Genomic DNA, 144179 nt, shown 5'->3' with positions numbered 1-144179 from the left:
ATCCTTATAATTACTTCTTTCCCTCTTGCTTTTCAACTTTGTTCTTAGGCTTTCCATGGCCTCTGCCCTGGGAACCCTGAAGCAAGCCCACCAGAGGTGAAGGCTGTCAAAGCAAAAAAGTGCCAAGAGGCCTCTGCAGGATAAGGAAGAACACATATGAGAGCCGCTTCCCAGCCACAGGTTTGATTTTAGAATTTTAATGGTTGGGAGACGGGAGGAAAACAAGGAGAAAAATTTGTTTTTATTATCCCTGATGATGACCACTAAGAAATTGTTGGCTAGGATTTGCTGGGAAGGCAATGGGAAGGAAGAATTCATTAAAACTAGATTTCTGGCTCGCTCTTTCCCTTATATTTGAAAGGTTGACATATTGGGAACTAAGTGTGGACCACAACATCACATTCTCACTCCCTCTGTTGTTGTTTGCTTGCATTTTATTTTCTTTCTCAGTTTTTTTCCTTCTTGATCTGATTTTTCTTGTGCAGCAAGATAACTATATTAATTATGTATACATATATTGGACTTAACATATACTTTAACATATCTACTATGTATTGGACTAGCTGCCATCTAGGGGAGGGGGTGGAGGGAAGGAGGGGAAAATTTGGAACAAAAGGTTTTGTAAGGGTCAATGTGGAAAAATTCCCATGCATATGTTTTGTCAATAGAAAGCTTTAATTAAAAAAAGAAAGATTGACATATGCAAGAGAGAGATTCAAAATCTACTTGGAACCAGATAAGAGGGTGGGGAAATAAGGACTGTGGATCCACCAATAGTTATAGAACTTCTAGGCTCCATGCTAAGTTCTGGGGAAATTGAGACAAAAACAATGAGACGTCATTGCCCTCAAAGAGATTCCATTCTCCATTTTTACCGTGTCCAATTGCAGATGTAGAAAACGTCACCTGTAATGTGCTTTCTAGAGCCCCAAATTGGAGTGCCAAAATATAGCGTCTGGACTAGCTCTCTGGAGGACCTCGGGACCATCCTTGGTCTTAGAGGAGGAGTGAAGGAGGCAGGAGACTCATGAGGATGGTCAAAGATGGAGCGTCTCTATTTCCAGTCCTCTTAGGCTTTAAATACCTCAGTATGATTGCATCATTATAGCATACTGAGCATGTGCCAACTAGAGAAACATTATATCACCACATCACACTGAACAAGTATTAACTATAAGCACCTTGCTACTGATATGTAAATGTCTCTTACTGTAAGTATCCCTTGCTTCAAGAAGAACACAGGTGGTCACGCCCTCCCTGACTTCTCTGGAAGGCCAAGAGCCCTTAGGGGAGATGGGGAGCCAAACCAGACGTCAGCAGGTTCCCTCTGAGCTAAAAAGGGTCTTATATCTTACCCAAGTTCCCCCACTATCTACGGCCCTCTACAATAACCTCCCCATAGCATAAGTGACAAGTATAGATACCAAGCCCTCTGTAGTCAGGGATCAAGATGGGAGGATGGGCCAAGACAGAATCTTACCCTTTGGGTTGGCTTTGGCTGGCCTGCCTGCCTGCTAGAATGCTGGGACTAAGGACTAAGAGGGATGGCAAACAGAGAGTCAGAGGTAAAGTTCAGGCAGTGAATCCTTGGCATGCCCTCTTTAGCTCTGCATTCAGTGAAAGAAATCACTGAAAGCCGACCTGATGAAGCATGGTATAGTGGAAATCACTCAGACTTTAAGGTCAGAGGACCATGTTCTGGTTCCACCACCAATTAATCTCTGACTATCGATGTCTTTAAAGTAAGAGGGGTTGAAATAGATCTCAAAAATCCTTTTCAGCTACAAGTCCTATAAACATATTTTATGGAGGATATGTTTGGAGTTAGAAACTATTAGGTTCACAACAATAGTCAGAGCCCCACATCCTACAGTTGGCAATGAAAGGATTAGGGAAAAGACAAGCAAGATGCACTCAGTAAAATGGTTCTTCTTTGATGTACTCAGTAAAATGGTTCTTCTTCTCTATTTTGCCTCATTTTTCCCAAAGAGGGGAGCTAAGAAATCAAAAGATTTGCTGACATTAATTGACTTTGTACATTCATTTGTTAGTTATGACTTCTCCTTTCATAATTTTCTTGCATAGCACTTACTTATTTTCCCAATTTTTCCTCTACCACTCTTATTTTGATTTTAGTGTGTGAGGCCAGGTTTGAACTCAGGTCCTCATGACTTCAGGGCTGGTGCTCTATCCACTGTGCCACCTAGCAATAGATGCATTGTTTTGCCTATACCAAACCAAGAAGCCAGCAACTAGGGCATGGAGGGCTTATGGTCCACAGTTGCAGAGGGAGTGCCTAGATGATGAAATTATAGACTCGTGAAGTGGTAAGAAAGTCCATTGGGTTTTCCTGATGGAAGCTCTGTATTGCAGACTATTTTAAATTGATTTTTATGACATCTCACTTTTAATTATACTTTCTATAGGAAATGAGTTAATGCAGAGACTAAATGGATAAAATCATGATGGTATTCCCACAAGTGATTTTATACACTTAGGCAAAATTAGAATCAAACTCTCTACAGATTTTTCTTTGCGTTTAATTATATATATATATATGTATTCAATATAATATGATATATATATTCAATATAATATGATATATATATAATTCAATATAATCATATTGTATTCTGCACATATCATGCACAGTGTAGCTATAGAACTCTAGATGTGGGGACTCACTAATCAATAAAGGAGCATTGAAGTGCCTACCATGATCTAGTGGGTTACAAAGCAAAAATGGAATAGCTTTATCCCTCAAGGAGCTCTGTCTATAGGGGATTAAAAATAGGATGGAGGATGACAATTCTTAGCGCAGCTCCTGAGACATATTAGGCGCTTCATTATGTTTATTTATTAGATTTATTGATTTATTGATTAGATTTGTTTATTGATTAGTAGCTAGCATTTAAAACATTTTCACATTTGCAAAGTACTTTGCAAATATTTTCTTTGATCCTCACAGTAACCTTGGCAAGAAGGTACTTTTATTCTCCCCCGCCCTCTAGTTTTATATTTGAAGAAAATGAGCTTCACAGAGTTTAAGTGACTTGCCCAGGATCACAAGTTACTCGGGGTCTGAGGCAGGATTTGAATCTGTCTTTTTGTGACTCCAAGTCTAGCACTCAATACACAGCACCCCCTATCTGCTTCTGGAATGGTTCTAGGGACACTGAAAAATGTCCTCCAATAGGACTAGGAGCATTAAGGAAATCAAGGCTCAGGGGTTTGCAGAAGGTAGTGGACAAAGGTTACATGGGAATTCCCATAAGCGCTCTGTACCCGTTTCCAGAAACATAACCCATAGGGAAAAGAATTCCCCCCCCCCCTTCTTGTCCACATTTCTATCCCATAAAATGTGCTTTTCCTAAAACCAGCAGTAGCCCACCCTCCTAGAAAAGCAAATGTTTTAGAAAGCACATTCCAAAACACTTTAAGGAGCCTCTAAGAGCCACCTAAAGGCTTTTAGGACCCCCCCCACACACTCTACCCCAAGTGGAGCTTTCTTTTATGGCCGCTAGGTGGCGCAGCGGATGGGACACTGGGCTTAAAGTCAGTAAGATGCGAGTTCAAATGCATTCTCAGATATTGGCTAGCTTTGTGAGTCTGAGCCAGTCCCTCAATTCTGCTTCAGTTTCCTCATCTGGAAAATGGGGATAATAATTGCACCCCCCCTCCCAGGGTCATTATGAGACTCAAATGAGATAACAGTTGTAAAATACTCATCACAGCGCCTGGTACATAAGCGTTATATACATGTTGCCTATTATTATTAATTATTGTTTGTTGCTTCCACCTATTAGAATGTGAGCTCCTTGGGAGAAGGAACTGTCTTGATTTTTCTATTTGTATTCACAGTGTTTAGTATATATTAAACACTTAATTATTTATATTATATTAAACACTTAATCGATGCATTTTCATTCATCCACTAGAATAGAGCAGGGCAGGGCAGCTGTTAGCAGCAGGCAATGGGACATAAAGTTATAGATTATTAGAGTAACAAGGACTCTTAGAAATCAAAATTAACTGCCTTGCTTTATAGATAAGAAAAATGAAAGGCAGACAGACTGAGTAGCTTGCCTGGTGCCATCTGTACAGTATAAGTCGGAGCCAGATTTCAATCCAGGTCTTTTGCCTCCAAGTCCGCCGTGCCACACTGTGTCCTACCGTCCCATGTGGTCTGTGACCCTCCCGAGAAATCCTCAAAACGGGAGTCTGTTTCCATGTATAACCCTTAAGTGAATGTGGGAATCCTGCTGTGTTTATTGGAAACCAATCATTGGACTTTATAGTCATAATTCTTATTTAGTTGCAAGAGGAAAGCATGAAGCATGCTCAGAAAGTCCTATCATGGCTAAAATGTAAAACTCAAGTAAGTGTTGCTGGTGGAATCATAAGTTTTCCCTCTCTTGCTTTGGATTTCCCCATGGAAAATGGGGATAGCCCAGGAAATACTTTCTTAACCAGTCATAGGCTTAGATATAAGTCCATTGAACATTTTGGGCAGCTTAAAACTGTCTTATATTACTGTCTTGTTCACCTGAAAGCTTACAGGGATCTGAAGGCCCCTTGGAGGAGAACAAGATGACAATGATGCTAAGATTTTCCAGTTTCCTTAGTTGCTGGTGGAGGGAACGAGTCAGAGATCTGTTTGTGTGTGGGGGAGACAGGAGTTGGATCCTGATGTATCCAAGATTTCCTGAGAGGGGGCCCAATCCAAACTTTATCGGAGCCCTAGTACCTGGCACATAATAGGCATTTAATAAATGTTGATTGATTGGTTGATTGACTGGTAGGTGACTTTCCCTGGCCAGACATATCTTCCCCAAGCTCAGAAAAGCCTGTTTAACACCCTGTCCGGACAGTGCCCATTGCAATGATTGTCAGTGTTAGAGCCCTGATTTTCTGAGTTTTTTTCCCACTTACCTCAGTCGATACTGCTTCTGGAATGAATGCCCTGAGAGAACCACTGGCTGGGATGCTGAATTCATTTGGCTCACAACTGGCTTTCTCATTTGCCTTGAACCCATTCCATTCAGTTCTACTGAATGCACATTTCTCCAGGGAATAGTGGCCACAGTGGAGAGAGAGCTGGCCTGGGAGTCCAAAGAGCTGGCTCGAGGCCCTCCTGTGACATACACGGTGTCCTCTCAGTGTTTGAAGTGTACAAGGTGCCAACCTGCATTGGAAGGAGTTTCCTCACTGGGGACTTTCTTGTCCCAATGAAAGCGTAGGTCCAAAGTCTATCCTTTACTCCACACAAGACACTGTACCCAGAATTGTGGATATAAAGATGAAATGGGACATCGTGTCTGCCTCAAGGAACTTACGCTCTAATGAGCAAGCTCAGACACACATGAAAAACAAGTATAGGAAGGAAGGCTGTGACAGAATTAAAGGAGGGGGGCCACACAGAGTGTTCTAGGACTGTGCAGAAAAAGGCTTTCATCTGGGGGAATTAAGGAAGACCCCGTGGAGGAGGAGACATCTAAACAGAACCTTGAAAGAAGAGGATTTCCATAGCTAGAGCTGACATCCTTTTAGGCCTTGGGGACTGCAAAGCTCCTCACATACATGATCTCATTGGAGTCTCCTAATAACTCTATGATGTAGAGGCTATTCTTATCCTGATTTTACAGATGAAGAAACTGAGGCAGAGAGATTAACTTGACAGGGGTCATACAGATAGTAAGTACCTGAAACAAAATTCAAACTCAGGCCTTCCTGACTGCAAGTCCCAGACTCTGGGCACTTGACCACCTAGAGTCCAAGCATAGGTGGTGGCCTGGGGGAACCTATGTAGGTGGGAGAAGTTCGGGCAAGAGATTAGAGAACATTTGCCATATCCCAGTTTGCCTGCAATGGAAAGTCTGTGAAGAGATGCACTGTGAAATAAAGTAGAGTGGAGCCAGATGGGAGGCTTCTGTTTATTTTGATAGCTTTTAATTCATGAATTATTACCATTGGTATTTGTATAGTGTTTACAAAGCACTTCACTGGTGCCACCTCATATGATCAAGCTTAGGTCAGATTACCCATTTTGTATTTTATCCTAGAGGCAATAGGGAGCCACTGAGGAATCTACCTTATATTATGCTTGTTTGTATCCATGTTGAATCTCCTTATTACATTATAAACTTCTTAATTTTAAATTTTTTTCAATAAAATTCAATTTTAGTGTGACTCAAAACATTTGTTAAACACTTTGTACTTGCATGGATCAAGGAGAAGTGTGATGTTGGAAAAAGACTATTTTGTAGTTAGGAATATTGAAATTCAAGTATGCTCTCTGAGCTAAGGTAAGTGTATGACCTCCCTGAGGAATCTTTTGATTTCTTTTTTTTTTCTCATTTTTTTGTTGAAGCTTTTTATTTTCACAATATATGTAAGGATAATTTTTCACCATTGACCCTCACAAAACCTTATATTCCAATTTCCCCTCTTCCCTCCACACCCTCCCCCAGACGGCAAACAATCCAATATATGTTAAACGTGATAAAAATTATATGTAAGACTATAAACTTCTTGAGGACAAAATTCCATTTTTGTGTTATATTCTCAGCGCCTAGAACACTTAGAATTATATGTCTTGCACATCATAAATGTTTATTGATAGAGTGGAGATTAATTTTGTGATCTTCCCTTCTGTGGGTATCAGTTTCCCCTGGGGTGTCCTCGGGCTTGTTCTGTGGCTCTGGGCTCTAGAACTGTGATCCTGTGGTTTGCTCTGGCTTCAAGGTCCTAATCAGATACTTCTTGAAGTCCAACTGAAAATAAAGCACCAAACGAGTATTGGCATAAATATATTTCGTTATCTTGTTCTGCTTTCCAAATTGAGTTCCAGGAAAAGCATGGCTCTATTTCTGGCTTCTCAGTTTCCCTAATCCTCCCATCTCTCTACTCCACATGTGCCATTGTTATTCACCACTCCAAAGAACTGAACCCATTATTAGATTCAGTTCTAATTATAGGTGGATGGAGGGGCTTTCTTTGTGCTCCAAATTCCAAGAATTAACCTGCAGACTTGTTTACCTGGGGTTCTGATTTGAACCATGCATTTTCCAGCCCCTTTTCAAATAAAGACAGCTTTAGTACACTGTCTCATTTGCCCCTCACAATAGCCCTGTGGGATAGGCCCTTAAATGCCTAGCTAAGGCATTTTCCCAGAGACAAAGGGAGCCACAAACGCTTTCTGTTCTGGATTATACCTATCCTTGTGCCGGTTGTTATCATCTCCATTTGACAAATGTGGAACCTGAGGAACAGAGGAATTAATGACTTGCCCACAGTCACACAGCTAGCAAGAAGTAGAGCCACATCTCAGATCCAGATCTTGGATCTATCCAGGCCAGCCAAGTTGGGGGAAGAGCGAATGGCACTGGGAGAACCCTACCCTCTCACCTTCCTTTTGTCCTTCTTCTTGGTCTAAAGACTCTCAGACCTTTTTTTTTTAAATTAAAAAAACCATTTTAATAGTTAACATTTACATACAGATGAGGAAACTGGGGGCAGAGAGAGATTAAATGTCTTCCCTAGGGTTGCACAGCCAGACTGCTTACATTTGGATGACATGGAAATCACCAATTCTATTCCTTCAGAGGACTCAGAAGGCCAGGAATCCTTGCCATTTTGCCCTGCCTCTACACCTTGCAGTCCCTCAGGCACTGTCACATGGTCCAGTGTTGCAGTCTGAGGATCCTCGGGCCTTGCCTTCGGCCCTATCAAGGCACCCTGAGGACTTCTGGGCCTTTCAATATGATATGTTTGGATCCCCAGTACTTAGCACCATGCTTGACACATGCTGAACACTTCATAAATGCTGTTCCGTTCATTTACTGACTTTTGAACCCAAGTCCATTTCCCTTCCGCCTGAATTCAATTAAACTTTCAATTCTTCAATTAAACTTTACAAAAGTCCTCATAGTAACATGGAGGTGACCATCGGTTTTTGAAGTCTATACCACTGGAGCACAAGCACTGACGAGCTTTATCTTGTTGAAAAGACTTCCAAACACAGTGCTAGCTATGGGCTGTAATCCATGGATTGGGCTTAGTTTAGTACATACACACCCACACCCACACCCACACACCCACACACCCACACAACATAGACACAAATATACACACAACACATATACAACACATAGATACAAACACACACTCACAACACACACACACACACACACACACACACACACACACACACACCAGTAGACTGTCTCTAGGTAACTACTTCCTTTAACACTTAAAGTGTGAGTACCTTTCCCCCCTGACTTCCCCCTTTCTAGCTCCCCTTGAAGTGTAGTCTTCCTCCATTAGAATGTAAACTCCTTGAGGACAGGGACAGTCTTTTTTCTGCTCTCATTTGTGTCCTTAGTACCAAACTCTGGGGCAGCTAGATGGTGTAGTGGATAGAGCACTGCCTCTGGAATCAGAAGGGCCTGAGTTCAAATGTGACTTCAGACACTTGACACTTCCTAGCTGTGTGACCATGTGTGACCCTTAGCCTCAATTACTAAACAAAACAAAAAACAAAAACAAAACCCAACACCCAAAACAACAACAACAAAAAACCCAAACCCTCAAACAAACAAACAAACAAAAAAAAAAAAAAAAAAAAAAAAGAAAAAGAAACCTAGTACCAAGCTCAGGGCTTGGCATGTAGTAAATGCTTAATAAATGTTCTATCGATTGATCTATCAATCTTTCTAATTCACTACAGAAAAATAATCGAAACAAAGAAAACTACCAAAGGACTTCAGTCCTACACAGTCCCTCCCCCTCCTCCTTCTCCCTCCCTCTTTCCCTCTCTGTTTCTCTCTTTGTCTGTCTCTCCCTCCTCTCTCTCTCTCTCTCTCTCTCTCTCTCTCTCTCTCTCTCTCTCTCTCTCTCTCTCTCTCTCTCTCTCTCTCTCTCTCTCTCTCTCTCTCTCTCTCTCTCCCTCTCCCTCTCCCTCTCCCTCTCCCTCTCCCTCTCCCTCTCCCTCTCCCTCTCCCTCTCCCTCTCCCTCTCCCTCTCCCTCTCCCTCTCCCTCCCTCTCTGTGTGTGTCTCTGTCTCTCTCTTTGCAGTCATAGTGTCAGAGTAACAAAAAAGGCAGCCAGAGGGTGCTAAGAATTAGAGGTTTAAGACAGCCAATAAACTTTGAATGGCTGGCACTCTAAATATGAGATCATCGTCCAGTGATCAACCCATGGGTATTCTGCTAGAGAATCATATCAAGGATATTCTCTCTATATATGAAACCAGAACTCCTAATTAGTGCTAAGAGTAGTCATTAATGGCTCAGTGTCACCTTGGAAGGAGGTCTCCAGTGGAGTGCCCCAGGGATCCACGCTTGATCCCTTGCCATTTGCCATTTTATCAGAGACTCAGATACAGGCAAAGGTGACATGCTCATCAATCTACAAATGGCACCAAAAGGCATCAGTCTTCAAATGTGATAGCTGCCACTGCATGGCAAAGTCAAGATTTCAAAATATCTTGCAAGATTTGCTTATAAACAAAGACTTTTATAATGTCAAATGCTTGGTGAAAACATCCAGAACATTTCAGGCAAGAATTTTTCAAACAATGTAAATTTTTTTATAACATGGAATAATAACATTATTTTAGTATAATTTGCTAAAACTTTATGTGTAATATATATGTAAATGTTTTTATTTTATCCCCCTAAAGTAACATGGTTTACAAATTGGGTTATTTAAGAATTCAACTCTTGAAATTCCAGATTATATTCATAATTTTTTGTAGTACTGACTTGTAGTTAACATTTTTCCCTCTAAAAATAATAAATATGTTGTAGTTCTTACACCAAAAAATCTTTAGAATATAATAAGATGAAATTCATGAAATCTAATAAAATGAAAAATAGACCTTAAGATATTAACTTCACAAGTACAAGATGAGGAGACTTGTTCCTCCTAAAATAGAAGTTTCTCTTTAAAAAGGAACTGAGGGAAAGAGGACTGTGGGAACTGAGTGTGGACCACAACATAGCATTCTCACTCTTTCTGTTGTTGTTTGCTTGCATTTTATTTTCTTTCTCAGTTTTTTTTCCTTCTTGATCTGATTTTTCTTGTGCAGCAAGATAACCATATAACTATGTATACATATATTGGATTTAACATAAAATACATACAATATGTATAATATAACATATATAATATATATTATAAAATATATAACATAAAAATATATAAAAATTTTTAAAAACCATATTTAATATGTATTGGTCAACCTGCCATCCAGGGGAGGGGGTGGAGGGAAGGAGGGGAAAATTTGGAACAGAAGGTTTTGCAAGGATCAATGTTTAAAAATCACCCATGCATATGTTTTGTAAATAAAAAGCTTCAATAAAATAAAAAATAAGAAGGATCTGAGGGGCAGCTAGATGGTGCAGTGGATAGAGCACCAGCCTTGAAATTAGGAGGGACCTGAGTTCAAATCTTGGCCTCAGACACTTAACACTTCCTAGCTGTGTGACCCTGGGCAAGTCACTTAACCCCAATTGCCTCAGCAAAAACAAATAAATGAATGAATAAATGAATAAATAAATAAGGATCTGAGGATTTTAGTGGACCACAAACACAATTATGAATCAATAGGTTTGGGGCAGCCAAAAAGATGAATGCTATCTTAGGTAGCATCAAGGGCATCATGTCCGTCCAGGACCAGAGAGGTGATAATCTCTGCCCTGCTCCATTCACCTTTGGACTGCTGTGTCCTGGGGTGGCAGCCATATTTTGGGAAGGAAAGTGAGAAGGTGATTGAAGAAATTAGGGCTGCATCAGCTTTCAGGCCAAGACTTAGCTTTCTTCAGATACTTAAAGCATCCCAAAGAAGCAGGTTCTGCTTTGCCCCTGAGGGTACAAACCAGTGGAAGTTGTGAAATGGCTATTTGATAATAAGAAGAAATATTATTTAATATTTTAATAGTAATAATAAGAAAAAACTTCCTATTCATCTGAGCTAGCCAAAAGTGGAATGAGGCAGTGGCTTCTTCCTCACTGGAGATCTTCAGGTAGAGTTGCCTTGGCTTGTCAGGGATATATTGATGCAATTCCTATTCAGGCACAGATTGAGCTAGACGCCTCTGAGCTCTCTTCCAACTCTGATCACACAATTCTGCATATTAATTCCCAGCTCTATAACCTTTTGTAGCTCTTGAATATTTTCCTCACTATACCTCTATGACAGAGGGATTGCAAACATATCTCCATTTTACTAAGGCAGAAACTGAGGGATGACTGATGAAGTGAGTTGGCCATGGTCACATGCCTAGTAGTAACAGAGTTAACACTCAAACCCCGGCCTCTGATTTCCCCTAGCTCATCGCACCCCTCAACACAACTAACACAGGGAACAAAGAAGTCATCTCCAACCTGTTCAACATCCCTCGTTTTAATTTTATATCCTTAGTGGAGAAACTGGGTCTTAAAATCAATTATCAAACCGCAGTTTGAACACTAAGGGTTTGGGCTGGGGAAGCCAAAGACATGATCACCATCTTCCCTGTTGCCAGTCAAGAGCCAAGAAGCTTCTTGCTTCCTCCTTCCTCCCTCCTAAGAGCCATCTTCCCCCCTCCCCCCCTTCCCGGCTAAGGAGAGACTATAAGTTATTCAGCAAATGGCCATTTTTGAAGTAGCTACTATATATAAAATTCTGTGCTAGGTGTGGGGGGCAGACGTGAGAAGTCGGCCCCTGTGCACATGAGCAAGAAGAGCTGGCATTTCTGTTAGTGTTTCTCAATTTTTCTTAACTCCCTTCAAGACTTTGCTCAGTTGCCATTTTCACCATGATTGCCCATCTGCTCCTTCCCCCATTCTGGTCCCCCAACTACTAGCATTTTCCTTCTTTAAGCTGTAGACCTGAGGATCTTCCATCTAGAGCTGGAAGGAATCCTAGAGGCCATTTGATCCGATCCTCTCATTTTACAAATTAGGAAACTGAAGGCCAAAGTGTCCAAGATCACATAGGTCATGATGTTATCTCCCCTGTTAAACTGTAAGCTCCGTGAGGACAGGGATTATTTTCATTTTGTCTTTTCTCCCTAGTGCCTAGTACATAGTAGTAACTTAATAAATACTTATTGATTTATTAATTAAAATAATTTTCCTCTTTATCATCTTGTTGTAAGATGGGAAACTTCCACTTATTTAGCAGTTGGAGATTTATGTTTTTCTTAAAACAACTCTCTGAGATGGGCAGAGCAAGTTGTTATTCTCCTCATATTACAAATGAGGAAACTGAGGGACAGAGAGGAACTAGTCATACAGTTAAGAGATAAGATAAGGATGGAGGACAGCTTGTGCAAAGGCATGGTGGTAGGAGCTGGAATATTGAGGTGAGGAGCAGCCGGTGAACCAGTTTGGTTGGAACGTATATTACATGAAAGGGAGTAATGTTAATAATAATAACTAACATTTAAATAGTACCTTAATGTTTGTAAATCACTCTGCATATATTGTTTGAACTGCATAACAACTTTGTGATTAGCTATCATTATGATCCCCATTTTATAGATGAGGAAACTGAGGCTGAGAGAAGTTAAGTGACTTTCCTACAGTTACTAAGTAAGTGAGGCAAGAATGAAACTTAGGCCTACCTGACTCCATGTCCATCATTCTTTCCACTATGGCAAGCTGCCTGGGAGCCAGACTACCAAAGGACTTTCAATACTAGAATAATTTGTATTTTATCCTAAAGACAATGACAAGAAGTCCCTGGAGGTTTTTCAGGAGGCTAACATCTGTGCTTTAGGAAGATTATTTGGATCACCGCTATCAAACTCAAATAGAAACAGGGCAACCAAACTATACAGAAAGATCCCTGCAGGCCCCATATTGATTTAGAAAACCAGATATTAACATTATCTCTATTGCATTGATTTTGTTAAGTATTTCCTAGTTTTATGTGAATCTGGTTTGGGCAGCACCAGAGATGTGGCCAGGCCAATGTGTTTGACACCCCTGCTTTAGCCAGCCAAACAAAGGACGGAATGAAAGCAGGGAGGTCAACTCTGATGCTATTGCAGTCAGCCAGGTGAGAGAGGATGAAGTCCTGAACCAGAGGTAGAGAGAGGGGATGTAAGGAGGTGTTGAGGAGGTCAATCAATAAGCAAGGCTCAGAAATTGGCTGGATATGAGGCTAAGAAAGAAGGAAGTGTGATGGACGACTCCAAAGATGAGAACCTGACCTACTAGAAGGATGGTAGTGTCCCTGACTCAAGCAGGGAAGTCTTGAGGAAGGATGGCTTACATGGTGGGCCAGCTTCTGTTTGGGACATTTTGAACTTAAGGTAATCATCTTAGTCATTCAAAAACTGGGCTTAAGGGGGAGATCCCCAATTATAGATTTGGGGATAAAGTAAATAGACCTGATAACTGAACCAATGAGAGTCGATGAGATCATTGAGAACATAGAGAGAAGAGGGCATCTGGCTCAGCGTCACCTGCAAGTAAAGGAAGGAGCATGGCTGATGATCTGCCAAAGGAGTATGAGAAGGAGTGGGATGGTTGAAAGGGGAGCCAAGAGAAAGCAGTGCTAGGAAAGCTGAGGGAGGCAAGAGAGAGTAGTGAGCAGTCATTATGACTGAAAGCTGCTGATGGGTCAGAAAGAATTTGTCTTCAGAAAAACCACTAGGGGCAGCTAGATGGCAACGCCCCTGAAGTCAGGAAGACCTGAGTTCAAATCCAATCTCAGACATTTAATACCTCCTAGCTGTGTAATCCCAAGTCACTTAACCCCAATTGCCTCAGAAAAAAGAAAGAGAGAGAGAGAGAGAGAGAGAGAGAGAGAGAGAGAGAGAGAGAGGGGGGGGGGGGGAGGGAGGGAGAGAGGGAGGAAGAGAGGAAGGGAGGAAGGAAGGAAGGAAGGAAGGAAGGAAGGAAGGAAGGAAGGAAGGAAGGAAGGAAGGAAGGAAGGAAGGAAGGAAGGAAGGAAGGGAGAAAAAGACCATTAGATTTAGTCATGAAGAAATTGTTGATATCCTTGGAGACAGCAGTTTCAGTTGAATGACAATAACAGAAACCAAACTGCAAGAGGTTAAGAAGTGTCGAGTAGAAGGTGAAGAAATCGAAGCAACAAAACATGTCTGGCTTTTTCCAGGTTTACTGGGAAAGAGACAATCAACACAAGACTGTAACCTGAAGTGACTGCAGGTTCAATATTAAAGAAGGAATGATCGTGGGGACAAGTTCCCAGAGGAGACAGGAGAGGATGGGATCAAGAACCTCAGTAGACAGCCTTGATCTCTGGTCCTAGCATACAAAAGGGTAATCTTGTCTTGTGACATTAGAACAAAGCAGAGAGTAGGGGAGGATGTGGTGGGGCTTTGAGTAGGGGGGAAAAGATACTCATTAGCAACTGGCCTAAATTTTCTTAGGAAAGGAGGAGGCAACGTGCTCTCCTGAGAGGAGGAATGGGATGATGGTGAGATCTGAGGAGAGAAGATCAAGTTTGGAATAGCTATTTCAGAGAATATGAGGTCAGTCAATCAGGGAACAAGATTAAAAAGAAACAAAAAAAATTTCCAAAAGCAATGAGGAGATGGTTAAGATTATTGCCTTGTTTTCTCTGTTGATCTTCTCCCAGATGTTTTTTTTGCCATGCTTCTCACCACTCATCCCCATGTTTCCTTGTATAAATATAGCTTCTCAAGATGATATAATATATAATACTACTCCATCTCCCCAGCTATCTCTAGATCCTCACATTTACCTATCTGGTTCCTTATAAAGAAAGGGTGTCATATTCCAGTCATGGGACTCGCCCAACCAGTCTCAATGACACCAGTAATCTTCCTTGCTTTAGAGTCTCTAGTTCCCCAGTCACCTGTATGTTGCTCATTTGTATATAGGCGTCTGAGCCCACGGGTTTTATTCCTGGATCCTTTCTTGGATTTTATGTCTTGAAAATTTCCAGGGATCTCTCTTGTTAAGCTTCATCACAGACTATAGCTGTTTTCTATGATATCTAGCATGGTGACTATATATATAGCGAGTGGTTTTTTTCTTCTTTCCTTTTCACTTAAAAGCCCCTTGTATCCCAAGACTCTAGTTAAATGCATTTTTCCCAACTCTGTGAACATCATTTTTATAGTTCAAACTCTCCTCGAGCCAAATCCTGTTGGTAGGTGCCATCTTTTAAGCCATCTATTTACTTCCCTTCCTCCTCTACCATCTTTTATTGGCAAGAATGATGAAAATATTACCTATATTCCTCAGCGTCCTTACAATGTCCTTACCCAGGACTTCCTTATCTTTAGAAACCCTTTCTAGATTCGTTATGACAGTCGCACTCATGCGATACAAATCACCGAAAATGGGGAGTAGGGATCAGGTCTGATAAATCTGGAGAGGTTTTCCATCACTTCTTGAATACGTGCTCCAGGAAGATGGCAGACCTCAGCATTGTTATTGTCACATCGACCCATGGCCTCTGTACCCTCAGCAGGGAGTCGTCAACCAACAGGAGCCATCCCTTCTTTCACCAACCCTTCTTGGATGAGTCATTCCTCTAAGTTAAATCCCTTTGTTAAATGCAACACAAGCTGGAATGCAGAAATTCCAAACAAGTAGATTTGGTAAATACATTCCAGGAAGTTCCTTCAATTGGCCTATGATCTATGTTATTGTTCATGAATTTACAAGATGTACAAAAATTTCTTCTTTATACATTAAAAATTGTTAACGTAAAATAGCGTTCACTGTAAATAAAAGCTTTGGGGAAATGACGTTAATGTAATTTAGTTTAACATTACAATTTTGGCCGATCAAATTGGATTTTATTACCATTTATTCCTCTAATTGAAGTCTGCCTACTGTGTTTGGTTCATGAATTGCATCATACATTCTATTTTCCCTTTCTTTCTGGTGTAGTTACATAAACTACCTAGGGGAAAAATGAAATTATAGCTGGCTTCTTCCTTGATTTCTTTATGTACAAATGAGGTATTCATCCCCACAGCTTACCTAACACACCTGCACTGGGACAATCAAGGAAATGTATGCGAGGAGGTGAACCACCATACAGGATAAATATGAACTGAAGGAGGAAAAGAATTCCAATGTGTATGAATGAGAAAAGCACATCAGATCATTTCATTATCCACCACATAAACATCATGGAGTGGATAAAGAATGGTTTTTATTGGGCAAACAAAAAAGAATCATATTATCTTCCTTCTTCACTCAGTAAGATCAACCTAAGGTTGCTTAGCAAAACATTCACCTACCTCATCAAAGTAGAGCTACTGGCGTCTGACTCATATCTTGCCTGGGGGGGGAGGGGGCAAAATTACTCCTATTTTCTGTGCTAGTTAACATTTGTAAAGGGTCTTCCCATTTGGAAATAACTTTTGGAGAAAGGTATACCCCTATAGGCAGCTAGGTGGCGGTGCAATGGATACAGTGCCAGACCAGCATTCAGTTCAAATCTGGCCTCAGATACTTATTAGCTGTGTGGTCCTGGGCTAGTCATTTCACCCTATTTGCCCCATCCCACCCCATTTCCTCATCTGTAAAATGAGCTGGAGAAGGAAATGGCAAGCCACTCTAGTATCTCTGCCAGAAAACCCCCAATGCGGTCGTGGAAAGTTAACACAAATGACAAATGATTGAAGGGCAACGACGACAATGCACAACGGGCTATGTTTTCCTTCTAGTTTAGTGTATGTAGGAAAAGAGATCTCAATTCACCCCTATAGCAAATAAGTGATAAGATTTGGACCTCAAACTTACATAAACTCATTCCTGTGAGCCAGAGTCTGCATGCAGAAAAGTTCTTTGCCTCATTTTAACCATGTTTGGCTAAAACAACAATTTTAATATCCCCTGAATTCATTAAAATGTGATCCTCTCTATATCCATTTTTAAAGATGAAAAACCAAACCCAACTAAAGTTAGTCTTCTCCTCCAATACTCTTGACATAAGCAAAGAATCAGATTCAGTGTGATGTTCATTTCCCCCCCCCCTTCCTGACTACATTTGGACACCTTATCTCTGTGATCTATGTTTGTTATTTTTTGTGATCATCATCTTAGAAATGTTCTTTTCACTTTGGATAATGAGCAATAGGAATTTTCTCTTATTTGTGTTTCAGATTTGAAACGACAGAATCTTTCATTTGAGTCAGAGTGTGGGATTTTGACAAGAGTGAAAGAAAACATAGGGAGAGGGTCCCAATCAAATGCTTCAGACAGGCATCTCAGGGCTGAGCCTGAGGGTACTCTCCTTGTCACCAGTTGTGACAAGTTTCCTCAGGAAGAAAGCAGAAGCTGACTGTTTGAGGAGCTAGACGTCTCCTGCTCGCAGCCTAGAAAATGGTCCCTTGCTATATATACTCCAGAGGCATCGTGGTATATATATTTTTTCACATTATACTACATTTTAAAAATGGCAGCCTCTAGAATTTTTTCTGAAGTAGTGCCATTAGTGGTAAGGAACGGCTTAAAGCATTCTGAACTTACCATTAACTTAAAGCGATTCATGAAACTACAGCCATCCTTTTAATGCATTTCAGTATTTGCCTGTGTTTTGATAGTAGGGAGAGAGGGATTGGCAGCTGGAAGCCAATACTGCTTTTGAATCTGTCTCAAAGTGAAAGAATTAAGAAACTGGGGAAGCAGCAGGTTCGGTTATGTGCAAACTATGGAAAAGCCTTACAAGCAGCTAGTTGGCACTGCAGTAGATAGAGCAGAGTAGCCAGATGGTTCAGTGGGTAGAGCTCTGGATCTGGATTCAGGAAGATCTGGGTTTAACTCTAAGCTCAGATAGCTCCTTGCTGTGTGACCCTGGGCAAGTCACTTTACCTCTGCTCCATTTCCTCAACTGCAAAAAAAGGGGGATAATAATAGCATCAGTCTCCCAGGGTGGTTATGAGGATCAAATGAAGTAATATTTTTAAGCTATTTTATTTTTTTAAATACATGCAAAGATAGTTTCCAACATTCACCTTCACAAATCCTTGTGTTCCAAATTTTGTTCCCTTTCTTCTTTCCACTCCCTGTGCAAGACAGCAAGCAATATGATAAAGGTGTGCAGTTCATTTAAACATATTTCCATATTTGTCATATAGAGCAAAAAAAAAATCAGATCAAAAGGGAAAAAAACAAGCAAATAACAACAACAACAAAAGGTGGTAATATTATACTTTGATCTGTATTCAGTCTCCATAGTTCTCCCTCTGCATGCAAATGACTCTCTCCAATCCAGGTCTGTTAGAATGGCTTTAAATCACCGCATTGTTGAGAAAAGCCACGTCCATCAGAATTGATCATCGTGTATAGTCTTGTTGTTGCAGTGTATCTCCTAGTTCTGCTCATTTCACTCAGCATCAGTTCAGTCTCTCCAGGCCTTTCTGAAATCATCCTGCTGGTTGTTTCTTACAGAACAATAATATCCCATAACATTCCTATACCATAACTTATTCAGCCATTCTCCAACTAATGGGCATTCGCTCAGTTTCCAATTCCTTGCCACTACAAAAAGGACTGCTCCAAATATTTTTGCACATGAGTTCTTTTCCATCTTTTATGATACAGACCCAGTGGTGGTATTGCTGGCTCAAAGGGTTTGCACAGTTTTATAGCCCTTTGGGCACAGTTCCAAATTGCCCTCCAGAATGGTTGGATCATTTCACAACTCCACCAACAATGCATCACTGTCCCAGTTTTCCCACATCCCTTCCAACATTCATCATTATTTTTTCCTACCATCTTAGCCAATCTGAGAGCTGTGAAGTGCCACCCCCGGGTTGTCTTAATTTCCTTTTCTCTAATCAGTAGTGATATAGAGCATTTTCAAATAATATTTTAAAAAATTAAAAAGTTCTCAGCACTGTGCCTGGAATATGGTGGATGCTTAATAAGGAAGAAAAGAAGTAAGCATTTAGATAGTGCCTACTTTGTACCAGGCACCATGCAAAGTGCTCTACAAATACTTTCTCATTTGATTCTCACAACAACCCTGTGAGGTAAGTGCTGGGATTATCTCTGTTTTACATTTGAGAAAACTAAGGCAGACAGAAGATAAAGTGACTTGCCCAGGGTCACACAGCTAGAAAGTGTCTGAAGCTGGATTTGAACTCATGTCTTCCTAACTCCAAGCTCAGTGCTCCACATGCTCTGGTACCACCAGATGCTTCAAAGAACTATAGGATTTTGAAACACTTTAATTAACTCCAACCAAGTACTATGTTCTTCTCACCTTTCCTGAAACTTTATTACTTTTCTGCAGATTCATCCCTTATTCTAGTTACCGTGCCATTTAGCTGCCTCTAGGAAATAGGTAATACCGGTATCATCATCTCTTTTAGGCCCATTGACTTACTTAAGATCATACAACTAATGATGCTGGTGAGAGTTCAAAGTTCAAATTCAGCTCTTATCACTCTTAATCCTCTCTTAGATATTAAGTATCAGAGCTAAGGTTTTACAGGCTCAGAGATCCAGAGCTGGAACAGACCTCAGATGTCACCCAGGTCCTCATTTTACAGAAGAGAAATTGAGGCCCATGGAAGGGAGATGACTTGATCAGGACCACACTGGCAGTAAGAGCTGGAATGTGGCTCGGTGCATCTGACTGCCCAGCCGGTTCTTTGCCCTCTCTACTGTCCTGTCGTGATAGTGTTTTTTTCCATAGACTGGTAGGCTGTTGGTAGGCTGTCCCCAACCCTACCCAACTTGGGATTATTCAAAAAGTAAAGTGACAAGGTTGACGGCTCATGCATTCACACGTGGGACAAACCTATGGAGTGTGAGCCAGGAGGAGTCCAAGCGCTGAGTGACCTCTTTGGGCCCATTTCCCTCTTTGATATTAATTTCCTCCTTTGTGAAATGAGGAAGTGGGATGAGCAGGGCTCTGTAACCTGCTGTTCATCAAGTACAGGAACTGAAAAAATTGGTTTTGATACCTGAGTTTCAAAATCACTGCTTTTCTTTGAGATCTTATGTAGTTTGTTTTATGCTTTTAAAAACTTTGGCCTGCGAAGGGATCCATCAACTTCACCAGACCTTGCAAGGGGTCCGTGACGCGGAAAAGTTTAGGAAGTCCCGAGTTTGAGGCACTCTGAGATCTCTTCCACCCCTAGTGTTCTGTGGATCCACTGGGGTGACGTGACGGGTAGGTTGTGCACGTACTAAGAGGTCCTATTTCCAAAGCACATTGCGGTTGACAAAGTTTATTTTTTTACAAAAGAATATCCCACGAGCAAGGGAGAAAGTGTGAAGAGTCCATTCCTACCCTCCTTTTACAAAGGGGGAAACTGAGGATCAGAAGACCCAAGTGACCTGCCCATGGTGATATATGGTGGTTAGTGGCCAAGCCTTGTTTTCCACATCCCAGGGTAATACTCCTTCACCAGCTGTCGGTCTGTGCTTGGTAAATTGTTTGTAGTCTGTAAAACTTTAACTGCCAAAGAGCGTTCTTTAACAGCTATAAAGTCAAAGGCTGCCTCCTTCCGAAGATACCTTCCAGCTCTGAATTGTGGGATTGCACAACCCTTCTTCTCCCTGACGTCTCGTTGTTCGCTTCCTCCCACTGCTGCCCGGCTCCTGACTTCTCCCCCGCTCTTGGTCCCCACCTTCTGCCCGAGCCGTGAGCTGCCACACCGAGGCTGTAGATGGCAGAGTAGTCCTTGGCAGAGAATCAAGCTGTTTCCCTGGTCCACGGCATGGTGTGCTTTAATGTGAAATATTAAAGGTGGCTAGGTCAGTCGCCTCGCTTGATCAAGGAGCACACTGGGAGCCAGTGAGGGGGGGCGAGGACCAAGATGCTAGCAGTAGTAATCCTTCTACTTAGGATTTGAACCCAAGGCCTGTTGAGTCCCAATCCAGTAGTTTCATAATTCCAAACACCTCTCTGCCCAGGGTTACTCGGCTATTTATTGGCAGATTTGAGTTTCTAAAATAGCTTTTTGAATAGCCCATATTTCAGCCATGTCCCACTGAAGGGGCTTTAATGCCATATTTCAGGTAAGAGTCAGGAACTTCTGATCCTGTCACTCACTGATTATGATCTGTTTACATAACAGGCTGCTAGGTGGCGCTGCGGTGGTGAGAGGGCCTGGCCTGGAGTCAGGAAGACTCATTTCCTGAGTTCAAATCAGGCCTCAGACCCTCACTAGCTGGGTGACCCTGGGTAAGTCACTTATGCCCATTTGCATCAGTTTCTTCATCTGTCAAATGAACTGGAGAAGGAAATGGCAAACCATTCCAGTATCTCTGCCAAGAAGACCCCAAATTGGGTGACTGGGAGTGGAATGTGACTGAACACACAATTGAAATAATAATGATTAAGGTGGATGTTCACTAAAACACCCTAAGGGCAGCTAGGGGGCGCAGTGGATAGAGCACCAGCCCTGAAGTCAGGAGGACCTGAGTTCAAATCTGACCTCAGACACTTATCACTTCATAGCTGTATGTGACCCTGGGCAAGTCACTTAACCCCAATTGCCTCAGCAAAATAAATAAACAAAAATAAATACATAAATACATAATAAATAAATACATAGATAGAGAAAAACACCCTGAACTCCAGTTTTTCTTCAGAAAATTGGGATCACTTACTACTGGCACTGCTTCATCCTTAGGTGCTAATGAATCCAGTGTGAGTGGGCCTGACAAGAGCCTAGAGCAGCTACCACATGCAGAACTTGCTGTAGTAGGTGCTGGGGATATGAGGTTTAGGTGAGCTGGAACCCTTTCTCCTCAACGGACTTACCGTCTCCTCTGTAACAAAGTTGTCAACATAGCTCTGTAATACACGACTTGCCATGAGAAGTACAGGAGAGAGGTTTAAAAGCCAGTATTATGTGAGGTTGGTTCCAAGGGGAAGGCTGTTTGTCACCAGGAAAGGCTCATGGAAGGCTCAGTGAAAGAACTGGCCTTTCAGTTGGGCTTTAAAGTTGAGCATTGGGTAGCTGCTGCTGGGCCCACAGGGGTTGAGGTTGTGACCACACTCCCCGTCCTGCACCCAGGAACATAACTTAGATTGTACTGAAATATACGCCCGAGTCCTGGGGACTCTGGGTTCTAACAGCAGGGAGCTACACTACCTGTCATCCCACTTAGGGGCTTGGTAAACTCCCACCTTGGAGCCCTGGGGGCAAATTTACTTGTACATTAGCTCATGGCTCCCATCGAGGGTTTTCTCAAAATTTGGGGAGACATAGGAAGCTATTAAATGTACAAGGTAAATCAGGTAAGGGACAAATAACTTACTTTTACCCGCAAAAGAAATGTTCAACATAAAAGACAGCCCCGAACCATCCGGTAGCTCTCTGAACTACTGTTACAGTCTGTTGGAGGTTGATACTTTAAAGCTTATCAGAAGATAATCTAGTTTACAGAATTGTCCTTTAAGCAGTTTGAATTTCACCTCAGTTCTGCAGTAAGGAACTCCCAGTTTATCTGCTGGTAGAGGCAGCCAGGTGGCTCAGTGGAGAGGTCACCGAACCTGAAAAGGGGGAAGACTTCAGTTCAAAGTTCCAATCTGGTCTCAGATACTTATTAGCCATGTGGCTGGGTGATCCTGAGTGAGTCACTTAACCCTTGTTTTCCTTAATTCAACGGAGAGGAAATGGCCAAACCATCCCAGTATCTGTGCCCGGAAAGCCCGGTGGACAGCATAGTGTCGTGTGGAGTTGGACGCGGATGAACGACAACAACCGCAACATCTGTTGGGGAAATGGACAGATTTCAACCACTCTTCTCGTCAGTGACCATCTTTTGCCACAGCCAGCTCCAAAATGGTGGGTTCTATCTAGGTCTTCTGGCTCTCTCCACCTCCCAAGCTCAGCTCCAGGCCCGAGAATGATGTTCGGGTACAAGCCTGTCTGGTACATTCCTTTTTCCACATTGGAATAGAGATGGGCTAAGAAGAAAGACCATTGCTCTTCGCCCGACCCCTCTTTACAGGAAGTCTAAAGAATGGCTTCCTACCTGCCACGTGGCAAAGTTGAAACGATGGCTAAGCTAGAAATGGCCTCTTCCCTTAGCAGCAACCTACACGTTCCCCTTGCTTCCCACCCGGCCCCCATTGCACTAGGATGAAGACAAGACCTACGGACCACATAGAGCTTGCTCCGTCCCACCAGTGCCTTGACCAGAATCGAGAACAGCCACCGAGTATGTGCTGTGCAATGGTTCTTGCTGCCAAAGGATGGTTAGGAGTTAAACGTTTGGAGAGGAAAAAGGGAGGACGTTTCAGGACCATCCAGTCAGTCTGGGCTGGTTGGAGCATGGCCTGCCCAGGGAGAATAATAGCAGATAAGCCTGGAAAGGTCAAGTGATGCCAGATGGTGGAAAGCCTTGAATGCTAAGCATTAGCTAAAGGGAATGTGATAGCTCTGTAGGACATCAAAGAACTTTTCATTTTAAAAGGATATTTGTTTTGGAAACACATTGAGGCAAATTGCAGCTGAGTTTAAATCACTCCTCAAACACTTAATAGCTGTCTGACCCTGGGCAAATCATTTCATCACTTTGTGCCTCTGTTTCCTCCTCTGTAAAATTGAGGGGGGTTGGATTTGATGGGCCCCTAAGGTCTCTTCCAGCATAGGACCTAGGATCCTAGAATTCAGCGCTCCTCCGATAGTAAGGGTAAGGATTGTGCCGGCAGGGCTCTTGGGCGGAGAAAACATAAGTGTCTTTCTTGAGCTTTAGAGAATGGTTCCATAAAGTTGCTATTTTCAGTCCTAGGCCAAAGAATTATAAAGTGAGATTGGACCAGGGGACCTCCGAGGGACCTCTTAGCTCTAAAAAAAAAGATGTTGTGTGATTTCAGGAGAAGCCATGCTCTTGTGATTTCCCCAGCCCCTAGCTGTTTTCCCAATGTTTTCTACCTGAGTGACACCCCCCTTTTCTGAGTCTGTTTCACCACTTGTAAAATGTGGCTAATTCCCTCTCTTCATACTTGCAGGATTGTTGTACAAAAAAGTGCTCTGGGGGGAAGCTAGGTGGCACAGTGGCTAGAGCACCAGCCCTGAAGTCAGGGGGACCTGAGTTCAGATCTAAACTCATATACTTAACACGTCCAAGCTGTGTGACCCTAGGCAAGTCACTTAACCCCAATTGCCTCAGAAAAAAAAAAGTGCTCCCTAAAGCCTTAACTACTCTTAACCAGAAGGACAGGGGATAAATACTAGATCTATAAATTCATTGGTATAAGGCCCAGCTTCTTAAACTGTGGGTCACAGCCCCATATGGGGTCTCATAGTTGAATCTGGGGATCATGATGTGAAATGTTTGATTTGTATATCTATTTATTTATATATTGTTTAGATCCAAGCTCACGTAAAAGTTTCTTGAACAAAAAGGAATCACAAGTGGAAAAAGTTTAAGAAGCCCTGGACTTCCAGATGAGGAAAATCCCTCCACCAAATGCAGGCTGGCACCTTCTCTGCCACTCATAGACTTAAGCAGTTACCTCAGACCACGCTCTGGTAGCCAGGATGTGTCAGAGGGCTAGCCTTGAATTCAGGTGCTCCCGACTCAGGTGAGCTGTCCGTGCACTCTGAAACATTGCCTTTTTAGCCATCGGGTACAATTTGGAAAGTTTCCGAATAACTGTGTTTTTATGAGAAGCTGATCCTTAGGATCCTAAGGATCTTGAGGATGTCAGAGCCCCCGCTCTCTTCAATCTGGTCACTGGCAAACTTGATTTTTTCTGGTGTAAAGCTTAAAGAAAATCACTTTTTCCAGCAGCAGCACCATTACTGCCCTCAGTGATTCCTCCATTGGCTTGTCCTACCTGCTCCTAAGGGCTGAGGGGCTGAGATAAGAGATACAGTGAGGAATCACTGATTCCTTGAGTGATCCTGAAGGAGGGGATTTCCCCTTGCCTATGCTAAGCAATGGCTGACATGACTGCCTTTGGGTCCAGAAAGGGGAATTGAGGCCGGATTTGGGACTCCAAATCTAGGGCTCTTGTCCCTCTTTAACTCAGAACACTTCTTTTCTCTTGCTCCTTCACCACAGAGAGGCTGGGTAGCCTCTAGATCATCTCTAAATCTTGCAGCCTCGAAATGGGATTACACACAAAGTATTCATGTCAACAATATTTCATTATAAGAAAAGGTTCCAATTGAACTCAGAACACCAGTAGTCTCCTCCTTCCAAACAGGTCCCCTGTGTCTTGAAATCAGTTGGGAAAAATTGTCCATGTACTGTTAAGCCTGGACCTTTGGATCCCTTAGCACAGGGAGCTTCTTCTAAAAAAAGGAAACCCCCTTCCCTGCTGCAGGTTGGCACCTGTTTTGCAAATTGGAGTCTTAGAGAGCTTCCAAGGCAGGGAGAGGTGATCTTGCTTGGGGTCACAGGCCACTGTGACTAGAAGGTGGACCTCTGTTCCTCCCAAGTCAGCTCAGTCTAGCCACATCATAGGGCCTTCCTGAAGAAATCTGATTTGATTCCCTAAAGTCACATCACCCACCAGCCACACAAGTCGAGTCCTTTCAAGTCCTAGCAAGTCCTTTGATCCTGATCATTATCAGAGGACCAGCCCCTCTCCAGGATGCACTGAAAAGCAAGGAGGCCTGCTGTCCCAAGCCCTTTAACATCCCTGGCCAATCCATTTCTCTAATTTGCCCCTGGTGTTCGTGATTAGGTGACTAACAGTCACGCAGGTAGCCTGAAAGCTAAGTAGAACAGGAAGATGAGTTAGCTAAGACCTCAGAGAGAATGCTCCCTAAGATTAAAAGGAAGCTCAGCAGATAACAGAAGAATGGCGCTGAGGATGTTGCTATTTATTTTGCTGAAGACACATCCTCCAGTAGGTCTCTAGACAATGGGAGAGCCTCCAAGGTTACCTGATGTAGATTTGAGGTCTTCTATAGGTAAAGGTACAGCCTGGGTGTGGGTGGTGGTGACTGGGCTTGGCCCCTTTCTACTTTTGATGTCCAGTGTGACCTTTGACTCTACTTACTCCTGCCCTCCCCACAACATAAACCATACCTTTCCAGGGCACTGGGTGGCAGTATGGTCTGGTGGATAGACTACCACTCACTGGGAATTGGCGTTCCAATCCCAGCTTTGTCTGTGGACTTACCCTCGTCTGCTATAATGGCCAGAGCTCAGAGAACAAGGAATCTTGGTACTGTGGTCCTGGGCAAGTCTGCTTTTCCTCTCTGAGTCTCAGCTTCTTCATCTTTGAAATGGAGAGAATAATAATTTCTCTATATACTGACAGACTCTCCTTGAGCCTCCCGTGTGTCTTACAGGTAGTTTCCCAAAGCAGAAAGCAAAGCACAAATATATTAATAATAGCAGCCTTGCCAAGTACTTTGTTCACACCAATGGGGTGAGGGAGATAGCGTGACTGTTATACAGAGGTAATAAGTGAGTGCCAAGATGGGCAATTCCTACTCCAGAAAGTATTCTTCAACGTAGGTGGAATTTCCAGACTCAGTCCCTCAGTCTCCAGTCTTTATGATCTTCAATGTGTTTCATGGGAAATGTGAAAGAATAAATTGTGAAACAGAGAAATAGCCACATTGAGAAAGACAGTGGGGTTTGCCTCGTTCTTAAAAGCACTGAATTCTCACTCACCAGCTGTTTGTCACATCTGGGCCTACTCCAGGTTCAGAACCAGGTTGCTGTAAAGAAGAAATGGCACAGTTTCAGCCTTCAGGGGAAACATTCTGCCACCTTTGGGATGCTTCTAGGCTATTGCCCTGAGACCTTTAGTTCTGGAAGGGGCACCTTCAGGGAAAAAAATTTTCCATCTTTGGGATGCTCCTAGACTGTTGCCCTAAGGCCCTTAGTGCTGGAAGGGGCGCCTTCAGTGAAAAATCTGCCATCTTTGGGGTGTTTCTAAACTGTTGCCCTAAGACTTTTAGTGCTGGAATGGGGCGTCTTCAGGGAAAAAATCTGCCATCTTTGGGGTGCTTCTAGGCTGTTGCCCTAAGACCTTTAGGTTTCAATGAAGGGGCCATTCTGAGATCTGGGTCCTAGGGGCCATTCTGAGATTTGGGTCCTCTTGGTAGCTAGATGTGAAAGAACAGCTAAGACCAGGGACTCGGGACAGTCAGAGGGAATCAGTCCTTGAGGACTTCTGGAAGATCCAGACCATCCAGGAATGGAGTGGGCTCAGAGGGGCAGATTGATGGGAGAAGGGAGACCGATTAGTGATCAAAACCCGGGGGTAGGCAGGGAATGACAGCAATCATCCGAGTTGGGGGAGCAGGAGATTGGAGGTGGCCAGGCAGGTGGATTCAATACTAATGAGGTATCTTGTTCTGGGGATGTGACTGGGAGAGACTGAGTAGCCTCTGAAATAAGGCTGTCTTCCCGGGACTTTGTCTTCGCTTAGTGTTTTTACAGCAGACAGACAAGGGTGTTTCAATTGGTCACAAAAACCCCTGTCAATGCTCAGTCTACCAGAGTAGTCTTTCTCACCATAGACTGCTCTCCAAGAGCCCTAATCAAGCTAATGAAGGCTTCAGAATCCCTTTCCTTCTTCCCTAGCCAGAAAGCCTAAACATCAGTAAAGACAAGCGGCAAAATTGTAGGCTCTTAGATAAACCATTAAATTTTCCATCGCCATGAAATCTCCTCTCGGCAGCCCCTGTGTGTGCAATTATCTAATTATGGTACCTTCCAGAATAGCATTATGCAACACCTGGTGTGTGGGGGGAAGGGGGGCCGAGAAGGGGGCCGCGATAGAAAAATACACATCTGCACATATTAAAATGCTTTCTCCTAATGATGTCTCTGCATTGTCTCGGAAAACCACTTCTAGTGGAACGACATGCGAGTTACTAAGGACGCTTTTAACATTTTCCCCCCTTTCTTTCCTGGATCTCTAAGTGTCAGCCTGGGATCTCCTGTAGGGAGGGTATGGTAGCTCATGACAGGCTACTGCTGTGAAGGAAAAGGCAAAAAGAAATTCTGGTGCCAGTTAAAGACTCCTACGTTTCTGCCATGTGACCTAGGGAACGGTGCTCCAAGTTCAGCTCTTTGGGAGTTTAGTGTCAAAACCTGAGTGAAGGGCATCTTTCTCTTAGTGGTCAGCAGCAGCAGATCTAGAAGCAGGGGGACCCGGGGGCCTCTGGCAGGGGAAAGGAAGGCAACAAGCACGTATTTATATAGAGCCTCTTAGGTGTCAGACACCATGCTAAGTGTTTTTACAAATATTACCTCCTTTGATTCTCACAACCACCTCTTGGAAGCCCGTTCTCTCCTGTGTTAAATGAGGGAGGATGGATAATAGCAGCAATTCTTGACTTAGTGATCCATCCATGGACAGGTTTCAGAGGGATTGGGAATTTAGGTGGGGAAAAAAGTACATCTTTATTTTTATTAACCTTTGGTTATCTTTGTAATCCTATGGTTTTAATTTCTATGTTTAAAAACACTGCTCTGAGAAGGGTTCGGCAGGCTGCTGAAGGGGACAAGGACGCCCCCAAAATGCTAAGAACCCCAGGATTGGATGGCCTCCACCTTCCCCTTCTGGCCTATTCACATCTCATCAATCCAGCTTTCTGGATCAGGCTAACTGTTCATTTTTGGAACTCTCTCTCTGGGTCCTGGTGATCACCTGACAGTTAAATTAAGGGCAGGCATAACTGGTTTTGTATATCAGTGCTTTGAATCCTTTGGACTTTCAGCTCTGGCTGTCCCCCGCAATGCAGGGTTTGGGTATCGCATTCTTACCTCCCTTCTTTAACTTTTAATTGTAGGGTATATTTGAAAACTCGCATTTTCCTTATTTGCCATTCAGTGTTGTTTGGCGCTAATGTTCAGGAAGCCCATTTTCCTGGAAGTTTGTGTCCCACCCCACCCCCAAGCTTATGTTAAATGGGAAAAAATACCCATAACCAGAAACCCAACAAGGTTCTAAGCTCGTCAAAATATATTCTCCTGTCCTTCCTAATAAACACCTTTCCCTCTGCCCTGACTGGCGTCTTTGGTCCCTGCTCCTCTGCCTACGATTAGCTCTAATGATGATGCTTGACTGGAAACATAATGGGTTAGACTGAAAACTGGAGTGGGTGTCTAATTAGGCCTGCCAGTCTCAAAATCAGAGATAAAAATATATCTGCTTAAGAAGGCCTTCTCCAGCTGGGCCCTTTTATGAAAAGTTAGTCAGCTACCAAGCTACATCGTGGCATTATGTCCTCAGCGGCCAGCCCGGAAATGAGCTCATTCCTCACCGGGGCGATGGACTCCGTTCTTTGGCCCGGGAATCAATAACTGAGGCTCTTGGGGAGCTTGGGGGTCTCCATCCTAAGTGCCCCTCCTCAAATGCTGGGTTTTCTCCTTTGTTTTTGTTTGCCTTTGACAGGACACGAATGATGTCGATAGCTCTGGAGTGCCCTCTTCCCCCCCCCCCCCAGGCTACTTTCATCCATTCTCTCTTTGTTATCGAGTTTGGTACCAATTTCTATATAAATAATAATAGTTAATATCTGTATAGCCCTTTATGATTTGCAAAGCAAACCATATGTATATATTATGTATATTATATATGTATATATTGTATATATTATGTATATTATATATGCATATTATGTATATATAACATGCACACACATAAATGTGTACACAAATATGTATACATATTACATACACATATACATGAATATATACACACATCAACATTACACATATGCACATACAAATATAATCCTGACCATCAAGTACCTGTCAAGCAGGTATTATTATTATCCTCATAATAAGGATATCCACAAATGAGGAAACTGAGGCAAACAGGTTAAGTCACTTGACCAGAATCACACAGTAGTGAGTTCCTAAGGCAAGATTAGAACTCAGACTTTCTGACTCCAAGTCCAACATTCTGTCTAGTAAAATAGCCTAGTAAGGCCAGGCCTTCTTCAACTTTTTCCACTTCACCTAAGACATTTTTACATGACCCCAGGGATATAGGTACATAAAATAGGTAGACAAATCAAACATCTACTGATAGGAACTCACAACTCTGCCTACACCCCTGCATTCGGCTAGCTGATCCCGTATGGGGTTGAGACCCCCAGTTTGAGAAGCACCAGGCTTCCTGGCCGAGCCCAAATATGTTGTTTTCCCTATCAGAATGTAATGTTTTATAGGACAGGGACAGTTTGTTTCTTCTTTGTATTCGTATCATGTATCATATATCATTTGTATCAGGTTTCCTTAGCACAGTGTCTGACACATAAATGGTAACCACTTGACAGATGTTGTTGACGTTATGAGAGATGAGGAAAAGCACTTTTTTCCTTTCCTTAGAGAGCTGGAGGACTGTGGGTATGGAAGACTGCATATGTAGTCAGACATGACCTCGGTTGATTTTTGCTTCCTTGGTCATTTGGTTGTTGTGACAAAGCAAGGCTCACAGAGAGGGAGTGAAGAGGAGGATGGAAAGGAGCATATGGGAAGTGACTTTGATGGAACAATCTGTGTAATGTGTAAGTGTACCCACACATCTCCTAGCAGCCATCTTCCTTTTTTCCTCCTTCCCTCCTTTCCTCCCTCTTTCCCTCCCTCCCTCCTTCTCTCCCTCCTTCCCTCCCTCCCTCCTTCCTTCCTTCCTTCTTTCCCTCCTTCCTTCCTCCCTTCCTTCCTCCCTTCCCTCCTTCCTCCCTTCTTCCCTCCTTTCCTTCCTTCTTTCTTTCCTTCCTTCCTTCCTTCCTTCCTTCCTTCCTTCCTTCCTTCCTTCCTTCCTTCCTTCCTTCCTTCCTTCCTTCCTTCCTTCCTTCCTTCCTTCCTTCCTTCCTTCCTTCCTCCTTTCTTTCAGGTAGTGGGGTTATGTGACTTGCTCAGGGCCACACAGCTAGGAAGTGTTAAGTGTCTGAGACCAGATTTGAACTCAGGTCCTCCTGACCACAGGGCTGGTGCTTTCTCCACGGTACCATCCAGCTCCCCTACAGTAGCCATTTTTTAAAGAGTACCTCCCCCTGTGAAGAAGGGGCCCTGCCATCCTAGCCACCAAAGAGCAAGTAAGTTGATGAGTCTCTGGAATAGCCCCAGCTCTGCTTTCAGTCTAGCCACCAAAGTCATGGTCCAGACTTCAGAGGATCATCCTCTGTGGAGAAGAGGCCCACTGCCCTCCTATTACTAGCTGTCACTGATGGGCCAGTGAATCCAAGAACCCAGGAAATGCAGTCTGATAGGTCTTTGAGCACAGCTCCATATTGCTCTACAGAATGGTTGGATCAGTTCACAACTTTACCAACCGTTTATTGCTACCCCAGTTTTCCCACATCTCCTCCAAGATTTATCATCATCTTTTCCTGTCATCTTAGCCCATCTGAGAGCTGTCAAGTGCCACCTCAGAATTGCCTTAATTTACATTTCTCTAATCAAGAAGAAAGTTCTTAATACCCAAACCCTTGACCTTGTCAGATGATTCGTCATCAAAAATAGCTAAAGTTTTTTGTTTTTTTTTTTTAATTGGAGGCACCTGCTGGGCTCCAGCACCTGCTGGGCTCCTGCACCCTGAGGACCTTGGAGTCTCTCCATCTGACTGAAGCTGAAACTTCCCCTATGTATTGTCTTTCCTTGCCATTTGAATACCTTGAGGGCTGAGATCATCTCTGCTTTTCAATTTGTGCCCACAACATTTAACATGATTGCAGGTATACAGTAGGCTCTTAATAAATGCTTGTTGATGGATTTCAGAGATTCAACATGATATAGAGGAATGCTGTTAAACTCAAATTAGCAAACCACAAATTAGCATTTTCTGTGTTATATTGTCTTTGTATTTATTTTGTTAAAAGATTTCCAAATTGCATTTCAGCCCAGTTGAAACTGCCCTAAGGAGTTTATTGGCATGGGTTCCACATGTGCCAGATTAGTTGTAGACTAAAATAGAAAAAAAAAGGAGGCAAGTTGATATTGGATGATGAGTTCAGTCTCAGCATTAAGTTTGAATTTCACCATACTGGTGGAAGAGTCTTCCAGGCAATTGAAGATCATTGAAGTTCAGGAAAGAAATTGGAAAAGGTAAAAATTGGAAAGAAGTGGTAATTGAACCAGTGGGAGCAGATTTGATCACCAAAGAGAAAAATTATATATGGAGAAGGCTGAGGGCAGAATCCTGGGGGCCACCTGATGCAGAGGGCAGTAAGAGGATGAGGATTCGGTGAAAGAAACTAAGGTCCATCTAGTAGGTAGAAGCAGCAGAAGAAAAGTATGGAAGAAAGACATGAAGGGGCAAGAGTCTTCTGGAGGAAGAAGTTGTTAGCAGTCCCAAATGCTACAGAAAGGTCAAAGAAGATGAGTTCCCAGAAAAGACCATTTGATTTAGAGACTGCTGATGAACTCTGGGCAAACCATTTCAGTAGAGGGACGGGGTCAGAAACCAGGTGGAGAGGACTTTGTGAAATGAGTATGTGACAACAAAATGAGGGTAGTGAATATGGGCTACATGGGGGCGAGCCATTGAATCAAGGGGATTGGAAGGTCAAGGGAAGCATTTGGGGTTTTGTTCATTTTTTTTAAGCATTGGAGGGTTCGAGCACGTCTTAAGGCACTGGGGAAAGAGCTAGTAGATAGCAAGGACTTGAAGATGAGGACAAAAGGAAATGAAGGATGAAGGAACCATGCAGAAGAAATGGGAAGGAATGGCATCAAGGGAATAAAGGAGTTAGCCTTGGCAAGGTGGGGAGGCAAGAGCATGCTGGATCAAATGAGGAAAGGACTGCTGAAAATGTAAAGACAATCTTATGGGATGCTTTCCATTATCAGTCTTTGTGGGTCCTTCCAGGTTTTAATTACTATTTTTCTTGTTTTTTTTTTCTTTCAGGCTTCATTAATTAATTGGTTGATTGACTGATTTTTAATAGTACTTTATTTTTCCAGATACATGCAAAGATAGTTTTCAAGATTCACCTTAGTAAAGCCTTGTGTCCCCAATTTTTCTCCCCTTTCCCTAAGACAGCAAGCAATCTGATATGTTAAACACAAGCGATTCTTCTGAACAGATTTCCATATTCAGCATACTGTTCAAGAAAAATCAGATTAAAAGGGGAAAGAAACCACAGGAAAGGGAAAAAAAGTAACCACTAACAACAAAAAGAGTGAGAATGCTATGTTGTGGTCCACACTCAGTTCCCACAGGCCTCTCTCTAGATACAAATGGCTCTCTCCATTACACGTCTATTGGAATTGGCCTAAATCATCTCATTGTTGGAAAGAGCCATGTCCATCAGGATTGATCATTGCATAATCTTGTTGATGCCATGTACAGTGTTCTCTTGCTTCTACTGATTTCACTCAGCATCAGTTCATGTAAGTCTTCCAGGCTTTTCTGAAATTAGCACGCTCATTATTTCTTATAGAACAATAATATTCCATAATATTCATATACCACAACTTATTCAGCCATTCCCCAGATGATGGGCATCCATTCAGTTTCCAATTTCTTGCCCCTATACAAAGGGCTGCTACAAACATTTTTGCACATGTGGGTCCTTTTCCCTCTTTTATGATCTCTTTGGGATACAGACCCAGAAGTTATTATTTTTTCATGTGTTGCTGAACACAGGCTTGAGCTGGATCCATATTAAACTGGCTGGGGAGAGCCAATTCTTAAACGTTCAGTGTAAACATTCGGACCTTGGAAATGGGCAAATGTATTTTTTGTTCTGTCGTTTGTCTAGTCTTAAGAACATGATGGTGAAAATCATAACACCAATTAAACTAAAAGTGTGTCATGTATACCTTTTTGGAGGGAAAGCTGATTGTTAAACATTTGTCAGCATAAGACCAAAAGAAAAATCCCTCATATTCATATCATCTATTACAAAGAATTTTCTTTTAAAATTTTTTTAATATATTTTGTTAGCTATTTCCTAATTATCCATAAAATTTTAAATAATCTTTTAAACAACTTGAGTTCCAAATTTTCTCCTTCCCCTATCCATCCTTTGAGAAGACAAGCAATTTGATTTTGATTATACATGTGAGATCATGCAAAATATATGTCCAAATTAGCTATGTTGCCAAAGAAAACACAAACAAAATAAAACAAGAAAAATAAAAAAGTCAAAAAGTCTGCTTCAGTCTCCATTCAGAGTTCATCAGTTCTCTCTCTGGAGGTAGATAGCATTTTTCATCATGAATCCTTTGGAATTGTCTTAAATCATTTTCTTGATCAGAGGAGCTAAGTCTTTTACAGTTAATCATCCTTAGGGTATTGCTGTTACTTTGTACAAAGTTGGTTTTTTGCACACTTCATTTTGCCTGTTGGTATGTCTTCCCAAGTTTTTCTGAAAACAGCTTGCTCATCATTTCTTATAACAAAATAGTATTCCATCGCAAACATATACCCCAATTTGTTTAGTCATTCCCCAATTGATGGGCATCTCCTTGACATCCAATTCTTTGTCACCACAAAAAGAGATCGGATAAATATTTGTGTACAAATATGTGATTTTCTTCTTTGATCTCTTTGAGATACAGAGCTAGTAGTGGTATTGCTGGATCAATTTTATAACCTTTTGTATGTAGGTTCAAATTGCTCTCCAGAACCAGTTCACAACTCCATCAACAATGCATTAGTGTCCCAATTTTCCACTTCCCCTTTAGTGTTTCTCATTTTTCTTTTCTGTCACGTTATCCAGTCAACAATGCATTAGTGTCCCAATTTTCCACTTCCCCTTCAGTGTTTCTCATTTTCCTTTTCTGTCACGTTATCCAGTCTGACAGGTATGAGATGGTACCTCAGTTGTTTTAATGTGATTTTCTTCAATCAGTAGGGATTTAGAACATTTTTTCCTACATCTATGGATAGCTTTGGTTTTTGTTATTGTTATTGATATGATCAATTATGTTGATAATTTTCTTCCTAGTATTGAATCAGCCTTGCATTCCTGGTATCAGTCTTACCTGGCCATAGTGGTCTTTGTGATATATTGAAGTAATCTTCTCCTAAAATTTTATTCAAAATGTTTTGCATCAATATTCATTAAGGAAACTCTATAGCTTTTCTCTGTTTTTGTTCTCCCTGGTTTAAGTGTCAAAACCATATTTGTGTCATAAAAAGAACTTGGTGGACTCCTTCACCTACTTTTCAAATACTTTATATAATATTGGATTCATTGTTGCTGAAATGTTTGGTAGAATTCACTTGTGAATCCATCCTGGGAATTTTTTCTTAGGAAGCCATTGATGGCTTGTTCAATTTCTCTTTGTAAGATAGAGTTAAATATTGTATTTCCTCTTCTGTTAAGCTGGACATTTTATATTTTTGTAAATATTCATCCATTTCATTTAGATTATTGGTTTTACTGGTATATAATAGGGTAAAATAATTCCTAATAATGGCTTTAATTTAATCTTCATTGGTGGTGAATTCACTCTTTTCATTTTTGATACTAGTAATTTGGTTTTCTTCTTTCTTTTTTTTTAATCAAATTCACCAGTCATAAAACCATCTCCTAATTGTATTTATTTATTCAGTTGTTTTTTCTTGCTTTCAATTTCATTAATATTGCCTTTGATTTTCAAGTTGTTCATTTCAATATTTAATTAGGGGTTTTTAATTTGGTTTTTTTTCCCTAGTTTTTGTGTGCCCAGTTCATTGATCTGCTCTTTGTCTCTTTTATGGATGCATTCATTTAGCAATATAAATATTCAACTAACTACTGCATTCCACAAGTTTTGGAATTTGGTCTCGTTATCTTTAATGAAATCATTGATTGTTTCTATGATTTGTTCTTTGGCCCGTTCTTTCTTTAGGATTTGATTGTTTAGTTTTTGATTAGAGTTTAATTTATGCTTTCATGACCCTTTATTGAGTGTAATTTTACTGCATTGTGGTCTGAAAAAATGCATTTAATATTTCTGTCTCTATACTTTTGATTATGAGGTTTTGATGCCCTAACAAGTGATTAATTTTTGTGAAGATGGCATGTACATCTGAGAAAAAGGTATAGTCTTTCTATTCTCATTCAACTTTTTCCCAGAGGTCTATCATGTGTAACTTTTCTAAGATTCTATTCTTCTCCTTGACTTTTTTCTTATTTGTTTTATAGTTAGATTTATCTAGCTCTGAGAAGGGAAAGATAGGATCTATAGTTTTACTTTTTCCTCCTATGAATCATTTAATTTTTCTTTTAAAACTCTGGGTGCAATGCCATTTAGTGCATATGTTTAGGATTCATATTACTTCATTGTCTATGGTTCCTTTTAGCAAGATGTAGTTTTCCTGCTTATTCTTTTAATTAATTCTACGTTTGCTTTTGTTTTATCTGAGATCATGATTACTACCCTGCCTTTTTAATTTTGGCTAAGAAGTGAAAATGTACCTTATTTTAATTCTGTATGTGTCTGTTTTGAGAGTGTTTCTTTTATATAACATATTGTTGGAGTCCGGTTTCTGATTGATTCCGCTATCATTTTATGGGTGAATTCATCCCATTCACAGTCACAATTATGATTACTAATTGTGCATATCCCTATATCCTATTTTTTGTGTTTATTCTCTCTCTTTTTGCACTGTCCATTTTCTAAAGTCTGTTTGTTTCTGATCGAAGTCTTATATCTGCCTTCCCTTATGTCCCATTTCCCCACCTTCGCATTTGTCTTATTTCCTTTCTCTCCTACTTCAATCTGTGGTGTAAGATAGATTTCTATTGCCAAATGAGTAATACACACACACATACACACACACACACACTATACATACACAAATATGTTCTTTTTTGGGATCCAGTTTACATAAGAGGTTCAATCATTGCTTACACCCCCCCCCTCTCGGGCAACTTTTCCCACTACTCTTCCCCTTCACTTGAAAAGTTATTCTTTGTATACCTCTTTTATGTGAGATAAGTTCCCCATTCTTCCTCTCCCCTTTCTCATCTATCCTTTTTTTTTTTTACATCATCCAAACATAACTCACTTCCTACTCTCTTTCTATGTAAAATCCTTTAAGTGCCATAATAATGATAAAATATACCATTTTCCCATATAAAAAAGCAAAAAAACTTAACCTATTTGAGTCTCTTGTGATTTCTCTTTCATATTTACCTTTTTATGTTTTTTTTTTGAGTCTTGTATTTGAAAGTCAAATTTTCTATTCAGCTCTGATCTGCTTGAAAATCTTCTATTTCATTAAATATCTATTTTTTTTCTTGAAGGATTATACTCATTTTTTTGGCTGGGTAAGTTATTCTTGGTGGTAATCCCAGCTCTTGCCATTTGAAGTATCATATTCCTAATCCTACTGTTTTAATGTAATAGCTGCTAAATCATGTGTGATCCCCGACTATGGCCCTATGATATTTGAATGGTTTCTTTCTTTTTGTTTGGTCTGGAAGTGCTTATATTTGGCTGTAATATTCCTGGGAATTTTCATTTGGGGATTTCTTTCAGGTGGTGAGAGGTATATTCTTTCATTTTCTATTTTCCCCTGTGGTTCCAGAATATTGGGTCAGTTTTCCTTGATCATTTCTTTAAAAAAGATATTTAGGCTCTTTTTGATCAATGTTTTCAGGTAATACAATCATTTTCAAGGCTTCCCCTCCATCTTGATTGAAAATGCTCCTCTGTGTTTTTGAACTGTGACTTAGAAGTAGGTATAGGCAATGGAGTTGCCAAATAACATCTGGCCAAGTGTTCGATGCTAGCACAGGGGTGCTCTGTAATCTCTTTCTGTCCATTTGCCAGGGCCCCTCACTACCTCTGCCTTGGGTGCTCCTGAAGTTGCTGCTGCTTCTGTCACCACTATCTAGTCCCAGCACTGGTGTTTCATCCACATGGGCTCTGGGACAGTCCCCATCCTGTGTCACAGATCTCTCTTTTTGTCTTGGGTTGGAAGAATATCTCCCTATGATCTTTTTGTTGGCTCTGCTCCTCCAGAATTCAATTTGAAGTATCATTTTAAAGTTTGGAAGGAAATGTAGAGAGAGCTTGGCTGACTGCTTCTTTATTCCACTATCTTGGCTCTGCCCCCTATGAATAAATGCACTTGATTTGATGCAAATCCAAGTCTTCTGACTCCTGGGTCTGTGTTCTTTCTATGCTATCTTTCCTCCCCCTCAATCAGAGACAGGCAGGTTTCCCAGAGAGTCAACTCTTGAATGTGGGAGCAGTTAAACTTCATACAAGCCTTCTGTTATGATTCAATTTGTCCAATTTGTTCAATCGGTTTCCCAATAGACATTTTCTTTACACCTGAGCGGGATATTTTCATACACATTATTTTTCCTCTTGGCTGAATTTAGTTCATTGCTTTCCCTCAAAGGCATTTGGTCCCTGATAATTTTGCTCTTTCTCATTCTTTACAATTTTGTTCTTTTTCGCTTTGTTGATAATTTTTTCTTTTGTAAATTAAATTTTATTTTCAAAGATTCCCTCCTACCTCCCCCTTTACATCCCTACCCCCATTGAGAAAGCAAGAAAAGCAAAACTTTTGCTATAAACATGTATAGTCAGGCAAAATAAATTCTCACCATGTTCAATAAAGTATGTCTCAATCTGTACCCAGAGTCCTTTGCTTCTATCAGGAGGTGAGTAAGATGTTTCATCATGAATTCTCTGGAATTCTGGTTGGTCATTACATTGATCAGAGTTCTTAAGTCTTTCAGAATTGGTTGTTCTTTACAAGGTTGAACAAATTGTTCTCTCAGTTCTACTCATTTCAATCTATATTAGTTCATCTAAGGCTTCCCAAGTTTCTCTGAAACCATCCCCTTCGTCATTTCTCATAGCACAATTTTATCACGTCGCATGCATATATTGTTCCTTGTTACTTGAGCACCTGCATCATTGTGCTTATAGTTCTTGGAAACAGCTAAGTCTAGAGAGCTCTACCTTTTGTGAGTTAGGGCCAAGATGCGCCTCTGGAGCAGAATCAATAAAAATTATCCCTATTTATTGGACTAAATTGACCGCTTTGCATATTGAGGCCTCTTATTAAGTGATCAATAAACTCAGATGTTTCAAGATGTCAGGAGCTTGATGTTGACCCATGTTGGTTTTTGCTTACTCGCCGTTGTAATCTGTGCCCATTTCAATCCAGTCTGGTGGTTTGGTTTCAGAATCAGAACACAACTAGGCGCTTGTAGACCATCTAATAGTTTTTAAAAGACCATAGTAGGGAAAGGATAGTCAACAAAGAAACCGTACTGATTCAGTTGAGTGCCCTATGTGCTGGGCATGCTGGGCTGTCGTTTGGAGAAGGGGGCTGCTATCTCCTCCAGGGCTGCGGCAAAGCACTGGCTTTTATATTTGAGTGACCACGAAGCTAATGACTAGAGCCTCAGTTCCTTGAGCTAGTTAAGCCTCAAGGATGGTTTTGATACTTTTTAAGGAAAAATTAGCCCAGGTTGTATGGCGAAGGCCTTGGGATACTGCTCCTACCATACTTGTTAATTGACAGAGTTGGCTCATCCCAGTTGGGCCTGTCCATGGTTGGTATAAATTAAGGAGAGAAATGAGTGGGGGGGGGCGGAGACAGCCATGTAGCTCTCCACTGTAGTGACAATTTACCTGTCAGATTCAGTGACACTAATCTTTGCGTGTGGCTCTCTCTGGTTTGACTTTTTAAATCCCCTTGTAGTTGAAATCTTTGAAGGCTTGTTCTTTGGGGCGATTGAGAAATGATGGTCATGGGTGATATATATTATTTAAGAAGAGGAGAGCCCCCAAATCACCTTCTCAGGGCTTCCTCTCAATTCCATCCCAGTCTGAAGTATTATTGTCTTCCTCTCAGGTATCAGGAAACATGTGGGTGGTTGCCTGGAAGCAGCTTTATGTAGTGTGAGTAATTGCTTGGTCGCGCCTATCAATCAGCTCAGGCTGTCCTTGAATTTCTCTGATTAGCTACAGACTTGGGGGTGTGTGTGCAGATTTTGGACTTGGAAGGAAGTTTGCAGAACACATATGTTTTTTTTTCCCTCCTATCTCCTGAAACTTGGCACTTGCTTCTGTGTCCCAAAGTGAGCTGATCTGTTATAGGGGCTGGAAAGAAAACCAGAAAGCTCTCTCTCTCAAACTCAACAGCCAGGCTCTTTTCTTTTCTTTCTTTTTTTTTTATTATTTTATTTTTTGTGTTTTTTTACAAAAATTTTATGCATAGATAATTTTTCAGCATTGACAATTGCAAAACCTTTTGTTCCAACTTTTCCCCTCCTTCCCCCCACCCCTTCCCCAAGATGGCAGGTTGACCAATACATGTTACATATGTTAAAGTATAAGTTAAATACAATATATGTATACATGTCCAAACAGTTATTTTGCTGCACAAAAAGAATCGGACTTTGAAATAGTGTACAATTAGCCTGTGAAGGAAATAAAAAATAGCCAGGCTCTTTTTGCATGATTTCCACACAAACACCATAGCCTTCTCTGGAGTCTCCATCCCACTGTCCAAATTAAAAGCCATTTTTACTTCTCTTCGCTTGACCTCTTTACTTCTCTCCAGTCTATAGGGACTAGACCTGTGATTTTCCACTTTCAGGCAAAGTTATTCCCTCTGCCAATGTGTCTTAGAGCAGGGGTTCTTAATGTTTTCTTGTCTCATGGACGGGGGGGGGGGAAGGGGGGAGAGTGTTGAAGCCAGCTTGAACCAACTGGAGAAAACCAAGTTGATAGTTTTGAGTGTGAGCTCAGTCATCATTATAAGTCAGCATTTAATTAATTGTTTTGTTTATTGTTTAGACTTAGAGTAATGAAGAAAATGCTAATGCTGCAGATAAAATTTAAAAGGGTGTGTGTACATAATTTTTTTTTCCTGGAGAGTGGATAGTTAAACATTTACCAATGTACCACTGCATGTTACATGTAGCTCTTTAACTATCTGGTGATGTTTATGGATTCTTCAGGATTATATTATGTTCTCAGAAAATCAAATAGAAATGCGCTTCTTTATTTCAATTCTATTGAAATACAGTCAGCAACTTATTTATTAAAAGTTTGTGGACCCCAAGTTAAGAACCTCAGAGTTCTGAATTTGCTCAGAACAGGAAGCAGTGTAAGTGATTCGGCTAAGGTTATATAGTCCATATGTAGCCCAGGCAGAACTTGGGCCCAGGTCCCCATGGTTTGTTGGACCAGGTCTTTAGCAGAAACTTTCTCAACATGTCAGAAGCCAGCATCTGCATCAAGTTCCTTTGGCTTCAATAGGCTGCAGAGAGATGTCTTGGGAACCCCTCTGGGACAAGGGCCACAGAGATTCGATTTCTCTGGTCCACCCTCCCAGCACTTCCTATGGATAGCGCTTAGCCGATGCTGAGAAGGAAGTCAAGGCCAACACGGGGCACAGATGAGAGGTTCCTCCAAAGTTGGCCCTGTCAGTTGGGAAATGGGCCAACAAATTGTGGTTCGTGAATGTAATATATGTTACAGCCGTGCCCTGAGAAATGACCAGTACGCATCCAGAGAAGCATGAAGACTCAGACGAATCAGTGGGTTGAGAAGGAAACAGAACCAAGCAAATAATCAAGAACAAGCACAAAAAAATCAAGAGGGAATGTTGCAAAAATGCAAAGGACCAGTATGGCTCCAGAGAAGAGAGGGGAGAAGAAAGAGCCCCCTGTGCCATTGCAATGGTGGAGGTTCTCAGATGTGGAATACTATATACATTGTCAGATTTTTTTAATGTATTGAGTATGCTGACTTTTCCCCTTCTTTTTCTTTTAAAAAATTCTTGATTGTGTGGAATGGCTCCTCGGGAAGGTGAGAAGGGAGGATGAGGGATACAGGGGAAGCTTTATTCCAGATAAAAACAAAACACGGATGATACTGTATTTTAAAGAAGATTCATGATTCCTGACCCTGGTAAGGGTCACCCCAAATTATTAGGACGGGTTGCAGTTAGGAATCCATCCTGTCATCCATATGGGTCCTCTGTCTACTTTTGAACATCAGAACCCTTCTGGGATGTATTTGTTGTGGCTATTCCTGTTCATTGCTGACTGTGGCCAATCATCTAGTCAAAAACTAGCCAAGTTTAGAGGGCCTAGAAGAGGTAGCGGACTGGTTTGGAACCAGAAAGACTTAGTTTAAATCCTGTCCCTGAAGCTTAAGGGCCGGGCCCTTAAGCAAGTGATGTCACTGCTCTAGGTCTCAGTTTCTCCATCTGTAAAGTGGAGATGATGTTACTGCAGTATCTGTCTCCCCGAATTTTTGGAAAGTTCACATGGGAGAGTGTTTGGAAAGTGCTCACAGAACTTAAAGCACCATTGAAATGTCAGTAATCATTATAATAACGAGCCCTTGATTGCCAGCCTAGTGGAAGACTCACCAGGGCTTGCTTTGTGCTGCCACAGCCTTTGAGAGCCCAGAACCACCTGCACGCTAGCCTGGGGCATTGGGTTAGGACTTTGTTGGAGGATCAGAAAATTGTCAAAACAAATTTAATTTTACTTCAGTTTAAAAATACATATTCACCCAGTACATGGTGGGTGGGGGAGAGGGGAGAGGGAAGGGAAGAGTTTGACAAAATTGAAAAAAAAAAAAAAAGCCAATTTGGGAATCAAGTCAGGAAAAAAGTATAAGAAATGGGGAGAGGACCTGGTACAGGGAAAGTCCCAGGGAGGGATTTCCCTCTACTAGGGCAAGTTAGCACTTTCTCTGCCACCTGGACACTTAGCTCCAGGTTTTCAACTTTTTTGTGTCGTGGTCCCTTTTAACAGTCTGGTGACACATCCAGACTCCTTCCCAGAAAAAGATCCGTTATTGAAAGAAATTCTAAATTTTAATTAAACATTAGTGAAAAGAACAACACGGTTCTTTTTCCCTTTCAAGTCCCCCCCAAATCTAAGGAGTCTGTGCACCTCCACCACAAGAACCTTTCTTTATCTTTGAAATGTGCTGAGACCACAGAGACGGCAGAGACGGGACTCTGTTCTTGATATTTCTGGGGCTAGCTGTCTATCCATTAAGCCTTCCTACCTTTCTGAGGGGAAAAACATTGCAAACATACACCCATATGCATTTATGCACATCCATGTATAAAACTCTGAAGTATAAGAGCTGAGAACTTTTTTTTTTTTTTGTCTTCCCCTATTTCAATAATTTTTTTCCATCTTTGATCTCAAAGTCCCTTTCCATTCTTTTAAAAGAAAATTCTTTCCCTCCCTCCACCTCCCTCCCCAACACCCCTGTCTTAACCCCAGGTTCCTAGGCAATCCATGCAGGCCTTTCTGGATTCATCCATTACACAGCAGTGCCCCCCCCCCCCAGGATGGCACTTCCCGGAGTGAAGCTGGAACATACGGAGAATGACATCCCTTTTTTTAAACACCACCCTGTGAAATTAATTTTGAACCCAGCAGTTTAAAGCACCCCAAACACCTGCAAGTGAGGAGCTAGTTGGTGCAGGGATAATTAATTAGTAGTGGGCCCCAGGACAAACCTGTGAATAAATGATGACTCCTTTTTAAGTTACTAAAGAAGTTGCCTTTAAAATGAAATTGCTTCAATAAATACATGGGGAAACACAGGATGTGTTTCTAGGAATGCAATTTAAAACAGTAAGAGAGGAAATGCCAAAATTAACCCTTGGCATAAGAGCCTTAGCTTAAGCATGGTGCCTTTAGGTCGCTAGGTGAGTCTATAAATTCAAGGACAATTCATTTCTGAAACAGTGACTTGCCACCTGACTTCCACACTATTGGGAGAGTCTTAACTTGAGCATTCCTGGGGTTCGTTTACCCTCAGCTTCCTTTTTCTTAGTTTTTCCCCCAAAGATGATTTTCTGAGTTTAGTTCCTCTCAATCTCCAGGTTTGGGCTATAAGGGCTTGTGCTTTGAAAATGTTGCCAGCATAGCCTTAGGTGCCAAAGATTTCTTTGGGAGAAAAAAGCTTTCAAAAGGGCGCCATGTTTTTTATTGTTCTGACATGAGTCGTAGGATGAATGTAAGAGAGGCCGAGTAGTACCATGAAAAGGAGCTGGTTTTGGGATCAAAGTCACTAGTTCTGCCACTTCCTAGTTGTATGGCCAGGGGCTGTTGTCTGAACCTCTCTGGGCCTCAGTTTCCCTATTTGTGAAATGAGAGAAATGGACTCAATTGGAAGATCCCCTCTGCTCCTAAGTCTAGGATCTTATGAGTCTAGTTGCAGCTAGAAGGAATCTCTAATTCCCTTGCTTTATAGATGGGAAAAACTGAGGCCCGGAGAAGGAAAACAACTCGCCTCAAATCCCATAACAAATTAGTGGCAGAGGTAGGATTAGAAGCCAGCTTTCTTAATTCCAATGCAGAATCAAAATCAAGTTCACAAGCTTTCATCTGCATAAGCAGAGCCGACTGTTCCGAATTCCACAACCAAACTACCATTCCCACCCCTATTAGAGAGAGTTCCGCTTTGCCAGACGGCTGAGTCTAAGGAGATCTTAATTAAAGTCAATGGAGAAGAAAATGAAGTCATTTAAAACACTATTTCTAGACTTGTAGCACTTGGAAATGTCTAAACAAGAAATATTCAATTATTTATGGTGCTGACTTGATTTGTGGTCATGGAATTCCTCAGTTTGGGTTAGGCCATCTTTCTCCTGTCTGGGGGTGGAGAGAAGAGACACATAAAACCCAATTGCTGCTTTGGGGCCCATTTTAAACTCTTCTCCATGAAAGCGCAGAGTTGAGGTGAAGAGACAAATGGCATTTTACAAGCCATGCCTTGGAGGGAAACTATGTCAATGGGAGGGGCCTTGGGGGGGTTTCACGGTTCCTTCAGTTGCAATGGGAGCTGGGAGACAGAAGATCCGGACAGAAGCTCGGCTTCATCATTTCCATCTGGATGGCTTTGCAAGTCACTGTCCCTCTCTGAAGCTGAGTTTCCCTTTTTCTACGCCGAGCATGTTGGACTAGATGGCCTCTAGGGTCCCTTTCTGTTTGGCCATTTTCTGAAGTGAAATTTCCTTTCAGTTGTACCTTCATGACAAATCCTGGTAGACTATGATCTCACTTAGACAGGGATCTCACTTTCTGTTCTGTTGGGCCTGTTTCCTACTGCCCACCCCATCCCTGGGGGCTCCAATTATTGGACTGTGCCTTTGGCTGAGCTTTCCTTAAAAGTCATTCCCTCCGGCCTCAAGATCTCACTCCTTCACATTTTTCTACTACTGGGTGTGGTGGAAATATGGGGTTGGCTATGGGCAAACTGAGAGTGACTAATCTGTAACTGATGGGAACTGATCCTTCTTATTATTTGCATTAAAGAAAAGGAAAGATTTCAACTGTCCTTTCTCCCAGGTTCCGGGACGGGACAAATGGTCCTAATCCATTTTTTTTAACTCCTGGAAGTCAGAGGGTATGGAACCAGAATGAATTGTAGCAAACATCTAGTCTAGCTCCGTAAAATCATAAATGAGAGAAAACTGAGACCTAGAAGGACCCCTTGCAAGGCAGTGAGTTTGCTCTCTTTTTCTCCCTTTGGGGTTGTACCCCGCATGTGGCCACGCAATAGCGGGCTCTCCCGCACTAGTGTCTCACAAGCTTGGCTCTAGCTGCCTAGAAGAAAGGGAGCTGGTAGAGCTCCTGCTGCCTCCATGTCTCTGCTGCCTCAGGGCCTTGGAAGGTGTTGGTGGATTTTTATAGAACTTGATATCATTGGGGGAAAGTGGATCTGGCTTCTCAATAATTTGGGGGAGATCAAACAACATTTGGCTCCTCCTTGCCAGAAGCCCAGGAATAAGCCTCGTTTCTGTGCAGAAAGGTATCTTGGTCTGGTCTCCAAGATCAAGACCCCTGCCAAAGTCATACCTGTAGCTCCTCTGCTTCTTTCCATTCTAATGTTTGTTTTCTTTTCTTTTTTTCTTTCTTTCTTTTTTTTTTTCCTGAAGTCAAATGCTCATCGTCATGCATGTCCCTTCAGCTTCAGGAACTACAAAGTGACTCACCCATACCCAATTACCACTCCATCCCATTTGCCCATCATCATTAAGCAGCCATTTTAAACCTCAAAAAAAGCCTGTTTCTGTGGTTAATAGAGATGGGAAATAAATTAAAGTATATATATGCGAGCGTCCGTGTGGTCATCAACTCTCTATTATCTGCATCAGCTCTCCATTATCCACAGCTCATTTTTCCTCCCCGGCTGGCTTCCCCCAACTAGCCAGCACACTCCAGCAGCCTCTTCTGCCGGCTGCCCAGCCAGCGTGTGCTTAGGGAATGCAAATTAATATTAATAGCAATCAGCCTCAGCCAAATCAGTCCTTCCTAACTAGGGAGGTAAATCTGCATAATATCAAATGGGATAATGTATGTGAAAGCACTCGGAGACGCATATAGTGCTATCCAAAGCGGGCTCGGATTACGATAAAAACCATAATGTATTGCAGAACCAAATACAAATTATTTTTAAATGATCTGCTATTTGGGGTGATCTGCACCATTAGCAGGCGCTTGATAAATACTTGTTGAATGGAGATCATAGAATATATTTGAAGATAAATATCTTATCCTTTCTGGGGCTTTTTCTACCTTAAACTTTCCCAGGTTCTTAATAATCTTTTGGTAGGACATAATTTTCAGATCCCTTCATTATCTCTGGCATACTACAAAGCAGCTAGGTGGCTCACTTGATAGATAAAGGTGGCCCAGTGGACAGAGCCCCTAGTCTGAAGTAAGGAGGATCTCAGGGGTTGTTTTTTTTTTTTTCATCTGTAAGATGGGGTTAATAAGAACACCTACAGTCCTTCAAGGTTGTGTTGAGTATCAAATGAGATATTTGTAAAGCACTTAGCACAGCGCCTAGTAGGTACTTTATCAGAGTGTATTTCCTTCCCCTTCCTCCTATTATAGCTTATCAGAGCTGAAAGGGAGCACAGTGGTCATCTAGTGCTCTTCAGCTAATTAAAGTTCCTCCCTAAAATGGAGTGACCAGAAGAGAACCTTCCAAATGTATTCTGAGCAAAAGAGGCCTTCAGTCCCTTGTGATCTGGCTATCTGAGAGTTCTAGTAAAGTCTGACATCATTTCACCTACCTCTACCTCAACTATTCTTGAGCTTTTACACAGAAAAGAGCAACTCCTTCTGCCATATTAAAAGGTGAGTTCTGAACCACTCTAATATTAGCTAACATTTGCACCTTTACAAAGAATTTTCCATTCCCCAGCCCTGTGAGGGAGATAGTTTATTATATCGCCCCCATTTTACAGACGAGAAGGCCACTGAGTCTTACATAAGGGAAATACCTTGCCCGCAGACACATGGCCGGGAAATATTTGGAGCTGAGACAGCACAGCCTGGGCATTTCACGTCTGTAGATCCTTCAGCTATTCTAGCCTGTTTCTGTGCCATTAAAAGGAGCTGCTTACAGAGCTGCCATTTTTCTTTTTCTTATCAATGAGGCAATTGCAAAAAAAAGAACTAGTCCCCTTTTCCTTTGCTCATTTCACCAGCTAGAGGACTCATCAAAGAGATCCCCCCAAAGCCACTTTAGGTTTAAAGATAGCATCCCAAGAACTGCAGGCTCTGATTATCTGACCTGTCCCATCCATCACCTCCAAAGGATCGGCTCGTTGATCTAAAGCTCGTGTTGGGGTTTAGGTGGAGTACGGGCAATCGTCAATCATTACCTTGAGTCTACACGACAGCCAACACATGTTTTGGCAAAGAAGAAACACTGATGCTAAAATGTGGTAGAGGCATTATCTCAACTCCCAAACTAGGGTCACTTTTTAACCTTTAATTAGTTCCCCTGACACAGTAAATAAACTGACAACCTGACAAATCATCTTGTATCCTATTCCTAGCTCGCTATAATGTGCACAGTAAAAACGTGGGTCCAGTAGAAAATCTTTAGGAGCAATTTCCCCAGAATTCTTGTTTTGTGGAGACAACCTGATGTGGCCTCTGTGCTCACATCCAAGCGGGAGGTCCGACCATTTGGTCAGAGGCAAATGATAAATGATGCAGTGTAACTAAGCCAGGAAATAATACCAATACTTCTCTTGGGACCTTAGGACACTATGGACTTGAGAGGAGAAGTTAGATGGAAGTGCTAAAGCTTGTATGAGAAGGGTCCCTCTTCAGCTCTCGCCAGTGAAGGGATGATATCTTCTATATCCTTGGGGCCTTGACTCCAACAAGATGAAGTGAAATCCTCTTGGGGATCTTACTTAATAATCATTTCTCTGGTTTATTTTATCCCTAGCCAGGGTTTTCCCCAAGGAATATCAGAATTTGGCTCACGTCTTTCTAAGGGCTCTTAACTCCCCTACAAGTATTCAGTTCAAAAAGACATTAGATTCAGCAAGATTTTGTCTAATATGAAATAAAACCCCACAGAATGAGCTCAGAATGAGCCCTTCAAAAACCAGTGAAACTCTTCTTCCTCTTTTCAAAAGACATCAAGCAAGACAAAATAGGAAACCAGTTCTAAAAACGGGAGTGCAGAGAGACGGCAATTGCCGTCGAGTCTGCGACTTGCTAGTTTGCTCATTTTGCATTTGGAGATTTGGTACAAAAGTAGACTGAGGGCATACAGGTTAGTGTGGAATATGAGAGCTTGAGCCTGTGGCAATACATGCTTGTTGCAGTGCTGAATTTGGAGTCAGAGAAGCTGTGTGACTTTGGAATCACTTTAATCTCTCTGAGCCTCAGTTTCCTCATCTATAAAATCAGGGGATTGGGCTAGATATGGCACTTGATATGCCTTCCAAATCTAAGTCTATAGGCTTTGAACGGGAAGCTAAGAAGGGGTGAATATGATGGCTGGCACCTCTTGGCTGCCTCAGGGTTTTGCCACGGTCACGGTGGGGTCTGGAGGAAGGGCAAATCCTCATTCCCCTGACACGGGTCTGCCTTATGGCCCTGGCGAATCACATAGGAGGGATTTTTCTCAAGTGAGGAAAGGATGAAATGTTCACAGTCCATGTGGGCAATGGGAGATATGCCAGTGATGGCCCAGATTGTCTTTCTCCATGACACTCCGCTCACGCAAAACTGTTCTGCCTCCTACCGAGGTGAAAAGGAAGGAGCATGGGTTTGCATATTCTGAATGCCTATGAAACAGTAGGAGCTCCCTGGATTTGAAACGGCCCCACGTAAATAGACCCTGGTAATCTAATCAAGTGATATTAGCCCAAATTAATCTTGGAGGTATATCAGTGCTCAGCATCTGAAGATAGCAATAATACATATGTACTGAGGATTATGATTATTTTTATTATAGGTAGTTCAATAGGCTTGGCCTTGGGCACTTTCCCCTACTACACTGCCAATAAGATGAATCTCTCCAAAACAACAAACTCTAGACTACATTTACGCATCTGATTTTTTTAAAGGTCAAAATAAAAGATGCGTTCTGCTCTCTTATGTAGAGCAGCATAAAGCCGGAGAGGCTTATTGCCTGGATATATTATATATACATATATATATATATGTATATATATATACATATATATATATATGACACATATATATGTGTACATGTAAACACACATATATATGTGAACACACAAATATGTGTGTAAACACACATACACACTTGATAAAGTCAGGAATTTGAGAGAAAGAGTTGAGGTATAAAAGTGATTTCTTACAGTAGGTCTACATATTCTTATCTTCCATGTCCCCATTCATTTTCGTGGGTGCCCTAGAAGATCTTGGGCAGAAGGACAAAAACTAAGGTTACTTCAGACCCAAACTGCTCTTGTGGGATTACTTTGGCAAAAGCTCTCCACCCCAAATGAATTTGAGGATTCCCATGTGGATAGAGAGGAGAGTTATAAGGAATTTTTTAACCCTAATGCAGAGACTTGGGATAGAGAAGTTGCCCCTGGCAGGTAGGAAAGTGGGGTCTAAAAGCAGATTAAATATCTGTGTGTTCTTAGCTGTCCTGCCATCCCGTTTTTTAAAAGAGCTTGGACCTTGGAGAGGAAATCTCTCCTTCCAGAGAGAAAAGCTGAATAAAACTAAGGTTCTGGAAATCAATCAATCAATAAACAGTAAGTGCCTACTGTGTGCCAGACACTGCTAAATGCTGGGGATACAGAAAGAGACTAAAGGAAGACCCAGCCCTTACGGGTGGCAGAGGGGCATTATGGGTCAAGGGCTAGTATCAAAGCCGGCAAGGCCTGGATTCAGTTTTTGCCTTAGACAGCTACTGGTAGTGTTACCCTGGGCAAGATATGACTCTAAGCAACTCTCTAAGACTATTGGTATCTGTGCTCTGGGAGTTCACCTCTATCAGTGAAATCACAGGGTCAGCCCCTCTTCTCCCTTAGGGAAAGAAAGAAAGAAACTAAGGGGGTTTCCCTCCGGATGACTGTGTTTGTGAAGAGACTACTAATAACATATTGGGAGCTTACATCTCTAGGCTAGAAGATGAAAGAGAGATCTTGTAGAAAGGTTTAACACTTCAGCTCAAGTCCTGATCCGGTAGCAAAGAGAAGCAGAGCTGCACTCAGGGGAGCAAGGCCTAAGAGTCCACATGATACCAGGAGGAAAACCCCGGGCAGTGACCAGACACCATGCCCACTGGGAAGTTGGCTCAGAGGGAATAACGGGATGACATTGGCAGAAGCCATTGGTGGCCCTTTGGCCGGGAGGTCTGAGTTGCCTCTCTTGCTGTGTTTTCCATAGGTCAGTCCATTCTTCTCTCTGATCGCGTGCATGTCTGTGGGAAAGCACGTCCCAGGTTTCTGGCAGAAACATTTTAGTGATCCTTTTCCCTCTACACTGTTTCATTAAATGCCTTTGCTTTGAACTAATGAACTATCGGTTGGAGCTCACGAACTATGTTTTCAATGGACGAGGGCCCCTAGGCTACTATGAACCTGAGGCTGTACCACAAGGTCTCGCTTGGTATTCCATCAGAGTAGAGGCGAGTGAGAGCTCTCAAAGGCTATACCAACAGTTCTGGAAGCTCTTTCCCAGGTAGAAAGGCTTAGGGACATCTACTCCAAGCCCTTCATTTCACAGAGCATGAAATTCAACCCAAATAAGGAAAGTGACTTATCCAGATGTGTACCCAAGGTCCCCGAGCAAATTAGTGGTAGACTTGGGACTAAAACACAGACACCAGATTCAGTTTTCTTTCTATTACTGTCTCTAACCACACTGCCTCTAAGCCTTTTTGAAATACAGATTTCAGACCAGTGATCAATCAATAAACACGTATTAAGCTCCTACTGTTTGCCAGGCACCAGATGCTTTTGGATCCAACAGGAAGTAAACAATCCAATGATTGGCATGGTATAATGGGAGGCCCACTGTATTTAGAGAACTCTGGCTTCAACTCTTCCTTCCATTCCCTGACCCTCCCCTATCCCAGGCACCCCCTAGTCACTAACTACCTGTGTGAACCTGGGCAACTTACAGGGAATTAATTTCATCATCTATATAATGAGGCACTTGGTCTTTAAGATTTTTTGCAGAATTCTGATCCTATTTAAATTGATGGCTCACAGCTCTTTCCTTCCTATTAGCAGCTAAAATAAAAAAAAAAAAAAAACCAAACAAATGAGAGCTTAGTTTAAAAAAGAAATAACTATAGGAGGGAGGAAGAACCAAGTGTTCTTTAAAACAATCATTTCTGACCATGGTGCTACCTAAACTGACACACTTAGGCAATTAAAAGCAGCTCACACCAGCCGACCCCCTCTCCACAGAGAAGATGATTAACTGAGCCACTCACCTGCTGATTAATCACTGAAGAGAAGCTAAGGGGATCTCAGAAAACAATTCTCCATAAATCAAGAAAAAAATGAATTATCAAAAATAATTCTCTTCTGCCAATCATCTTTTATAGAAAATGCATACTGGGGATGGCTTTTGCCCTTCCATTTAGAATAGTCTAAATTTTGATACTGAAAGATTTAAGGATAGCAGGTGAATGAGGATTTTGTCGAATGTCCAATCACCTTAGGGTTGATATAGATAATGGCACATAGACAACATGCTGATTTTTAATTGGTTGGCAAGGTAAGCCAAGATTGGTTAAGATGACAAATAAAAACATATTCAATTTCACTCTGGAGCCTAGCAGATCTAACATTAAACTATCATATGTGAGCTGAAGTTTGGTCTCGAAAGACATGTCGGAAGGCATGGTTCCCTGCTTTCTGGAAGGGCTTTGACTATCCTAGGGAGACAGTATGGGATGTTGAAAAGAACTGGCAAAAGACTTGAATTCAAATCTTACCTCTGCCACTTACTAGTTATTTGAATTCTGGGATTTATTTTCTTCCTCTGTAACATGAAGGGGTTGGACTGGATGGCTTCAAGAGGTCCTTCTCAGCCTTAGAGCGGGGATCCTATGACGAAGGTTTAAATCTTGGCAGAAGGAAGGGACCCCTTTCCAACAGCAATTCTTTGGAGACAAAGCTATATATATTTCACTTGCTGGTTTAGTGTTAAATATTCTAGGTTCCAAAATGAAATCTAAAATGTTCTTGTTTGCCTTAGGAACCAATATCAGTTTATTTGGACAGTCATTTAATTCCTCTGGGCCTCAGTTTCCTCAGCTGTAAAAATGAAAGGATTGGACTAGATGGTTTCTGAAGCCCCTTCTAGTTCTAGAGTCTTTAATCTGAGTGGCCAGCCTTTTCTGAAAGTCCTTCATTAAAGGAGATTCTCCAGCCTTCTCTAGGAAATAGAGCACGAAACAGTAGAAAAGGAAGTGGGGGAGGGTAATGAAAAGTAGAGCAAATCTGAAGTTTGAGAACTGGATTCAAATGGTGACGCTGCTACTTCCTGCTAGGCTGAGTGACTTCTCTATTCAGGTCACCAAAAGGCAGCAGGGCCTAATGTCTAGAGTGCTGGATTTGGAGACAGAAAGACCTGACTTCAAAGCCTGACTATGCTTCTTTACTAACTGTGTGATAATGGGCAACTTGCTTTGACTTTCCTGAGCCTCAGTTCCCACATCTGTCAAGCAGCAATAATGCTTGTTATAAGATTAAAATGAGTTAACATGAAGAGGTCGGATGGTACAATGGAAAAAAACCACTGGCTTTGGAGTCAGAGGACCTGGGTTCATATCCTACTTCTTCTACCTAGTGACCATGAAAAAGTCATTTCTTCCTTGTCCTTATTTGAAAAAAATTAAATAAATTGAGTTACAAAAAGACAATGCCAATTTGAATATTCAACAAAAATGACTGATATTTGCAGCATTGGACACAAAATTCTGTCATTTTGATCGTTATTCACTGTAGTTGAAAAACACACTTCAACACTGTCCATAAAAGATAACAAGATTCAGATCAAATTTAACTGACAACACGGGTACCGTACTACAAATCGAAGCCTACATTCCTCCTTTTTGCAAATGACTGGGCAACTACCACAGTAGGTATTGGCAGGTGGTATCACGTGGCAGTCATGCTTTCGGAGGGATGGTTTTCATTGACTTTGGGGTATGGCCTTTGTAAAGATTGGAGTCAAGCTGATAAGACCAGTTAGAGTGTGTGGTTTCGGCAAAACAAACTGTCAATAAATGGAACTACACCCATTTCTAGAGTAAGGAACTTTCAATGGAGCAATGCCCTCTACCAGTGCCAGTTGCTGTCATTTATATGCTTTAAGGAGCTGCTTTGGTCATTGAGAGATTCAGTGATTTGCCCAGGGCCACAGTCAGTACATGTCAGAAGTAGACTGGAATCCGGGGCTTCCTGATTCCAAAGCCAGGTCTTTATCCATTCTGCTTTTCATAGCAATAATTCCAAAAGAAAAATTAAATGCATGGAACTTAATGTCCCGGGAGCTTGGTTGGAAAAATGGCAATGTTTCTGTTTTTCCCATTCTAAATTCCATAGGAGGTCCTTCTTCCAGTAGAGATAATGAGTTGAGGAAGTCATAACCCAGTCCCAGAAATGGACCAGGAGCCCTGAGTAGACATTACAAAGAAGCCAGTTTAGGTTCTCTGTTAGGAAAACTTCTTACCCATAAGGAGCTGTTGCAAAAAGGACAGGGCTACCCAGAGAGCTAATAGCTGCCAGGATGTTATAATGGGGATTCATTTTCTGCTATGGGTCGGACTGGACGGCCAACCTAGATGTCCAAGTGGATGGCCACTGAGGCCCCTTCCAAGTCTCAGATTGTATGAACTGATAGCCTCAGAATAAGAAAAAAACAAAACAAAACAAAACAAAAACGATACATCTTGTTGCTACAACAGTCAATGAGACACCATGTTTCCTTCTGAGAACCCATTAAATATAATATTAAGTCTAGTAATATAATAATGGGTCATATTTATGCAGTGTTTTGCAGTATACAAAGTAACACCCCCAAGAGAATGAAATATAGCCCAGATGAATGTAAGTCCTGCAATTATATTCAAAATCATTAATTTCACAAGGTGGGGGAGGCCAGACTTGGCAGTACTTCATGTACAAAAGGCCTTAAGGTTTTAATATATCCCCAGGCTCACTCACCATGAGCCATCAACGTGATCTAAGGCAGCATTCATAGGAATACAGTGTTCACATCAAGGGAGGCAAGAGTCCCACTGCTTTCTGCCCTGGGTAGTCTGAGGCTGGAATTGTGAATATAGTTTTTGGCACCGTATTCTAAGATGGACAGTGGCAGACCAGTGGACTGTCCAGAGGGGAGTAACTAGGATAGTGGGGACTTTGGAAATCACATCATATGAAAAACCACTGGAAAAATCGGGATGTTGGGCCAGGAGAAGAGTCTAGGGAAAGCCATTGCTAGGGTCTTCAGCTATTGAAAGGGCAGTGCTATTAGGGTTATTCTTGCTTGACCCAAGAGGGCAAAACTGAATCCTTCTGAGATCCCTTCCGGTTGTATGATTCAGTGGGTAGAACTGACATGGAAGGATATTTCAGCCCAGAAAATAGGAGTACTTTTCGACAACTTGAGTTGTCCAAAAGTAAAATGTGATTCCTCATGGGAAATTTCCTGATACTTTCCCATTTCTGTACTAACAGTTTGTGAGATTTTAAGCTAAATGAGACTGTAGAGATCTTCCAATTTAGTTCCCTGATTTTAAAAGAGAAAGAAACTAAGGGGAAAAAATCAGGAACTTGATAAGAATAAGATGATGTAGCTAAGAACAAGAGTGATGAGTGAAGTACTACCCTTCCTCCTTTCCCACCTTCTTAGGTCAGTCAGTCAATAAATAAATGTTTATTAAGCATTTCCTGTATATCAAGGGTTTCCCTAAGTGCTAGAGATGCAAAGGAAGGCAAAAGCCCAGTTCCTCAAGGAGCTTGTATTCTGATGGTGAAGAAAACATGGTACAACAACTAAGAATATAAATCACACACACACTCACTCACATACACACACACATACAGTGTAAATGGAAAGTACTCTCAGAGGGAAGGCACTAACAGTGGAGGCAGGGTGAAGGAGAAAACCACAAATGCTCTTTCATTAGAGGGGATTGGAGTTGAGTATTCAAGGAAGACAGAAACAAAAGGTGAAGAGAGAAAACATTCCAGCTGTGGATGAAAAGACACAGAGATGGGATGACACGTGCAAGGACGGCTGGGAGGCCATTGGAGCTGGATCACAGAGTACATAGAGGCAAGTAAAATATAAGAAATCTAGAAAGTTAGGAAGGGACCAGACCATAAAAGGTATTAATGTCAAACAGAGGAGTATATATTTGTATGTGGAGGTAATAGGGAGCCACTGGAGTTTATGGAATGGGGACTAAGGTGGAACACAGTCAGACCTTCCTTTTGGGGAAGATCCCTTTGATAGTTAAGTAGAAGATAGACTGGAGTGGAGAGAGACTTAAGGCAGCCATTGCAACAATCCAGACCCACCCCTAAACTAGAATCTCCTCTTTACCATAGCCAATGAGTAAGTAGCCCTCCTTCCTTGGCTTGGAGACATCCAAGGAGAAAGAAGCCTTGACTTTCTGAGTTAGCCCACTCTACTTTGGGACAACTCTACTGACCAAAAAGTCTCCTTCGGCCACAGAGCAATTACCCATTAACAGTTACTCCTTGTGGCCAGCTATCCAATCGGTTCTGATATTGCCTACTCCATCTCTCTTCACCTTCTTCACAAGAATAATATGATATATGTTATTAAAAGTTTTGCTAAAATCTAGGTAAACTATAACCACAGTATTCTTCTCATTTACTAGTTTAATTAATAATCCTGAAAAAAGGCAATGAGCTGGACCTGTGATGGCCTGTTCTGCAAGAAGCCACACTGGCTCTTGGTTAGAAACAGTTTCTTTTCTAAATAGTTGCCAACAATCTCTTTAATCATCTGTTCTGGAATTTTCCTAGGAGTCTAAGTCAAGTTCACTGACCTATAGCTTATAAACACTGCTCTCTTCCACCCCCCCCTTTTTAAACCAGGAGAACAATTTCCCTCTCCAGTCTTAGGGGGCCTTCTTGTCCTTGGAAGCTCACTGTCACTCCTTTAGGACCCAAGGATGTAGTCCGCCTCAGCCAAATGACTTACGTTCATCAAAGACAGCGAGAGGCTCTCTTACTGTCAACTTTTGGGAGTTGAGCCAGCACTTTGATACCCACTGGCAAAAGTCAGTCTTCATGTCCTACACTGACTAAAATTAGGAGAGTTGGATGATGAAAACGCATATATTTGGGATTTTTCATTTGATTTGGTTATTGGTTTTTAAAATCATCCCCCTGGTGTCCTCCCGTGCCTCATTGTAGGATGGAGATGAGCCCTGTCATCTGAAAGCCAGCCTTGTGCTCAGCCAGGTGCTCTTTGACAAAGGGCTGGCCGCCAGATGCAGACTTCTTTTAACCAGAGCAATTCGGGAGACTTTGAAGGCAGGAAGGAGTTGCCATCTACTTGAGTAGAACACATATGTTCCCAGAACAAAAAATATAGATCATTGATGCACAGAAGTCAGTATTCAATTTGGAACTTGTTTTTTAAAAATTGGATCTAATTTTAAAATAAGACTGGGGCGATTGTTGGCTTGCAATATTTGTAAAAGATAAGTAATCATTGTAATCATGAGAACTAGCATTTCTACAGGGCTTTAAGCTTTGCAAAGCCTTTTTACAAATATTATCTCATTTGATCCTCACAACAACCCTGGGATGTGGTGCTTTTGTATCCCCATTTTACAGATGAGAAAACTGAGGAAAACAAAGGTTGAGCAACTTGCCTGAGATCACATAGATAGTGAGTGTCTGAAGCTGGATGAAAATTCAGGTTTTCCTTTCTCCACTGTGTCATCTAGTACCCTAATTGTAGAGGCAAAGTATGCTAGATCTGGATTCAGGAGAACTGGGTTCAAATTTAGACTCTTAACAATTAGTAGCTCTATGACCAGGGGCAAATCGCTTTGTCTAATAGTATCAGGTTTTTTCATCTGTACTCAACCTCAAATACAGCCATGGCTCTTGGATCACTCAGATGTGGCTCTTCCTGCCAATAATATTGATCATAAGCTGAGATCCGTGACTACCCATCCTATGTACCTCTCCCATAGACTCACCCCAGGCAGGCTATTCCATGTGCTGGAGGCCTTTTTTGATTTCTCCTAACTTTGCAATGGTAACAGTGGGGGTACTCTGGCAATCCAACTGTTATTGGTTGGCCTTGTCACGTGATGAAGCCAAGATTTTTTTCCTCCTTTTTTTTAAACTACTTTGACTCCAATTCCATTCCTTATTTGTTCTATATTGTGGCCAGCTGCTCTCTAGCATATGTATGATCTATCTAACCCACCAGTCTCCATTGCCCTCTAAGCAGTATCCATTTTTAACTTCACGTAGACTTTAGTGTTCTGTGATTCTCAGACATGCGAGAAGACAGGAAGAATTCTGGTGTTTAAAAAAAATGAGACTTGGTCATGTTGAATTTAAGATGGATATTTATGAGACACCTAAGATGTAGATATTGATGGGCAAGTGTGATAGGTTGTCCATATACCTTCATGTGATGAATTGCACAATAGGCATCCTTCTCTACCTGGAGTTTCTTTATTGAGAATTAGAGGGGGCAGCTGGGTGGTGCAGTGGATAGAGCACCAGCCCTGAATTCAGGAGGACCTGAGTTCAAATCTGGGTCTCAGACACTTAACACTTCCTAGCTGTGTGACCCTGGACAAGTCACTTAACCCCAGCCTCAGGGGAAAAAAAAAGAGAGAATTAGAATAAACTCAAGTACTTTGAAATCCCTTCCAGAGGCTTTGCAGCATTCTGGGACTTGATGCAAGAAACACAGTGACATTCCAAAATGGGAGCATCCAAATGCCTGACAGGGAAGCAAGCCTTCTTCAACCTCAACTCCATCCTGAATCTCTTCCATGATTATGACAAACACCTTTGGTTGGCATCCAATTCCTTGTTTTTATTCCTGGCCTAAACATGTATATAATGTCTATTTTACTTCTTATGATAATACCATTTTTTACATCTTAAATTCCCTAAAAACATGAGATACTATCATGATTGTATGTGTGGCATTTATATGCCAGACAGTATTCACCCCTCATGGACAGAGATTCATTATATGAGAAAATTCTCTGGTAAATTATATCTTCCTTCCTATCTTCCTTCCTATCTTCCTTCTTTCCTTCCTTCCTTCCTTCCTTCCTTCCTTCCTTCCTTCCTTCCTTCCTTCCTTCCTTCCTTCCTTCCTTCCTTCCTTCCTTCCTTCCTTCCTTCCTTCCTTCCTCCCTCCCTCCCTCCCTCCCTCCCTCCCTCCCTCCCTCCTTCCCTTCTTCCTTCCTTCCCTCACTCCCTCCTTCCCTTCTTCCTTCCTTCCTTCCCTCACTCCCTCCTTCCTTCCTTCTTTTCTATCCAGAAAGATACTGGTAGGAACTTTGAAAGTTAATTTTGGTCTAGATATTCCATTTTTCCCATGCTAATGGAAACCCTGTCAAATAAGACAATGGCATCATTAAAAATCATTTAATTGGAAAATTTCTGTACTCATTCACCAAATGAGTATCTCTTCACTTCCTTCATCCCTGGCAAAGTCTATGAAGGAAAATCCTTGTAAAACATGATATAATACTTTCCCTCAGGCCCCCCCCCCAGACCTCTGAGACCCCTTCCTTCTTCCCAGGTTCCAGATGCTGTTCTGAGTACTGCCATCTCTCTCATGAGCCCCCATCCTGTGTATTCTTTAGCAGACCAAACCAGTACGACATATGAAACACTAGCAAAAGGAATTTAATGAAAATAGGGAAGCACAGTCTATGTGATCATACTAATTTCCTCCTTTCACTTAGCCTCCCAGGTCTTATTGACCATTCTGGCTCAGAAACACAGTAGGAGCAAATTACTCATGGCAGGCTGTCAACCTGAGGAACTAGGAGCATAGTTGAAAGTGTCATGACTTCCTCTCAGTGCAAGAACCAGTTATGATAGAAAGCCCTCTTGCTTTACCTTGGCATGGGAACCAAGACAATCATCAGAGCTTAGGAGACCCCGGCAACTCACCACTACCTTCTCCAACCCCGCGTCTGTTCCTTCCGGAGACATTCCCTTGTGCCATTCAAAATACACAGTCTTTGAGGGATCTAAATCCCAAAGAGAACATGGGGTCTGTAACTGTAGATATATAGTCTCTCTCTAAAGGCAAAGTCTTCGAGCTTCGGCCCTCCTCCACAGAGTCGAACTGCGTGTCCCATGAGTCAGGATTTAATTAATCATCTGCTCTTACTTGTTCTCACTTGTTCTTGGCCACCCACTGATTGTAGCTCTTTGCCATTAGTCAGTCCCTGACTACTGCTCTCCAAAGTATCCACACAGACCACTCTGCATGAAGGCTCACCTCCTCTCATAGCTCACCCAGCAGCCTGCTGGTGGAGGCCAGCTGAGGCTCTAGTCCCATTCCACTCAGTGATTCAACACCTGCAGTGCTGCCTGCCATTCGCATGGCTTGGCTGTTGTCTCCTTACTGTGATGACATTTCTTTTGCATTTCCAGCACAGTGGCTCATAGGAATTCCAGGTCTGACTTTCTAAAAGCACTTCCAACATTTAGGACTTGGTCAGGCAGGTGACAAGAATTTATTAAGATTTACTCCATGCCGGGGAATAATAACAGCTAGATATATAATACGAGCTAAACCAAAGACATTTTCTGCCCTTGAGGTACTTATAGTCTAAAAAACTGAAGAGTTATGGGTATACAAAAGTGGGCATGGTGGCAAAATCTAGAGAGTCGGAAGCATAGCTGAAAGGGGAATCCAGTATGGCTGGCCTAGGCCTGGGCCCTCAAAGGAAATGTAGTCCTGATAGAACAGGCTTGTATTTGCCCTACAACCTAAGGGGAAGTGAGACATGCCCTATTCCATAAGGTAGAGTGTGCATTTTGGAAAAAACTCACATATTTCTGCCTTTGACTTTTCTTCCCAAATAGAAATGGTTCAGAACTAAGATATCAGTATTTCAAGACTCATTTCACTGATAGGAGTACTCCCTGCACCAATTCAGATTGTGATTGATCTCCCCATGACCATATAGATGGTCTTACTGAAGCCAAAACAATCACTCATTCTGCAGACAACTCAGAACTTAGCCAGTTGGTCCTGGGACAAGAAGCCTACCCTTCGTCAACATGCCCTTATTCTAAGTCTTTCTATCTGGAAGAGATAGGGCCCGCCATTTTGTATTCTACTAGAACAGCTTTTAAGACCTCAGGGTCACTTTCATGCCTTGAGAAGAAGAATTTAGTACAGGGCTCCTTATTTCATTTTTGGTACCATGGACCCCTTTGGCAGGCTAGTGAAACTCTCCTCAGAATCAGGTTTTTTTTTAAAACACATGAAAAAAAATACATAGGGTTATAAAAGAAACCAATCACATTGAAAAGTAGTTAGGCAAAAGCAGTTTTGAAGGTACACAGATCCCAGATCTAGAGGAAGTTAATTAAAAAAAAAAACATGGCCGGTGTCCAGAACTTCATGTTTAAGTAGCCATAATCTTCAATGAAAGCCATAAACATAATTGCCTGATCTTCATTATTTTCCTAAATTCTTTTTGAAAAAAAAAGAAAGATTCTTCTATTTGAGTTATTTTCTAAGAGTTCATGAAAATTCACTGGGGATTTTTTCCCTCTTTTAAGTTTATTTATTCAAGCTACCTCTTTATCAGTTTAGCAAATAAGAAGACAGAAAGCTTTTTTTTTTTCAGGTTTCAGCTATTTCTAACGTTATCCCACCTCTCCCTTTTTAAATACAGGGCTGTCTCTACAGCCTTTCAGATTAACTGAAGTATTCCAAATGTTAGCTGTTTTCATTTACAACTTCGAAATGGTAAGATAGACAAAGATTTTAGAAACCTTTTATGTGTGAGATAAAGTTTTTCAGATGCGCTGAGGCAGTCAACTTTTCCAAATTCCAGTCACTAAGGCTGTTTTCTCTGTACTGAAAAATTTCAGCCAGCTAACCAGATATTTTTAGCTTTTTATCCAGATGTTTTTGTGTTGCATAGACACAGTCCAAGACAGAAAGTATTTGAGCTCTTAAGACCACAAATGAATACCACAAATGTGCTTACATTTTGTTCCCCATGGACTTTATATTAGTTTTTCAGATCTTGGGTTAGGTTTAAAAGTGAATCAAAAAAATCAACATTACCATTATCAAACTGCCTTAGAATAGGTCAGAATTCCTCTCTCTCTCTCTCTCTCTCTCTCTCTCTCTCTCTCTCTCTCTCTCTCTCTCTCGTAAAAATGCTGCTTTAAAAATTGACTTCACATCAAAACATTCAGCCATCTAAATATTTTGACATGAGCTGACATCTTTTTTATCTCAAATAAATTCAAAATACTTTAATTAGGGTTGCACAGTTTGCTTTACACAAAAAAAATTTCAGTGACTATTTAGCTACGCAGGAACTTAGCAAAACTTTTTACAACAAAGAGGTCTAATTAGCTGGTCTGTGGTTTATAACCATTGGGACCTTTTGTCCTCAGGGGACTTGTATAATGGAGGTTTCAGCTCTAGTGCTGCTAGGGGATGGGGTTTAGAAGCCATCTTCTTTGAGACTCTGGCTTGTGTGGAAGCATTACATGCTCTACTTTGCTTTATCAAACTATCTAAGAAAAAGTAGTTCCTCTGCCCTCCATACCAGTGGGATGCTTACACACTAAGTCTCTTCCTGATAAGACTTTATCCAAGACCAGGCTCTCTGACACCAGGGCCAACCATCAGCTAAGTGGGTATTTCATGTCTTCTTGAGGTGGAAAACCATTTGTCATCTTGGGATGTAAGAAAGGAATTGACTCTAAAGTCAATCATTTGCCTGAAGGCCCTATTATCAGCTATGCCCTCACTCTAGGACCCAAACCTTTCTTCTTTAGTATCTGAGCAAGAACAGACTGAAGTCACTCTCCAATATTGCAGGACCTTGGAAAGTGAGAGCCCCAGTCAAATAGTACTTCCCCAGGTGGATTGCTGACAGATCCTCCCCAACCCCTTCTTCTCCCGATTCCTATTCAGTGTCTACTGAAGTGAAACTTGATGTCCTCTATTGCCTTTTCCTACTCCCTCAACCTTTCTCAATTTAGCTTTCCCCTCCCTGGCCCCTCTCCTCTTCTGCCCTCCCCTCCCGTTGTACCCTCTGGAACCCTTATCCCATCTGTAACAGCTGTCTCTTCATCCTAGATTTCTTTATCTCTCACACTTTTAACCTTCTGGGTTCCTTCCAATATGATTCTGCCTCCATGGCCACTATCACCAGTACTAGACACTCCTCTTACCCCCTTCCAATCTATGGAGCCAGGAAGAAAGGTTAGTATATTCCTTGTTCCTCACTGCCACTTCCAGATTTGCTCTCTACCAGCATTATTTAGCAGCCTCTCCCTTAAGGTTCCATCCCGCCATCTTTCATCTAGAGCCTTACACTAGCCCCTGGGTCACTCGCCCTCCTTTCTCAAGGAGTGCAGTAACAGCCTTTCTTGCCACCTCAACTACAGTCCTCATCCTCAGTGATTTCAATACACATGTTGACAACCCCCCCCCAAATTATCCATGCCAAATTGACCAACTAGCCATCCTCCATATTCACTCTTCATTCTCTCTTCTCTGTATATTCACAGACGATTGACCCCCATGCCTAGAATGTCCTATCTCTTAGAATCCCTAGCTCCTTTTAAAGATTAGCTCTGTTGTTGCCTCCGATTGAAAGTCTCTCCTGATGCCTTTGGTTATTAATGCTCTCCCTCCTCCTCAAATTATTTAGAATAATTATCTAGGATAGCTGGGTTCATGTAGCTTCCTCCCAATGGAACGAAAGCTCCCTGAGGGAGTTTTCTTTTTGTCTCTGTAGCCCAGTGCCAAGCATAGTGCCTGGCACACAGTAAACACTTAAATTAAATTGAGCAAATATTTATTTATAAAAATATAAATATTTATATAAATTTACATAAATATTTATGAAAAAGACCTTAAATTATAATTCCTAGCCAAATTTCACAAAAATACATTTAGCAAGGAGTCCTAAAAATTAATTAAATCCTAGGTGTCACTAATAGGACTTTGTCCAGAGCCATTTGCTAATAGTCCTATAGTACTCTAGGTTGGTCAGACATCTGGGGTACTGTTTCATTTTAAGTAGCCCATTTTCAGATGTACATAACCAGAATGAATCAGCAGCAGGGTTGTGGTCAGGGCTATAAAGTTACGGGACACTTGTCTATTTAAGAGTAGAGTGGGTTGCTCAAAAAGTATTGAGTTTTCCATTTCTAGAGGTGTGCAAATGGAAGGTGAGTCATCACTTCTCAAGGATGTTGTAGAGGGGCTGTCTGCTCAGGTAAGGGTTGAGCTGAATGACTTCTAGTGCCCTTTCCAGCTCAGAGGTGCCATGATTTCATGGGGAAATTGGTCGAGGGAGATGAGAGTGCTTGTCTTGGAATATGAAGAGTTGTGATACATTTGTAAATACCTTGAAAAAAAGGCATTAGATTTATTTGGAATCCCTTGGGGAATTTATTCGGAAGGGAGTGGTGGACAGAAGCAGGCTCATTGTATAGAGGTGGCAAGAAAGTTGATTGTTGCTTAATGTAAAGAACAACTTTCCTATATGTATAGCCATCTAACAGTGGAATAGACCACCTTGTGAAGGAGTGACTTCCCCTTCATTGGGAAAATTCAAATAGAGGCCATATGACTAGTTTTCTAGGCTACTCTGGAATTTCTGCAGGGGGTAAAAGGTTACATCCAATGACCTCCACGGGTCCTTCCAACTTGGAGATTCCATAATTCTACAGTATCCATTCAACAGTTCATTCAACAGGTATTTATCAAATGCCTGATAAATCAAATGCAGATCACCCCAAATAGCAGATCATTTAAAAATAATTTGTATTTGGTTCTGCAATACATTATGGTTTTTATCGTAATCCGAGCCCGCTTTGGATAGCACTATATGCGTCTCCGAGTGCTTTCACATACATTATCCCATTTGATATTATGCAGATTTACCTCCCTAGTTAGGAAGGACTGATTTGGCTGAGGCTGATTGCTATTAATATTAATTTGCATTCCCTAAGCACACGCTGGCTGGGCAGCCGGCAGAAGAGGCTGCTGGAGTGTGCTGGCTAGTTGGGGGAAGCCAGCCGGGGAGGAAAAATGAGCTGTGGATAATGGAGAGCTGATGCAGATAATAGAGAGTTGATGACCACACGGACGCTCGCATATATATACTTTAATTTATTTCCCATCTCTATTAACCACAGAAACAGGCTTTTTTTTTGAGGTTTAGAATGGCTCCTTAATGATGATGGGCAAATGGGATGGAGTGGTAATTGGGTCTGGGTGAGTCACTTTGTAGATCCCAAAGCTAAAGGCACATGCATGACGATGAGCATCTGACAGATTTTAATGGGTGTGTATGTGAGTGTGTGTGTGTGTGTGTGTGTGTGTGTGTGTGTGTGTGTGTGTGTGTAACAATCTAGAACACATCCAGAGAAGAGTGACCAAAGGAGAGAGAAATGGCTGAAAGAATAGGGAAGGGTTAACCCTCAAAGAAGAGAAGATTTTGGGAAGTCACAAATGATCATTATAGGGCTGTTATATGAAACAGTGGCTAGATTTATTCTGTATAACTGTAGAGGGGAAAAGTAGGTCTAAAGGGTTGAAAAAAAATCCTTCCTACCAATTAGCAGTATCCATAAATTAAAGAGCTGCCTTCCAGCTTCCTGCCACTGAAAGTAGCCAGGCTCAGGCTAGTCAGGGATCTTAGAGAAAGAACTGCTACATTGGATGGGAAGATGGACTAGATGGACCTTCCCACACTTGAATTTTATGATTCTAGGTAAAGAATAGGAAAATAATATAATTTCTCTCCTTATCTTTCCACTCTCTGTCCAAATTAAGAAAAGTTTAATTCCTGTTTGCTCAGATGCATAACAGAATAACCCTGGGAATTGGAAATGCAGAGGATATAATCAAACCCATTTTCCCTACTGATCACTCAGATATAAAGGCAGGCCCACAAATACTTTTGGCTCTGGGAGCACAATTTTTATAACTGAGTTTGCAGACTTTTCTAGGACAATAAAGTGAAAAGGGAAGTCTGTTATCTTCAGTTGCCACGAATTTAATGTACTTTCCAGAATCTCATTCCTCTCTTCTCTGCATCTGTTATCATTTTTATCTGAATGTAATAAAAAATTGAACACAAAAGTTTTTTCATTTACCATGCCTCGAACAATATTATCTTAGTTTCTCTAAGCTATTTCAAATGTTTGGTGACAGGAAATTAAGTAATACTCATATCTGCCTTCTTTGCAACAGCTATCTCAAAATTTATTTTACTCTACAATGTTCTCAGTAAAAATCTAAAAATAATCAGTAAAAAGAAAACTTTAGCAACGTTCTCTTCTAACTTTAAAATAAAGACTCATCTCTTTGGAACAGTACAGTTAAAATGGCCTTTAATTCCAGTAAAACTTGCACAGTTTTTTCTAAGACGTGGAATACTCTCTATGACGTTAAAAAGTAAACTTATACTTTCCTTCTCTTAGTAGAGAATTAATGACTCATCAAACATTTACTGAATGCTTTTTCCCCACCTAGTTCTGTGCTGAGTGCAGAAGATCCAAAGGCCAAAATGAAATCTGCCCCCTAAAAAGCTTATGTTTTAACAGAGAAGAGCCTGTGTGTTATAATATCTCTTTTTAAATATATGCGTATGAAAATACAGAACACTTAGACAGAATGAGACAAAAAGACCGTGGGTGTTGAATGTTGTAAACTATCAGACATGGCCAATGGATGTTTTGCCTAATTGAATTTCTCAAGGGTAATGAGGCTCTAAAACAGTTTTCTCCTCTCCTGGCCTACACTCAGACTAACAGCATGGATCTCCAGAGCTCAGCTGGCTTTATACTCCCCTGCTCCTCCCAGAGTTCTAGGGATAATCAAGAGGTATTGTGGGTTCATGAGCTCCTGTCTATTATATCTCCCAAATGTCACTGACGATAATTACTGCCCAAAATCACTGTGATCGGTGACCAGTCTGTATCTATCACTGTTAGCCAACAAGCATCAAATCGACCTTTTACCAGGAGATATTTGCTGAGATGTAGGATGATTCGAAATACAAAAACCTCAAGAACTGAGAACGGCCTTTCCTCTACCTCCTCAGTCCTTGGAAAGAGTCAACCCAGATTTCCAAATGACTACTAGTAAATGTTCCCCCACTAAATTCACTTCCAGTTTTGCCATAGCTGCTAGACAAGTTGCCCTTTGCCTTGCAGGATCCAGTGTCTAGGTTGCTGGGTTGATTTACTGCTGGACTGGGTTAAGCAAATCTCTCCTCGGGGCTGGCTTGGTTGATGCAGCTACCAGAAAAATTCTGCTATTGACTCCAGTTTCTGGGCCCTCTGATGACACTTTGAAAGCTCATGAATTCTGTCTCCAGTACCTATTCACCTAATATCAGAGAAAAGAAACACTACAAAAAGAAGAGACCAGAGGTGCCATGAGTTCACTGCCACCTAGCAGCCCTAGTGGAAAGATAAGGTAGGCAGTAGTAACTTTTCTTCCCTCCCCCTCCCAGAGACTTACAACAGTTCTTCCTCCTCACTCAGAAACCACCAAGACAGACAGACAGACAGACCCACAGAGAGACAGAGGCAGAGAGAGAGAGAGAGAAATTTTGCTTCTTCATACCTTGTGTATGAGTACTTAGTTCCAGCTTAGCATCCACTTAAAAGCCTGTAAACTGACAGGAAATAGTCACAAGATACCTACCTGTTCTCTGAATTGGGGAGCAGAGCCTCCATGGACTTAGCAACCTCGAGTTTGAGTCTTGGCTACCACTTACTGGCTCTGGGATCATGATCAAGTCTTTTAGCTACTTCATCACATTTTGTATTATTCAGTTCATTCCTGACTCCAGGCCCAGCTCTCTGTCTACTGCGGCACCGTGTAACTGCCCCTACTACTTCAACATAACCTTGAGGAACTTTAGCCCAAAGGTCGCCTTATACGATTGGGAAGCTCATGGCATTCTCATTCTTTGGCTTCCAGAAGCGTCAACTAGTAGGGAGCTTTTCTGAGTTGAGAGTCACAATTGGTCACTGCTTTTGGGGTGTTCATTGAGAGACTGGTTTTGTTGGCAGAACATTTCTTTTGGAACGCATCTTTAGTGATATGCAAATCAGGCAGAACGGCTAATTACTCTTTTAGATAGCATTCTAATGTTGGGACAATGGTAAGAGTTTCCAGAGAAGAGGAAAGGTAAGGAAGGGAGGTATATTTTTTTAAATGCTATATTGTAAATGAAAGCCTGAGTGGAATAGTCAAAATTCACAAGCAGTAGGATATGTCACATTTTCTGGTGGTAATTATGGAATGAAGGTGCTGCTCCCGTGTTTTGTTCCAATGGACTCTAGGTCTAGCTGGTGGTAATATATAGTGGAAAGATGGGTCTTAGAAAGAAGAGGGCCGTGACTGTAAATAGAAGATTAATTGTGGTTCGTAGGGGAAATTAGGTCGATGAGCAGACTAGAGGTCAAATATTTCTTAGTTGCTCCCTCACCACAGCTCTAAACAGGAAAGGAGATGAACCATTTGGGCCAAAGTGTCTATTACCACCACTCCAGTCTTCTGACAGGAAGGGAACAAGTGTCTAAGGAAGTCTAAAGCTAGAGAGCACCAGCACACACAAGCAAATGCAATAACGTGCTTTATGCCGGTCCCCAATCCACGCTAAAGCAAACTTCTCATCTGCCCCACCCATTCCCACCAGTGGCAGCTTTTTTATGATTTTTTATGATTTTTTATGATCTATGATCAGATGCCACAGTTCTGTTAGCATGTACAGGGGAAAGGTGAACCGTCCTCTACTTGCTCTCAGAACAAAGAGGGAACCAGCCCGACCCACAGCTACACTGCATGTTTGACACGGCCCAGCACTTCTGGACAACAGCTTGACAGCTTGTGGCGTCCTGAGTAAGCTGAGCAGGGACATGTGGTCTGCTATGGAAGGAAGGTGTCCTGGTGGCAGGATCAAAAAGCCCCAGAGTTCGGTGCAGGAGCCCCTCAGGAAATGCCCGGGAGGCTCAGTCCTGGATCGTAGTCCATCGCTCATATCCCAGAAACAGTGAGCAGATGAACCCATCTAGAACTCCAGGGCTCCCAAAGACAGGAGGATGGCTACTCTGGACCCCAGGTAAAGCCTATTCCCTAATATCTCAAAGGGGACCTAGAGGGAATTTTCCTCTCCTAGGCTTACTCCACAAACAGGCCTCTAACTTCTTATCCTGGCCCCCTCCCTGTGGTAGGTAGATGGGGTCCTTCTTTGGCTGGAAGTTCTAGTCTTACAGAGCTGCCTAGAGCCCTGTGACTTGACCAGGATCACACAGCTGAGATGAGGGAGGAGATGGGTCCCCATTTTCCAGGCTTCAAGGTCACCTATCTCCCCATGACATCATGCTGCCAAAGTATGACCTCCACAGACCTCAGTTTCTTCCTCTGAAAAATGAGGGGATTGGAACAGATGGCTTCAGCAGTCCCTGTGAACTCTACAGCTAGGACTTTATGGTTCCTCTCTACTCTAATGGCCAGTACATTTCTTGCTCCTGGCCCCCCATCCCATGATTTGGCATCATCTTTGGAGACAAAAATCAAAACAAAATATCCTACTCTGCCCTTGGCTCCATTCGGCTCAGCCCCACTCCTCCCCCAGTCTCTTTCATCCTCTGTCCTCCCTTTCACTTGTACCTTCTGGAGCTCCCCCTCCCTCCATTGCCATTGTTAACAAGCTCCCCTTCATCCTAGATCTTTTCTTTTCATCCTCTTTCAGTCTTCTTTTGCTTAAGGAAATCTGGGTCTCTTTGAAAAAATACTGCATCCCTGTCCACACTCTCCACAATACTCACGACTCCTTTTCTCATTCCCCTGACACACTGAGCCAGAAGGAAGGCTTGGCGGATTCCTCGCCAGATGGCCACTTTCTGACCCTTCCTCTGCCACCATTGCTTAGCAATCTCTCCTCCTTGGAAGTCTGCTTCTTGGTCTTTGCTATTGTTATTTATAGACCTCTAGGTCACTCTCTTTTTCTTTCTTTTTTTAAAGATCTCTTGATACATTTTTTTTCTATTTTGTTTGTATCACAAACTTAACCTTCACCAAAAATCAATATTTCCAAATACGATGAACAGGATGGTTGTATATGAACGTGTGAACTTTTATGCTGGACCCTTTAAAGTTTGTGAAAGTATATGTTAAATATAATACATTAATGTTGTATAATGTAGCAGGGGCTGGCGAGCACGTGTGCTGTGTGTAGCTGATGCAATTCTATGTGGGAAGAGGCCCAGGAGCCTGCTTCTGGAATAGCATGGTGAGCGATAATGGATATATGCATTGTGTTGCCATTTTCCTATTTGGAACATGGACAGATGTTCTGCAACTGGTCCTGATACATTTATCAAGTAATGAAGAATCTTGCCTGACAGTATAGCCATATAGTGAATTTGAAAGATACTAACTTACCAGCTGAAATGGTGCTGGTCCTTCTTCCTGCCTTGCTGTATTCCACAGAAGAGGTAAGAACTATGGAAAGCTCTCAGTGGGGTCGAAGACCTCAGGCCTTCATCTCCCCAGTGTGGCCAGTAAGTGCCTAATACTGTTGTGGCTTCTGTCTCCAAGGTGTCTGTTCTTTCCTGGTTTGTGCTCTTTGAAAGGTCAGAATGGTAGGCCACTAAAAGGCAGGGTCCATGCTTGGTTTTATAGCCAGCCAGCTCAAGAGAGAAGCCCTGAGGAACAATCTGAAGGACTCAGAGCAGTGGTAGCTGATGTTAGGACTGATCCAGTGGCTGTACCATATTTGGATTTGAACTTGGTGTTTATGGCAGTTTAAATTTGAGCTCATTGTCCCGAAGTAGGACTGGGGACACTGTATCCTAGGAATTGGGAGAAGACATTTATTACTTCTGTTTTTGCAATACCTTCTCAGTAAATATCCTCTTATAGAAGCTAATGTTAATGGGCTAAATGAAATTGGGGTGCTAATCACTGGTGATTAGTCCCAGCAATGGGGATCCCACTGGAATGGGGAACCAACAGCTGATGGCATTAGAGAGACACCCTAGCAATACCCCCCACCCCGTGAGTCCATTATATTCTTATCCCTTTTCTCAATTGATGGGTACCCACTTTGTTTCCAGTTCTTTGCTATAACCAAAGGTGCTTCTATAAATATTTTGTAAATATGGTCTTTGACCTCTTTGTTTACTTAATAGTAATATTGCTGGATCAAAGGTTATACATAAATTACTTTTTTCCTCCTTCATCTTGTCATGTATTTGACTATTTGCCTGAAAAATCTTCCTCTCTACTCCAACTGCTGCTCTTGTTCAGGGATTTCAGTATACCTGTTGGTGACTCAACACCTCGGCCTCTGAAATCAACTGCTTCAACTTCTATGATTTACATTTTTACTTTACATTCGATCTCACCGTCATACATTCTTGTACAACCTCCAGGATTTTGACATAGAAAATTCCCCCTTTCTGATTGCATTCTCTTTATGTCACTCTTTCTCCTTTCCACGTAAGTGTATGGGGAGGTCAGGGGGGACTGTCACCTCTGCTGTGAGGGCTTGCCAAGTCCTTTTCAGGATACCTTTGATGTTCACCTGTCACCTAGTTCTCACCTGTGGTTCCAAGAAACATGTGCAGCAGCCACATCCCAGGAAAACAGACAGATTAAAGCAGGTTGAAGGTAACCCACAGACCTCAAACTCATCTGAGAATTAGGGGGCTATATATCCAAAGCACGTGAAGACTTCCCTAGTAGGATGAGCAGATTTCAACGATTTGTTCCAGTAGCCAGGAAGGTGCTTAGAGCTTGGTCAGGCATCAGTTATCCACTAGATCTCTGGCCATCCCCAGCAATCTTTTTTGTCCTGCCACTGACTTCAATGACTGAATGAGTGAAGTTGAGGATCTTTTACTTAAATCCAAATTATTTGGAAGTCATTACCCTATGATGGCATGGGTCCTCATGGAAAAGAAAGGAGGAACAGCAACAATCGTGTCACCACAACATCAAATTCTTCCAACTCTCCCTGTTCTACTGGTTCATCATTCCTGCTCCAGCCTCATTTTCTTTCACAATCTTGATCTTATAGTTAACAAATTCAAGTGGGCATTGTACTCCATCCTTAACTCCCTTATCCCCTTGTTTTCACTTCTTCATGTCCTGCTGATCTTCAGTCCTGTATGCTTACCTTCTGCCTTCCTGTTTACAGTCCAGTATTGTTTAATTCCCTAGAGCAATGCAGTCATGGTCACTAGGTTCTCCACAACTTCTTACTTAATTTTGGCTTGGCTCCCTCACTGCTGCAATCCTATTATTGCTTTCTGATTGATTATCATACTCTACACAGTAGCTGTTCCAAATCTTGCCCCATTCCCACCCTATATCAGCACACACATTACATGTTTTATATCCTTTACTGATATAACAAACCTGCTGATCTATGAAGGTGTTCTCTTCCATTAAGGGGACCCAGTTCTGGATTCACATAGACAGGACCAGGTTCAGTCATGAGTCTCTTCAAAGAGATGAGCCAGGTTCTTTTCACACTGGCTCATTATGTTCCTACTCCAGAATTCTAGGAAAAATCTCTGAGGCTTATATTTGGCTCATACAAAGAGTATCCCCAAAATATCCAGGAAGATGTTGAATGTACAAAGCAGATTGGGTATAAGACACCTATTTATGTCCTGTAACACAAGATAAATACCTAAAACACAAAAAGATTCATAAGTGTGCAAAAAATTGAAGCATCATAAAATATCATATTTCATTTAACACTCTTCTAGGAGATTGAAGCTTAATATCTTGATACATATTGTGTTAATACTAATTATAATTATATTATTAAACATTAATATTTACTTAATAGAATATATTTAATAAATTTATATAATAATATATGAAACATACAAATAAACCATGTACTATATAATTCAAATTATAAAATCTAAAATTAAATATAAACATAACATAATTAGTTACATAAACAATTATAATTTATGGTAATAATATTAATTGTTAACATCATTGAGTTAATTATTAAATGACATGCATGTATTATAATGATTGCATATAGAATATAATTAAATAATATATAATTATAAAATGGGATATGATGATTACATGATGTAATGTAATTATTGATTAATATTATGCCATTAGTATATATTGTATTAATTGCGTAGCATAATATAATAATTATATAATATGAAGTAATAATTATATAAGGTAATATAAAAATGAGACAATAAAATTTAATAATTGGATTGTGTAATATACTAACCACAAAGTGCAATAAAATAATGACAAAGAACAGTTTAATAATTTTATTTTGTAATATACTAAAGAAAAAGTTTAATACACTAACCACAAAAGGTAATATACTGAAAACAAAGTATAATATGACACAATACACCTTAATAATTTTGTAGTGTGATATACTAACCACAAAGTATAATATAAAGACACAATAAAATTTGATAATTATATTGTGTAATATACTAACAACAAACCATGATATAGTAATGACACAATAAAATTTAATAATTTTATTGTGTAATATACTAACCACAAAGTGTAACATAATAATGACACAATATAGTTGAATAATTATATTGTGTAATATACTAACCACAAAGGGTAATATACAAAGCACAAAGTGTAATATACTAACAACAAAATGTAATAAAATAATGACACAAGAGTTTAATAATTTTATTGTGTAATATATTAACCACTAAATGTAATAGAATACCACAATAAAATTTAATAATTGTATTACATGATATACTTACCACAAATTATGATATAATGACATAATAAAATTTACAAATTTTATTGTGTAATATACTAACCACAAAGTGTAATATAATAATGGCCAAAAACGGATTAATAATTTTATTTTATACTATACTAATGACAAAGTATAATGTAAAGACAAAATAAAATTTAATAATTATACTGTGTAATACACTAACCACAAATTGTAATATAATAATAACACAATAAAATTTAATAATTTTATTGTGTAATATACTAACAACAAAATTAAATATATAAACCACAAAGTGTAATATAATAATAACACAAAACAATTTAATGATTTTATTGTGTAATATACTAACCACAAAATATAATATAATGACAAAATAAAATTTAATAATTATATTGTATAATACATTAACCAGAAACTATAATATAATAATGACACAATAAAATTTATGAATTTTATTGTGTAATGTACTAACCACAAAGTGTAATATAATAGTGACACAAAAAAATTTAATAATTTTATTGTGTAATATACTAACCACAAAATATGATATAATGACAAAATAAAAGTTAATAATTATATTGTATAATACATTAACCAGAAACTATAATATACTAATCACACAATAAATTTTAATAATTTTATTGTGTAATATACTAAACACAATATGTAATATACAAACCACAAAGTGTAATATATTAACCACAAAGTGAAATATAATAATGGCACAAAAGAGTTTAATGATTTTATTGTGTAATATACTAACCACGAAGTGTAATATACTAACCACAAAGTGAAATATAGTAATGACACAAAACAGTATAATAATTTCATTGTGTAATATACTAACCACAAAATATAATATAATAATGACACAATAAAATATAATAATTTTATTGTGTAATGTACTACCCACAAAGAGTAATATACTAACCACAAAGTGTAATATAATAATGACACAATAAAATTTAATAATTTTATTGTGCAATATACTAACCACAAAGTATAATATAAAGATAAAATAAAATTTAAAAATTGTATTGTGTAATACACTAACCAGAAACTATAATATAATAATAACATAATAAATTTTAATAATTTTTGTGTAATATACTAACCACAAAATGTAATATACAAAGGACAAAGTGTAATATACTAACCACAAAGTGAAATATAATAATGACACAAAAGAGTTTAATGATTTTATTGTGTAATGTATTAACCACAATGGGTAAAATACTAACCACAAAGAGTAATGTGCTAACAACAAAGGGTAATATAATAATGACACAATAAAATTTAATAATTTTACTGTGCAATATACTAACCACAAAGTATAATATAATGACAAAATAAAATTTAATAATTGTATTGTGTAATATACTAACCACAAAGTGTAATATAATAATGACACAATAAAATTTAATAATTTTATTGTGTAATACACTAACCACAAAATGTAATATACAAATGACAAAGTGTAATATACTAACCACAAAGTTAAATATAATTATGACACAATAGTTTAATAATTTATTGTGTAAAATACCAAACACAAAATATAATATTATAATGAAAAAATAAAACTTAATAATTTTATTGTATGATGTACTAACCACAAAGTTTAATATACTAACCAGAAAGGGTAATATACAAACCACAAAGTGTAATATATTAACCACAAAGTGAAATATAATAATGACAAAAATACAGTTTAATGATTTTATTGTGTAATATACTAACCACAAAGTGTAATATACAAACCAAAAAGTGTAATATACTAACCACAAAGTGAAATATAATAATGACACAAAAGAGTTTAATGATTTTATTGTATAATGTACTAAACACAAAGGAAAATATATTAAACATAAAGGGTAATATACTAACAACGAAATGTAATATACAAACCACAAAGTGTGATATACTAACCACAAAGTCAAATATAATAATGACACAAAAGAGTTTAATGATTTTATTGTGTAATGTACTAAACACAAAATGTAATATACTAACCACAACGTGTGATGTATTAACCACTAAATTTAATATACAAACCACAACGTGTGATGTATTAACCACAAAATATAATATAATAATGACACAATAAAATTTAATAATTTTATTGTGTGATGTACTAACCACAAAGTGTAATATACTAACCACAAAGGGTGATATACTAACCACAGAATGTAATATACAAACCACAAAGTGTAATATACTAAACACAAAGTGAAGTATGATAATGACACAAAACAGGTTGATAATTTCATTGTGTAATATACTAACCACAAAGTGTAATATACAAACCACAAAGTGAAATATAATAATGACACAAAAGAGTTTAATGATTTTATTGTGTAATACACTAACCCGAAGTGTAATATACAAAGTACAAAGTGTAATATACTAACCACAAAATGTAATATAATAATGACACAAAAGAGTTTAATGATTTTATTGTGTAATATGGTAACGACAAAGTGTAATATACAAACCAAAAAGTTTAATATACTAACCACAAAGTGTAATATAATAATAACACAATAAAATATAATAATTTTATTGTGTAATACACTAACCACAAAGTGTAATATACAAAGTACAAAGTGTAATATACTAACTGCAAAATGTAATATAATAATGACACAATACAGTTTAATAATTTCATTGTGTAATATATTAACCACAAAATATAATATTATAATGAAAAAATAAAATTTAATAATTTTATTGTATGATGTACTAACCACAAAGTTTAATATACTAACCACAAAGGGTAATATACAAACCACACAGTGTAATACAGTAACCACAAAGTGAAATATAATAATGACAAAAATACAGTTTAATGATTTTATTGTGTAATATACTAACCAGAGAGGGTAATATACAAACCACAAAGTGTAATATATTAACCACAAAGTGAAATATAATAATGACACAAAACAGTTTGATAATTTCATTGTGTAATATACTAACCACATAGTGTAATATACTAACCACAAAGGGTAATATACTCACCACAAAGGGTAATATAATAATGACACAATAAATTTTAATAATTTTATTGTGTAATATACTAACAAGAAAATGTAATATAAAAACCACAAAGTGTAATATACTAATCACAAAGTGAAATATAACAATGACACAATACAGTTTGATAATTTTATTGTGCAATATACTAACCACAAAGTATAATATAATGACAAAATAAAATTTAATAATTGTATTGTGTAACACACTAACCAGAAACTATAATATAATAATAACACAATAAATTTTAATATTTTTTTGTGTAATATACTAACCACAAAATGTAATATACAAACGACAAAGTGTAATATACTAACCACAAAGTGAAATATAATGACACAAAAGAGTTTAATGATTTTATTGTGTAATGTACTAACCACAAAGGGAAATATATTAACCATAAAGGGTAATATACTAACCACAAAGGGTAATGTACTAACCAAAAAGGGTAATATAATAATGACACAATAAAATTTAATAATTTTATTGTGTAATATACAAACCACAAAGTATAATTTAATGACAAATTAAAATTTAATAATTATATTGCGTAATACATTAACCAGAAACTATAATATAACAATCCCACAATAAATTTTAATAATTTTATTGTGTAATATACTAACCACAAAAGGTAATATACAAACCACAAAGTGTAATATACTAACCACAAAGTGAAATATAATAATGACACAATAGTTTCATAATTTTATTGTGTAATATACTAACCACAAAGTGAAATATAATAATGACACAATAGTTTCATAATTTTATTGTGTAATATACTAACCACAAAGTGTAATATACTAGCTAAAAAATGTAATATATTAACCATAATGTATAATGTCAAAAAGACAAAAAATGTTTTATTAATTTTATTGTGTAATACACTAACCACAAAGTGCAATATACTAACTAAAAATGTAATATACTAACCAGAGTGTGTAACATAAAAATGACAAAAACATTTTAATAATTATATTGTGTAATATACTAACCACAAAGTGAAATATAATAATGACACAATAAATTTTAATAATTTTTTGTGTAATATACTAACCACAAAATGTAATATACAAACGACAAAGTATAATATAATAATGACACAATAAAATTTAATAATGTTATAATTTTATTGTGTGAGGTACTAACCACAAAGGGTAATATACAAACCACAAAGGGTAATATACAAACCACAAAGTGAAATATAATAATGACACAAAAGAGTTTAATGATTTTATTGTGTAATATACTAACCACAAAGGGTAATATAATAATGACACAATAAAATTCAATAATTTTATTGTGTAATATACTAACCAAAAAGTATAATATAATGAAAAATAAAATTTAATAATTATATTTTTGTAATACACTAACCAGAAACTATAATATAATAATGACACACTAAATTTTAATAATTTTATTGTGTGATATACTAACCACAAAGGGTAATATACAAACCACAAAGTGTAATATACTAACCACAAAGGGTAATATACTAACCACACAGTGTAATACAGTAACCACAAAGTGAAATATAATAATGACACAAAACAGTTTAATAATTTCATTGTGTAATATACTAACCACAAAATACAATATAATAATGACACAATGAAATTTAATAATTTTATTGTGTGATGTACTGACCACAAAGTGAAATATACTAACCACAAAGGGTAATATACAAACCACAAAGTGTAATATACTAATCACAAAGTGAAATATAATAATGACACAAAAGAGTTTAATGATTTTATTGTGTAATATACTAATCACAAATTGTAATATACAAACCACAAAGGGTAATATAGTAACCACAAAGTGAAACATAATAATGACAAAATATAGTTTAATAATTTCATTGTGTCATGTACTAACCACAAAGTGTAATATACTAACCACAAAGAGTAATATAATAATGACACAATAAAATTTAATAATTTTAGTATTTAATATACTAACCACAAAGTGAAGTATAATCATAACAAAAACAGTTTAATAATTTCATTGTGTAATATACTAACCACAAAATGTAATATGCAAACCACAAAGTGTAATATACTAACCACAAAGTGAAAAATAATAATGACACAAAACAGTTTAATAATTTCATTGTGTAATAGACTAATCACAAAATATAATATAATAATGACACAATAAAATTTAATAATTTTCTTTTGTAATGTACTAACCACAAAGTGTAATATAATAATGACACAATAAAATTTAATTTTCTTGTGTAATATACTAACCACAAAATATAATATACAAACCACAAAGTGTAATATACTAACCACAAAGTGAAATATAATAATGACACAATACAATTTAATAATTTTATTGTGCAATATACTAACCACAAAGTATAATATAAAGACAAAATAAAATTTAATAATTGTATTGTGTAATAAACTAACCAGAAATTATAATGTAATAATAACACAATGGATTTTAATATTTTTATTGTGTAATATACTAACCACAAAATGTAATATACAAATGCGAAAGTGTAATATACTAACCACAAAGTGAAATATAATAATGACAGAATAGTTTAATAATTTCATTGTGTAAAATACCAAACACAAAATATAATATTATAATGAAAAAATAAAATTTAATAATTTTATTGTGTAATGTACTAACCACAAAGTGTAATATATTAACCACAAAGTGAAATAATAATAATGACAAAAATACAGTTTAATAATTTTATTGTGTAATATACTAACCACAAAGGGTAATATACAAACCACAAAGTGTAATATATTAACCACAAAGTGAAATATAATAATGACACAAAACATTTTAATAATTTCATTGTGTAATATCCTAACCACAAAGGGTAATATACTAACGACAAAGGGTAATAGACTTATCACAAAGGGTAATATACTAACCACAAAGGGTAATATAATAATGACACAATAAAATTTAATAATTTTATTGTGTAATATACTAACTACAAAGTATAATATAATGACAAAATAAAATTTAATAATTATATTTTGTAATACACTAACCAGAAACTATAATATAACTATCCCACAATAAATTTTAATTACTTTATTGTGTAATATGCTAACCACAAAGGGTAATATACAAACCACAAAGTGTAATATACTAACCACAAAGTGTAATATACAAACCAAAAAGTGTAATATACTAACCAAAAAGTGTAATATACTAACCACAAAGTGAAGTAAAATAATGACACAAAACAGGTTAATAATTTCGTTGTGTAATATACTAACCACAAAGTGTAATATAATAATGACACAAAAGAGTTTAATGATTTTATTGTGTAATATGGTAACGACAAAGTATAATATACTAACCAAAAAGTGAAATATAATAATGACACAATAAAATTTAATAATTTTATTGTGTAATACACTAACCACAAAGTGTAATATACAAAGTACAAAGTGTAATATACTAACCAAAAAATGTAATATAATAATGACACAATACAGTTTAATAATTTCATTGTGTAATATACTAACCACAAAATATAATATAATAATGACACAATAAAATTTAATAATTTTATTGTGTGATTTACTAACCACAAAGTGTAATATACTAACCACAAAGTGAAATATAATGACACAAAAGAATTTAATGATTTTATTGTGTAATGTACTAAGCACAAAGTGTAATATACTAACCACAAATGGTAATATAATAATGACATAATAAAATTTAGTAATTTTATTGTGTAATATACTAACCACAAATTATAATATAATGACAAAATAAAATTTAATAATTTTTGTGTAATACACTAACCAAAACTATATTATAATAATGACACAATAAATTTTAATACATTTTTGTGTAATATACTAACAACAAAATGTAATATACAAACCACAAAGTGTAATATACTAACCACAAAGTCAAATATAATAATGACACAAAAGAGTTTAATGATTTTATTGTGTAATGTACTAAACACAAAATGCAATATACTAATGTAATATACTAACCACTAAATGTAATATACAAACCACAACGTGTGATATACTAACCACAAAATATAATATAATAATGACATAAGTGTAATATAATAATGACACAATTAAATTTAATTTTCTTGTGTAATATACTAACCACAAAATATAATATACAAACCACAAAGTGTAATATACTAACCACAAAGTGAAATATAATAATGACACAATACGATTTAATAATTTTATTGTGCAAAGTGTAATATAATAATATAATATAAAATATAATATAATAAGTGTAATATAATAATGACACAATAAAATTTAATAATTTTATTGTGCAATATACTAACCACAAAGTATAATATAAAGACAAAATAAAATTTAATAATTGTATTGTGTAATACACTAACAAGAAATTATAATAGAATAATAACACAATGAATTGTAATAATTTTATTGTGTAATATACTAACCACAAAATGTAATATACAAATGACAAAGTATAATATACTAACCACAAAGTGAAATATAATAATGACACAATAGTTTAATAATTTCATTGTGTAAAAGACCAAACACAAAATATATTATGATGAAAAAATAAAATTTAATAATTTTATTGGGTGATGTACTAACCACAAAGTGAAATACACTAACCACAAAGGGTAATATACAAACCACAAAGTGTAATATGCTAACCACAAAGTGAAATATAATAATGACACAAAAGAGTTGAATGATTTTATTGTGTAATATACTAATCACAAATTGTAATATACAAACCACAAAGTGTAATATAGTAACCACTAAGTGAAATATAATAATGACAAAATATAGTTTAATAATTTCACTGTCATGTACTAACCACAAAGTGTAATATACTAACCACAAAGAGTAATATAATAATGACACAATGAAATTTAATAACTTTATTGTTTAATATACTAACCACAAAGTGAAGTATAATAATAACACAAAACAGTTTAATAATTTTATTGTGTAATATACTAACAACAAAATGTAATATACAAACCACAAAGTGTAATATACTAACCACAAAGGGTAATATGCTAACCACAAAGTGTAATATACTAACCACAAAGGGTAATATACAAACCACAAAGTGTAATATATTAACCACAAAGTGAAATATAATAATGACACAAAACAGTTTAATAATTTCATTGTGTAATGTACTAACCACAAAGGGTGATATACTAACCACAAAGGGTAATATAAAAATTGAACAATAGAATTCAATAATTTTATTGTGTAATATACTAACCACAAAGTATAATATAATGACAAAATAAAATTTAATAATTATATTTTTGTAATACACTAATCAGAAACTATAATATAATAATGACACAATAAATTTTAATAATTTTATTGTGTAATATACTAACAACAAAATGTAATATACAAACCACAAAGTGTAATATACTGACCACAAAGTGTAATATACTAACCACAAAGTGAAATATAATAATGACACAAAAAAGTTTAATGATTTTATTGTGTAATATACTAACCACAAATTGTAATATACAAACCACACAGTGTAATACAGTAACCACAAAGTGAAATATAATAATGACGCAAAACAGTTTAATAATTTCATTGTGTAATAGACTAACCACAAAATATAATATAATAATGACACAATAAAATTTAATAATTTTATTGTGTGATGTACTGACCACAAAGTGAAATACACTAACCACAAAGGGTAATATACAAACCACAAAGTGTAATATACTAACCACAAAGTGAAATATAATGACACAAAAGAGTTGAATGATTTTAATGTGTAATATACTAATCACAAATTGTAATATACAAACCACAAAGTGTAATATAGTAACCACTAAGTGAAATATAATAATGACAAAATATAGTTTAATAATTTCACTGTCATGTACTAACCACAAAGTGTAATATACTAACCACAAAGAGTAATATAATAATGACACAATGAAATTTAATAACTTTATTGTTTAATATACTAACCACAAAGTGAAGTATAATAATAACACAAAACAGTTTAATAATTTTATTGTGCAATATACCAACAACAAAATGTAATATACAAACCACAAAGTGTAATATACTAACCACAAAGGGTAATATACTAACCACAAAGTGTAATATACTAACCACAAAGTGAAATATAATGATGACACAAAAGAGTGTAATGATTTTATTGTGTAATATACTAACCACAAATTGTAATATACAAACCACACAGTGTAATACAGTAACCACAAAGTGAAATATAATAATTACACAAAACAATTTAATAATTTCATTGTGTAATATACTAACCACAAAATATAATATAATAATGACACAATAAAATTTAATAATTTTATTGTGTGATGTACTGACCACAAAGTGAAATACACTAACCACAAAGGGTAATATACAAAGTGTAATATACTAACCACAAAGTGAAATATAATGACACAAAAGAGTTGAATGATTTTAATGTGTAATATACTAATCACAAATTGTAATATACAAACCACAAAGTGTAATATAGTAACCACTAAGTGAAATATAATAATGACAAAATATAGTTTAATAATTTCACTGTGTCATATACTAACCACAAAGTGTAATATACTAACCACAAAGAGTAATATAATAATGACACAATGAAATTTAATAATTTTATTGTTTAATATGCTAACCACAAAGTGAAGTAACTATAATAACACAAAACAGTTTAATAATTTTATTGTGTAATATACTAACAACAAAATGTAATATACAAACCACAAAGTGTAATATACTAACCACAAAGTGAAATATAATAATGACACAAACCAGTTTAATAATTTCATTGTGTAATATACTAACGACAAAGTGTAATATACTAGCCAAAAGTGTAATATACTAACCAAAGAATGTAATATAATAATGACACAATACGGTTTAATAATTTTATTGTGTAATATACTAACCACAAAGTGTAATATACTAACTAAAAATGTAATACACAAACCACAAAGTATAATATAACGACACAATAAAATTTACTAATTATATTGTGTAGTATACTAAACACAAACTATAATACAGTAATGACACAATTAATTTTAATAATTTTATTGTGTAATATAGTAACCACAAAATGTAATGTACTAACCACAAAGTGTAATATAACAATGACACAATACAGTTTAATAATTTTATTGTGTAATTTACTAACCACAAAGTATATTATAATGAAACAATAAAATTTTATAATTATATTATGTAATATACTAACCACAAACTATAATATAATAATGACACATTTAAATTTATTAATCTTATTCTGTAATATACTAATCACAAAGTGTAATATACTAACCAAAAGTGTAATGTACTAACCACAAAGTGTAATATATTAACCACAAATTGTAATATACTAACCACAAAGTGTAATATAACAATGACACAATATAGTTCAATAATTTTGTTGTGTATAATATAATGAATCAATAAAATTTAATAATTATATTTTATAATATACTAACAGAAAACTATAATATAATAATAACACAATAAAATTTGACAATTTTATTGTGTAATGTACTAAACACAAAGTGTAATATACTAACCACAAAATGTAATATAATAATGACAAAATACAATTTAATAATTGTATTGTGTAATATACTAACCACAAAGTATAATATAATGAAACCATAAAATTTTATAATTATATTGTGTAATATACTAACCACAAACTATAATGTAATAATTACACAATAAAATTTAATAATTTTTGTGTAATATACTAACCACAAAGTATAGTATTATAATGACACAATATAGTTGAATAATTATATTGTGTAATATACTAACCACAAATTATAACATAATGAAACAATAAATTTTAATAATTTTATTGTGTAATATTCTAACCACAAAATGTAATATACTAACCAAAAGTGTAATATACTAACCACAAAGTGTAATATAATAATGACGCTATAAAATTTAATAATTTTATTCTGTAATATACTAACCACAAAGTGTAATATACTAACCACAAAGTATAATATAGTACCCACAACATATAATAAATTAATGGCACAATAAATATTAATAATTACCTTGTATATTGTAACCACCATAATATAATATAATGACACAGTAAAATTTTTAAAATATATAAAAAATAGCCACCTAGTATAATATAACAATTATGTAATATAATAATCACATAACCTGTTATGTTAATGGCATAGTGTAATATAATAACTGCATAATTTGTTTCAATTATTATATTATATAATAACCACATCATATAATATAATTATATAACATGATATAATAATTACATAGTGTAATATAATTATTATATAATAAATTAAAATGATTATATAATTAAACAATAATTGTGTGATATAATGTAATAATTATGTAAGATAATATAATAATTAGTTAGTGTGATGTGACAATTAAATAATAACCAAAGCAATTATATAATATAATAATTCCATAAGATAATATAACTATAGGATTAGTAAAATAATTCCAGGCTAATATATAATAATTATATAATATAACATTATAATACCATAATATAATATATATTATACTATATAGAATATCATCGAATGATAATTATGTAATAGAATATAAAAATTACATAATCGAATAATTATATATCATATAATATAGTAACTGATCATATAAGAATTATGATATAATATAATAATTATATAATTCAATATACGAATTATATGATATAATAATTATATAAAACAACATAATTACATGATGGAATATGGTAATTGTATAATAAAATATAAAAATTACACTTTATAATCTTACTGCATATAAAATTATGTATTAGTCACATAAAATTACAAGGTATTATTTAATAGTTATATGTTTTATAATAAGCACATAAAATAATATAATAATCGATGACAAATTCATTATAAAATGTAATCATATGTAATGTAACATGTCCATAATATTCTATCATCATTATTTAACATAATAATTACATAGTATATTATGATTATGTAATAAAATATAATGATTATGTGATATAAAATTATAATTACATACCATAATAAAATAATTCTATAACATAATTCTTTAATATAATAATTACATAATAAAATATAATAATTACATAATTTAGGAATCACTTTGTTTCATATAATGTTTTTATGTTATTATTCAAGAATTTTATAACAATATAATAATTATATTATGCAATATAAAAATCACATAATATAATAATCTTGTAACATAATATAGTAATTAAACTGTTTCATTTAATAATTATATAATGTAATAATTACATAATTACATAGTATGATAAAATAATTATATAATCATTACATAATATAATGTAATTATAAGGTATAACATAATATTTGCATGATATTACAATAATTGTATAAGATAACATAATAATTACATTGTGTAATATGATAATTGTATAATAGAATATAATAATTTATACTATAATAATTACATAGTATATAATTATATAATATAATAGTCACTGTATGATAATTACATATTGTAATATAATAATTATGTGACACAACAATTGTATAATATATGCTAATTATGTAGTATAATATTTGCATAATATAGTATAATAACTATATAAAATATAATTATTCTACAATATAAGTTAATAACTATATGGTGGAATTAAATAATTACATAATATATAATATACTGTATAAATCGCATAACATAACATAATTATTACATAGTACAATATAATTATGTAATATAACATTATAAGTACACGATGGAATATAATAATTACATAGTATAATGATTACAAAGTAAACTATGATAATTTTATAATACAATTTAATAATTACATTTTATTATATGATAATTACATTGTATAATATAATGGTTATATTATTTAATAATCACATAATACAATATAATAATTACATTGTATAATATAATAATTACATAATGAGAGTTATTTAATGAAATATAATATTCATACTATATAATATCATATTTATATAAGATTATATAATTACAGAGTATAATGTGATCATTATATAATAGAATATAATGGTTGTATAATATAAGGATTACTTACTATAATAATTATATGTTGTATTAATCACATAACACAATATGATAATTATATGATACAATATAGTACTTGCATTATATAATATAATCATTTTATAAAATAGCATAATAATTATAGTGTAATATGATGATTGTATAATAGAATATAATAATCACATTGTATATAATAATTGTATAATATAGTCCTATAATATAAGAATTACATAGTATAATAATTATATGATAAAATATAATAATCACATAATATAATATCGTTATATAAGTTACATATGATAATCATATGATATAATTATTATATTATTTTTATTTTTTATTGTTATTATTTTGCTGAGGCTATTGGGGTTAAGTGACTTGCCCAGGGTCACACAGCTAGGAAGTGTTAATTGTCTGAGAACAGATTTGAACTCAGGTCCTCCTGACTTCAGGGATGGTGCTCTATCCACTGTACCAAACAACTGCCCCTTCTATAAAAATTATTAATGTAATTAATTAATCCTTAGTATTGATACACATTGAAATCCATGAAGCAGTTTCTAACAACTGAATTGGTATTTCACTTCCACCTCAGCTCTGAACAGTTCACTCAATATGCATATCTCCTTGAAAGTCAGAGTTTAGCTTGGGCTGGTCATCGTCTGCCAGTGGTCCATTCCTTCAAGCGGTGCTGTAGTCGGGCAGCGAGATTATGTGATGATTAACTGTAATGGACTTCGGTCTTTTCAACATTGAGGGTAATACAAGGCAATTCCAATAGACTTGTGATGGAAAGAGCCATCTGCATCTATAGAGAGAACTATGGAGACTTGAGTGTAGAACAAATTGCTTGTGTTTTTTTTTTCTTTTCTCATTTTTTTTCTTTTACCTTTTGATCTGATTTTTATTATGCAGCATGACGAATACAGAAATATGTTTAGAAAAACTGCACATGTTTAACATATATTGGATTGTGGTCTATAGAAGGAGGTGGAGAGGAAAGAGGGAGAGAAATTTGGAACACAAGGTTTTGTCAAGATGAATGTTGAAAACTCTCTTTGCATGTATTTGGAAAAGTAAAAAGCTATTTTTAAAAAATGTGCTGTAGAAAATACAGGGAATATCTCTCACGGGGCAATCAGCATTGATTAAGGAACATAGGAACTCTCAAAGTGTAGCTTCCAAATTCAAAAAGTGCAAACCTCAGAATTGGGTCACTATGTTGTCACCTGTAGTTACCAAAAGAAACATAAACCAAAATAGGCTGCTAATATTTGGAAATTCAGTCTCAAATTCATTCAAGACAACACATTCTCAAAGCTATGGAAGAGGGGCATATGAGAAATTCCCATCCCTATACTCCCTTCCACCATGGGAAATCCAAGGAAGAACTGTTAAGAGTCTCAAACCACTCATTTACAAGAAGATTAAGACAGAAGAGCAGAACTTGTCTCCCTTTAAAATCTACTGATTTTACAGACCTGTTTAACATACCTCCCTACCCTCTTCCTTGAAATGATGGCTAGCAGAATCTGCCACATAGCACTTAATAAATGTTTGTTGTTTTGGAGCTTTCATTAGAAATTAAAAGATGGGTTAGTTCGGAGTATATTTTAGATAATCTGTCATTTCACAAAAATGAGTTTGTCCTTAAGGTAGTTGGCCAAAATTTTCCTTCCTCTGGCTGAAATACTGCAGTAAAAAGCAACTGACATTCAAGATTTCCCTAGTAAAAAACAATTGTTCTATAAATGATTTCGTATACATTGCACCTTGGGCATTAACAAGAATGGTATTTAAATAAATATTGGAAATAACGTCATAACACTTAACTAATTTGATAATGTCTTTGCAATAGGGGTGGATTAATTGAAAATTTATGTGTAATAACATGAGCAATTATTTGTACTAAGCCAAATTTACTTATGTTAATGGGCTTAATTGGACAAGTCTTTTATTATACAACTTTATTAAGGGAATTAGACAAATGAGGAAATTTGAAGGCTCTGTAATCATTTCTGAATTATTACTTGAAATGGATGGGAATGACCTAATCTGTTTAGGTAAATGATTATTAATTTAGGAATTGTGCAAATGAGCTTGCAAAGTGTGAACATCAATATACATAAGCAACTTTGTCTGCCACTGGCATACATGATTAAATAATAGGGGATTTTGCTTTTGTCTAACTTTTTAAAATAAATGGGGGGGGGGCAGAAAGAGGAGGAAACCTGATGAAGTTATTGGAGTAGTTAACAGTACTACAGAAAACACTTGTATTTCTACCGTTTATCTGAATCTGTGCAATGCTCAATCGTAATTTCAAACATTACTGAGTCTTCCCGCTCCCTCCCACCTCCCCTATTTATCATGAATAAAATAGTGTTTTGGAAAGGCGATAACATAGACAGCAGTACCTGAGCCTGTATGGTTTGGCCTTTTTGAAGCCCCCAACTTCAAGTGGCTCCCCCACCCCCACCCCAAAGTTGTACAAGACTCCAACAATCACGCAGATCTCGCTTGTCACTTTCTGAAAGGGCGCTCAGTGGTAACCCACGGACATTTTAAAAGAGATTTCGATTTCTTAAATATGATGATTCATATATGTGTGAAAGGAAGAGGAGTGGAATAGGGGGAAGGGGAGGGGATGTCAGAAATACTGTTCATTCAGGGTCAATTTGCTGTGGAAAGGGGAAGAAAACGGGGATGACCAGGCCAACATCTTTTTTTTTTTTTTTTTAATAGTTTTTATTTACCAGATATATGCATTTTACCACATTGACAACTGCCAAACCATTTGTTCCAATTTTCCCCTCCTCCCTCCCCCCCCCCCCCCATGGCAGGTCGACCAATACATGTTAAATGTTAGAGTATAAATTGAATACAATATATGTATACATAACCAAACAGTTGTTTTGCTGCACAAAAAGAATCGGACTTTGAAATAGTGTACAATTAGCCTGTGAAGGAAATCAGAAATGCAGGCGGACAAAAACAGAGGGACTGGGAATTCTATGTAGTGGTTCATAGTCATCTCCCAGCAGGGTGTGGCTGGTTCAGTTCATCACTGCTCTGTTGGAACTGGTTTGGTTCATCTCGTTGTTGAAGATGCAGGCCAACATCTAAGTGCCAGCGGCAGTTCCGGTGGGTGAGAAGTCTGGGGACGAGGGAGTCAGGGTACTTGCGGAGCGGGAGAGCAGTCGGGGTCGCCTGGGCCCGCCGGGGCTGAGGGAAGCCGGCGGCGGAACCGCTAGGCTCTTCGGGGTGGTGATGTTAGTGAGCAGAAGTATCCAGAGAGAGGATTGCTTTGGGAGTTTTGTGAGGCAGTTGGGGTTAAGTGACTAGTCCGGGATCGAGAGAGAGTTTGTTAAAGGTCACAAGCGCACTTCCAACATCCCAGAGCGAGGCGACGAACCACAGTCAAATCCCCCTCCTTTCCGCCCACATCCGTCAAATTCCGGCCCCGCCCCTCGAGGGAACTGAGAACGAGGCTGAGACAAGACGGAAGTGTGACGGGACGCACTTTGACGTAGAGGCCTGGCCCGGCTTCCCAGTGCCTCGGCACCTGACAGATGTTTGCCTAAGGGCTTGGCCGCCCCGGGACGGCGGAGGGGGGCGCGCGCTCTACGGCTGGCCCTTGTGGGCAGCGGAGGCGGCCGCAGCGGCTGCCATCGGGCCGGCCTGAAGGGGTCGCGGGGCCCCCGGAGCCGCCCTTTCCAGTGGCCGATCAAAGCGTCGCCGCCGCCGCCGCCAGCGAGCCCGCCGCTTCCTGGGGCGCAGCCGCCGACGGCAGCCTCGGCCCCGGCCCGGCTTCCCTGCGCCCGTTGCTAGGAGAATGGCAGCGGGGCAGGGTGGGGGGAGAGGGGCTGCGGGAGAGAGGCCCCACAGCCCGGGGCCACTTCTCACTGCCCACAGCGATGACCCCAATGCCCGAGTTCGAATGCCTGCTGCCCCGTCACCCAGCCCCCCTGGCTCCGTTTCCCTGTTTGGATATGGACGCCAAATGATCTCTTGCTAATAGATCTAGAAGTCACCTTAGAAGTTATGTGGTCTGCAGGAGATCGTTGTGTACTTCAACTATACTGTATGATGATCAATTCTGATGGACGTGGCCATTTTCAACAATAAGATGAACCAAATCAGTTCCAACAGAGCAGGAATGAACTGAACCAGCTGCACCCAGCTGGGAGTTGACTATGAACCACTACATCGAATTCCCAATCCCTCTGTTTTTGTCCGCCTGCATTTTTATTTCCTTCACAGGCTAATTGTACACTCTTTCAAAGTCTGATTCTTTTTGTGCAGCAAAACAACTGTTTGGTTATGTATACATATAGTGTATTTAATTTATACTTTAACATATTTAACATGTATTGGTCAACCTGCCATGGGGGGGGGGGAAGGAGGGGGAAAATTAGAACAAAAGTTTTGGCAATTGTCAATGTTGTAAAATCACCCATGCACATATCTGGTAAATAAAAACTATTAAAATAAAAAAAATTAAATAAAAAAAAAGTTATGTGGTCTAACTCCATTTGACAGATGACACTGCTGAATCCCTTGGAAGTCACTTAAGAGTAAGTAGGGAAGGAGGGGACTGACATTCAGACTCTGGTCTGATGATTCAAGTGAAGTGACTTACCAGATTCATTGGGTCATGAAGTGAATTTGCAATGTCCTCAGGCTCCAAATAAACTTTCTCCACTTTACAGTGTTGCTTCTCTGTTCCCTTTCCCAGCTAATAATAACGGAAATAAAGGTTTTAGGGTTGGCCAAGTGCTTTCCATGACTTACTGCATTTGATCATGGTGAGGCTGTGAGGGAGCTGCTGCTGGGTTATTGCACGGTTAAATGACATTTTAAATCTCCCGCCAACCTGAAAGCCCAATATAAACCTGAGCAGTTTCCATCATTTTTCCAAGAGGAGCTCAGAAAGCTTAGTCACTTGCCCATCATCTCACAGCTAGTAAGCATCTGAGATGGGAGTTCTAACCCAGTCCCCTTCTTGACTCCAAGTCCAGAACTCTATCCAAGGCTACATCACACTGTCTCTTCAAGATTCTGTAGCATAATTTTGCTAGGCTCTAACAGGCCCATAATTCTGCAGCATATTATGTGACAAAGGTAGTTGGGAGTGCCATTTCAGTTTACAGGTGGGGATCCAGGGAGGCTCCAGGTGGTGACATGGCTAGTAAGTGGAAGAGCCTGGCGGCCATAAGCCCTCAAACCTTCAGTTACCTAGGAGCCACATACTAGGTATGTGCTTAGAGGGTGGAACAAGCTATGGTGTCCCTCCAGAGTGCCAGTTCCTCTTCAGTAAAACAATGATAAAGAACATAAGGCAGAAGTAAGTCTTAAAGGGCTATATAAATGTTAACAATGATTGTGTGTACTTGCTCCCTCACGGGAGTGTTATTAGAATCACATGCGAGCATGTTCAATGAAAGCTCTTTGTAAACTATAAAACACTATATAAATGTCAGCTATTGTAATGATACCTCTGAAGGGCACCTCATGTAATTCCCTTTTAGATAGCATAACACACTTTCCTCACAATAGCCCTTCGAGGCTGCCAGCACAAGCTTCCCATTACTGATTTGATAGATGAGATAACTTGACAGGTGGTGTTTCTTGGCCACAATCACCTACATAGCAGACCTCAGGTGAAGTTCCGTATTTCCCCAAATCCGTGCTGCCACCGGCGCCATTCTTCCCACACAGGTCCCTGGTGAAATTCCCTATTTCCTTCCTTCCCCCTTTTTTATTCTCTCATTCATTCGTTTGTTTTATTTTTTTCCTTCCCCTTATTTATCTCTTTTGCCTCTGTCTTCCCCGCCTTTTTTCCTATCTTCCCCAAGCCTTCCAGTATCTTTTGGCTGGAATTAGAGAAATCAGACCCAACTCTGCACTCTTCCACTTAGAAAATGTGCTGATTATCCTGGGGAAGACTCTTTGCTTCTCTGGACCCTAGGGTCTCTCTCTGGAAAATGGGGTGGGGGAGAAATGGAAACTCTATCTCTAAGGTCCCTTCTAATTCAGATATTGTGTGTGAGTCTGTGCCCAGCACTGCAGGAGGCCTTCAGGACTATAGAGGTTGCTGAATCCTGTGTTATATTCATTGTGGATTTCTGTGCATAATAGAAATGGAGTTGTGAGCCCCTTAAATGCTCTCTGCTTTGAATAGGCTGCCTCACTAAAGAGAATGTGGAGAATCCATAGAATTTGCAAGCTAGAATGGACCTAAGACATCACTCAGTTCAATCCATTTTCCATTAGTTTCTATGACGTGCATGTATCTGTGTGTGTTTTATATAGATTACATTCATATATATAAAACATATACACAATACATGGGTACACATAGCAGCAGTTTGAATTATTTGGTGAGAAACAGAGAAAAATCCAGTATAATTAATGATCTTTCTTTTTCTGACTTTATCCCTTATCTTTTATTCACTACAAATGAATGGACAAAGAAGTTTTTTTTTTTATTATTATTATTACAACTACTAAGCCTCCTGTTCTTCACAGTAGAAAAAGAGGAAGCTTTTGTTGAAAAATTAACAAAAAAGGAACACAGGAATTGCTTGAGACAGATTAATTGACAATCATTAGTAGCATAAACAATGCTTATTAGATTGTATTTGCTGGTTTCTCCAGTGGTCAGGAAATTAGAAGAATAGATTGATGGAAGTAAAAATGGAAAGTATTCACAAATTTGGTAGATATTTATACAATGGAAGATTTGATTTTTCCCCACCATCAGTAGGGGAGAAAGAACATTTTATTTGGAAATAGGTTCAAATCCTGACTTAGCCACTTAGTAATTGTGTTTCAGTGGGCAAGTCAGTTCCTGTTTCTGGACCTAAGTTTATCTGCAAAATGTAAGGGTTGTTCTAAATGATCCCTACCCTTCCTCTGCCCAGATAGCAAGACCTCTGCCAGAGAGACTGTGATTTTGTCCAGGGCCTGCCATAAGCCCTCTGGTTCTTCACCTAATTCACATACACTGGTCTCAATTGATGTGAATCTCTTCAATTTCTAATTCTTTGCCCCCCAAAAAGAGCTGCTGTGAGTATACATATAGGTGTATACATACATATCGGAATGTACATATAGGTACATGGGGTTGTTTTATCTTTTTTGGAATTTAGATCTAGTAGTGGTATTGCTAGTCAGCATGGGTTTATAGTACCTTTGGGCATAGTTCCACATTGCTTTATAGAATGGTTGATTTAGTCCACAACTCCACCAGCAGTCTTATTTTTCCCACATGTTCTCCAACATTTGCCATTTTCTTTTTCTGTCCTATTAGCCAATCTAATAGCTATGAGGTAATACTTCAGAATTGTTTTAATTTGCATTTCTCTAATCAGCAGTGAAGTACAACTTTTTTTTTTATGTGGCTATAGATAGCTTTGAATCCTTCATCTGAAAACTTCATCTCTTTTGATATCAATTGGTGAATGGTTCTTATTTTTATAAACTTGACTCATTTCTCATTTGAGAAATGAGGCCTTTTATCAGAGAAACTTGCAATTGTTTACTACATTTCCCTCCAGCCTATTGTCCCCATCCTCTGTTTATTCTATTTTCTCTCTCTTTTCACACTGTCCCTCTTCAAAAAGTGTTTTGCTTCTGACTACTCTCTCCCCCAGTCTGCCCTCCCTCCTTTCATTTCTATACTCAATTGAGTGTGTTATTCCCTCTTTGAAGTTCACTTACTCTCCTCACCTCCTCCCTCTTCCCCTCCACTGTAAAAGGGTTTTTGCCTCTTTTCTGTGAGCTAATTTATCTCATTCTATCACTCCCTTTCCATTTCTCCCAATTCATTCCTCTCTCACCCATTAATTTTGTTTTTTAGATATCATTCCTTCATATTCAGCTCACATCTGTGTCTTCTGTCTACCTATATGCCTTCTGACTTATAAGCATCATTTTCCCATGTAGGAGTGTAAACAGTTTAACCTCAAGTCCCTTATGATTTCTCTTTCTTGTTTACCTTTTTATGCTTCTCTTGAGTCTTATACTTGAAAGTCAATTTTTCTACTCAGCTCTGGTCTTTTCATCAAGAATGTCTGAAAGTCCTCTATTATATTGAACATCTATTTTCTCCCCCAAATGATTATACTCAGTTTTGCTGGATAGATGATTCTTGGTTGTAATCCTAGCTCCTTTGCTCTCCAGAATATCATATTACAAGTCCTCTGATCTTTTAATGTAGAAGCTGCTAAATCATCTTTATGGCTGGGGCTCCACAATACTTGAATTGTTTCTTTCTGGCTGCTTTCAATATTTTCTCCTTGATCTGGGAGCTCAGAAATTTGGCTATAGTGTTCCTGGGAGTTTTCTTTTTAGGATCTCTTTCAGGATATGATCAGTGAATTCTTTCCATTTCTGTTTTTTACCCTCCAGTTCTAGAATACCAGGGCAGTTTTCCTTGATAATTTCTTGAAAGATGATATCTAGGCTCTTTCTTTGATCATGGCTTTTAGAAAGTCCAATAATTTTCAAATTATCTCTCTCCTAGATCTGTTTTCCAAGTCAGTTGTTTTTTCCAATGAGATGTTTCACATTTTCTATTTTTTAAAAAAAATTCTGTTGCTTTTATCATTTCTTGATTTCTTGTAAAGTCATTAACTTCCATTTGCTCAATTCTAATTTTTTAGGAAATTAGTTTCTTCAGTGAGCTTTTTTACCTCCTTTTCCCTTTGGCCAATTCTCCTTTTACTTTAGTGAATTTTTGTGCCTCTTTTTTCATTTGGCCAATACTGCTTTTCAAGGTGTTATTTTTTCAGTATTTTTTTTTGGTGTCTCCTTCACCAAGCTGTTGACTCATTTTTCATGATTTTCCTGCATCACTCTCAGTTTTCTTCTTAATTTTTCCTCTACTTATCTTACTTGATTTTCAAAATCCCTTTTGAGCTCTTCCATGGCCTGAGACCAATTCATAGTTTTCTTGGAGGCTTTATATGTAGGAGCTTTGACTTTGATATCTTCTGAGTGTGTATTTTGATCTTTTTTGTCACCATAGTAACTTTCTCTGATCAGAATCTTCTCTTCTGTTGTTTGCTCGTTTTCTCAGTCTATTTCTTGACTTTTAACTCATTGTTAAAGCAGGGTTCTGCTTCCAGGGTGGAGGGTGTACTGTCTCAAGCTTCAGGGATTTTATGCAGTTGTTTTCAGAGATATTTTAGGGATCTATACGTTTTCAGTTCTTCCAAAGTGGTATGATCTAAGGATAGGTGCCTGTAGAGCAACCACAAGCACTCTTTTCTGCCCTGGAACTGTGATGTCAGCTCCACTGCAGCAGCAAACGGTGGTGTGTTAGTGCTCCTCCTCACCCTGGGACTGCCACCTGGAACTCCAACCTAGATCTAAGTATGGCTAAAGCAACAGACTCCTACCTCAGTTCTAGAAGAGACTCCTGTAATCTCCTTCTGAATCACTCCTAGTTTGTTGAGGGTTGGTCTGTGCTGGCGCAGCCCAAGCTAGACTATATTCTACATTTTACTCAGGTATGATGGACCATTCTTGCTGACCTTCTAAATTTTTTTTTGGCTGGAAAATGATTCCCCCATCCCTTTGTGAGTTCAGCTGCTCCAGAAACTGTTTTATATCATTATTTAAAGAGGTGTTTGAGGAAAAGTTCAGTGAGTCACTGCCTTTTCTCTGCCATCTTAGCTCTGTCATTGTGTGTTTTTCCACCTTGCTTTGGGTCATCTGAAATTTTAATTCTTCTAAGATCATAGTATTCTGTGCTTCTCAACCATATAAGATCAGAGGAATATTGGAGTTTTTTGTTGTTGTTTTTTTTTTAAGATAGACTTTTGTAGCTGGAAGTAGTTTGTGGTTATGCACTCGTGCTCCATGCAAACCATGAAATCATCAATGGACATTTATTAAGCATTCATTTGTGCCTGGTATTGTACACAAGAAAGAAGACAGACTGTCAGGGCGACATACAAAGGATTTTTGCCTTTGTAGGGACTGGGAGAGGTGGTGGAAAAGCTGGACTCATTTGTAGTTTCTTTCTGTTTCTCCTTTTCATTTTTGGATCAATTGTTGCTTTTGCAATTCAGCAACTAAAGGTGACTGAGGAAAAGTTTCAAAGCTTCCTTCAAATCCCAGGTGACGCTTCACTGTTGCAGGAGGGAGTTAGCATGCATGCAGAGTGAGCAGCCTTTTGAGTCCAAATACACCACCTGGCACTCAGAGTATAGTCCAAAGAAAGGGGATTAAAGTGCATAGAGCAGAAATCACCCTTTATTTGGGTGGGGGACAAGGTGGCTAATTAAACCACTTTGAGCTTGAGTAGATACACCTGGTCCCTGCCTTATTAGATTGAATCTCTGTCCAAGTCTTTAAGATCCTCACCTGTCCTGTTCCACACTATGACTGTCACCAAGAACTGTCATGATCCTGCCACATCTGAAGTGACCTTCTGTTTTCTAGCTAAACCTGACAAGACAAGAAGGCAAGCCCATGAGAAAGCAGTTTGAAAAATAGGTCAAGAAATTGCAAAGGTTTATGAAGCTTCATTTTGAAAAATCAGCCTGATGAAATTGACATACTTAAAAAAAAAGAAAATTAGAGTATCTCTCTATAGGCAATCGATAGAGGAGTTTCCTAATGAGAAAACAAAACATTAGCTGGTCAGGAGACAGTTTAGTATGTTAGGATGAAAAGCACTCTGGCCTGGGTGCCAAGTTGGCCTGGCCTTCCAATCCATGTCGGGAACCTGTTCTTTGAGGCTCAGGCCAAAGTCACTTGCTGTTCCGAGCCTCAGGTGCTGCCTCTGGAAAATGGGGACAAGGGGCCATTTGGCCCAATAATTACTCATATTCATCCCAAATCCTACATACTACAAGTCTGGTACGAAGACAAACTGATATAAATTCCTTCCCTCTTTCCTTGCCCATTCCAAGTTAAAGCAGGGCCAGTGCACAATATTTACAGCACTATCTGCAATAGCCAAAGATTGAGAACAAAGCATTTCTCCAACCGATCGTGTAGTAATACGTCAATAAAAGTGGAATATCATTAGGTTATTAGAAATAACAAATGTGAAAACTTTTAAGAACAATAGGAAGATGTAAATGAAGTGATACAAAGTGGTAAGAACAGAATCAGAATGAAGACAGTTAAGGGCAACAAAATCCTGGTTCAATACTCTGGGCAGTGTCTGTGCTGCCTTGTTGAAGTCAGGGCTTCCTTTCCTTTAACTAATGGTAAATTACAAAAGTGCATGTGCAATCATCCCCAACCACTTGGGTGTTGTCTGACTTCGTTGGCCGAAGGAATGGACTCTATTTTGCTTTGAGTCTCGGGGGCTTTTCAAAGAAAAAAAATGACCATTTAAACACCAAATAAAGGCAGAGACAAGGATAGGCAAGCCAAAGAACACAATGGCCAAAAAGTAAACTTTTTTTTTTCCAAAAGCAAGTCCTTCAACAGATACATTTATAAAATGATCTTATAGTTTATTGGATGACTTTACTTAAAAGTTGTTAACAGCACCTCCTGTCATGAAAGTATTAATCTTGGGAAACTAAAGCTACATGCAGTTTTTATTGTGAGGATCAAATGAGATAATGAATGTGTAAGTGGGGATGGGGGAAGGGGGTCTGGGCATGTAAAGCACTTCCTAACAGGCTAGTCTATGTAAATGGCAACCACAGTAGACCCGGAGCCACCTGGATTTTGTAATGTATGTAAAGTGCTTTACAAACCACAGAATGCTATAGAAATCTGAATTGGTATTATACATGTAAACTATTATTGTTTTATCTTAAAAGGCTTTTTTTTCCCGTTCATGTTGCAATTATTCTTAGTCTCATAAAAACAATAACAGCCTCGGGAGATAAAAATGTTCTAGGGGATTAACAATATAAAAGAAAATGTAACAATAATGAATAAAATGGGAGTTGTCTGCTTTAGGAAAAAAAAATAAAAGAACACCAAAAAATAAAACAAACCATGGTAGATCTACTTGTGCTATTATCAGTGCATGTTTTACATGTTAGTTGATTAGTTTTATTAAAGATCTTTGTGTTTCACTATCAAATGTGTTACTTAAAATTTATTTTAAGCATTAATTACATGAATGCTACAGGTATCTTTTATTTGTGCTTGGAAAAATCAAAACAGATATATGTAAAGTGCTTTGTAGACCTTGAAATGGCAGCTTTTAGTAGTAGTAGTATTGTAGTTTATAAATTGAATGTTGCAGTTCAACTTAAAATTTTTTGTAGCAGTTGATTGATACGTAAGGATGGAGCTGTGACTTGTACAAAATTGTCTTCTCAGATTCATCTAGCTTTTGGCTTTGCCCAGATTAGAAGCTGGTGGCTAAATCCATTAATGGATATGTGTTGTCCCAAGCTATGTTAGGAATGGAAAATCAGCTGAATTTGGAGAATTTCAAATAGAAATAGTTTGAAAAAATCTGAGTGGGAAAAAAAGCACCCAGAAATCCTTTGCTGCTAGCATGGAAGCATCTGTTTCAAGGAAAATATGAATTGGTGTTTTTCTATTTCATTTTAGATTATATTCATGAGCAAATAAAATGCATTTCTATTTAGTTCATTAAAATATAGTTTTTTAAAAGAACTATTGAATATCCAAAGACATCTTTTGAGTCCCTGCCAAAGGCTCTTAAAGCCCATAGAAACAAGTAGGGGTGCTTTGTCAAATAGCTAGTCAGATTCCAAAAGGTCTCTTTGAATGTGAGTCTTCGGGTTCAAGAGCTGAACATAAAGGGGTCTCCCAGGTTCATTTTACATGAATATTTTAAATCAACTTGTGAGTTCTGTTTTTTTTTTTTCTGAGAGTTAAAAAAATGAAAATGTATTTTTCTTATATTAGACAAATATCAAGTAACTCTAATTCAGTGATGAATGATTAATGTTGATAACAAAAGCCCAGCCATTTGTGTCGTTTTCTACTCTTCCAGTGATGAGTTTATTTTCACTATCTAATACCAACCCATACACACATGCACAAACACACAAGCTAGCTCATTTATATGATAAGGGAGAGTTGGGTTTGTGGATCTAGGATTGAACGGAGCATTTCTGCATGCAAAGACTCAAATCCATGCTGTCTAGAAATTGAGTGCTTGAAATCCTGTTTACACTTTGATTTTTTTTTAAAAAGGCTTGAAATTTGCAATGAATAATTATTTCTGTTCAGATTTTTTCACCCTCAAAACATTTCCAGTTGTTTTGGGGAGGAAAAAAATACAAGTTGCCACACGCTCCCTTATATTTATATGTATAATACATCAAGTTCCAGGAAATTGACCAAAAGGTCATGGGGCTTTAGTTAGGAGACCTGGCATCTGACTACCATTGTCCCAGCGTGGGTGGTTACATCATTTCCGGCCTAGGAAGAACAGTGGTAAACCAAGGATTAGGAGTTGTCCTGGCAAGGCCAAGGGTATCATTCTAGCCCCGTGACCCTTCATTTAACTTATGTTTTCCTTTCCCCTTTTTCTCATATACAAAATAGGTATGACAACAGCTTGCCTTATCCTGTCAATTGTGAGGGCTTGTGAATTGTTTAAATTCGAAGAGGCTTTAAAGTGGTAATGAAAATGTTAGCTAATAACATTCACTAATAACCTTCTAGAATTACACGCCTGAAAATGTCAACCTCAGCAGCTGAGCATTCAAAGAGATATTTTGGCATGCTTTACCGGATTGAGTGGCCACACGCAGCCCATTGTTCATGGTTACAGGTGTAGGTAATTATTCATTACAGGAAATCCCAATTTCATTTTTAATAATAGAAAAAGGAAAGGTGGTATGAGGTCCAGAAGTACGACCATAATGAGGTTATATGGTCCCAGACAGCTGAAGAGAGCCTTTGCTTTATTTTTTTAAATAATATTAATGATAATAATAGGTAGCATTTAAGTAACGCTTCAGGCTTTACAAAGTGTTTCACAAACGTTAAGTCATTTGATCCTTTAGGTGGCTTAGAGGGCACACTTATTGTCTAAAGGTCAATGGAAGGGAAATTAAGTCTATTCTCTGTGGCTTTAGAGACCTGACAAGGGACAGATGGATGAAGGTTTCATGAAGTCAGGTTTAGGCTAAAGAAAGAACTTTCGAGGTATAGTGGAACAAAGAACCGGATTTGAAGGCAAGGGTCTGGCTCGGAATGGTCGCTCTAACACTTGCTAGCTTTGACAAAGCACTTTGATTCTATTTCATCATTTGTACTATCTACCTCGAAATTTTATTGTGGATAACTGCTCCTTATAAAACCTTAAGTAGCAGTAGAGAAATGCAAATGATTATTTCTAACAAACAGAGCTGTGTAAAAATGAAATGGGACCTGCCTGGTGAAAAAGTGAGCTCCCCTCACAAATGGTATTCGAGAAGAGCCTAGATGACCCTTTCTGGGGGGGCTGTTGTACTGTCTGGGACCACATAGTTCTGAGGCCCTTAGCCTGAGAGTTTCTGCTTTTGTGACTCACATAGTTGAATAGGACAAAGAGACGTGATTGTCTCTGAGTTAAATCTTAACACTGCTGAGTGTAGAACATAAAAAAGATGAATGCTTAATATACCAAAATGACAGGCTTCCTCGGGGTGGCGTACTAACATGTGAAGTTGTGGTGTTATAAACTCCAACCCTTATTTAGGAAACTAATGTCTATAAAGCTTTTTATATTCACTCATTATACTTCCATGTAAATGTCAGCTAAGGTTGTTTTGATAGCCAAGAGTGTGGTTTGGGATTCAGAGGCCCTGGGTTCCTGTCAGTCAGTCAGTAAGCATTTGTTAAGAGGCTGCTTTGTGCCAGGCACTGTGCTCGGTGGTAGAGATACAAAGAGGCAGACTAATGAGGGCAGAGACAGCCTTCAAGGAGCTCCCGATACAATGGGGGAGACAACAAACAAACATGTCCAAACGAACAATATACAGGATGACTAGGAAACAACAGAGGGAAGGCTCTAGGATGAAGAGGAGTTGAGAGAGGCGTCTTGGAGAAAGTGAGGACTTGAAGGAAGCTCCTTACCATCCTCCTCCTCCTGCACCTTTCCCAATGCCCTTTCTGCGTTGCCTTCCCCCTTTGGACTGTAAGCTCCTCGAGGGGAAGGATTCCCTTATATGCTTGTATTTATATCCCAAGTGCCTGGCTCCCAATAAATATCACTATATCTTTCTAGATAGCTAAAAGCAGAATCCTTAATAGTCAAGCCATGGGAGACCTCACTTCATTCCATTAAACAACATGCTCTTGACTTCTTTGGTTTTCTATGAATCTAACCTTCCAGATAGGGATCATTTGTTTATTCAGATCTAAGCTAGGTAAGACCGGAGTCCTGGCGGGACTCATCCTCTACAGGTTGATAAGATGCAAACACAGATGATTATAATACACAGTGTAAATCCGTGATGAGCAACTGGAAGAACCGCCACAAAAAAAGCTATGTGAAATTTGAAGATATTTAAAAAGCAGGTTTTAAAAACATCACCAGTCTTTATCCCACTAATATCATCTAAAAGCAAGCTTCAGGACTAAGAAGTATAGTTACCAATATACCAAATTACAGTTTCATTTTCATTAAAAGTCTTAGCATGGGGATTAGACCTGGGATTTCATTGGATTGGTAGAGGTGAGGAAGGACCAGGTGAGGGAATTCCCTCTACCAATACAGACTAGCAGCTAAGTCTGGGTTTCTTAGCTTCTGGGATATCTTAGACCCCTTTGGCAGTGTGGTTGAAACTCATGGACCTCTTCTCTCATAACCATGTTTCTAGATGTATGATAAAGTACATCACTACAAAGGAGACTAGTGGGATTGAAATCCAGTTATCAAAATGTTTTTTCAAACACATTCCCAAACCCAGGTTAATCAGAATCCCTGTCTCAGTTGCCTTGAGCAAAGGTATCACACATGCCACCAGCAGTAGATAGAGAGCACCAGCCTTGAAGTCAGAAGGAAGATAGGAGGAGCTGAGTTCAAATTTGATCTCAGATACTTAACATTTCCTAGCTGTGTGACCCTGGGCAAGTCACTTAAGCCCAATTGCCTCAGCAAAAAAAAAAAAAAAAAAAAAAAAAAACCTATCTTGTGTAGCCCAACCAGATTTAAATGTCATTGGGAAAATAAATAAAATACACTACAGCACAGATTAATGTTACTATGTGGTTTTTCAAGTCAATACACTGGGGATCCATTTGAAATTAGGTTAGAGCACCAAGGGCTGACATGACTTGCCCACCATTGCTCATCCAGTTAGCATGGAAGAAATAAGACTTGAAGCTAGGCCTTCCTCCCTTGGAGACCAGTTCATTATCCCCCACTACAAACTGCCTTTGCATTTCCAATTCTTATCTAATCCATACCACCTTGTAGGAAATTTAGAGGAGAGTTGTGATGACCAAAGAGTTGGGGGAATTCAGCAGAGTAACATTATTTAGAAGGAATGATTATTGATTCATTCAGTTTTTATGCACTAAGAGAAATTACTCATTCTAATCAACTTTCCATTGATGACAGCAAGATTAACTGTTGCAGCAAGTGACCTTCCCCCCATCCTGTATATATACAAAGTATAAGGCCAAAGGACCAAGTCACTCATTAGCTTGACTTGCAGGAAATACAAACCTGGAAACTTTCTACTGGCTTTAGAGGGATGGTTGAGAAAGGAAGAAAAGAAGGGAGAGGAGAAAGAAAAGAGAAATTGAGAATGAAGACGGATAAAAGGACAATAGGAACTGTATTTTTTCTATTTTGTATTTGTTTAAAATACAAAAGGCATAAGTTAAGACTGATGCTGTCTCACTGTTAACAATTCTGAATGTGTTTTGGTCAGTCTTTGACTTCAGGATGGAAGAAGACAAAGTCTTCAAAACTACTTTTAGAGCCACATAATTTTATATTACCTCTGTATATTGTTATTAATAGCATATTTTGGTAGATCTCCTTCTTTGACTTGAAAGTCATACTCCACTCTATCGGGGAGTGGTGACAATGGGTTTAGAAGAGGGGTTCTTAAGCCTAGGGTGCCCAGATCGATGGGGGGGGGCAGGAATTTGGATGGAAAAACCTTATACCTTCATTTTTATTCATCTTTGGTCTCCTTTGTACTATGACATATCTTTTTTATGCACTTAAAAACATTATTCTGGGAAGGGGTACGATGCTACAAAAAAAAAAAAAAGTTTTGGACCCTCTATTCTAGGAAAAAAAAACTTCTTTTCCCATGAGTCATTGTCAACTCTCAACACTGGCAGAACAGTACAAGATGAAATGCAATGGTACATGAAGAAGCACTGAATTTGAAGTTGGGTTTGAATTCTCAGCTGTCAGAGGCAGGTCTGACTAGCATTCTGTTAGTACAGGCTCAATGTTGGGATGAAATGAGGCCCTCAAAAGTCCTTGAACAGTTAGCAAAGGGAGGTTTACTTTGCCCTAACACAGTAAGGATATGCAATAAGATAACAGTAGCATTGAGTTTCGGATGAAGGTCCTCCCTCATCTTCATATAGAAATATGTCTGATTGAAAGAGCACAGTAGCATGGCAGAGTATGGTGATTGTCATTGTCTCCAGGGATCCACCAAACCCGAGGGACTTCAACCCCAATTATATGGGACTTTTATGCCCTCAGGAAACTTGTCAGAAAAGCAGGGTACCTGGAACCACTTGGTTGGTGTCCTTTTAGAGAAAATTAGAGGATAAGAGGCATGGATCTAACCCATGTTATCTAATCTCAGTTTATCATCAATTTCCTCATCTGTAGAGAGGTTGCCGAAGATGCTCTCTAAAGTTCCTTCTCGACTGTAAACCTGTGATTTTTTTTAAAAACTTGTCTGAAATCTAGAAGTCCACATGTACAAGGGGAAAATGACAGAATTTGGAAACTGCCGGGCCCTTTCCCAAAAAAATCCAAAACTTTCATAGAAATGTCAAGATGGATTTCCATAGTCAATATTGACAATAAACATGTATTCACTACTAACTGCAGTTCCAAAGAAGCTCCTGCCTTCATAGGGCTTAGAATCTCAATGGGATGACAGAGTCTAGGGTGCTTCCTATAGTGCTAAGAGCCCAGAAAGTGCCGTGAACATGAATGGCTCCCTAAGTTCAGCCAAAATTGGTGGCCATTTTTCCCTCCTTGAATTATCTGGATAATTCCTTTAATCTTTTTTGACTGGGGAAATTGTTTGGTATTTCCAGGGTCTCACTCTGCAAAAACAAATCTCTCACTTTGGTCTCCTCCTTTCTGAAATGAGGGGAATAGACAAAGAGGGAGAAGGGAGTTTTGCCATCTGGTGTAAAAAAGGAAGACCTGAGGCTCATATTTAAATTCTAAATCACCCTATAAACCCTGAAAGTGGCACTTAGGCAAAAGCTTGGGTGCCAAAAGTAGGAAGAGATTTCAGATAATATCTAGTGCAACCCCCTCATTTTACAGAGAAATTAAGTGATTTGTGCTAGGATAGCCAATGGTGCAGTGGTTAGAGCACTGGGCCTGGAGGACAACTTTAAGTTTAAATCTGGCCTCATTTACTAACTTTTTGATCTTGGCCAAGTCATGGAATTCCTGCTTGCCTCAGTTTCCTCAGATAAAAGAGGCTAATAATAGCACCTACCTCCTATGGTTGTTGTGAGTCTCAAATGAGGTCTTTGTAAAATGCTTACCAGGGTGCCGGGCCTAAAGTAGGGAACGTCAGCAATTAGCCATTATTGCATAAGTCAGCCTTCTTAAACTTTTTCCACTTGTGACCCCTTGCTGACAGAGAAATGTTTTATGTGACCCCAGATATTTAGGTATATAAAATAGGTATACAAATCAAACATTTACTGCTAATAAATCATAATTTCACGATTCCTACATTGAATTACAAGACCCCATATGGGGTCACGACCCACAGTTTAGGAAGATGGAGTCTAAGGTTACACAGCCAGAAAGCAACAGAGCCAGAAATTGGAACTCAGGTCCCATGTCTCCAAGTTTGGCACTCTTTCTACTCACCTTTCTCCTGGAGGTCATATAATATTTAAGCCCATCTTGCTTCAGTAGATTTTGAGCTGATCCACAGTTAACCATGCCATTAAAAACAAGAGTCAACCAGTTGCTAATATCTTCCCCTCTCAGATATTATTATTGTTCATTTGTGACCCCATTTGGGGTTTTCTCGGCAAAGACACTGAAATAGTTTGCCATTTCCTTCTCCAGCTCATTTTACGGAGGAGGAAACCAAGGCAAACAGGGGAAGTGACTTGTCCAGGATCACACAGCCAGGAAAAGTCAGGATGAGTTAGAATTTAGGTTTTCCTGACTCTGGGCCTGGTGCACCACCTGGCTGCCCCAACCACAGCAGCAGCAGTTATTGCCACCACCACCACTATCACTACTACCTACATAGTAGACGGCACCCAATCTTGCCCATCTTGCCACAGACTGAGCTAAGCCATGGTAACAATGCCATTTAAACCAAGTTTCCCCCAGCTGCTGATGTCTTTCTCTCTAAGACTGCCTTCCATCTGCTCTGGATAACCTTAGAGGTGCTTAGTTATCTGCAGGGGGTCTACCTCGTCACAGTGTAAGCATCATGAGGGCAGGAAGAGTTTTGCCTTTTTTTTTTTTTTTTTTAATCTCCACTATTTTGCAAAGTACCTGGCACTGTAGTAAGAGCTTAATGATGCTTGTTGACTGACTGACTGACTGACTGACTGACTGAGGACTACTTAATTTTTCATGTATCTAAATCGAATAAAAAGAACATTTTCATTTCAACCTGATCAGTTTTCTTTTAGTATCCATCCCGTGTCCCACAGTTCCTGCCCCCTTCCCTGGGTTCTTTTTGCAATCTTACAGCTTTAAGGAAAGCAAAGAGTCCCCAGATAACTATTTAGTATAAACAAACCATGTGGCTTTAATGGATTACCTCAGACTGCTAGTAAATAATTTATAGGAGGCAGTAAATAAAATATAGTTCTCTGTCTTTAAAAGAGTTGTCACGTGAAAAACACCCACCAGAGGGATGTTAACGGAGAAGATTGTCACACTGTAAAGACACTGATTGAAAGCAAGAGCCTGGTGAAAAGAAATAAAACCCGCTTTTCTGCCCTGAAGGGAAGGGAAATATTTCTCTCCCTTTGAGGACCCAATACTTTCAGTGGGGTCTTCCTAACCATGGAAAACAGATCAGGAAGAGAGGCAGGATGTCTTGGCGGATGCTTGGGCAGAGGAGCTAATAGACCATGTGGGGCTGGAGCTGGAAAGAACCTCTCTTATTTTACAGATGAAGAAAAATGGGAGGTCATGCAGGAGAAAGGACTTTACCAAGATCACTCGTCAGATCCCATATCCTGAACTTAAAGTCATCTCTAGGATCCTTGGTGGGGGTGGAGTGGGAAATAGGGAGGGCCAGGACACTTTAGTTTTTTTTAATTAAAGTATAATCTCTGGACGACTTCAGAGGAGGCTTCCAGACCAAAAATTTTTCTAGAATCCTAAATCAGGGACTATATGTTCTCTTTTCTATGATGCTGGCTAACTCCAAAGCAGGGATTCTTAATCTTTTCTGTGTCCTGCACCCTTTTGGCAGTATGCTGAAGCCTATGGACTCCTCAGAATCATGTTTTGAGATGCACAAAATATAATAAATTATGAAGGAAACCAATTCCATAATTATTAAAAACAAAATTCCCCCCAACCCTTCTACAAGTTTATAGACTCCAGATTAAGAAACCTTATTGTAAATAGTGCTGACTTTGCACTTGGGAGTCTTGAATTTGAGACCCTGATTTGTCCTCTATTTTGTATGACCCTAGCCAAGGTACTGGGCAGGTACTGTTTCCCCTCCTTCCTTCCTTTCTTTTTTTCTTTTTTTGTTTTTTCTTTCTCTTTCCTTCCTTTTTCTTTCTTTTTTCTTCTTTCTCTTCCTTCCTTTCTTTCTTAATTTTCTTCCTTCCTTCCTTTCTTTCTTCCTTTTTTTCTTCCTTCCTTCCTTCCTTCCTTCCTTTCTTTCTTTCTTTCTTTCTTTCTTTCTTTCTTTCTTTCTTTCTTTCTTTCTTTCTTTCTTTCTTTCTTTCTCTCTCTCTCTCTCTCTCTCTCTCTCTTTCTCTCTCTCTCTCTTTCTCTCTCTCTCTTTCTTAATTTCCTTCCTTCCTTCCTTTTCCCCAGGTTTCTTCCTGGAACCCAACATAGAGCCTTGAATTAAATTGAGAGACTAAATGAATCCAGAGATCCCCTTCCAGTTCTCAATACCCGAACCTAAGATCCACCTTCCAGGAAAGCAGCAGTCAAACTGAGGAGGCTTTTTATGAGTTCCCGAGTGAGCGTCTTCTCCAGGGTCTCCCAAGACAACCTTGACCATGAAACCCGAGTCCCGAACACTTGACCTAAATTTCCAAGGGCATCTGTTTCAATCTAGTAATTGTCACCATGCTTCACGTGAAACTCGATCCTCTGGCACTAATAGTATTAACAGGAGCTGGAGGTTCAAACCTTTAGCCCAAACTCTCTGGTTTCTACTTCCTTCTCGACCGAGGTAACAGACTCGGCGTGTATCTCCGAACCTTAAGGCAGCTCCTCCCAAGGAACAACAAAAACGTCAGGCTGGAAAGCTGGGGGTGGGGTGGGGGTGGGCCGGGCCGAAGGGGAGGGAGAAGGGGGAAACCCCCCGACTGCAGATAACTGTTTTTCTCCCGATTAAGACAAAGCCACCATTCAGAGAATGGAAAGTCTCGTTAACCATTTCTGAAGACTTTCTGTGGGGCTGGCTTGAAAGTACTTTTCACTAATTCTCTGGCTCCTGTTCGGAAACCAGACGTTTAATTAACGTGACTTTTGTTAGATCATTACGGATAATAAAGCAAACCTTTTCGATAGATACAATTATAATACAAGCTGTCTGGACACCTGCACGGATTACATTTGCCTCCAGCTCGGCTTATCATCTATTGCTTTGAATTCGCCTCCTTTTCTGACCAGAACATTTAATATGTTGCAAGAGATAGATTTCACGAAAACGTGGTGTCCCCTTCTGTAGCTACATCTGCTCCGACCTATTAGGAAAAGTAAGACATTTTGATACTAATTGCAAATAAATTGTGATGTGTTCACCGAGTAATTGATTTAATGAAGTTCATATTGAAACTTCTGAAATTGGTCAAGTAAAAGGCACCCTGGTGAGTCTATTGTGGAGGGCAGGTTTCTTTCTTTCTTTCTTTTTTTCTTTCTTTCTCTTTTTTTCTTTCTCTTTCTTTCTTTCTCTCTTTCAAATCGAGGTAACATGGCAGAGGGACTCGGGCACAGATGTTACCTAGGAAGGCTTCATTGTGGTCTGGATATAAAAAAGACCCCCAATTGTCCCTCCTCCCCGCTCCCTCCCCCCAATAATTACGGAGGAAGCGCGCATCCCTAGCATATGCTGCCCTCGCTGGATCTTTGCAGGCTCCCCCGAAAGCCTGGGGGTTCATGGCCTCCTCTCCGAGGCGCTTTTCCAAAGTGGGGGCCAACACTTGTTTTTGAAACAAAGCGCCCGAACACAAAGGGCGGGTTCCCGGGTCAGAGCCGGGAGCCCCGCCCATCCCAGGCTCGGGCCGATCACAGCTTTTTGTAGCCTAGCTGCTGGGCTTGAGAAAGTGGCTGGGGGGGGGGGGGGGTGAGGGGGAGGGGGTCTGGCGGCTAAAGTTCTCGCCCGGGCCCCCCAGGCCCAAAGGCCCTGAAATTGTCACACACACACACCCCTCCTCACCGCTGCCTCACACGCGGGGTCCCGCATTTATTGAAGCTATTCAGCACCGGCCGTAGGAGGGAGGGTGGGGGCGGGACAGCCCGGGCCTGATTTCCACTCGTAGACCCGCGGGGGTGGGGTACCGAGAAAGCGTCCCCCGCCCCGCCTGAGATTTGTTTGGTCCAGTTTTAAAGTTGTGGCGCCTGCGTTTCCCTCTGTGTTACCTGTGTGTGTGTGTGTGTGTGTGTGTGTGTGTGTGTGTGTGTCCTGGTAAAGCACGTCTAGTAGGACCTGAGTCTGTCCTGCTCCAAATGGCTCAGTACTCCTCCTTCCCTGCCTTTCTCTTTGCTGTTTTCCTAGCTTTTCCTTTTTTTTCCCTTACTCTCCCTGTCTTTTCTTTCCTTCCCTCTTGCTCTTCCTTTTTTTCTCTCCTTTCCCTCTTTTCCCTTCCTCTGCGTTCTTTCCTTTCCTTCCATTCTCTTTGTATTCATTTCTTTTCCTCTCTCCCCCCCTTCCTTCCTTCTGCCCTTCCGACGGGTTGGGGGGCCGTCGAACTTGGATACACGGCCCTTCCCCTCCCCCCCACTGGGGCCTCCCTAAAGGCCCCGCTCTGAAAGAGGCCAGCGCAGGGCCCCGGCCTGGCTCCGACTTCTCGAAAGTGGGGCCGGGCGGGGTCAGAGGCCGGGCCCCCTCCCCGGGGCCGAAGGCCCCACTGCCTCCCGAGAGCACACGGGCCGCGCTCGGCTGAGCAGAGGCCGGGGCGGCTCCAGGAAGCCGCGGGTCCGAGGGTAGGCGCCAGGCAGCTGTCCGCCTCCGACGGGGAGCCAGAAAAATGTTCCCAACCCCGTTCCCAAGGTGCAGGACCTCCGGCAGGCGGCCTCCAGCCCGCTTGGGGAACCATCAAAGGGAATCGCGCGGGCTGGAGAGAAGCCTTGGAGCCAGCCCAGCCGGCCCGGCGAAGCTCCCCCCGGCCTCCGCGGCCACCCCCGCACCTCCTAGCTTAAAGACAAATAAAAAGGAAGGGGCGGGGGGAGCGACGAGTTCGGATAAACCAGGTCGGGGGCTGGGGGCTGCCGCAGCAATCCCGTAATACGTCGGCTCCCCACCCCACCCCCATCATTGTTCTAATGAACTTTCACTGATTTGCCTCTTCCGGGACTCCGAGTGACAGCTAATCTGAGAATCCCACAAAACCCGATTGTCCCGAGCTGCGGGGACCCTCTCATTGAGGCGCTTTGTCCCACGGGCTGCTCCGAGGCTCCGGGAGCAGACGCTGTCCCCCTCACCCACACCCCCGACCACCAGAAACACTGGCCCTACCTGGGAGGGAATTCCCAGGCTTCCCTCCCTTCCCGCCACCCCTCCCCCACTCCCTGTCTGGTCCGTCTCCCCTCCTCCTCCCCCATCCCCGTCCTCAGTCTAGGCCAGTTGGTCTTTGGAAGTTCCGACAATGGGGGGGGGGGGAATGAACTGACCCTGTTTGCGTTTGGTTCCGTGGTCTCCCCACTTCTAGCCTTTACCCAGCCGGGAGGGGCTCCCTGAGGCGAGGGGCGCGCTACCCGGGCCGGACAGGCCTAGCTAGGAGAATTAGAGCTTTGGGCTATGGAGATAGCCCTTCTGCTCAGTGCTCCCTTTCCGGGATTCTCTGGGACCAAAACACCCTCCTCGACTAATACTACACATTTACTCTCCACTGTCTGTCTGTCTCGCTGTCGTTCTCTGTGTCTCTGTCTGTCTCTGGGCTCTGGCTCTTTCGATGTTTCTCTTTCACTCTGTCTGTCTCTGTCTCTGTGTGTCCGTGTCTCTCTGTCTCTGTTTCTCTCTGTGTATGTGTCTGTGTCTGTCTGTGTCTGTCTCTGTCTCTCTCATCCTCTTCATGTTTGTTTTAGTGTTCTCGTGATCTACCTGCAAACGCCCTACTGTGCGATGTGCTGCGTTTCGGACAGGCAAAGGGTAGCCAGAGGAAGCCGCTCGAACTCCCTGTTGGAAAGCCCAGTCCCCATCGTAGGCTCCCTCCCCACCTCCTCTGGCTTCCTCGTCCTCGATTTCCGACTGGCCAGAGCCAAGTGCAAAGGCCCAAGCTCCCGGTGCCAGGGTGGCCGCTCTGCCCGCGCTCTGCCCGCCCTCTCCCCGCCTTTTCTTCCGATTTGGCTCGGGCTCCATCTGAAGAGAGACCAGAGGGCCGAAGCCCTTTTCTCCATCGCTAAGATGCTCCCAACCGGCCGCCTCCACTTGGGGGAGAGAGGGAAGACGCGATTCGGGTTTGGGCCTTCCCCGGAACCAGATGTGGTTTGGGCCGGTTTGTTAAGTGCCCTCGGAGGGAGGAGAGGAGCCCGGGGAACTGGTGCTCCACATTAAAGCGATGGAAACTGCAATGGGGGGGGGGCGTCCCTCCTCTCAATAGAGACGGAGGGCACCCAGCCACCGCTTTCAGGTTGACTGAGCCGTCACAAAGATCATTTCTCACATGTCCTACAGGCTTTAATGCAAACCTTTGGCAGGGCTCTACAGGGAGCGCGGGCTGGGGCCGGCGAGGGCCAAGCCGACGGCGGCCCCAACCGGAGCCCCCCACGACTGTCTCAGCCCGGGCTGTGCAGCGCCTCTGCGTGGCGGCCCGGGCCTCTCCATTCCGTGCGGAGAGGGCATATTTGGGGATGTGCGTGTGTGTGCTGGGGGAGCGAGTGTAATGGTCATCTGGAGACAGACTGGGGCAGTTTGCGGCGGTGCCCGATGGCGATCCCTTAGGGGGTGGTCCCGCCTCTGGTGAATGGGGGGGCACCTCTATGCCAGGGGCCGGGAGAGAAGCAGGCGACATCGGCACGCAAGGGAGGGGTTGGCGCTTTACTGGACGTGCCCTGGGCTCCGCCAGCGGCAGCTGGGGAGCGCCCGGGTTGGGGCGGGGCGCGCCGGGTCTCGGCCGAACCGCCACGGGGCGCATAGCTCACATTCCTCGGTCCCGTGTGAAAAAACAAAACAAAACAAACCCAACGGCCCGCCGGCCTCAGAGCGGCCGGCCGGGGGAAGAGGCCGGCTTTTTTATTAGGTGGAAGTTTGCTTTCCCAAGCCCTTCTTAGGCCCCTCTGTCCCGCCCCCTTACTCCACCTCGCCTCGGGGAGCCCTCTTCCCGTCCCCTTCGACGTCCCCGGGCCCAGGCTCCTGCCCACATCGCGTGCGAAGGCCGCGTCAACAGCTGCGCCTGGCACTGGCGGCCGCTTCCCCCCCCCCCCCTGTCGGGCGCCCCACGCGGCGGCCCGGGAGTCCGTCTGGGGAGCCCGGAGAGGCGGGCCGCCCCGAGGAGCCCGTCACCCGCCGCGGGCTTGGCATCTTCGAGGGAGATGGGGGGGAGGGTGAGATTTACGATCCCAGAGGCCAGAGCGTGAAAGGGGGTATCATCATGGGGGGGGGGAGGGAAAGAAAGAAAACATATCTCCAGGCGCAAGGAGGGCCCTTCCCTTTCAGGCTCGTTGTTAGGACAACGCAAACTATCCTTGAAAAGATTAGTTCCACTTCAAAGGAATTTACATTCAACAGTGAAAACCCGGCCGGTTTTATGGCCGCCAAAGGCCTTCTCCCCGAGGAGAGCTCAGGCTTGGGGCTCTCTATTTATTTTTCCGCATTCACCGGCCACTTGTAGAAAATCAACAGAAAGACCCGCCCAGAGGCTCATTGTGAGCGCCGGCCAACCGTGGGGGGAGTTTGGGGAGCCCCGGGAACAGGTAGACGCGAGCGAGGACGGGGAGGGGGGCAGCCCGGGCTTCCCTCTCCAGCCGCGAGCCCTGGCACCCCGCACACCCCGCGCGGCGGCCGTTACTCGGGAGGAGGAGAGGAAAACGGGTGTTTTTCTTCTTTCTTAAATCAACACCATCACACTTGACCCCGAGACCTCTACCCATTCTCCCGGAGTGTCTGCTGCCAACCCGGGGGGCAAACCGTCTGGGCTACGAGAGGACGAAGCCCGAGGCACGTCGGGAAAGCAGAAGGCCCCGCTTCGCTTGGGGAAGTTCCTACCCTTCCCTCTCCCAACTCAACACCCCCAGCGCCCTTCCCCCAAATGGGCACCCGGACTTGCCAGAAAGTGACCTCCACTGGGAAGCGGGAGGTCCCTCTCTAATGCAGGGCAACTTAGCCTTTATTTGAATAAATAATATTTTGAATCAATTCCCCAGGAATGGGGAACTCACCCCCTTGGGGGAATAAGGGCCAGAGCAAGACTATAGACAAGGTTTTCCCCTTAGTGAATGCATTAAACAAGACAAGCGCCTCCCCCCCCATCTTGTTCTCCTTTTCTCCATTCCCTTTCTTCTCATTTCATCTCCTCTGGTTTAGGGTTCCTTCCCCCACTCGCTGGTCCCTTGAAGCCCGGGTAAGAACTGCCGAAAGAGGCCTCCTGTTGGGCCTTCCTGCCTCCTGCTTCCCATCCCAAAGCGCTCCTTTTTGAACCCTGAGTGATTTTTCTTGGGGGGGGTGGTAAGAGTTGGGGAGGGTAAGTTTTTCTTCAAGATCCCGACCTGCTAAGCGGGGAAACTCGCCCACCTCTGGCTCCTAATTCAATACGTCAAAAATCTACGTCAAACAGCTGTTTTTAAGAAGCTGCCCAGCAGTTGGTGGCAAGATTCGCCTCCCCCACGAGTCCTTGCTGTATGCCCCCCATTACTGTGCACAGCACTCCTGATCCCCCTATCTCCTTCCTGGTGGATATACAGATTCACATAGTAGTAACAAACTGTATTCTTGCAGCCAAATCTGTGTGTGTGTGTGTGTGTGTGTGTGTGTGTGTGTGTGTACATACACACATCTGTGTTTTATGTGTGTGTGTGTGTGTGTGTGTGTGTGTGTGTGTGTGTGTGTGTGTGTGTGTGTGTGAGCCTGGACAAGTTGCTTCACTTCTCTCAGGACTATGAGTTTCACCAAGCGTCTTCCCTTCAGTACTGAGATTACAAATCTGCCCCCATCTTTCTGCTCCCCCTTCTCCCTCCCCCCAGACTCAATCTTTCTCCTTGCCTCACCCTTCTGACAGAATTTAACTGTCTAAGAACTAGGGACCCCCTGGGAGATGAGTTCAGGTTTAGGTCCAGACACCTGGGGTGACTTAAGAGAAATGAAGGACAAGCAAATTGACTTGGATTCTCCTTGGTCATTGAATGTGAGGATCACACTCCTGGAGACCCTGAAGCTAATCAGTGATTCTGTACCCCCCCAAAAAAAAACAAACAAAAAAAACTTTTTAAATTTGATATAATCAAAATTATCCATTTTGTATTTCATAATGTTCTCCAGTTCTTCTTTGGCCGCAAAATCTTCCTTCCCCACATATGTGAGAGGTAGACTATCCCTCCATCTCCTTATTTGCTTATAGTATCACCCTAAATCTAAATTGAGAACCCATTTTGATCTTTATCTTGGGAGAGGGTGTTAGGGGTTAATAGAGGATTCTGAGAACTAGAGAGTGACGTTCCCATCAGCTGGCAAGTCCAGTACAACCCATCTTCGCCCCTTCTACTCCACCGGAATCACCCCAGTGAAGTTCCTCATCACCTTTCTCCACTACCTTAATAGCCTCCTAATCAGGTCTCTTGCCTCCAGCCTCTTCTCCGATCTCTGCACAAAACTGCCAAACAGCTATTTCCAAATTGAGGATCTGTCTGTGTCCCTCTGCTGCTCATGAAGCTTAAGTAGCTCCCTATCGCCTATTCCATGAAATCTAGAAGCCTCTGCTAGGCAATTAAAGCCTTTCACAGAGTGGCTAGCCTAGCTTTCCAGGCTGATTACGCCTTTCTATATTTCATGGGACACATGTTCCAGACAAATGGCTGATCTCTGGCTTCTTTGCCTTTGTAAAGTTTACCCCTTTGGCCCAGAATGCTCTTTCTCCTCATCTTGACTATCTGACATTGCCTGCCTCTTTCCAGGCTTAGCTCAAGGGCCCTGTCCTCCAGGGAAGTCTTTTCTGACTTCCCCAGCTATTAACACTTTCCCATTCCCATGGCCCTGTATAGCCTTTGTACATAGTAGGTGCTTAAGAAATGCTTGCTGAGGACCACAGTACCACAGTTCCATAGGAGAGGCCTTAACAAGTGGTACCCAGACAGTATTCTTCAGGGGGTGTGGTTGCTTCTCTGGGGGAGGGGGTCTACCATAATCAGGCAGTGAGAAAAGGAAGTGAGAAAGCGAGGGAAGAGGAAGCTCTGGTAGAAGAAGGCACAGAGAAGGAGGCCTCCATCTGTCCAGGTAAGAAAAGCAAAGGTGTTTGCTGAGACTTGGGCATCGGCCTCTGGGAACAATCTGAAAGTGGTTTCCTTTACTTTGAGCTCTATTAGGAAAAAAAAAAAACAATTTAAACCTATTGCATTGACTTCAATAGAGCTGAAAGGGACCTTAGAGGCCATTCATTCCAAAACACCCCCCCCCCCATTTTACAGATGAGGAAACTGAGGCACGAAGAAATTAAGTGGCCTAGCCAAGGTCATGAAGGCAGTTAGTAGCAGAGACTGGCATTCAAACCCCAGTCCTCTGGTTCCAAATACCCATGGTCTTTCCAGCATTAGCATGTTGCCTCTATCTGAAAATTCATTTTTCATTTCTGACTTTTGTATTTTTAGTTACATTCTAGAAATTCCTGGGGAAATTCAGGACTTGGAAATATTGACTTCGTGACTTTCTCAATATTATTATTATTATTATTAGTAGTAGTAGTAGTAGTAGTATTTAAAAGGAAGGAAGGAAACAAGAATTTGGAAGCACTATTTATTTAAGTGCCAGGCACATACTGTGAAAAAATTTGAAACCTTTAAACCTAGTATGCTAGGTGCTTTAAAGGTTTAAATTTTTTTCACAGTATGTTTTCCAATAACATGTAAAGGCAATTTTAACATTTTTTTTGAATTTTGAGTCCCAAGTTTTCTCCCTTACTCCTTCATTGCCCCTCTCTAAGATGGAAAACAATTTGATATAAGTGCTGAATGTGCAATCATATAAAACATATTTGCACATTAGTCATTTTATAAAAGAAAAGCATGACAAAGAAGAGAACCAAAAAAAGCAAAAATGGTTGCTTTGATTTGCATTCAGAGTCCAGCAGCTGTTTCTCTGGACTTGGACAGCATTTTCCATCTGAAGTCTTTTGGCATTGTCTTGGATCGTTGATCATTAAGTGCTTTACAATTTCCTGCCATCTTGTTTAATCCTTATTAAACTTAAGAGGTAGGTGCTATTATTGTCCTCATTTTACATTTGAATAAACTGAGGCAGGCAGAGGTTAATGACTTGGTCAGGATCATACAGCTTATTCTAAATGTCTGAGGTTATATTTGCATTTTTGTGAATTTAGATCCAGCGCTCTGTGCCATATGGTGCCATCTAGCTGTAGCAATAGGATGCTTGAAGAAACTCTGCGTGTGTGTGTGTGTGTGTGTGTGTGTGTGTGTGTGTGTGTGTGTTTGGGAGTACTCAGAAAGACCTGGATTCAGATTCAATTTCTCACCTATCCTGGTTGTGAAATTCAGATAGAGCCCCTAACCCCCCCACCAAAAAAAAAAATAAATAAAAACATTTAGCATGGTCATGAACTAATATCTGATGTGTCACTAGACTAAAGGAAGTATAATGGAAAGAGGTCTTAAACAACCACTGTCTAGCTTCCTGACTTTAGACAAGTCCTTTCTCAGAGCCTCAGTATCCCCTCTGTAATAAGCCAGGACTGGATTAGATAACCTTTGATAATCTTTCTAGCTCTTGGTCTAAGATTATTTAAGTCCCCAAGAGCCCAAAGGGATATAAAAAAAGTTTTCGGGGGACAGACAGTCAGAAAAGAGCATATACGTTCCTAGATCCCACCCTATTTCCAGGCTTTGTGGTAACACTGGCAGGAGAGCAGTAAGTGATGGGTTAGGGGCATCATTAGGTGGGCCATGACCTGAAAGCCAGGCTGACTTCCATAATCCCTCTCCAAACTACCTTTTAACTAACTAAAGAAAAAGGTACTTATATTGCACCCCTTGGCAGCTAGGGGACATGATGAGTAGATTCTGGCCTCCCCTCATCAGAACTAGTTCTCTTGACTTATCATCTTGCCCAGAATGAGGCTACCATGCAGTATACCCATCATCCTTCTTTTCTAGCTCCCCTTTATGGTTTTGCCTTTCCTTGTATCTGTAGTTAGCACTTTACAGGATCCTTAGGCAGTACTTCAGATATAGAACTTTTCAATCATTTCCTCCTTCTCTGTCCACCTCTATCCCCATTAGAATGTAAGTTTCTTGAGGGCAGGGACCATTTTTTGCCTTTCTTTATATCTCGGTGCTCAGCATGCTACAGTGTTCTGAAGCAAGTGTAAATGCTTTTAGATTCATTCTTCAGTCTACCCTAACTCAATTACTATTATACACGACCCTGGCCAAATCCTTTAATCTCTTAGCCTTCCTTCCCTCATCTGAAAAAAGCAATTAATGATAATAACTACCTTCCTGGATGGTTATGATGTTCAAAAGGGAGACTTTATGCAAAACGCCTTGAAAACATTAAAGCTGTAGTAGCTATTGTTATTATTACTACTAAAGTGCTTCAATATAATTACAACGGCTATTCCCAACCCTTGGCACTCCGATTCATCCTTTAAATACATTTGCTCAGGATGTTTTAGGTGCCTGGAGTACATTTCTTATTTCTTTTAAATAAGTTTTTAATGATGACCTTTTTTTGTTTTATTTTGTTTTGTTTTGTTTTGTTTTTTTGCTGAGGTGATTGGGGTTAAGTGATTTGCCCTGGGTCACACTGCTAGGAAGTGTTAAGTGTCTGAAATCGAATTTGAACTCAGGTCCTACTGTCTTTAGGGCTGGTGCTCTTATCCACTGTGCCACATAGCTGCCCCTAATGATGACCTTTTTGTATATCTCCAGCAGTTTCCTTAGAATTTCTCCTCTCTCCCGAGTCACCCCTTATAACAAATAGTATTTTCAAGACAAAAGAAGAAAAACCAATATAACTGATCAATACTTTTAAAAAATCTGAAATTACTTGCAATGTACTACATTTGGGCACTTCCTAATCTGCAAAGGGTGGAGATGAGATCTTCTTGTATCTCTTATTAGCTTGTGATTTTGCAATATTCACTTTTTTTTAATTATAGCTTTTTATTGACAGAATATCTGCATGGGTAATTTTTCAACATTGTCTCTTGCACTCACTTCTGTTCCAACTTTTCCCTTCTCTCCCTCCACCCCCTCCCCTAGATGGCAGGCAGTCTTATACATGCAACATTCACTTTTGAATTTGTGTGTGTGTGTGTGTGTGTGTGTGTGTGTGTGTGTGTGTGTATGTGTGTGTGTGTGTGTGTGTGTGTGTGTGTCTGTTCTTTCCATTTACAATGATGTAGTCATTTTGTGTGAAGCAGCTAGGAGGCACTGTAGTGGGTAGAGTGCTAGGTCTGGAGTCTGAAAGACCTGAGTTCAAATCCAGCCTTGGAGACTTATTAGTTGCATGACCCTGGGCAGGTCACTGAACCCTATTTGCCTCAGTTTCCTTATCTGTAAAATGAGGTGCAGAAGGAAATGGCAAACTATTCCAGTATTTTTGCCAAGAAAACCCCAGATGGGATCATCAAGAATTAGACACAACTGAACGACAACAACAAAAGTGATTGTGTATACCGTTTTCTTGGCCCTGTTTAGTTTACTCTGCAGCATTTCATGGAACTCTTTCCATGCTTTTTTATATTTGTGATTTCTTACAGTACAGTAATATTCTATTACATTCATGTACCATAATTCATTTAACTATTCCCCAATCAATGGGTATCTACTTCGTTTCCAATTCTTTGTTATCACAAAAAAAGGTGCATCTGGGGATTTTCTTCTTATTAATGACCTCTTTGGCATATAAGCCTCGTAAGAGAATCTCTAGGTCAATGACAAGCGATGGGTGGCTTAGTCTCTTTGTTTTTCAGAATGGTTCAACTGACTCATATCTCTATCAACAATCTATTTAAGTTTTTATCTTCCCACAACCTTTCAACATTAACTATTCCCATATTTTGTCAGGTCTGATAATTTTTCAGATGTGAAGTGAAACCTCGTGGCTATTTTAATTTAAATTTCTTTGATTATTGTTGTCGATTTGAAATGTTCCTTCATATGTTGTTAATAGTTTGCGACTCTTGAAGACTATTTTGAGAACTGTTCTTGTATCCTTTGGCCATTTAACTAAAGGAAAATGACTTTTGTTAATTGTTTAATCCGCATAAGAGAAATTTGACACATTTTTTTTTTATTTCAACACATCCCTTCTTAGCTTAAGCGCATTAATTTTGTTTGTGCAAAAGCTTTTTAGTTTCAGGTAATCAAAGTTATCTACTTTGTCTTTTGTAATCTCTCCGTTTCTTGTTTGATTAAGAATAGCTCTTTTACTCATAGTTGTGAGAGTATATGATCGGTTTTTCTTCTAATTTTTTTATGCTATGATCTTAAATATTAAAATATTGTACCCATTTAGAATGTATTATAGAGAATGGTGTAAGGTGTTAGCCTAAGCTTAATTTCTGTCAGGCTGCTTTCCAGTTTTCTCAGCAGTTTTTCTCAAAGAGGGAGCTCTTTCCTAAGCAATTTATGTTTTCTGGTTTATCAAACACTGGGTTATTGAATTCTATTGTTTCTGATTCTCCCTCATGTGGTCTGTTCCATTGATCCATCTCTTTGTTTTTTAACCGATACCAGATGGTTTTGATGACTGATGCTATAGAATATAATTTGAGGTCTGGAAGTGCTTGGAATACATTTCTTCTTCTCTGCCTCTTGAACATTTTCTTTTCCTATAAGGCTCAGCTCAGATGGTACCTCTTCCATAAAGTCTGCCCTGGTTTTGCTTTCCACCCACTGAGCAGAAAATTATCTCCTTCTCCTCCTAAGTCTCGTATTATTCTGTCTGTTCATTTTGTACTTCACCTTGCATCATGGTTGTATGTGTGCAAGTCATGTCCCTACTATTAGCCTGTGAACTCCTTGTATCCCCTAGTGCCTACTACAGCACCTGATGCACACTAGATGCTTCATAAATGTTTGTTAAATTTAATTGAACTGAATAGAAGCTCTTTTATAACATTCCTAGAAAATACAGATTTGCTTTGAACATCTCCAGTGTTAGGGAAGTTCACCTTTGTTTAAATTTTTTTTTCTTTTAATAACTTCTTTATTTTTCCAAATCTATGCAAAGATAGTTTTTAATATTTACCTTTGCAAAACTTTGTGCTTTAAATTTTTCTCCCTCCCCCTTCCCTAGACAGGAAGCAATCCCATATAGGTTATTCATCTTTAATTTTTTTCCTTTTTAATATTATTTTCTTTTTTCTGATTACACATGTACATTAATTTTAAATACATACTTCCTTATAAATCAGATCAGGAGAGAAAAATCAGGACAAAAGGAAAAAACTACAAGAGGAAAAAATAGACGAAAAAGAAAAAAAAAATGAAAATAACATGTGTTGATTTACATTCAATCTCCACAGCTCTCTCTCTGGATGCAGATGGCATTTTCTATCCAAAGTTTATTGAAATTGCCTTGGATCAGTGAACTGCTGAGAAGAACCAATTCTTTCTTTCTTTTCTTTCTTTACTTTTCTTTCTTATTTTTTTTTTTTTTTTACTGAGGCAATTGGGACTACGTGACTTGCTTAGGGTCACACAGCTAGGAAAGTGTTAAGTGTCTGACACCAGATTTGAAATCAGGTCCTCCTGACTTCAGGGCTGGTGCTGAACCAGGTTTTTCTTAAAAAAGAAAGGACCTCACTCATTCCTGGTCCAGAATTAATTCTGTTAGTTTGTTCTTTCCCCTTCAGCTGTGCTCCAGAAGGACCTATGCTCCTTCCTTCCCATTTTCCAACCCCCCTCCAATCTGCATAAAATTCCCTCTTTAGGATATGAGTTCCTTGAGGACCGGGACTATCTTGCCATTTTTGTATCCCTAGTACATAGCACAGTGCCTGAAACACAGAAAGAGTTGATTAAATACTCCATCTTTCGGTCTATCAGAGGCTGCTTGCTTGTTAGTCAATAAACATTAAGCTCCTACATATTTTGTGTTAAATATTGGGAATACAAAGAAAAGCAAAAAAGTCTCTGCCTTTAAGAAGCTCACAATCTAATGAGGGAGGAACAAGCAAATTTTGACAAACAAATGATATATAGGAGAAACATTAATAGAGGGAAGGAACCAGAATTAAGAGATATTGGGAAAGGTTTTCTCTCCTGGAGGATATAAGGAGTTAACAGGCTAATTGTAGGGACGTGACTTGCACAATACAACTATGATGCAAGGTGAAGTACCAAACAAACAGACAAAATAATATGAAACATGAAGAGAAGGAGAGAATTTTCTGTATAGTGGGTGGAAAGCAAAACCAGGGCAGACTTTCTGGAAGAGGTCCCACCTGAACTGAACCTTGTGTTATTCCACAGTTCTCTTTTATTGTCCTGACTCAGTTTCCCTAATTATCCCAACTCAGTCCTGCCTCGATTTCCTTGCTTCTTAGTTCTGTAAAAGTTCCCCTCCCTCTTTATCAGAATACTTGATAGATACTGTAACACATTTAATATGTATGGGATTGCCTGTCATCTAGGGGAGGGAGTAGAAGGAGGGAGAGGAAAATTTGGAAAAATGAATACAAGGGATAATGTTTAAAAAATTACTCATGCAATTTTTAATAATTTTTATAATGATAAATTTAATAAAAAAAGAGTTAAAAAAATACTTGATAGAACATCAGAATGCCTCTCCCCATCCCAAGCTATTAGAATATCAGATGCTGTCTTATCAAGATGCCTTTCCCCAAGTGGGGCTGGATTCTTGGAGACCATAGGCTCATTCAGCCCTGGGACCAAACCGTGGATCCAATTTGATCCCAGCATATCTCTCCATTTAATAAACTATTAAATACTCTCTGATCTCTATCTTGCTCAGTTTCTCCAGCATTACACTTGTAGGAAAAGAAAGCTTTCAAGAGGCAGATGAAGAAGAAATATATTCCAAGCTCTTCCAGACCTCAGATTATATTATATAGCATCAGTCATCAAAAGCAGCTGGTGTCATAGCTAGAGTGGATAGAGTGCTAGACTCTGCAGTCAGGATGGCCTGAGTTCAAATCCAGCCTTAGACCATGTGACCCTGGGCAAGCCACTTAACCTGTCTCAGTTTCCTCATCTATCAAATGGGAATAATAATGGTATCTACCTAGCAGAGTTGATTAGAGTCTCAAATGAGATAATATTTGTAAAGTGCTTAGATCTCCTGAGGCTGCCTACTCTATTCTGGACAGCTCTCAAGAATCCTTCCTGATTTTGAATTAGGCTGCCTCCCTGGAATTTCCACTGACCTTTTCTCTTATATTGAGGCCTCTGTTTAACATTTCTCCCCTCTGCAAGTACTGAAAGCACACAATGCATGCTAGCCCAAAGGATGCACGCTTGTCAACTTTGTAGTAGATAAGTGTAGGTAGGACCTTTTGCAGAACACTTCTTTTTTTTATAGTATTTTCCTTGTTCCAATTATATGTAAAGACAATTTTTAACATTTATTTTGAATCAGATTAGTTAAAAGTTTATTAATTTTATGTACCTTTTCAAAGGAACAATTTTTAGTTTTACTTATCATTTTTATGGATTTTTTGTTTATAATTTCTTTCTCCTCTGATTTTTTTCAGTGTCTTTTTTATTAAAGCTTTTTAATTTTCAAAAGATGCATGGAAAATTTTTCAGCATTAGCCCTTGCAAAACCTTGCATTTCAATTTCACCCCTTTTCCCCCTTCCCTCCCCTAGATGGCAGGTAATCCAATATATCTTAAACATGGTAAAAATATATATGTTAAATCCAATATATGAATACATAGCTATACAATTATTTTGTTGCATAAGAAAAATCAAATCAAAAAAGAAAACAAAATGAGAAAGAAAACAAAATGCAAGCAAACAACAAGAAAAAGAGTGAGAATTCTATGTTGTGATCCACTCTCAGTTCCTTCAGTCCTCTGGGTGCAGATGCTCTCTCCATCCCAAGATCATTGGAACTGGTTTGAATCATCTCATTGTTGAAGAGAGCCACGTATAATCTTGTTGCCATGTGCAATGATCTCCTCATTCTGCTCATTTCACTCAACATCAGTTCTTTTAAGTCTCTCCAGAACTCTCTGAAATCATCCTTCAGATCGTTTCTTACAGAACAATAGTATTCCATAACATTCATATACCAAAACTTATTCAGCCATTCCCCAGCTGATGGGCATCCACGCAATAATTTTTAGTTCTTTGCTGCCACAAACACTTTTGCACATACGAGTCCCTTTCCCTCCTTTAAGATCTCTTTGGGATACAGGCCTAGTACAGACTTTCACTGCTGTATCAAAGGGGATGCACAGTTTGCTAGCCTTTTGGGCAGAGTTTAACATTTACTTTTATAAAATTTTGAGTTCTAAATTTTCCCTCTTCCCTTCTTCTCTCCCTTCTCTCTCCTCTTCTTAAAAGGGTAAACAACTTGATATAGATTATATATGTGCAATCATGTAAAACATATTTCCATATTAGTCTTGTTGTAAAAGAAGAAACAGAACTTAAGTGAGGAAGCCACCAAAAAAACAAAGCAGCTGAAAATAACATCTGCATTCAGACTCCATCATTTCTTTCTCCGGAGGTGGATAGTGTTTCCCATCATGAATCCTTTGTGATTGTCTTAGTTCGTGACGTTGCTGAGAAGAGTTAAGTCATTCACAGTCTTGCCCTCATTGTGTACAATGTTGTCCCGGTTCTGCTCATTTCACTTTGTGTCAGCTCCTATGAGTCTTTCTGGGATTTTCTGAAAGCTTCCTCTCAGAACAACTCTTGCAAGTGACTGGGTTGGGTTCCCCAGGCAATTAAGTAAGGCAATTGAAGCTTTAGGAGAAACAAGAACCATAGAGCAAGGAAACATTTGAAAATGTATGCAAATTAAAAACTGCATTTTGGGGTTAAATGAGGTGTTCCAGGAGCTACTGTGAAACTTTCTTCCCCTTACTCTCCTGATTGGAAAGAGAAAACTCCAGGTTGATGAGGGCAGGGTACCCAAGGAGAGATATGGCAGGAATGGGTGAGGGTTTCCTTGTTCTCCAAGGCACAGGTTCACAACTCAAAGGCTGTGATAAAAAAGGCTTTTATTGTTTAAAAAAAGACACCAAGAGAAAGACTTCCTTGGCAGGCAATATCATTCTCAAGGGAGAAGAGATTTGCAAAGAGACATTTTCTGAAGACCTATTTTATGCAGGAGTCTATGAACTGACATTCTGTATGCAAGACCATTCGAGTTTGTATATGAAAGGAGACATTTTCTGAAGACTCATCTTCCTGTCTCCAAAGGGTGTAAGACCATTTGAGTTTGTATAACTTTTTGTTGGTGATTTCCTGAAGGGATAAACAAAGTGTGGGAAATGATTATGTTGAAATACTGATACATTGTAAGAAGCAACAAACATGAGGAATTCAGAAAAGCCCAGGAAGACTTGTAGGAACTGATGAAATGGGAAGTCATCATTGGGACCCAAAGAACGACAGTCACAATGATTAAAATAATGAAAGGAAAACAAACCGAAAGGCAACTGGATTCTGAGTAATTGTAATGACCAATCTTGTCCTTGGAAAAGAGAGAAGTAGGAGACTATGGGGGCAGAATGCTTCATACATCATCACTGTCTTGATTGGCTTTGCTTATTTTGTTTGTTTATTTTGGTTTTTGTTAGAAAAGAGAGTTTGGAGTAAATATGCAGAATATATTCTGAGATGAATATGCTATAGGCAAATGGGATTAAGTGACTTGCCTAGGGTCCCACAGCTAGGAAGTGTTAAATGTCTGAGATCACATTTGAACCCCAGTCCTCTTGTCTTCAGGGCTGGTTCATTTTATATTTTCATTGTCATTTTCAATTATACCCTTCCTCCTCTTCCGAAGTCAGTGAGCTTTCCCTTTGTGTTTTCTTTTGTGCTTTCAATGAATGAAAATCCATCTTTTATCCTTCCCCCTTCCCTCCTCAATTGAAAACAAACAAAACTCTTGTAAAATAATGAATAAAATAAAAGAAATAATATGAAATAGTAGCAAAATAATGACTAATCAAGCCAAGTAAATTCCAACATTTAGAGGAGTCATACATATACATATACATACATATATATATATACATACATATATATATATATATATATATATATATATATATATATATATATATATATATAAAAGAACAGATGCAAAAATAGGTCAGGTCAAATTGACCTGCCATATGGCAAAGGTTTCACTTTGGCTTGGAGACAGAGGAAAGGACCATGGCAAGATTAAGTTAGAATCATAAAAACTGATGAGTGGTTATAGTTTGTCTCCAGTAGTAACTTTGTCTCTATTCCAGCAAAACAGCTCCATTCTGAAAGTTCTCTTCCTCCCCCCCCCCCCCCCCCCCCGGGCAGTTAGATGTAGTGAATAGTGCACTGGGGCTTGGAATCAGAAATACTGAGTTCAAATCTACTCCCAGACTTCCTAGCTGTTTTTTCCTAGGCAAGACACTTTTTTGTTTGACTTTATTTAAAAAAAAATTTTAATAATAGCTTTTTATTTTCAAAATCCATGCAAAGATAGTTTTCAGCATTCACCCTTGCAAAAAACCCTTGTGTTCCAAATTTTTCTCCCCACCTTCTCCCCATGCCCTCCCCATAGATAGCAAGTACTCCAATATATGTTAAACATATGCAGTAGTTCTTCGATACATATTTCTACATTTATCCTGCTGAACGAGAAAAAATATCAAAAAGAAAAACATGACAAAGAAAAAATAGGCAAGACACTTAACCTCTGTCTAACTCAATTTCCTCAACTGTAAAATGGAGAAAAATCATAACACCTATCCTTCAGGGTTATTGTGAGGATCAGACTAAATAATACTTGCAAAGTGCTTAACACAGTGCTTTAACACAGTGCCATGGCACTTAAAAACATTTATTTCTGACTCTCCTCCTGAGCCATTTGTCCCCTCCCATTGTAATAACAATTATGTTAACAACTGCTAATTGAGTCTTTCAGCAACTCTATTGATTTGGAACTTTAAACATCATTATTCCCATTTTACAGATGATAAAACTGAGGATCAATATCTCTCTCCTCTAGGCAGAGACTAAAGGTGCGGAATAAAGCACAAGGGGGAGGATGAGTCATTGGGAAGAAAAGGTGACATTTAAAAAACCGTTTTGGAAAATGTAGAAAGAAAGGCAAAAAGGAAGGAAGATGCAGAGGGGTTAGTGATATGCCTTTGGTCACACAGCTAGCACGTGTTAGAGGCAAAATTTCAACCTAAATCTTGTTAACTCTAATTCTGATACTTTTACTGTGCTGTTTCTCTACTTTTGTTTTGCCCTGTCCCCCTTTACCCTCGCTATATTGGGCTCCCTTCCCCTTATTGTGTCTCTCCTTCCCCAATCAGCTCCTCTCTGTTTGGGTCATGTGTTTCTCCAGTTGCCAGGGAGTATGGAGGAAAGAGTAAAAAAAAAAATCTGTATTCTTTGGTACTTGGAGAGAAAGCTTCAGGAATTCCTAAAACACACACACACACACACACACACACACACACACACACACACACACACACACACAGAGAGAGAGAGAGAGAGAGAGAGAGAGAGAGAGAGAGAGAGAGAGAGATAAAGATAAAGACAGAGATAGAGATAGAGACAGAGGTAGAGATAGAGACAGAGAAAGACGGAGATAGAGACAAAGGTAGATAGAGAAAGATAGACAGATGGACAGACCCCAGCTATCAGTGACAAATTACAGTGTTAAGAAACCAAACTGAGGATCGCCCATCACTTTTTGTCTCTTGTCTGAAACCTGCTGCCCCCTTGCTGAGATTTGTGGTATGGGATCACAGAAGGTTCACAGAGATGGGAAACTGAGGCTCAGAAAGAAGGGACTTCCCTAAGATTGCATAAATAGTGAGGACTAAATGAACTGGGACTGAAATCCAGGTCCTCTGAGCCTAAACCCAGTGGCATCTTTTTTTGTGTTTTGTTTTGTTTTTCGTTTTTTTTTGGTTACTGCACCGTCTCAGCATACGTCAGAATCCTTTGTGGATGGTTTGCAGAGCAGGAGCTCGGCTTGCTCTCCCAAGCCACACGTGTCCTAGAAGGCCAGGTGTCCCCATCACCCAGCTAATCCCTGATATGAATTCCAAACTCACCCAACAATGAGACAAGCACGCTCAGTTGGAGAGGGAGGAAAACAGAATCAGGTAAGACCTGAGCACGTGGATGGCTCCCCGATGAGATTAAGCACTTGGGGTTGATTGCTCAGGGTTTCTAAGACAACAGGCAAACCTTATCCAATGGACCTGCAATCCATAAGACTCACAATAAGGCAAGCAGTCTAGGTCGTTTAAAAAGGGGGAAAATCCCTGAGCATTTGTACAATAGACTTCAGTATTTTAGGGCTGCAAACCCCCTATTTTCAGTTAGGCTGCAATATTCAGACCAGATATAGTAAGCCAAAAAATAACAGCGTATGAGCATTCAGATGAGTGAAAGTTAGCACAAAACAATTGGTTTGACTTGTAAGGAAGATATCAGAAAACCAACAAAAACAATTATGGTCGAAAATAAAAGAGAGTATAATTTAGTGCCTATTTTTCTCTGGTGGATTTTGGAAACTCAGGTATTCGACATGGAAAGTCTCTCCATCGGGTCTCTGCAAATTTGTAGGATGCAATGTCTACCCCTGGACCAAGTAGGGTGTGCTCCTGGTTTGCAGGTATATTGGATAAAGCAACGGGCCCTGGGGTCAGGAAGACCTGAGTTTAAATGTGACCTCAGACACTAACTGTGTGACCTGGGCATGTCAGTTCACCTTGTTTGCCTCAGTTTCCTCATCTGTAAAATGAGCTGGAGAAGGAAATGGCAAGTCACTTCAGTATTTCTGCCAAGAAAACCCCAAATGGAGTCACCAAGAGTTCGATACGATTAGAAAATGGCTGAACTACAATAAGAAGGAAGCCAGGTAGACCAGAAGACAGAGATGAAGGGACAGAGCATTCTAAGCATGGGAGACAGACTTTGAAAAAAGTCCAGGAATAGAGTGTTTTTTGTGGAGTGGCAAAATAGACTTGCATCACTGAATGACAGAGTACTTGGGAAGATTAAAGTGAAGAAGACCAGAAAGATAGAAAAGGACTTTAAAAGTCAAAACAGAGGATTTTATATTTGATCCTGGACATGATAGGGAGCCACTGGAGTTTCTTGAGTAGTGTCAGCCCTTCCAGGTCTGAGATCTTAAAAATGGGAAAGACTTATTATAAGTCTTCTGGTCCGATCCCCTTTGTTTTATGGATGAAGAAAATGAGAGGTGAAGTAATTCACGGTAGAATTTAAACCTCTCACTTCAAATCCAGGACTTTTTGTATCTTCCTCCACTCAAGATAACTTTTAAAACTTTAAAAGCTTCTGCTTCTCCAGATTAAAAGTCCTTGCTTCCTTTAACAGCATGATCTCTAGTCCCCTTTCCATGGGGTCACCCTCCTTCGTAATTGCATCAGCTCGTCAGTACTTCTGCTAAAATGTGGTGTTCAATGACGGGACAGATATTGGCAGGATCATCTCCTCTCTCATTCTGGTTGATTCATTCAGTTGCTCTCTGAAGAAAATTGTAATTTCCATAACATTCTGATTGTATTTAGGGGCAGCAAGACAGCATCCTGGAAAATTGGGACTATCCCTAAGATTCTGGAAGAGCTTGTCCAAAGCACCAAGGGGGAAGCTTGTAACTGAGCTAAGTGACTTGGGAAATTGTCTGAAATGAACTGGAAAATGAAGGGTGGGAACAGAACAAGAACTGAATGGAGGCTATGTCAAGCCTAGGGAATACCAACCACAAAGGCCCCAAGGTGTGAGATCACAGGACTTGTTCAGGAGTTACAGAATAACTGGCATCTAGTTGGATGGCCAGTCCATTGATTTAATCTGTCCGTACACATGGCCCGGATAGCTACTGCCAATTGACGATTTGGGCCCAGAAATAAAGAAAAGCACACTTGGCTCCATTTGGGAAGTTGTGACCCTCCTTATGATCCCTAATTATTCCTGCTGCCAAAGCTGATTTTTACAACACCAGTGTTTTCTCAGAGGTGCTTTATTGCTGCAAGTTATAGAGCATACCTATCTTTGAAGCACCAAAGTTTCAGGTAACCCAACGGGCAAAGATGCTTGGAGGCCACAAATAGCTGGTAGCCCATAACCTTTGACAAGTTCCCTGGATGGAATGGCGTAAAGAACATCCCTGACAGCATGTATCCCTGGGAGAGGAGCTGGGAGATCATGACACAGCAGATGTGCTGTGTGGTACCCAGATGGAGTGGGGATATCCGGGGACCCTGCACCCCCTCCCAATCTGCTTGGTGAGAGTAAAGGAACAACTAAGTGAAGTGAGGTGAGGAGCTCTTGACTCTTTCTGCAGCTTAACTCAACTCTACTATGAAAGCAATTCTCTAGGGTTTTTCTTTGCTGAATGTCATGTCTTCCACTGTTGAAATGGCCAATTGCAAGATGCCAGCATGTATGGTGGAGATGGGGATGGGGAATAGAGAAAAGAGACAAACCTTTTCCTCTCTGTTTCATTCTGGAAAAAGCACAAGGAAAAAAGCAAAGAGTGATTCCCATTCGAGATCCAGGTTCTTCCCCAAAACACCTTTTCCAAGGTCGTATAGTAGCTAGAACGTTGGGCCCAGAGTCACAAAGACCCAAGTTCAAAACCATTTTATCTGTTTCAGTTTCCTGAACTATATAATGGACATAATGATAGTACCTACCTTGTTATGAGGATCTTTACACTTCTTTGACAGCGTAGCCCCTCAAAGTCTGAAAGCGACCAAATTTTGATCTTAATTTATGACGTAGGGAGACTCAATTGATCAGGCACACCCCGATTCATTCCACACCCCAACACACTCATGTACACATATACACATGAATGAAAAGATCTATCACCAATCCATCTTCTGTGATCGATGAACTCGGGATGCAGAATTTCATATGTGGGTGCACACACATATACACAATTATATACTACACACATACATACATGTCTGTGTGTGTATCATGGCCAATGATGGAATTGGTCTTGCATGTTTGTTATTAGGGTGTCATTTTTCTTCCTTTTTTTCTTTAAAATACTGAGTTTTTTCCATGCAAAGATAGTTTTCAACATTCACCCTTGCAAAACCTTGTGTTACAAATTTTTCCCTCCCTCCCCTAGAGAACAAGTAATCCAATATAAGTTAAACACGTGCAGTTCTTCTAAACATTTTTCCACATTTGTCATGTTGCACAAGACAATTGGATCAAAAAGAAAAAAAGAAAAAAAAAAAACCAAGCAAACAATAAAACGGTGAAAATACTATGTTGTGACCCACATTCAATCCCTATAATTCTCCCTCCATCCCAAGTCTATTGAAATTGGCCTGAATCACCTCATTGCTGAGAAGAACCAAGTCCATTACAGTTGATCAGCACAGTCTTGTTGTTGCCATGTACAATGATCTCTTGGTTCTGCTCATTTCACTCAGCATCGGTTTATGTAAGTCTCTCCAAGCCTCTCTGTGTTCATCCTGCTGATCATTTCTTACAGAATAATAATGTTCCACAACATTCATATAATAAAAATTACTCAGCCATTCCCCAGTAATGGGCATTGACTCAGTTTCCAGTTCCTTGACACTACCAAAAGGGCTGCTACAGACATTTTTTGCACATGTGAGTTCTTTTCCTCTTTTATGATCTCTTTGAAATGCAGACCCATAAGAGCACTGCTCTATCAAAGGGCATATACAGTTTGATAGCCCTTTGGGAAAAGTTCCAACTTGTTCTCCAGAATGGTTGGATCATTTCACAACTCCACTAACAATGCATGTGTCCTGTTTTTTCTCACATCCCCGTCCAACATTTATCATTTTCTTTTCCTTTCACCTTAGCCAATCTGAAAGATGTGAAGTGGTTAGGGTTTCATTTTTCAAGGAATAGGAGGGGGAGGTAGAAAAGAGAGAAAACAAATTTTTGTTAACTAAAGAATATAATAGGTAGGTCTCTAGTACATTGGGTAGATCCTGTATCAGACATTTCATGCTTATAGTACTTGAAGGTTTATGTAGCACTTTTCATCCAACAACCCTGGGAAGGAAGGCAATATGAGTATTAAAATAGCCATTTTATGGATGGATCACATAAGTAGTGAGTGTTAAAGTCAAGATTCTAAAACAAATCTTCTAATTTCTGATACAGTTTTCTTTTCTGGCAATCACATTGCCCTCAGTTTTTAAGGAAGGATTTATATAAGGACTCAAAGAAGAATTACATAGAATGAGAAAGTATAAACACATTATGAGATCCCTTAGTTGAGAAACAGACCAAAAACAGAGGAAGATAAAATGAAGTTGCTTTGTAGTTTCTTTTCTTTCAGTTGGTTTGTATTTTCTTTTCCTTATTTAGTTTTGAGACTGGTTCTCCCTCTCTCCTCAGGGCCCCTTCCTGGGCCTGATGCTACTGTTGGTTGGCATGAGGGACTCAATCTGCTTTATTTTTTCTTTCTATTTTTGATTAACTAATAATTTCTTTCAATAGTATTCTATTTTACCAAATATAGAGAGAGCTTTCAACATTCATTTCTGCAAGATTTTGTGTTCCAAATTTTTTCTCCCTCCCTGCCTTCCTCACTTCCCCCTTCCCCAAGACAGCATGCAATCTGATCAAAGTTATACATGTACAACCCTTTTATTTTTTTCTCTATTTATTTATTTTTAAAATTTTAATAGTTTTTATTTACCAGATATATGCATGGATAATTTTACAACATTGACAATTACCAAACCTTTTGTTCTAATTTTTCCCCTCCTTCCCCCCCCCACAGATGGCAGGTTGACCAATACATGTTAAATATGTTACAGTATAAATTAAATACAATATATGTATACATGTCCAAATAGTTGTTTTGCTGTACAAAAAGAATCGGACTTTGAAATAGTGGTGTACAACCCTTTTAAACTTATTTCCACATTTGTCAGGTTGTATAAGAAAAATCAGACCAAAAGGGGAAAAAATCACAAGAAAGAAAAAGCAAACAAAAAAGGTAAAAAATTACTATGCTTTGATTCACATCCAGTCTCTGTATTTTTCTCTCTCGATGTGGATGGCATTTTTCCATTGGAATCGTCTTGGATCACTGCATTGCTGAGAAGAACTGTCTATCATAGCTGCTACTTGCTGTTGCCATGTGTAATGTTCCCCTGGTTCTGTTCACTTCACTCAGCTTCAGTTCATGTAGGTCTCTCCAGGCTTCTGAAATCAGCCTGCTCATTATTTCTTAGAACAATAGTATTCCCCTACATTCATGTACCATAACTTATTCAGCCATTCCCAATTGAGGGGCAGCTGCTCAGTTTCCAATTCCTGAATCTGCTTCATTTCTGACCTGGGATGGTTCATCCATTTTTTAAAGCAATCTGGAGACCTCCCCCATCTAGGCAGTCGCAGTGTTAGTGTGGACATCAATCATCTTTATCCCTACTGTAGCCCAGGACTCCTGAGCTCAAGCGATCCACCAGCTTCAGCCTGCCCCAGTAGTCAAGAGTCCAGATGTATGCCCCACACTCAGCCTGGAGTGGATTTGTAAGGAGCTTGGTCAAGTGAAGGCTGCACTTAGATGGCCTTTGAGCTTTGGGGATAAGAGGGAAGGGAAGTTTCTTCTAGAAATGATATTTTTAGGACTGCGCTACAATATTCAATTTCTGTTTTTCTTTAGATTTATAAATGACGCTGAGGTTAAAGAAGAATGTTAGAAGCTGGAAAATCGGAGATGACCCTCAGTCAGTGGATCAGGTAAATGACCATCAATGCAGAATGGGTCCTATTTGCCTTGTGTTTTCAGACCCAATGTTGTGGGATTTGATTTTGCTCCTGCACTTAAAGAGAAGGAAGTATTCCCTAGCTCTGCGCTCATAATATAGCCCTGGAGGTGTGATCATTTCTGTTGCTGACTTACTTTTCTCCTTTCAGGAAACCACAGCTCACTCAGAATAGCAACCTCCTAACCACTAACCCTCAGTGCTCCCATTTCAGAGACATTTTCTGAAATATCACTAATTTGGGAAGTAGTTGGATCATGCCCTTTGATGTTCTAAAAATTACTTGGAGAGTCCTTTATGTGAAATGTGCCTCATAAGCTGTACCACAACACTAAGTGTGTAGTGTTTTGTACCTAGTTCTTTTTTGGGCATTGCTCATTGCATGTCTTCTCAATTTGCCATCATCATCACCGTGCAACATCCTTAGCCTTGCCACTGACTAACATATGATCTTGTGCAAGTCACTTCCCTTATTTAGATCTCATTTTCCTTCTTTGTGAAAAACGAAGGGGATTGGATTAGATGGATTCTAAACTTCCTTATAGCTCTAACATACTTTTATCTTCAGCTTTCATAGACTTTTGTCCTGAGGCAACTTTCTGGTCCTAAAATTCAATGAATCGTTGTATCTAGTGTCCAATAACCTATCTGCCATTTTTCCTACCATGCTCTGTGTTTGTGTGTTTGCGAAATGATATGTATTTTGTGATTAGCTCTTATTTAGTAGGATAATCCTATCCTTCATTTATCTTCCAACTCCTAGCCATAACTGAACAGAATCTAAATTGGTTCTCGTTTTACTTTTTTAGGATGTGAACTTCATTATCTAGGTCAAATCCATTTTGAGGTTATTGTGGTATATGGTGTAAGATATTGGTTTAAACTCGATTTTGGCCAAAATACTTCCCAGCAATTCCCCCAATCAATTGATGTTCTTAGGTTTACTAAACATTGGGTTATTGATTTTTCCCTTTTCTACTTTGTTCTACTTTTCTATTTTTACACCAGTATAAAAGAGCTTCAATGACCATTGCTTTAAGTGTAATAACATCTAGAAGAGCTATTTTCTCTTCTTAGCTATGTTTTCCTTCCATTATTTCTCTCAAGGTTTTATAACTTTGATTCTTCCAAGTGAATTTTGTTAATATGTTGTCTAACACTCAGGTTCCTGTTTTGGCTAGCGCTCGGGTACCCGTTTTGGCTGGTTCTTGGGTACCCATTTTGGCTGGCGCTCGGGTACCTGTTTTGGCTAGCGCTCGTTCTACTTGGTGATTTGCTTGGAATCTCACTGTATTGAAGTGAATTCGGTAATATTATCATTTTTTCTATGTTATGTTCCCAAAGTTTCTGACTGACTCGAGTCTGGTAAATTAGGTATGGCTGGTGGTTATAGTATCCAACAGTCCTGATGCTGAGGGGCCAATTCTGTAGCTCCACAGATTTCTTGCCTATGGCCAGAAATCATTTCATCATTCAGTCCTCGCTCTGTACACAGAAGGGAGCCCTGTGGTTTGGGGTATTGGACCCCTTGCGTGCCATTTTCCCTGTTCAGCAGTCACAACATGCTCCCTTAGCCATTCTTCTCAGCCCTATTCTGTGCAAAGGCGAGGTTTTTAGTCTGTCTGAGCTGATGGCTCCTGAGAATGCTATGGCTCTCATTGGGGTCAACCCCAGGATTCCCCCGGACATCTCCAAGCCAGTGATGTGTTCTTCCCCAGGTGACCAAGTGCCAGTCATCTGAGGAATAAGTTTCCTAGAGCCGGAGACTGGAGTTCAGTGATTGGTCCTTTCAGAACTGACAGGTCTTGTTATCAGCAAGGGAGAGTTCTACATGCCACTCACTGGCCTCCTGCATTCTCTGAGAAGAGGGAAGAGACAAATAGACTGCATAATCACTTTTCCTAGCTGACCTCAGGGATGGACCCGTCAGCCAGGGGAAGAGCTAGAAAGGGAGCAGCAGCCTCTCCTTGGAGCCTGGAGGGAAGGAGAGAAGAAAAAGAATGGAGGAGAAGGAGAAGGAAGGAGAGTGGGTGAAGGGAAAAGGGAAAAAAGGGAAAAGGATCCTCAGGTAAAAGCAACCTGAACACCTCTGCCCTGGGGTGTTTTATTGAATTTTTGGAAACACAAATCTGGAGAGTTGGGTGATCGATGGCCTGCTCTGTCTCCCTTCCATAGTCAAGGCAAGAGTATCTCTTAAGTACTTTTTATGTGCCCAATATTGTGTCAGTCGTCGTTGGAAGGAGATGGGAATGTGGTACATGTGTTGGATTTGGAGGCAGAGAACCTGGATTCAAATTCCAACCCTCTCACCCTCTGTATGACTTTGGGCAAGTCACTTTATGTCTCTGAGCCTCAGTTTCCCATCTGTAAAAATGAAGGGGGTGAGATTGGATTAGATGACCCTCGAGGCTCCTTCTAGCTCTTTATCCGTAATCTTTTGTTAAGTTGCTTCCCTTCCCTGGGCCTCAGTTTCCTCATCTGTAAATGTGGGGGTTGAACCAGGTAGTGTTTGAGTTCCATTCTAAAGCTAAAGCTATGGTCCTACATGGAAAACCCCTGCTTATGGACTAGTTGATAAAGTGGTTTGTTAAGCAAAAGCTGGAGGGCGAGAGTGAGATTGGTTCCGGGAAGGCTTCCTGTAGGAAGTGGGCTTTCTGTAGAAGTGAATTAGTAAAAGTCAAGATTTAAGAATGACAAGGCCTGTGCAGAGTTCCAGGGCCCTCCAGAAGGCAGAATCATACTTTATGTGTGTCTCACTCAGTCAAGAATCCTTTATTAAGTAATGGCTGTATGCCAAGCACTGTGCCAAGCCCTGGGCATATATAGAAAGGCTAAATATGGTCCCTGCCCTCAAGGAGCTCCTCTTCTAATTGAGGGAAATAACATGCAAGGAATTGTGTATATCCACTATCATCAGTGTAAATAGGAGGGAAGGACAGGGTGGGGGAGACTGAAAGCCAGCCTATATCCTATCAGTATTATTAAAAGGTGGAGGAAAGGTTCAGTCTATAAGCATTTATTAAACACGTATGCGCCAGATGGGGCAGCCAGATGGTGCTGCTGTGGATAGAGACTAGTCAGTGTGGACTAGTGACTGAAGTAGGATTCAAACCCAGATCTTCCTGACCCAAGCCCAGTATTCCATCCACCACACAAAGTACTTAAGAGATACTCTTGCCTTGACTATGGAAGGGAGACAGAGCAGGCCATCGATCACCATTTGGGGTTTTCTTGGCAAGGATACTGGAGTGGTTTGCCATTTCTTTCTCTAGCTCGTGTTACAGATGGGGAAATGAAGGCAAACAGGATCAAGTGACTTATCCAGGGTCACAGCTAGTGAGTTTCTGAGGGTGGATTTGTATTCAGGTTTGTAGGCTCATTGCTCTATCCACAGCTCAGTCAGTGTGCTCAGTCACACAGCTGTGCAATTTGCTGTGTGATACAATGTTACTAGAAGGTAAGAAAGATGCAAATGAAGACTACAAAGGACTATGGGAAGACTGAGATGAAATAATATGGAGAGAAATAAACAGAGATTGCATTGGTGCTCGATGACTACAATGTGCTGAGATAATAATAATATGATGGACCTGAGGTTCGGTTCATGCAGGATACTCCCTCTACCGAGCTATGACTTGTTTAGACAAGCAGTGCAGTGTGGTGGATGGAATACTGGGCTTGGGTCAGGAAGATCTGGGTTTGAATCCTACCTCAGTCACTAGATGTATGACTCTAGATAAGTCATTTCTCCAAGGTCTTCCATCTGGACTAGATGGTCTTCTTCAGCCACTTCCAGGTCCCTTCTAGCTATAGAGCTAGATCTTATGTGTGAGCTTGGCCAAGTTCTTTCTTTTCCCTGTGCCTTAGTTTCCACTTCTGGAGGGGTTGGATTCTATGGCTTCTGAGGTCCCTTCCAGCTCTTGATTAAGGATCCTCTCCTCTTGCTTAGTTTTGTGACCATGGGTGAATCACTTTAACCATCTGAGTCTCAATTTCTAGTTCTATAAATTAGGGATGATCAACAGGTAATCTCATAATATTGCCATGAGGTTCAAATCGGGTCATATGTGTGAAGCAACTTGCCTGCCTGCGTCAGTCGGGGGGGGGGGCTTTCCTTTTGGGAAAGGGCTAGTATTATCGTGGCTTTCTAGTTCCAGAGCCACCTTAGCCTGTAAACAGCTGGTTGGAAAGGGGCCGGTGGGCTGGCTGGCAGCCGGGGCCTGTGCTCATGCAACAGTGAAGCATTCTGAGAAGCCAGTCTGTATTTTGGGCTACATACTCTTCCCATAGTGAGAGGGGCTGATCCCCTGGATGAGAGAATGTCCTGGGCTTGCCAGCACAGAGGGGCTCAGCTGTTGCTCATAGCCACCGGGCTATTTGATCTTTTTTTATTGACAGAAACATTGATGGCAGGAATGTTTCTGGCCCACGGGGGAAAAGGGGGCACAGACCAAATTCTTGGCAGCTTCATATGCAGAGGTAAACCATCTAATAATAGGTTCCCCTTCTTCCAACTTGTAGCTAGATGGCACAGTGGAGAGTGGGGTAGGGCCTGGAGTGAAGAACACTAGAGTTCAAATCTGGCCTTGGACAAATAGGAGCTGGGTTAGCCTGGGCAAGTCACTTCATCTATTTGTTTCAGTTAAATACTTAATCTCTTTCTCTACAATTTAGAGTCTTACAAAGTTGGCCCGAGCTCTGAGTCACAGTGATTTGCATAGGGTCACCCAACCACTTTGGGGCAGAGAAAGGACTTGAACCCAGATCATTGTGGCGCTCTCTAATACATCATGAGAAGCCACAGATGAGGAAACCAAAGCCCAGGTCATAGGTCAGAAGTAACAGAACCAGTACAGGATTCAAACTTGGGTTTTCTCACATCGCATTCAAGGTTTTCTCCAGGATATTCTTTAAATCTTATATTCCGTCATTGGAGAGGGTATAAGTAGAAAAGAGAGCCCATCTAGGGTACTTATTAATCTTTGGGAGTGCTCCAAATGCATGTAGTTTTCAACCTTCACTCTTGCAAAATCTTGTGTTTGAAATTTTTCTCCCTCCCTCTCTTCTCTCTCCTGCTCTAGACAATAAATATTCCAGTATATGTTAAACATGTGCAATTCTTCTAAACAGATTTCCACAATTATCATGCTGCACAAGAAAATCAGATCACAAAGGAAGAAAAATGAGAGAAAATAAAATGCAAGCAAACTACAAGAAAAAAAAGAGAAAATTGTGTTGTGATCCACACTTAGTTCCCACAGTGGTCTCTCTAAGTGCAGATGGCTCTCTTTATCACAAAACCATTGGGAGTGGCCCAAATCACCTCCCTGATGAAAAGAGCCAAGTCCATCAGAATTGATTATCACATAATCTTGTTGTTACCGTGTACAATGTTCTTTTGGTTCTACTAACGTCACTCACCATCAGTTCATGTAAGTCTCCTCAGGCCTCTCTGAAATCATCCTGCTCATCGTTCCTTATAGAGCGATAATATTCCATAACATAATTTATTCAGCCATTCTCCAATTGATGGACATCCACTCAGTTTCTAGTTTCTTGCCACTCCAAAAAGGGCTGTCACAAACAGTTTTGCACATGTGGGTCCTTTCCCCTTTTTGATGATCATGATGAATACAGACCCCCCCAGAGACACTGCTGAATCAAAGGATATACACAGTTGGATAGCCCTTTGGGCACAGTTTCATATTGTTCTCCAGAATGGTTGAATCAGTTCACAACTCCACCAACAATATATCAGTGTCCCAGTTTTCCCATATTCCCTTCAACATTCGTCATTATCTTTTCCTGTCATCTTGGCCAATCTGACAGATGTGTAGTAATACCTCAGAGTTATCTTATTTGCATTTCTCTGATCAGTAGTGATTTAGAGCATTTTTTTCATATGACTAGAAATTGTTTCGATTTCTTCATCTGAAAATTGTCTGTTCATATCCTTTGACCATTTATCAATTGGAGAATGGTTTGATTTCTTAAAAATTAGAGTCAATTCTCTATATATTTTGGAAATGAGACCTTCATCAGAACCTTTGAATGTAAAAATGTTTTCCCAGTGTACTGTTCCCCTTGTAATCTTGTCTGCATCAGTTTTGTTTGTACCAAACTTTTAACAAAATCTAATCAAAAGTATAATTTACTGTAATCTCTTTGCTAATATCTTATTTAAGATTTTTGTGTCAATGTTTATTAGGGAAATTGATCTATAATTTTCTCTCTATTTTGACCCTACCTGGTTTAGGTATCAGCACCATATTCGTGGGATTATTTAAGTAACTAATTTCCTCCTCTGTTATTATGGGCAATCTATATTTTTGAAAGTATTCTTCCAATTCATTTAGATTATCAGATTTATTGGCATACAGTTGGGCAAAATAACTCCTAATTATTGCTCTAATTTCCTCTTCGTTAGGGAAAGCAATTATCATTTTTATGGAATTTTTCATTTTTGATACTAATAATTTGATTTTCTTCTTTCCTATTTATAATCAAATTAACTAAAAGTTTGCCTGTTTTGTTGTTTTTTCACAAAACCAACTTTTAGATTTGTTTATTAGTTCAATAGTTTTCTTACTTTCAATTTTATTAATCTCCCCTTTAATTTTCAGAATTGCAAATTTGGAATTTAATTGGGAGTTTTTAGTTTGTTCTTTTTGTAGATATTTTTAGTTATAAGCCCAATTCATTGATCCTCTCTTTCTCTATTTTATGTAAGTAAGTGTAATGCGCTGTCGTCTCTAGAAGCTGCTGGATCGCTCTCTGGGAAGAGATCTGCTGTGTCTACTCACTTCCTTTCCTACAGAGAGCCCCTGTTCGGGCGCCAAAATGCGAAGGTCTGGTCTAGCTCCTCTTGTCAGGATAAGCAAAAGTCCTTGCCCCACGTTGGGCGCCAATTGTAATGCGCTGTCGTCTCTAGAAGCTGCTGGATCGCTCTCTGGGAAGAGATCTGCTGTGTCTACTCACTTCCTTTCCTACAGAGAGCCCCGTCAAGCCTGATGCAATTCTGAGTCTTCTTCTTGAATCCTGGCTCTGAATCTCCTCCAGCTCTTATCCTTCTCCAGGCCGATCTGCTCTTCAGGCACAGTGCTCTCTCTTTTATTCTCCCAGAGAATGGGCGTGGGATAATGCAAGGGCTTCTGGGAAGAACCACCCCAGCCAATGGGCTTGCTCCTTCTACCAAGTCAACCTGAGTTCTCACCTTGTAACTATCCAGACAACCTCAGTTCTCACTTAGTAATCCTAACAAGTAAGCATCTAGAGATATAAAACTTCCCCTAAAAACCGCTTTGGCTGCATCCCACACATTTTAGGATGTTGTCTCATTGTCATCATCCTCTTGGATTGTGGCGCCTGCCTTCAGAGAATCTCAAAGTGTTTTTTCAGATGCTGAAGTATATATTTTCCCATTATTCACAGGAAGCACTCAGCTGCCATCTTTTTCCCATTGTGTAAGGAGGCAGAAAAAGTCCTGAGTCTGGAGTCAGGGGACCTTGGGCTTGCTCCTTGACTTCACTGCTTCCAAGCTGTGTGATCCTGCATAAGTGACTTCCCTGGTGTGATCCTCAGTTTGCTCATCTATCTAATGGAGCAAATGTAGATCTAGAAGTCTTAGTAGTCCCTTCCAGCTCTAAATATATACTCCTGTGTTAGTATGAACCAGTGCTCCTGGGACAGCAATGGCTCCAGTCTTAAGATCCTGTCCTCAGCATTCCTTAGCTCATGGTAGCCAGGGGCTAGAGTAGCAGATACCCACAGCCTAAATCAGAAAGGTCAAGCAGTGTCCCGAGGCCCCCTGTGACCAGCCAACACTCCTGGGTGCAAGAGCAGAATCAGATTAAAGTAGTAACAAAATAAACAGAAATCCAGTAGAACAGAGGATGTTAAAAGGCAGTTTTCTAAGTTGATATGCAGCCCACAAGAATCCTTATATTGGTTTTGTGGCTTGGATTCATTTTGAGTTTGGCCCTACCACTCTAAAGCACCTCCTTGAAGCAAATAGTAAGGTAGGAGGAGAGTGAGATGAGGAGGAGGAAGAGATGGAAAAGGAGAAAGTAGGAAAGAGGAGGAAGAGAATGAGAGAGAGGAAAGGAGAGAGACAAAAGGGGGAGAAAGAGGGAGAGGGAGATGGAAAAAGAAGAGGGGAGAAGAAAGGAAGAAAGGAAAGAAAGGAAAGAAAGAAGGAAGGAAGAAAGGAAAGAAGGAAGGAAGGAAAGAGGGAGGGAAGGAAGGAAGCAAGGAAGGAAGGAAGGAGAGAGAGAAACAGAAAGACAGAGAAATAGACATGCAGAGGCAGAGAAAGAGAGAAACAGACAGATGGAAGCAGAGAGACAGAGACAGAAACAGAGAGACAGAGAGAGGAGTCTGAGGGCCTCGGTGCAAATTCCAGCCGTCACTAATGGTGTGCACATCCTGAGTCCTTATTTGTCATCTGTAAGAGATCAGATAGCTTTTGGGATCCCTTTCCATTTTTCTACATCATTTTCAGATCTGCAAAGGCCTTTGCTTCCAACTCCACTGGGCAAATCAATTAGCCTCTGCCCACCTCAGTCTTCCTGTCTGGAAAGTGGGGAAAATGCTAGCCTGCTTCCCAGGATGGTTGTGAAAATATTTATAAAATACTGGGTAGACCTTAAAGTAATATATATACACGCTACCTCTCCTCGTTCTTGTTATCGTTGGTATCACCTCTGTTTATAGAGAAGGAGAGAGATGACTTGGCGGGGGTCCCACAGCTATGTGGAGGGGCAAGGCTCAGATCTGTGACCTCGGCCTCAGGTTCCAAGCAGGGGGCTGAAGGGCTCAATTCCCATTTTGCCCCTTAGAACTTTAATGTCCCCATCTGTAAAGTAGGGAGAACAATTCAGATCCTCCTGCTTTCCGGAGTTGTTGTGATGGGGGTCCGTGCCCTGAGCAGTCTTCTGAATGCCCTTCTGGATCATCATTGTACCCCTGGTGCACCCCTGGGCTGCTGACAGCATTTCTCCAGATTGGCAAAGCCTTCCACAAACCTTCTCCCCAAGTTACAGATGGAAAAAAGGAGGCTCAGAGAGATTAAACTCAGGATCCCACAGTGGCTGGCTGGGTCTAAAACCAGATTTGAGCCCAGTGCTTCCCCACTGCCAACTCCAGTGCTCCATCTACCGCACCGAGCTGCCTCTCAACACTAAACTGCATGGGTGCAAATGAGTGTTAGGCAGGTACTGTGTGTGATAAGGCAGCAGGGGCTGCTGGGGCACTCTGGACTTGGAGTCTGGAAGTTCTGAATTCAAATCCTGCTTTAGAAACTTTTTAGCTGTGTGATGCTGGACGAGTCATTTGATCTCTGTATCCATCTGTAAGGGGGGTTGGTTTGGATGTCCCCTGAGGCCCATTGTAGCTTTAAATCTCAGCTAAACTCGTTGTTTCTAGGCCCTTAAGGATTGTGAATGTTGCCAGGGTGCTCTAAATTTCGGTGCCTATAGACAAAGCCCCCATTGCTGGGCCTTAGGTCCTGCTCAGGGTGGGCTCACCCCCAGCCGGGCTCAGCTTCCAAAATGGGAACCAGTTTAATTCATGGCATTTGTTCCCCGTCCGTTAATTTAACCCACTTAACCTAGAAAAAAATACATTATTCAGTGTAATCAATATTCATTTGTCCTTTGCATAATCATATTTGCAGGAGCATTTGTTATCAATGCTGCTGGCTGATTCAGAATGAACGAGCCCACGGTACAAGGAGTTCCATTAGGGGTGAGATCCAGGAAGGAGTTGACAGGCATGTGACGAGTGACTAGCGCTTGGGCTCAGGCTGAATGATTCCATCTGAAATGCAGCGGGCCCAGGATCCTCTCTGTGGAGGGCTTCGGTGCTGTGTGCAGTGCTGGACGTGCTCTCACGCAGGAGGAAGGGCGTTCAGATTACTTGGGGAATTGAATCCAGGTTGTTGCTGAACGGTTGGCTCCTCACCAAAGACTTAGCATCAGCTGTTTCTCCGTGGCCCCAGTTAACCAAAACCTCTGTCAATTATCTGGATCGTTCCAAATGGCCAAATGGCAGCACTTAGAGAAACATCTGGATGTGTCACTTCTCATCCCCGCATTCGGCAGCATGGAGACGGGGCCAAATCCCACGGGAGATTCCCAGACGCTGAAGCCCCAGCTCCATCCTACTTCCTTTTAAAGGACAAAGAGCGGCTCCTTATGATGTCACCTTTTTGTCCAAGTGAGGAGGGGACGCGGGGAACCAGAATCCAGGAGAGTGGGAAGGGTATTGGACGTAGCCTCGCAGGTTGTGAGGTTGAATCCTGGCCCTCACTTTAGCTGCGGCATTCTGAGTAATAAGTCTTGGATCTCTCTGAGCTCCAGGTTCCTTCTCTGTAAAAAGGCAGAATGCTCATGATACTTAGGTCATCTTCCTCCCAGTGCTACTGTCAGCAAATCCCTTGGTAAATCTGAGGAGAGCTAGAAGGGCTTCAGAAAACCATTTAGTCCTTTTGTTGGGCAAACTTTTTTGGTCCTAGTGGACTCTCCCTGACCCCATTTGGGGTTTTCTTGGCAAAGACACTGAAGGGGTTTACCATTTCCTTCTCTAATTCATTTTACAGATAGAGAAATTGAGGCAGGCGGGATTGGGTGACTCATCCAGGGTCACACAGCTAATAAGAAGCTCAGAATCGCAGTGCCACCTAGCTGCCCCATCTAGTCCTACCCCGTCTTTTTAAAGAGGAGGCACAGAGAGAGTAAATGAGTTGGCTAAGATCATGTAGCAGTAAGTGGCAGAACTGAGATTCAAACCCAGAATCTGTGCCTCCCTCTTCCCACTTCATGCTGCTAAACACATATTGAAATATGAACTGTATAATTAGGGCTTCTGTTTTCCAAGTCATTTTCATAATCTTACCTTTTCAGAATCATTACGTGGAGAAATAACTGATCAGAGGATTACAGGATTTATAACTAGAAGGGACCTTCTTCACCACCAGTCAGTCCATCCCCTCATTGTACGGTGGGGGAAACTGAGACCCAGAAGGAGGGACTTGCAGGGTCATATATCCCATTAATGGTGCAGCTGGGATTTGAACTCAGATACCCTAAGTAGTACAGTGTTTTCTAGCTCAAGATTTTGTTTTGGGAATACACTGTCCAGTGGTTCGGAACCTGCCGGGTGTTTTAGAAAAGAGCTTGCCACTGCTCTGCTCCCTTGCTGTGACCCTGCCCTTGCTCTTCCTTTTATTGGTCCACACTTGTCTGTTCTATCTAACAAGGGGACCTCTTGGCAAAGACCACCAGATATCTACATCTCGGAGGAGAGGTCTGTAACTTTTAAAAACAGTTTCATTAAAACTCTTAATTTCTTTTATATCATTGCTGTTTCTCAGTGAA

Source organism: Sminthopsis crassicaudata, chromosome X (assembly GCF_048593235.1).
Source record: "Sminthopsis crassicaudata isolate SCR6 chromosome X, ASM4859323v1, whole genome shotgun sequence".
NCBI classification, from domain to species: domain Eukaryota; kingdom Metazoa; phylum Chordata; class Mammalia; order Dasyuromorphia; family Dasyuridae; genus Sminthopsis; species Sminthopsis crassicaudata.
This window is presented reverse-complemented; position numbering follows the sequence as displayed.